The sequence below is a fragment of the Pseudophryne corroboree genome, chromosome 6 (genome assembly GCF_028390025.1).
Source record: "Pseudophryne corroboree isolate aPseCor3 chromosome 6, aPseCor3.hap2, whole genome shotgun sequence".
In the NCBI taxonomy this organism is placed as follows: domain Eukaryota; kingdom Metazoa; phylum Chordata; class Amphibia; order Anura; family Myobatrachidae; genus Pseudophryne; species Pseudophryne corroboree.
The window spans coordinates 355,010,241-355,132,136 of NC_086449.1; the positions used below are offsets into that span (position 1 = coordinate 355,010,241).

Below are 121,896 nucleotides of genomic sequence, written 5' to 3' on the forward strand. Positions count from 1 at the left end.
CCCTCCTCCAGACTCCAGTTAGATTTTTGTGCCCGGCCGAGAAGGGTGCAATCTAGGTGGCTCTCCTAAAGAGCTGCTTAGAAAAAGTTTAGCTTAGGTTTTTTATTTTACAGTGAGTCCTGCTGGCAACAGGATCACTGCAACGAGGGACTGAGGGGAGAAGAAGTGAACTCACCTGCGTGCAGGATGGATTGGCTTCTTGGCTACTGGACATCAGCTCCAGAGGGACGATCACAGGTACAGCCTGGATGGTCACCGGAGCCGCGCCGCCGGCCCCCTTGCAGATGCTGAAGTCAGAAGAGGTCCAGAATCGGCGGCTGAAGACTCCTGCAGTCTTCTAAAGGTAGCGCACAGCACTGCAGCTGTGCGCCATTTTCCTCTCAGCACACTTCACACGCAGTCACTGAGGGTGCAGGGCGCTGGGGGGGGGCGCCCTGGGAGGCAAATGTAACCTATATAAAGGCTAAAAATACCTCACATATAGCCCCCAGAGGCTATATGGAGATATTTAACCCCTGCCTGGATTCACTAAATAGCGGGAGACGAGCCCGCCGGAAAAGGGGCGGGGCCTATCTCCTCAGCACACGGCGCCATTTCCTCTCACAGCTCCGCTGGTCAGGACGGCTCCCAGGTCTCTCCCCTGCACTGCACTACAGAAACAGGGTAAAACAGAGAGGGGGGGCAAATTTATGGCGATATTTTGATATATATAAAGCAGCTATAAGGGAGCACTTATTATAAGGCTATCCCTGTTATATATAGCGCTTTTGGTGTGTGCTGGCAAACTCTCCCTCTGTCTCCCCAAAGGGCTAGTGGGTCCTGTCTTCGTTAGGAGCATTCCCTGTGTGTCTGCTGTGTGTCGGTACGTGTGTGTCGACATGTATGAGGACGATATTGGTGTGGAGGCGGAGCAATTGCCAAATATGAGGATGTCACCCCCTAGGGAGTCGACACCAGAATGGATGCCTTTATTTATGGAACTACGGGATAGTGTCAACACGCTAAAGCAGTCGTTTGACGACATGAGACGGCCGGACAATCAATTAGTGCCTGTCCAGGCGACTCAAACACCGTCAGGGGCTGTGAAACGCCCTTTGCCTCAGTCGGTCGACACAGACCCAGACACAGGCACTGACTCCAGTGGTGACGGTGACGAATCAACCGTATTTTCCAGTAGGGCCACACGTTATATGATTTTGGCAATGAAGGAGGCGTTACATTTAGCTGATACTACAGGTACCACTAAACAGGGTATTATGTGGGGTGTGAAAAAACTACCTATAGTTTTTCCTGAATCAGAAGAATTAAATGACGTGTGTAATGAAGCGTGGGTTGCCCCTGATAAAAAGCTGATAATTTAAAAGAAATTATTGGCATTATACCCTTTCCCGCCAGAGGTTAGGGAGCGCTGGGAAACACCTCCTAGGGTGGACAAGGCGCTAACACGCTTATCTAAACAAGTGGCGTTACCCTCTCCTGAGACGGCCGCACTTAAAGATCCATCAGATAGGAGGATGGAAAATATCCAAAAAAGTATATACACACATGCAGGTGTTATACTACGACCAGCTATAGCGACTGCCTGGATGTGCAGTGCTGGGGTAGTTTGGTCAGAGTCCCTGATTGAAAATATTCATACCCTGGACAGGGACAATATTTTACTGTCGTTAGAACAAATAAAGGATGCATTTCTTTATATGCGTGATGCACAGAGGGATATCTGCACACTGGCATCACGGGTAAGTGCTATGTCCATTTCGGCCAGAAGAGCTTTATGGACGCGACAGTGGACAGGCGATGCGGATTCAAAACGACATATGGAAGTTTTGCCGTATAAAGGGGAGGAGTTATTTGGAGTCGGTCTATCAGATTTGGTGGCCACGGCTACAGCCGGGAAATCCACCTTTCTACCTCAAGTCACTCCCCAACAGAAAAAGGCACCGACTTTTCAACCGCAGCCCTTTCGTTCCTTTAAAAATAAGAGAGCAAAGGGCTATTCATATCTGCCACGAGGCAGAGGTCGAGGGAAGAGACAGCAACAGGCAGCTCCTTCCCAGGAACAGAAGCCTTCCCCGGCTTCTACAAAAGCCTCAGCATGACGCTGGGGCTTCTCAAGCGGACTCGGGGACGGTGGGTGGTCGTCTCAAAAATTACAGCGCGCAGTGGGCTCACTCGCAGGTAGATCCCTGGATCCTGCAGATAATATCTCAGGGGTACAGGTTGGAATTAGAGACAGATCCACCTCGCCGTTTCCTGAAGTCTGCTTTACCAACGTCCCCCTCCGAAAGGGAGACGGTTTTGGAAGCCATTCACAAGCTGTACTCTCAGCAGGTGATAGTCAAGGTACCTCTTCTACAACAAGGGAAGGGGTATTATTCCACTCTTTTTGTGGTACCGAAGCCGGATGGCTCGGTAAGGCCTATTCTAAATCTGAAGTCCTTGAACCTGTACATAAAGAAGTTCAAGTTCAAGATGGAGTCACTCAGAGCAGTGATAGCGAACCTGGAAGAGGGGGACTTTATGGTATCCTTGGACATCAAGGATGCGTATCTCCACGTTCCAATTTACCCCTCACACCAGGGGTACCTCAGGTTCGTTGTACAAAACTGTCACTATCAGTTTCAGACGCTGCCGTTCGGATTGTCCACGGCACCTCGGGTCTTTACAAAGGTAATGGCCGAGATGATGATTCTTCTTCGAAGAAAAGGCATATTAATTATCCCATACTTGGACGATCTCCTAATAAGGGCAAGGTCCAGAGAACAGCTAGAGATGGGATTAGCACTGTCGCAAGAAGTGCTAAAACAGCACGGGTGGATTCTGAATATTCCAAAATCCCAGTTAATGCCGACAACTCGTCTGCTGTTCCTAGGGATGATTCTGGACACGGTTCAGAAAAAGGTTTTTCTCCCGGAGGAAAAAGCCAAGGAGTTATCCGAGCTTGTCAGGAACCTCCTAAAACCAGGAAAGGTGTCTGTACATCAATGCACAAGAGTCCTGGGAAAAATGGTGGCTTCTTACGAAGCAATTCCATTCGGCAGATTCCACGCAAGAATTTTCCAAAGGGATCTGTTGGACAAATGGTCAGGGTCGCATCTTCAGATGCACCTGCGGATAACCCTGTCTCCAAGGACAAGGGTGTCTCTTCTGTGGTGGTTGCAGAGTGCTCATCTATTGGAGGGCCGCAGATTCGGCATACAGGATTGGATCCTGGTGACCACGGACGCCAGCCTGAGAGGCTGGGGAGCAGTCACACAAGGAAGAAACTTCCAGGGAGTATGGACGAGCCTGGAAACGTCTCTTCACATAAACATTCTGGAACTAAGAGCAATATACAATGCTCTAAGCCAGGCAGAACCTCTGCTTCAGGGAAAACCGGTGTTGATCCAGTCGGACAACATCACGGCAGTCGCCCATGTGAACAGACAGGGCGGCACAAGAAGCAGGAGTGCAATGGCAGAAGCTGCAAGGATTCTTCGCTGGGCAGAGAATCATGTGATAGCACTGTCAGCTGTGTTCATCCCGGGAGTGGACAACTGGGAAGCAGACTTCCTCAGCAGACACGATCTTCACCCGGGAGAGTGGGGACTTCATCCAGAAGTCTTCCACTTGCTGGTAACCCGTTGGGAAAGACCAATGGTGGACATGATGGCGTCTCGCCTCAACAAAAAACTGGACAGGTATTGCGCCAGGTCAAGAGATCCGCAGGCAATAGCTGTGGACGCGCTGGTAACGCCTTGGGTGTACCAGTCGGTGTATGTGTTTCCTCCTCTGCCTCTCATACCAAAAGTATTGAGAATTATACGGCAAAGAGGCGTAAGGACGATACTAGTGGTTCCGGATTGGCCAAGAAGGACTTGGTACCCGGAACTTCAAGAGATGATCACGGAAGATCCGTGGCCTCTACCTCTAAGGAGGGACTTGCTTCAGCAGGGTCCCTGTCTGTTTCAAGACTTACCGCGGCTGCGTTTGACGGCATGGCGGTTGAACGCCGGATCCTAAAGGAAAAAGGCATGCCGGAAGAAGTCATTCCTACTTTGATTAAAGCAAGGAAGGAAGTAACCGTGCAACATTATCACAGAATTTGGCGAAAATATGTTGCGTGGTGCGAAGATCGGAGTGCTCCGACGGAGGAATTTCAACTGGGTCGATTCCTACATTTCCTGCAATCAGGATTGTCTATGGGTCTCAAATTGGGATCTATTAAGGTTCAAATTTCGGCCCTGTCGATTTTCTTTCAAAAAGAATTGGCTTCAGTCCCTGAAGTCCAGACCTTTGTTAAGGGAGTGCTACATATACAGCCTCCTGTGGTGCCTCCAGTGGCACCGTGGGATCTCAATGTGGTTTTGGACTTTCTAAAATCTCATTGGTTTGAACCACTAAAGAAGGTGGATTTGAAATATCTCACATGGAAAGTGACCATGCTTCTAGCCCTGGCTTCGGCCAGGAGAGTGTCAGAACTGGCAGCTTTATCTTACAAAAGCCCATATCTGATTTTCCATTCGGACAGGGCAGAACTGCGGACTCGTCCGCATTTTCTCCCTAAGGTGGTGTCAGCATTTCATCTGAACCAGCCTATTGTAGTGCCTGCGGCTACAAGTGACTTGGAGGACTCCAAGTTACTGGACGTTGTCAGAGCATTAAAAATATATATTGCAAGGACAGCTGGAGTCAGAAAATCTGACTCGTTGTTTATATTGTATGCACCCAACAAGATGGGTGCTCCTGCGTCTAAGCAGACGATTGCTCGTTGGATCTGTAGCACAATCCAACTTGCACATTCTGTGGCAGGCCTGCCACAGCCTAAATCTGTAAAGGCCCACTCCACAAGGAAGGTGGGCTCATCTTGGGCGGCTGCCCGAGGGGTCTCGGCATTACAACTTTGCCGAGCAGCTACGTGGTCAGGGGAGAACACGTTTGTAAAATTTTACAAATTTGATACTCTGGCTAAGGAGGACCTGGAGTTCTCTCATTCGGTGCTGCAGAGTCATCCGCACACTCCCGCCCGTTTGGGAGCTTTGGTATAATCCCCATGGTCCTTTCAGGAACCCCAGCATCCACTAGGACGATAGAGAAAATAAGATTTTACTTACCGATAAATCTATTTCTCGGAGTCCGTAGTGGATGCTGGGCGCCCATCCCAAGTGCGGATTATCTGCAATAATTGTACATAGTTATTGTTAACTAATTCGGGTTATTGTTGAAGGAAGCCATCTTTCAGAGGCTCCGCTGTTATCATACTGTTAACTGGGTTTAGATCACAAGTTGTACGGTGTGATTGGTGTGGCTGGTATGAGTCTTACCCGGGATTCAAAATCCTCCCTTATTGTGTACGCTCGTCCGGGCACAGTACCTAACTGGAGTCTGGAGGAGGGTCATAGGGGGAGGAGCCAGTGCACACCACCTGATCTGGAAAAGCTTTACTTTTTGTGCCCTGTCTCCTGCGGAGCCGCTATTCCCCATGGTCCTTTCAGGAACCCCAGCATCCACTACGGACTCCGAGAAATAGATTTATCGGTAAGTAAAATCTTATTTTAAATCATATCTGCCAGTAAGACTGTTGCTGCTGCAGGAGTGGACCTCTTGTGGTTCGGTAATTTTTCATGTTGGTCAACTTAACTTTAGGTTTTGTGGACTCTATAAATCCCTGCAGTTAATTGTACAATTTTATTGTCTACCCTAAACAATAATGTGTAAGTGATATAATTATATCTGCCAATAATTTCACCTCTCCCTATGTTGTATGTTAGTGCAAAGTCTCTTGTGACTTGGGTTTAAAGAGGGATCATTAGGGGAAAATATAAAATAGGAATTTAATACCTACAGTACCGGTAATTCCTTTTCTGCTAGTCCATAGTGGATACTGGGGTCTTGTACTTTAGTACCATGTGGTATAGATCAGGTCCACTGAAGCCTGGCACTTTAAAAACTTTTAGTGTGTGCATGTGTGTGCTGGCTCCTCCCCTCTATGCCCCTCCTATCAGACTCAGTCTAGGAAACTGTGCCTGAGGAGACAGACATAATCTGACAGAAGAACAAAACAAAAGCGGTGAGGCAATAAGCCAAAACACAACCATAAATGAAAGGAGGGCGCTAACCAGAACAGTGGATAGCAACACCAACCTAACCAGGATAGCACAGCTATCACAACAACAGAAGAGGACGGCAACATCGGTCCAACCAAAAATTTACACCGGTAAACAGGAACGAAGCACCCAGTATCCACTACAGACTAGGAGAAAAGGAATTACTGGTAGGTTTTTAGCATTCATATTTTCTCTTACGTCCTAGTGGATACTGGGGTCTTGTACTTTTGTACCATGGGGAAGTACCAAAGCTCCCAAACGGGTGGGAGACTGCTGATACCCTTGCAAAACCTCCTGACCAAACTGAAGGTCATACTTGGCCAAGGTATTGAACCTATAGAATTTAACAAACATGTACAAACCAGACCAAGTTGCAGCTTGGCACAATTGTTGGGCCGAGACACCCCAGGCAGCTGCCCAGGAGGACCCCATCGACCTCGTCGAGTGGGCTTGAATAGACGTAGGCAAGGGCAAAGCCGCCGAAGTATAGGCCTGTTGAATGGTCAACCTGAGACAACGAGCAATAGATTGCTTAGAAGCTGGCCGACCAATCTTGGAGGCATCATAAAGGACAAACAGCGAGTCAGATTTTCAATGACGTGCTGTCTATATGACATAAATCTTCCAAGCCCTGACCACATGCAAGGACTCAGGGCCCACAGAAGCGTCAGATAACACTTGAACACCCATAGGCTGGTTCACATGAAAGGCAGACACTACTTTAGGCAAAAACTGAGGACGGGTTTGAAGTTCCGCTCTGTCTTCATGAAAAATCAAGTAAGGGCTTTTACAGGATAAGGCCACTAATTCAGACACACGTCTGGCAGACGCCAATGCCAATAACATCACTGTCTTCCAGGTGAGACATTTCAACTCCACCCTATGTAAGGGTTCAAACCAATCTGATTGCAGAAAGGACAGAACCACGTTGAGATCCCATGGAGCCGTGGGAGGAACAAAGGGTGGTTGCATATAAAGAACTCCCTTCAGGAAATTCTGTACTTCTGGCAACAGGGCAAGTTGTTTCTGGAAGAAATGGCGAAATCTGGACTTTGATGGAGCCTAGACATAGGCCCATATCCACTCCCGCTTTTAGGAAAAGCAGAAAACGACCAAGTTTAAACTCCACAGGAGAAACCTTTCCACTTTCACACCAGGAAACATACTTTTTCCAGATACGATGATAGTGTTTTGACGTAACCATCTTCCTGGCCTGGACCATGGTGGAAATAACCTGAGAAGGGAAACCTTACTTTGCTAGAATCTCCATCTCAACCTCCAAGCCGTCAAATTTAGCCGCTGTAAAGATAGTTAAACGGACCTTGATGAAGAAGATCTTCTGGGAGCGACAGAGGTCAGGGATCCTCCAGAGACATGGTCAGGAGGTCCAAGTACCACGCCCATCGAGGCCAATCTGGGGCAATTAGAACTGCCTGAACGCTTTTCCTTCTTAGTCTTTTGAGAACCCTTGGGATTAGCGGTAGTGGAGGGAACAGGTACACAAACTGGTACATCCACGTGTCGTCAGCGCGTCCACTGCTACAGCCTGCGGATCCCTCGTTTTGGAACAGTAACGGTATAGCTTCTTGTTGAGTCGAGAAGCCATCAGATCTATCTGTGGACAGCCCCACCAGTAAATTAACTGTTGAAACACCTGAGATGTAGGCCCCATTCCCCCGGATGTAGGTTGTGCCTGCTGAGGAAGTCCACTTTCCAGTTGTCAACTCCCAGAATGAATATGGCGGAGATGGCCCTTGTGTTTGCCTCTGCCGAGAGGAGGATCTTCGACATTGCATCGGCGCTCTGCTTCTTGTTCCCCCTTGTTTGTTGATGTACGCCACTGCCGTGGCGTTGTCCGACTGAACCTCGATCGCCTGATCCTTCAGGAGATGAGAAGACTGCAGAAGAGCATTGTAAACTGCCCTGAGTTCCAGGATGTTTATTGGTAGGGTAGATTCCTGTCGTGACCAAATCCTCTGGAACTGGGCCCCTTGGATCACAGCCCCCCATCCCCAGAGGCTGGCATCCGTTGTCAGTAAAATCCACGGGTGGATATTGAAACTCTTGCCCTTCGCCAGGTGAGGAACCTGTATCCACCATAATAGAGACATCCGGGCTTGTGGGGACAACGTCACTTCCTGATGCATGTGAAGGTGAGACCCTGACCATTTGTCCAGCAGATCCAGCTGAAATGGTTGGGCATGAAATCTGCTGTATTGGATTGCCTTGTAAGCAGCCGTCATCTTGACCAGTAATCGGATGCAAAGATGTATAGATACCTTGCGAGGACCGAGCACCGAGCGAACCATATCCTGGATAGTCAAGGCTTTGTCTCTCGGGAGAAACACCTTTTGAGACACAGTATCTAGTATCATTCCCAGGAACTGAAGATGCTTTTCAACCCAAAATACTATGGGTCTTTCTCAAGGCAATGTGTGCCTTGAGAAAGACCCATAGCATTTTTGGTTGAAACGCGTTGTCTGTATCCTGGACCCCTCTGTTCCAGTGAAAAGTGGACTGCTACCCATTTACTGAAGGAAAACACCTGATTGTCCACCCGGGAGGACCTTTTTGGTGACTAATAGCATAACACGCTTTTGAGGACTGCTTCATACCAGTTCTCATATTCCTCTGGTAATTGTTCCATTTGCAGCATCTCTAACTGGATGAGGGGAATCTGATTGTTTTGGAATCTCTTTTAATTATATTATTGTGTGTATGTCATTAAAACATAAATTGTACTACACATGATGTTATTTTACTCTTTCCTCGTGCTGAAATCAAAATACGTATCAGTTGAAGGAGCTTCTGAGGATCAACCTCCAATTTAAGGAATGTATTATCATTTTCATTGAATATTGTGTGAGTGGCGCCTGATAAAAACAATTACCCTTTTTATTTCATTGTATCTGCATTTTCAAATGTTTTGGGGAGACGCTTACATTGGTAGTTGAATTGTTCAGGCAACCTATCGCGCAGTTGTGTGTACAACATACTATTTTGTTTACAGAATACGTGTAATTTGAAACAGTAAAGTACGAGACATACAGTATATCTCTTGACGTTGCATATGAGAGTATTTACAGTAACACAGATTCCTAAAGCTTAAGGGACTTACAGTAGATGCTGATTTTCCCAAAGTAATGTAATTGAGGATGATTGTGCATGTCACCTCTTGGGGACAGCAGTTGGTGCCGTAACATTAGCAAACAGTATCCTTGCTCTGTGCTCAGCAGCAAAATGACCAGGCACACAGCTAGTGTGAGCTGGCAGATGACCACAAGAGTGCAGCATAAGAACAAAAGTCCTTTTCCAGGCTCAGAAGAAGAAGAAAGTTCATATGAGGAAACATTATTAGCTAGCATCTTGCTTTTCCTTGAGTCCGAAAGGGCCCCAAAGCTGGAAATCTAGGCTTGGATTTGTGTGTGGAAGGAAACTTCACTTTCTTGGAGTCTGCTTCTGACTCCAAAATACTGTTTCATTCTTTACCAAAAAGAATATCTCCAGTAAAACGCAACCTATCTAGACATTTGTACAGTTGTTAATCTTATATAGTATGTGTCTACGGTCCATGGTCTTCCCCATTTCCAACTATAAAACACAACCAGTAGCTGCTCAGAAATGCCAGCCATAAGGTCTGATATTGGTTTTTAATAATACTGCTGCCTTACAATAGTTACACTTTCTCCACCACATCTACAATAGTTACCTTACTAACAGGTGCTTCCTAACTCAGAACATGGTCAGGATCCTGGTGGCCGGGTTCCTTACTACCAAAATCACCAGAATCCCAGTGCTAAGAATGCTGTCAGAAGCCCAAGGAGCGTATGAGGGTATGGGTTAGGTTTAGGTACTTGGGGAAGGGTTAGGGTTAGGCTGCACGGGTTGGGGAGGTTAGGGTTATACTGCAGGGGGGACGGGGACAGCAGGGGATAGGGTTAGGCTGCGGGAGCCGTAGGTTAGGGGTACAATACATACCCGGACGCCATCATCATTCTCAGAGTCAGGATACTGTGTAAAGATTCTATCCATTTGGATCCTGATCGCTGGGATTTCATACCCAACCCCCTCACACCGCTATACAGTAATTATAATACATTTGGGATGGGTATATTCATCTGTTGCTTAATATTCTGTTATTTAGTTGCCTCATGACCACCTCAATGTTCAGCACTATGTAATATGTTGGCATTTATCCAATAAAAGATAATAATTATAATAATTTCCATCTAAATAAACTCAGCGGTCTTGCTTTGCTTTCATGTGTATGTAACGCCTTTGTCATTTCCCGCTCCTAGCTATGCAGTTTGCCTTTCACATGAGGTTCCTTCATTACACTTATTTTATAAATTGAATGCAGTGATTTCCCAGCTACAGTACAGTAATTGGTCTTTCTATCTAAACTACTACAAATTGTAAGAGTCTAGGATGTCTGTACTGGGTTCCACAGTCAGGCACGGACTAACCTGTGTGGGACCCTTTTTTAATAAAAAGAAAGCTTTGTTAGTTATAATCTGGTTAATGTCAATAAAATATGGCATAAACATGTCAGGGAAAGCCCAACCCGGTACTGTCGTATCTAATACTACCACGCCAGGTAAGTGGTTAATGTTTCCCTAACCTCTAACTCTAATGCTAACCCTAACCCATAAACCCATAAACCTAACCCTAACTTTACTGTTGACATTTTCACATGAAATATGTTGCGATTTTGCCCATGTCAACATTTTCCAGGTATCAACATGTTAGATGTTGACATTTTAACCATGTTGACATACAACTGTTGACATTATGGTGTCAGTATTGTGAATTAGCTTTTTCAAATCAATAGATAGATGGCCCTACATGGAACTATGGGCAAATGGCAATATTCAAGATTAAATAGTTCATTCAAATGTGATGTACAATATCCTCAAGAAATATTTAGGTATCTTTCAATGTATAATTACATATATTTCATAAATCCATATAGACATAATTCTGGCTTGTAATCACAATGCAGTTAGATCAAGTTCATGATGAATGATATCATATCAATGCTGTTAGATTATGATACAAATCTCCAAACAATCTCAAGTGATTGTGAACTGGTGATCAACAGATGCGTTCTAGATGGTGATATGGTGGCCTTTAAATAGTCTCACTGTATTAGCAAGTTGTGAGATACAGAACAGAAGAATCCAGGTAAGGTGTAGAATAGATGGATTCTGTTAGGTAAAATCTATCAACCAGTATTACACATTATGTTAACAGTGTCTAGTTTTATAAACTGTAATTACTCTAAGATGCTAACATAATACCTTTACTGTAGATATATATAGCATATATTTGTTGCCAAATTCTGAAAAGTTCCACTTCACAGCAGTAATAAGATTTAATGGAATGTTAAATGTTATTTCATTAAAATGTTCGAATCATAATTTATATGAATTATTTTTTATTTTTAGTATTTGTTTAATAAATAAGCAGAATGAAGTGCAACATTGAAGCTAAGTTGCTGCTGTAGTAAAATTGTACAGGTTGAAAGACATTTTTTATATGTATTTTCCATAATGTGCGCCAGTTTTCCTTATTAAACTGCATCACAGTCTCTATAGGAAGAGGCACATGGTGATCATGTCTGTGGGAGTCACATTATCACTGAATATTGGCCCTCATTCCGAGTTGATCGCTCGTTATTTTTCATCGCATCGCAGTGAAAATCCGCTTAGTACGCATGCGCAATATTCGCACTGCGACTGCGCCAAGTAATTTTACAATGAAGATAGTATTTTTACTCACGGCTTTTTCATCGCTCCGGCGATCGTAGTGTGATTGACAGGAAATGGGTGTTACTGGGCGGAAACACGGCGTTTTAGGGGCGTGTGGGAAAAAACGCTACCGTTTCCGGAAAAAACGCAGGAGTGGCCGGAGAAACGGGGGAGTGTCTGGGCGAATGCTGGGTGTGTTTGTGACGTCAAACCAGGAACGACAAGCACTGAACTGATCGCACAGGCAGAGTAAGTGTGGAGCTACTCTAAAACTGCTAAGTAGTTTGTGATCGCAATATTGCGAATACTTCGGTCGCAATTTTAAGAAGCTAAGATACACTCCCAGTAGGCGTAGGCTTAGCGTGTGTAACTCTGCTAAATTCGCCTTGCGACCGATCAACTCGGAATGAGGGCCATTGTTCACAGCCATCTGTGTAATTGCTATTATAAATGAGCCTCTCCACTCCTCCTCTGACTGCCACCTTACCTCTACACTTCCTCACCCACTTCCAAGATTTCTTCTGCAGTGGCCCCAACCTTAAGACGCACCTTTTTACTAACACCTATCAACCCTTCTCATAACGTTTTTTCACTCCCTCCTACACATCTTGCTTTCAACATCCGACCATCTACTCCCACCCTGTAATATTTAAGCTATCGAACAAGCGCCTCTTATTCCAATTGCCCTATTTTTACCACCAGTGCTCCTTGGGCCTAATTCAGATTTGATCGCTGTTGTGCGTTTGCACACAGCGGGCGATCAGATCCGAACTGCGCATGCGTATGCACCGCAATGCACCGGCATGTTACACAACAGCGACAGGTATCGACGACTAGCGACAAGATGGTGCGAAAAATCCACACGCACGGGCGTTCACAAGGTGATTGACAGGAAGAGGCCGTTTGTGGGTGGCAACTGACCGTTTTTCAGGAGTGTCCGGAAAAACGCAGGTGGGCTAAGGCATTTTCAGGGAGGGTGTCTGACGTCAGCTATGGCTCTGATCAGCCTCATCTCATCGCACTGGATAAGTAAGTCCTGGCTGGGCTGCGCAGAGACTGCACACACTGATTTTTGTGCAGCTCTGCAACACAAGCGATCGCACACTTGCACAGCGATTATACACTCCCCCTGTAGGCGGCGACTATCTGATCACAGGGCAGCAAAAAACGCAGCCTAGCGATCCAATCTGAATTACCCCCCTTTTATTTCCTCCCATTCAGCAACCCTGACACTGTTTGCCCACCCATACATGGGATACAGGATCATTAGGAGCTGTTGTACCTTTCCCTGGGTATGGTGAAGGGTTCTGGATCCCCTAGGCTAATACACTTGTAACAGCCATGTAATACTGCTAATCACAGAGCACAGTGGGTATGCATGCTCAGGACAATGCCATTCATACTGTGTAGGTGCAGGTAACGTAAGTTATATACATCTGACAATCTTGGCGTCTTATATCTGTACAGTGTGAAGGAGATTTTGGTTTCTGGGGAATGCAAGAAATGTGCTAAAGATAACTGCAGGCAGGTCTTCAGGCGACACAGTCACTTTAGGAACGTTCATCTCCACAGCACCTCAGGATGGGTGTACAATATAACTAACAAGCTTCTATAATTCAGCTGTGCGACCACCACCAGCATTGACATAAACGTGTCTTCATTAGGAGTCAACAGGCGGCCCTCCAACTTCCGTGGAATTACAAATCCTATAAAATTATAAAAATGACTCATGAAGAGCAAAAGGAAAGGGCAAATATAACTGCAGTCAGCCTGACTAAACATGGCTGCAACAATTACCAGGGCAAGGGAAATGGGTATAGTATAAAAATCTGCACTGGGGAACAGTATTTATTTGTATTTCTGCCTCCTGAACTGCACTGCGTACATCTCATGGTGCCTGAATAATAAAAGATAATTATTATTAGACTATGGGGGGGGGGGGGGGGGGGGCGCAGATTGTTCAACTAGTGGGGCACAGTTTAGAGTTAGTCTACTAAAGGGGCACAGGTTATTATTATACTAACGGAGGAAAATTACGTTTTATTTCCATGCAACCCACCAGTCCAATTACCAGGACGGGGGACAATGTTGTTTTGCATGGGCACAGTGATCCCTGTGTGTGGAGTTTCACCCTCCAGGATTTATTTTGTTTTCTAAAACATTGACAATGTGCAATGGTTTACAAAAAAGTAATTGTATGAAGTGTAAGCCAAACCACGAGTTTTTTTTAAGGTGACCTCTAACATCATCAATTTGACTTTGCAATCCAAACATAGAAAATGTTTGGCTTTGGAGTGTGCTATTGCCAATATGCATTTTAGTCAATCTAGCCCTTACAATCTAACCAAGAATTAAAGTTCAATGATGAACTGAACTCAATAATGAATAGTAAAAATATTAAAGCACACATAATTGTAGCTCACCTTTCTTTTGGTATATTTCTAAAATGTCAGATTTTGTCCTTTTTAAATCTAAACAAACAATGTTGTTATTTGTCCTAATATATAGTTTTATGACCAGACTAGTTACCAGCCCATCAAAATGATGGAACAACAGAAAAAAAATGTCAGCGCCCTAATGGAGCAACACTTGAATTGCTCTGTTGGGCCACCGCTGCACATAAAACTTGAATTCCCCCCATAGAGGTTTTGGTTCAGTTTTGGATTGGATAAAAATCAATAAACATTGATTTAAAAAAATTACTAAAATCATGTCATTTGGACCTGTTTACAACTTTACATGCAATCCAAAGCATTAGTTCAGTTTATAAATCCGAGTTTTGATCTGATAACAGATCCAAGCTGGCTCTTGTCTTGTCTCCACGCAGAATCCCAAACTGATTCTGAACTGGGACTCAATTCAACTCAGAGCTCCTAAGTTCAGGTGTGTTCACAGGCCCGGCGCTACCCACTCAGCAAAGGGATGCAGTTCAGGGAGGCGCTGGGATGGAGATGCGCTACCCCTGCTCTGCAACCATTCCCTGCTGCTGCGCGTCCTGTCCCCCCTGCTGCTGCTTCCAGCTGCTGTGCCTGTCACCCCTCCCCTCACCTCTGTGACAGCGGCTGTGCATGGATTAGAGGAGGGGGCGGAGCTACATGGGACAGAAGGGGCGGAGCTAAACAGGCTAGAAGGGGGACCAGGCTGCTGTACATGTACAGAGAGTGGGAGCGTAATTACAGTGGCGGCCAGCCAGACTTAGGTAAGTGGAGGGTGAGAGAGAACTGTATGTATGTGTGTATGGTGGGGTGTGTGTGTGTGTATATACATATGTTTGAATTGTGTGTGTGTGTGTGTGTCTGTGTGTGAGGTATGTCTGTGCGCGTGCATTATGGACGCCACTGCTGGGGGGGACATAACATGTAAGGACGCTACTACAACAGGGGGGCATTACGTATAAGGATGCTACTACTGAGGGGGGCATTACGTATAAGGACGCTACTACTACCGGGGGGCATTATGCAGGGGCGGATTGGGAACAAAAAGCGGCCCTGGAAAATTTGTACTAGTGGGCAGCACCAGAGTTGTAAGGTCTAGCCATGCGCCATAGCAGCAGTACCGCCCCCCCCCCCCCCCCCCCCCCCAAGACTTTCCCGATAGTGGGCATGTCCAGCATCAAGGTGGAAGTTAAAAGGAAATAAAATTAAATATTATGAGCACATTATATGATACACCTTTAGAATTTAGGAAACTATATAATTCTTTAGAAAGATATATTTTCTTGCTTATTACACCAACCGTCTCCCAATCACTATTACTCAATCTTATACGTCAGCCAAGCAGAGTATATACTAGATCATCTGCAATCACAGGCTAAGTGGCAAAGTAATGTTCATATATGCAAATTATTTTGCATCTTATTCATTATGTCTATTAATAGGACCACATGTCCTCAAACAAAACAGGCCCCGCGGGTGCATTGGCCCACCGGGAATCTTCCCTGTGAACCCTATGGCCAATCCGCCTCTGGCATTATGTATAAGTATGCTACTACTGGGCAGGGGCATTACGCATAACTATGCTACTACTACTGGGGGGCATTACGTATAAGGATGCTACTACTACTGGGGGGCAGAGGCGTCACTAGGGTTGGTGTCACCCGGTATGGTAACTCATGGTGTCACCCCCATGGACCTCCTTCCGTATCACTCACACACACGGAACCCTTAGTAATGTTTTTGTACTAGTTTTAGAGCATTTCTGTACAATATTTTGAGTCCAGGACTGCCGGGGAGCTTCTGGGGAGTTCAAGAGAAATCGCATGCGATGATCACATGTAATTCATCTTTCTAAAGTATGGCCACCTTCAGGTATGCACATTCATGCGGACGTCTGTTTCATAAAAAAAAAATGCATTTGCAGACTCGCACTTACAGATGTGTCCTCTAACACTCTTGCTGCCATAGCCTCCCGCAGCTAGCAAAGGGCCTAATTCAGACCTGATCGCAACAGCACATTTTTTCTCTAATGGGCAAAACTATGGCCCTCATTCCGAGTTGTTCGCTCGCTAGCTGCTTTTAGCAGCATTGCACACGCTAAGCTGCCGCCTACTGGGAGTGAATCTTAGCATAGTAGAATTGCGAACGAAAGATTAGCAGAATTGCGAATAGAAACTTCTTAGCAGTTTCTGAGTAGCTCGAGACTTACTCCTACACTGCGATCAGTTCAGTCAGTTTCGTCCCTGGTTTGACGTCACAAACACTCCCAGCGTTCACCCAGGCACTCCCCCGTTTCTTCAGACACTCCCGCGTGTTTCCCAGAAACGGCAAGGTTTTTTCGCACACACCTATAAAACGGCCAGTTTCCACCCAGAAACACTAACTTCCTGTCAATCACACTCCGATCATCAGAACGAAGAAAAAACCTTGTAATGCCGTGAGTAAAATACCTAATTTATTCGCAAATTTACTTGGTGCAGACGCACTGCGGACATTGGCCCTCATTCCGAGTTGATCGGTCGCAATGCGAATGTAGCAGAGTTACACACGCTAAGCCGCCGCCTACTGGGAGTGTATCTTAGCATCTTAAAAGTGCGACCGAAGTAATCGCAATAATGTGATCACAAACCTCGTAGCAGTTTTAGAGTAGCTTCAGACTTACTCTGCCTGTGCGATCAGTTCAGTGCTTCTCGTTCCTGGTTGACGTCACAAACACACCCAGCGTTCGCCCAGGCACTCCCACCGTTTCTCCGGCCACTCCTGCGTTTTTTCCGGAAACGGTAGTGTTTTCATCCACACGCCCCTAAAACGCCGTGTTTCCGCCCAGTAACACCCATTTCCTGTCAATCACATTACGATCGCCGGAGCGATGAAAAAGCCGTGAGTAAAAATACTATCTTCATAGCAAAGATACTTGGCGCAGTCGCAGTGCGAATATTGCGCATGCGCACTAAGCGGAATTTCACTGCGATGCGATGAAAAATACCGAGCGAACAACTCGGAATGAGGGCCATTGCGCGTGCGCATCAGCAACTAATCGCTCCGTTGCGAGAAAAAAAAAATAACAAGCGATCAACTCGGAATGACCCCCTATGTACAGTGCATGTGGGGCAGATATAACATGTGCGGAGAGAGTTAGATTTGGGTGGGGTGTGTTCAAACTGAAACCTAAATTGCAGTGTAAAAATAAAGCAGCCAGTATTTACCCTGCACAGAAACAATATAACCCACCCAAATCTAACTCTCTCTGCACATGTTATATCTGCCCCCCCTGCAGTGCAGCATGGTTTTGCCCATTAGAGAAAGATTTTCCTTTTGCGATCAGGTCTGAATTAGGCCCAAAATCCATTGATACGCTAATAGTCACAGGTGTGTGTATATGCACGCACCCGCTAGCGGCCTGCACATTACAGAAATAACTACAGGTATCAGGAGCATTGCTAACCCCCAGTGGTGCAAGTAGAAAAAAATGTCTTAGTGGTACTGTGCGCGCGTGCCATAGGCGCGTGCTGAAAAAAATGGGTGTGTCCATGTGCCACAAAGGGGCGAGGTCAGTGAAAATGGGCTTGTCGACATTACACTCTCCCATTTCTCGTCACTCTGGGAACATTAATTTACATTCCATATGCCTCTTACCTTTATGGTGGTTTCTCTGAAGAATGGGGACCCTCTGAAGAAATGTATCCTCCCTGGTCAGACATTGTCTTAAGGAAATCATATGGTCCGTAAGATGCCTGTTTTTGTAGGAATATAACTAAAGTCATAGTCATACAACAGAGGTTCAGCCAGATTCATGCCAGCTGTGTCCCCTTCTACACCCTGTGTCTACACCATTATCTTCCCCCCTGTGTCTCCTAGCAACACCATCATCTCCTACCTGCATTTCTCAGCCACATCGTCTTCTCCACCGATACTCTCAGCCACACCATTGTTTCCCCCCAGTGTCTCTCAGCCTTCATTCTGTGTCTCGGCCTGCATTCCCCTCTCCTTCATTTTGTGTCTCTGAGCCTGTGTTCCTCCCCTCCTTCATTCTGTGTCTGAGCCTGCATTCCCCCTCGTTCGTTCTGTGTCTCTCGCCTTCATTCCTCCACTCCTCCATTCTGTGTGTCTCTCAGTCTGCGTCCCCCCCCCTCTTCATTCTGTCTCTCAGCCTGCGCCCCCCCTCTTCATTCTGTCTCTCAGCCTGCGTCCCCCCCCTCTTCATTCTGTCTCTCTCAGCCTGCGTTCCACCCCATCATTCTTTTTCTCAGCCTGCGTCTCCAACCCCTTCATTCTGTCTCTCAGCCTGCGTGTGTCCCCCTTCATTCTGTCTCTCAGACTGCGTCCGTCCCCCCTTCATTCTGTCTCTTAGCCTGCATTACCCCCCTTCATTCTGTCTCTCAGCCTGCATCCCCCCTCCTTCATTCTGTGTCTCTCAGCCTTCATTCTTCCACTCCTTCATTCTGTGTGTCTCTCAGCCTTCATTCCTCCACTCCTTCATTCTGTGTGTCTCTCAGCCTGCGTCCCCCCTCTTCATTCTGTCTCTCTCAGCCTGCGCCCCCCCTTCATTCTGTCTCTCAGTCTGCGTGTCCTCTCCCTTCATTCTCTCTCTCTCAGCCTGCATTCCCCCCATCATTCTTTTTCTCAGCCTGCGTCTCCAACCCCTTATTCTGTCTCTCAGCCTGCGTGTGTCCCCCTTCATTCTGTCTCTCAGACTGCGTCCGTCCCCCCTTCATTCTGTCTCTTAGCCTGCATTACCCCCTTCATTCTGTCTCTCAGCTTGCATCCCCCCCTTCATTTAGTCTCTCAGCCTGCATTACCACCCCACCCCCTTATTCTGTCTCTCAGCCTGTGTCTCCCCCCTTCATTCTGTCTCTCAGCCTGCGTGTCCCCCCCTTCATGTTTTCTCTCTCTCAGCCTGCATCTCCCCCACTTCATTCTGTCTCTCTCTCTCAGCCTGCGGCCCCCCCCCCCATTCTGTCTCTTGGACTGCGTCTGTCCCCCCTTCATTCTGTCTCTCAGCCTGCATTCCCTCCCCCCCTTTATTCAGTCTCTCAGCCTGCATTCCCCCCCCTCCCTTCGTTCTGTCTCTCAGACTGCATTACCACCCCACCCCCTTATTCTCAGCACCCCCCCCCTTTATTCTGTCTCTCAGACTGTGACCCCCCCCTTATTTCTGTCTCTCAGCCTCATTCCCCCCCCCTTCATTCTGTCTCTCAGCCTCATTCTCCCCCCACCCTTCATTCTGTCTCTCAGCCTGCATTCTTCTTCTCCCCCTTCCCCACCCTTCCTTATTTCTGTCTCTCAGCCTGCGATAACCCCGCTCCTAACCTGTATCTCTCCATTCCAGGCGCCGGCAGAGGGAAAGCAGGGGAGCGTGCAGCATGAGGAAGCAGCGGCTCTTCCTTCCTGCTATGACGCTGAGCTCCCAGCACGCAGCGCTGAAGCAGTAGGAGCCGCTGCTTTTGGCTGTGTGGCCGTCGGACGGACCCGGCCGCGGTGGTGATGTGAGGGCGGGTCACGGCGTATAGCTACTTTTGAAAGTAGCTATACAGTCGGCGGGGGTGCGGGCGTGATTGCGCTGCCGCCGCGGACATGTCCCAGGTCAGTAGATGGGATGGGGGTGCGGGTGTGAGTGCGCTGGGCTGCTCTATTTGGTGTCACCCCATGGAAGGGTGACACCCGGGTGCGGCCCACACCCCCCGCACCCTCCTCATGACGCCACTGCTGGGGGGGCATTATGTATAAGGATGCTACTACTACTGGGGGGCATAACGTATAAGGATGCTACTACTGGGGGAGCATTATGTATAAGGACGCTACTACTACTGGGGGGTATTATGTATAAGGACGCTACTACTACTGGGGGGGCATTACGTATAAGGACGCTACTACTGTGGATGCATTACGTATAAGGACGCTACTACTGTGGGTGCATTACATATAAGGATGCTACTACTACTGGGGGGGGGCATTACATATAAGGACGCCCACTACTACTGGGGGCATTACGTATAAGGACGCTACTACTACTGGGTGGGGGCATTACGTATAAGAACGCTACTACTACTGGGGGGGTCATTACGTATAAGGATGCTACTACTACTGGGGGGGCATTATGTATAAGGACGGTACTACTACTGGGGGGCATAACGTATAAGGATGCTACTACTGGGGGAGCATTACGTATAAGGACGCTACTACTACTGGGGGGTATTATGTATAAGGACGCTACTACTACTGGGGGGGCATTACATATAAGGACGCTACTACTGTGGGTGCATTACGTATAAGGATGCTACTACTTCTGGGGGGGCATTACGGAAAATGACGCTACTACTACTGGGGGGGCATTATATATAAGGACGGTACTACTACTGTGGGGCGCATTACGTATAAGGATGCTACTACTACTGGTGGGGGCATTATGTATAAGGACGGTATTACCACTGGGGGCGCATTATGTATAAGGACGCTGCTACTACTACTGGTGGGGGCATTATGTATAAGAACGATACTACTACTAGGGGGAATTACATATAAGGACATTTCTACTACTGGGGGTGCACTACGTATGAGGACGCAACTACTACTGTGGGTGCATTATGTATAAGGATGCTACTACTACTGGGGGGGCATTACATATAAGGACGCCCACTACTACTGGGGGCATTACGTATAAGGACGCTACTACTACTGGGGGGGGCATTACGTATAAGAACGCTACTACTACTGGGGGGGGCATTACGTATAAGGATGCTACTACTACTGGAGGGGCATTATGTATAAGGACGGTACTACTACCTGGTGGGGCATCATGTATAAGGACGCTACTACTACTGGGGGGGTCATTACGTATAAGGATGCTACTACTACTGGGGGGGGCATTACGTATAAGGATGCTACTACTACTGGAGGGGCATTATGTATAAGGACGGTACTACTACCTGGTGGGGCATCATGTATAAGAACGCTACTACTACTGGGGGGGTCATTACGTATAAGGATGCTACTACTACTGGGGGGGCATTATGTATAAGGACGGTACTACTACTGGGGGGCATAACGTATAAGGATGCTACTACTGGGGGAGCATTACGTATAAGGACGCTACTACTACTGGGGGGTATTATGTATAAGGACGCTACTACTACTGGGGGGGCATTACATATAAGGACGCTACTACTGTGGGTGCATTACGTATAAGGATGCTACTACTTCTGGGGGGGCATTACGGAAAATGACGCTACTACTACTGGGGGGGCATTATATATAAGGACGGTACTACTACTGTGGGGCGCATTACGTATAAGGATGCTACTACTACTGGTGGGGGCATTATGTATAAGGACGGTATTACCACTGGGGGCGCATTATGTATAAGGACGCTGCTACTACTACTGGTGGGGGCATTATGTATAAGAACGATACTACTACTAGGGGGAATTACATATAAGGACACTTCTACTACTGGGGGTGCACTACGTATGAGGACGCAACTACTACTGTGGGTGCATTATGTATAAGGATGCTACTACTACTGGGGGGGCATTACATATAAGGACGCCCACTACTACTGGGGGCATTACGTATAAGGACGCTACTACTACTGGGGGGGGCATTACGTATAAGAACGCTACTACTACTGGGGGGGGCATTACGTATAAGGATGCTACTACTACTGGAGGGGCATTATGTATAAGGACGGTACTACTACCTGGTGGGGCATCATGTATAAGGACGCTACTACTACTGGGGGGGCATTACGTATAAGTGCGCTACTACTACTGGGGGGGTATTACGTATAAGGACGCTACTACTGGGGGGGCATTACGTATAAGGACGCTACTACTGTGGGTGCATTACGTATAAGGATGCTACTACTTCTGGGGGGGCATTACGTAAAATGACGCTACTACTACTGGGGGGCATTACGTATAAGGACGCTACTACTACTGGGGGGGTATTACGTATAAGAACGCTACTACTACTGGGGGGCATTACGTATAAGGACGCTACTACTACTGGGTGGGCATTATGTATAAGGACGGTACTACTACTGGGGGTGCATTACGTATAAGGACGCTACTACTACTGGGGAGGGCATTACATATAAGGACGCTACTACTGGGGGAGCATTACGTATAAGGACGCTACTACTACTGGGGGTCATTATGTATAAGGACACTCCTACTACTGGGGGGCATTACATATAAGGATGCTACTACTACTGGGGGAGCATTACGTATAAGAACGCTACTACTACTGGGGGGGCATTACATATAAGGACGCTACTACTGGGGGAACATTACGTATAAGAACGCTACTACTACTGGGGGGGCATTATGTATAAGGACGGTACTACTACTGTGGGGGGCATTATGTATAAGGACGGTACGTCTACTGGGGGCGCATTACGTATAAGGATGCTACTACTACTGGTGGGGGCATTATGTATAAGGACGGTACTACTACAGTGGGGGGCATTATGTATAAGGACGGTATTACCACTGGGGCGCATTATGTATAAGGACGCTACTACTACTGGTGGGGGCATTATGTATAAGAACGATACTACTACTAGGGGGAATTACATATAAGGACACTTCTACTACTGGGGGTGCACTACGTATGAGGACGCTACTACTACTGTGGGTGCATTATGTATAAGGATGCTACTACTACTTGGGGGGCATTACGTATAAGGATGCTACTACTACGGGGGTGGGGGGGGCATTGTATATACGGATGCTACTACTACTGGGGTCCATTACATATAAGGACGCTACTACTTCGGGTGGGGCATTACGTATAAAATGAATAAGATTGTGCTACTGTGTGGCGTAATTTTAAATGGGGGTACTATTGTGTGGCCATGCCCCTTACTTGTGAGACCACACCCCTTTTCCCGGCACACGCCAAAGACGCGCGCTGACCCTTTGTGAAATATGGGAGGGCACAAATTTATAGTTTGCAGGGGGGCGCTGTGTGTTCATATTCCAGGAAAACCGAACCACACATCTCTAAATACTTGTATACATAATACTTGTATACATAGATAAGCGCTGAGTACAACCGCTTATTAAGATAATCCATTACTGTGAGGAAGGTGACCTGACACATGAAGCTGCTTCCAACCAGAAGAGACTGTGAGCCTCTGTCTAAAGCGCACTCTGGCCCACATTGTATATTGACTATTATTCTTATGACCACTACACAAAACATAATGCATTTCAATGTCTACTATCAGGGCTGTTTCTAGCCAATTTGGCTCCCAGCGTAAACATAAAAAAATGTAAATTCCCCATAGTTATGATGGGGAAAAAATCTGCCCCACCTTGGAAAGGAGGTGTAGCCTAGCAGAAAATTGGTGAGGACTTGCTAAAATTTGTGTGGTCTTGCAGGAAAATACTACCGTACACCATATTATGCCCTAAACAGTGATGTAAAATGATGCACTGGACTGTGGGGTGCACAGCAGATATTATTCTTATTTGTGGGGACCCAATATACTCCTCTATTATTGAAAAAAAAAATTCTCTGTGCTTCCCTTACTTTTCTGGAAAAGCTCTCCTGTATTGTTCCTAACTTTTAGTTTTCATCCCTTTGAGAGGTATTGAATTGTAATATATGACCCTTGAATGGCTCTTGAAAGCATTTAGTGTACAAACAGGTTTTCTGGTGGTGTAGTATACACTGTTATATCAAGCTTTTTGTTCCCACTGAGCTCCTTTAGAGATCTTCTTTTCCCTCTCATAACTTGTTTGCAAGTTCCTGGTTTCTAGCCCTGGTGTTTGCCATACTCTAATAATCTATTTGTGTTTTAATTGTCACTAATTTAGTTATTACTTATCTATACTCAGTTACTTTTTCTACTTATTACCCAGCCTCAAATGTTTTTCATGTCTCCTAGATCTTGTTCGCTAGTTCCTTTCATATAACAATACATATACAGTATTTATCTTATGTCTGTAATGTGATCTTCTTGTTATGCCATCTTTCAAACCTCCAACAATGAGTGATATCCTGTTAGCTCTGATGCAATTTTGGATGGTCAAAATGGCCGGATATCACAATTAATGACCGATGGTCATTATCGTGGTATCCAATTAGAGGCTCTTTTTATGTTCTTTTTATTGTATATTTTCAGACAATAAAGTATACAGAAATTCTTTAATGCATAGAAATTATTAAAAGAGAATGAAAATTAACTACAGAAGGAGAAGGAAAGGGGCCACAGTTAATTTGCAAGGACAGTCATAAAAATAAGGTAGATGAAAGTACATTTACAGAGCAGAAGGTCCTAACAGAACTTTCAAAATTGAAAGTGGATAAATCAATGGAGCCAGAAGGGATACATCCAAGGATACTAAAAGAGCTAAAAGACATGCTGTTGGCACCATTGACAGAATTATTCAACTAGTCACTAGATACAGGTGCCATTCCAGAGGACTGGAAAAAAGTGAATGTAGTGCCACTGCACAAAAGTGGAAGCAAGGAAGAAGCAATTAAGTACACACCAGTAAGCCTTACATCAGTAGTTGGGAAAGTAATGGAAAAACTATTAAAAGAAAGAGTTGTGGAATATCTTAAACATATATATTGGTAGATGCTCAATTAGCTTAGTGATATCATTCAGGTGCTCGAAAGGGAGGACTATTTCTAACCGTAACCAGATATAAATTTCACATGATAATAGAATTCAGAGATCTTCGTTACACATATTTGCGCAAATGTGTGAATAAGCCCCAAAGCCGCATCAAGGCGTCTGTGTATTTGGGGTCCCTTGCACTATATCTAGGTGTAGGGTGTAGCACCCCAAAACACCAGCATAAGCCAGAAAGCCCAGCATAGCATACCAGTGAAAAAACTATAGTGTTAATAAATTAGTATTTAGGAAGCCGAAGCTATAGAGAAAGTGATACAAAAATGAAATGCAATTAAAATAGAGAAATAGGAGTATATTTACTAACATTCGTAATTTTCGGAAAAAGGTCAAAGTTCAATCACGAATGACATTGAAAGTGTAAAATTGCAACTTTTTGAATTTATTACGACTAATTTACTAAGCTGTCGTATTCTGCATTTTCTTTTGTTCCGATGTCGATGTCATTCGTGTTTTTTTTTTTTTTACGGCAGTGATTAGCAAAACACTGCCGACTTTTTCAAAATGAATCTCGGCCGGATTTGTGTGATCCGTGCTGGGGTTCATTTTTTTTTTTTTTTCAAATAAACACTGTAAAACTGTAAAAAAATTGCGTGGGGTCCCCCTTCCTAAGCATAACCAGCCTCGGGCTCTTTGAGCCGATCCTGGTTGCAGAAATATGGGGGGGAAAATGACAGGGGTTCCCCCATATTTAAGCAACCAGCATCGGGCTCTGCGCCTGGTCCTGGTTCCAAAAATACGGGGGACAAAAAGCGTAGGGGTTCCCCGTATTTTTAAAACCAGCACCGGGCTTCACTAGCTGGACAGATAATGCCACAGCCGGGTGGTCACTTTTATACAGTGCCCTGCGGCCGTGGCATCAAATATCCAACTAGTCACCCCTGGCCGGGGTACCCTGGGGGAGTGGGGACCCCTTCAATCAAGGGGTCCCCCCCCCAGCCACCCAAGGGCCAGGGGTGAAGCCCGAGGCTGTCCCCCCATCCAATGGGCTGCGGATGGGGGTCTGATAGCCTTTTTGTAAAAGTGTAAGATATTGTTTTTAGTAGCAGTACTACAAGGCCCAGCAAGCCTCCCCCGCATGCTGGTACTTGGAGAACCATAAGTACCAGCATGCGGTGGAAAAACGGGCCCGCTGGTATCTGTAGTACTACTACTAAAAAATACCCAAAAAAAGACAATACACACACACCTTGAAAGTAAAGTTTTATTACATCCATCCACACAAACATACATACATACTTACCTATGTCCCCACGCAGGTCGGTCCTCTTGTCCAGTAGAATCCATGGGGTACCTGTTGAATAAATTATACTCACCAGATCTAGGGTACCAGGCTCCTCGGATAATCCATTTGTAATCCACGTACTTGATTAAAATAAAAAAACGGAGACCCGAGCCACGCACTGAAAGGGGACCCATGTTTTCACATGGGTCCCCTTTCCCCGAATGCCAGAAACCCACTCTGACTTCTGTCTAAGTGGGTTTCTTCAGCCAATCAGGGAGCGCCACGTTGTGGCACCCTCCTGATCGGCTGTGTGCTCCTGTACTGACTGACAGGCAGCACGCGGCAGTGTTACATTGTAGCGCCTATGCGCTCCATTGTAACCAATGGTGGGAACTTTCTGCTCAGCGGTTGACCGAAAGTGACCTCCCCGCTGAGCAGAAAGTTCCCACCATTGGTTACAATGGAGCGCATAGGCGCTACATTGTAACACTGCCGCGTGCTGCCTGTCAGTCAGTACAGGAGCACACAGCCGATCAGGAGGGTGCCACAACGTGGCGCTCCCTGATTGGCTGAAGAAACCCACTTAGACAGAAGTCAGAGTGGGTTTCTGGCATTCGGGGAAAGGGGACCCATGTGAAAACATGGGTCCCCTTTCAGTGCGTGGCTCGGGTCTCCGTTTTTTTATTTTAATCAAGTACGTGGATTACAAATGGACTATCCGAGGAGCCTGGTACCCTGGATCTGGTGAGTATAATTTATTCAACAGGTACCCCATGGATTCTACTGGACAAGAGGACCGACCTGCGTGGGGACATAGGTAAGTATGTATGTATGTATGTTTGTGTGGATGGATGTAATAAAACTTTACTTTCAAGGTGTGTGTGTATTGTCTTTTTTGGGGTATTTTTTTAGTAGTAGTACTACAGGTACCAGCGGGCCCGTTTTTCCGCCGCATGCTGGTACTTGTGGTTCTCCAAGTACCAGCATGCGGGGGAGGCTTGCTGGGCCTTGTAGTACTGCTACTAAAAACAATATCTTACACTTTTACAAAAAGGCTATCAGCCCCCCATCCGCAGCCCATTGGATGGGGGGACAGCCTCGGGCTTCACACCTGGCCCTTGATTGAAGGGGTCCCCACTCCCCCAGGGTACCCCGGCCAGGGGTGACTAGTTGGATATTTGATGCCACGGCCGCAGGGCACTGTATAAAAGTGACCCCCGGCTGTGGCATTATCTGTCCAGCTAGTGGAGCCCGGTGCTGGTTTTAAAAATACGGGGGACCCCTACGCTTTTTGTCCCCCGTATTTTTGGAATCAGGACCAGGCGCAGAGCCCGATGCTGGTTGCTTAAATATGGGGGAACCCCTGTCATTTTTTTCCCCATATTTCTGCAACCAGGATCGGCTCAAAGAGCCCGAGGCTGGTTATGCTTAGGAGGGGGGACCCCACGCAATTTTTTTTACAAAAATGAACACTTTCCCACCCCTTCCCACTGATATACATGCACGGATCTCATGGATCCGTGCATGCCTATCCAATCACGGCTCAAAAAAGCAGGTCTGTTTTTTTAGCACTTTTTTACGAGTTGTAATTTTTCACGGCAGTGTTTTTTTTTTTTTTGCTTTGCACTTCTTAGTAAATGACCGAGATTCATACTTAAACAGCCGCGTTTTGACCGATGGTGTATTCATTCGTATTTTTTTTGTTGGACTTCAAAAAAAAATACGAATGCCCTCATCATTGCCGAGATTTGAGTTTAGTAAATGACCGAGATGACACTTTGAAGAAAAAATGGCATCTCGGTCAAAATCGGGAGCTTAGTAAATATACCCCATAGTGTTAAAAAATGAATAAGTGAAAAGTGTTAATAGAATGTAAAGGTATGCCACACTAAGGCCATCCAGCTCAGCCAGTCCAGAGGCACCACACCTCACACATTCATTACCCCAATCTGGGTCTAAGATTGACCAGCAAGTAGCCACATGATAATGGCTCCTTACTACAATATGTCTAAGCTAAGAGCTACCTACCTTGGAGCAACCCCATAATGCTCCATGTGGCATGTCAGGGCCTGCACCTCCTCCTAATGCAGGATCCTCTCTGCCTCTCACAACAAACATATATATTGGTAGATGCTCAATTAGCTTAGTGATATCATTCAGGTGCTCGAAACGGAGGGGTATTTCTAAGCAAGAAAAAAAGGCATTTGTTTCCCACATCACCCTGAATGATAACTGTAACCAGATATAAATTCCACATGATAATAGAATTCAGAGATCTTCGTTACACATATTTGCGCAAATGTGTGAATAAGCCCCAAAGCCGGCTCAAGGCGTCTCTGTGTATTTGGGGTCCCTAGCGCTATATCTAGGTGCAGGGTGTGGCACCCCAAAACACCAGCATAAGCCAGAAAGCCCAGCGTAGCATACCAGTGAAAAAACTATAGTGTTAATAAATTAGTATTTAGGAAGCCGAAGCTATAGAGAAAGTGATACAAAAATGAAATGCAATTAAAATAGAGAAATAGTGTTAAAAAATTAATAAGTGAAAAGTGTTAATAGAATGTAAAGGTATGCCACACTAAGGCCATCCAGCTCAGCCAGTCCAGAGGCACCATATCACTGACCTGATTTGGGAGTGTTGTGGACTCGGGGCTTCTTCCGATGACCGGGAAGAAGAACCGCTACTGGGTCGCAGTAGAGATGGCCGGATGTAGGTCTTCCTCATGCAGGATTAAGACGGCAGGCAGGAAGCACGGAAGAATACTTGAAGGTTTCCTGAAAGACAAGACTTGTAGAGATACTGAATGCTGAGGTACAGAGGTACTGAAGTGCTGGAGACACAGGTATTGAGGCACGGTGGTGCCGGAGGCACAGTAATGCTGAGTGCTGAGGCACTGTGGTGTTGGAGGCACTGAGGTGCTGGAGGCACTGAGGTGCTGGAGGTACAGTTACTGAGACACGGAGGTGGCGGGGGCACAGTGATGCTGAGAGCTGAGGCACTGTGGTACTGGAGGCACGGAGGTGCTGGAGGCACTGAAGTACTGGAGGCACTGAGGTGCTGGAGGCACTGAGGTGCGTGGGGGCGCGTGAGCGCTTGGAAGCACGGAGGTCCTTGGAGGCACGGAAATGCCCGGAGATGCTTAGAGGCACGGAGATGCTTGGAGGCACGGAGGTGCTTGGAGGCACGGAGGTGCTTGGAGGCACAGAGGTGCTTGGAGGCATGGAAGCGCTTGGAGGCATGGAGGTGCTTGGAGGCACGGAGATGCTTGGCGGCACGGAAGTGCTTGGAGGCACGGAGGTGCTTGGAGGCAAGGAAGTGCTTGGAGGCACGGAGGTACTTGGAGGCACGGAGATGCTTGGAGGCACGGAAGTGCTTGGAGGCACGGAGGTGCTTGGAGGCACGGAGGTGGTTGGAGGCACGGAGATGCAGACACGGGGATCGCAGGAACGTGGGAGCTCTGGAAATCACAGATCTGGTCCTTGGAATGCCTTGGCTAAAAATTCATAATCCCCACATTGACTGGAAGTCTTCACACTTCGATCTGAACGGCTACGTTCTCTTCCACGCTCCTGCATCCGAAGATCCACCTTGACGCAAAGGGAAATCAACTCTTCTAATGGATTCGGCAGATCCCTTGTAACCAGCTCATCTTTCAGCCGGTCGGAGAGACCGTTCCAGAAGGCAGCTCTCAGGGCATCATTATTCCAGCGTAGTTCAGAGGCAGTGGTCTGGAAATTAACCACGTACTGACCCACGGAACGGACGCCCTGACGAACACAGAGCAAGTCGGAAGAAGCAGTGGTCATCCTGCCGGGTTCGTCGAAGATTCTTCGAAAGGACGTGATGAAGTTGGTATAGTTGGAAACCACGGGATCAGATCGTTCCCATAATGGAGACACCCAATCCAAGGCAGACCCTTCCAGCAGAGAAATAATATATGCTACCTTGGACCGGTCTGTAGGAAAGTTGTGTGCAAGTAGCTCGAAATGTACCTCGCATTGGTTTAGGAAACCTCCGCTCCGCTCCGGGAAGCCGCCGGAGGAACGTGCCGACCCGCCGCCGGGACCGGAGACCGCCGAGGGAAGAGAGGCGCCGGGCAGACCAGATCACCCGCAGGGACAAGCGCGGCCGCCGCTGCCTGCGGTGAGTGACACACCACACCTCACACCTCCATTACCACAATCTGGGTCTAAGATTAACCAGCAAGGAGCCACATGATAATAGCTCCTTACTACAATATGTCTAAGCTAAGCGCTACCTACCTTGGAGCAACCCCATAATGCTCCATGTGGCATGTCAGGGCCTGCACCTCCTCCTAATGCAGGAACCTCTCTGCCTCTCACAACAAACATATATATTGGTAGATGCTCAATTAGCTAAGTGATATCATTCAGGTGCTCGGAAGGGAGGGGTATTTCTAAGCAAGAAAAAAAGGCATTTGTTTCTCCCAGCACCCTGAATGATAACCGTAACCAGATATAAATTCCACATGATAACAGAATTCAGAGATCTTCGTTACACATATTTGCACAAATGTGTGAATAAGCCCCAAAGCCGCCTCAAGGCGTCTCTGTGTATTTGGGGTCCCTAGCGCTATATCTAGGTGCAGAGTGTGGCACCTTAAAACACCAGCATAAGCCAGAAAGCCCAGCGTAGCATACCAGTGAAAAAAATCAAACAGTTTACAGGATCCAAAACAGCATGGATCTACTGGTGAGAGATCATGCCAAACAAATCTTATTGACTTTTTTGACTCGTGACGAAAATAATAGATCAAGGGGGGCTGTAGATGTAGCATATCTAGACTTTAGAAAGGCATTTGACACTGTCCCACATTGCAGACTGCTAAATAAACTTGAAAGCGTGAGGTTGGATTATAAAACAGTGGTTGCAGGATAGGAAACAGACAGTTGTAGTAAATGGAGTGCAATCTATGGAGGGAAATGTTACCAGTGGGGTACCCCAGGGATCTGTAATAAAACCAGGCTTCTTTAATATCTTTGTTCGTGACATTGCAAATGGTATTGAAGGGAAAGTATGCCTTTTTGCAGATGATACAAAGATATGCAACAGGGTAGACACACCGGGAGGGGTAAAACAAATTGATGACCTATGGTCAAGGATGTGGCAACTACAGGCAAAATGCTAAAATATGTAAAATCATGCACTTGGGTCAGTGCCGTAACTAGACAATTTAGCGCTGTGTGCAAGAAACAACATCGGCGCCCCCCCCACACACACACACTTAAAACAGGGCCAGTGCGCGCCGCAGGAGCGCAGCAAAAATGTATGGGGTGTGTCTTAATGGGAAAGGAACATGACCACAAAATAATACCAAATTATATTACGCTGCACAGTAGTCTTCATTATTCAAATTATGCCGAACAGTAGTGCCACTTACACACACATTACAGTAGGCAGAGCTCCCTTTTACACCTTACGGCAGGCAGAGTCACCATTTACACCTTACGGCAGGCAGAGTCACCATTTACACTTTACGGCAGGCAGAGTCCCCTGTCAATCAATACGGCAGGCAGAGTCCCTGTCACACATTATGGCAGGCAGCATCCCCTGTCACACATTAATGGCAGGCAGAGTCCCCTGTCACACATTATGGCAGGCAGAGTCCCCTGTCACACATTATGGCAGGCAGAGTCCCCTGTCACACATTATGGCAGGCAGAGTCACCATTTACAGAGTCCCCCGTCCTTCTCTGCTGAAATATTCTGTGATTGCCCCTGTGCCTGCCCACCTTCCCCATCCCCTCCTCTGTCATGCAATGCTGACTTTACCTTATGGCCTCTACCTGTGGTGCAAGTTAATCTAGATGCCCGACAGCGGAATAGACGATGGTGGCTCCCCCACCTCAAAGTTCACACACAGCCACATAAGCACACACACAGTCACACATGCAAACACACACACAGTCACATATGCGCACACACACGCAGCCACATATGCGCACACACAGTCACACATGCACACACTGTCACATATACACAGACGGGTACATATACACACACATACATAGGGACATGCGCACACACACACACGGTCACATATACATACACAGTCAAATATACACAGACAGCCACATACACTATACACACATAGTTGCCAGTGTGTAGGGCCTATTAGGGAGGAGGCTCAAAGGGAGCAGATATATAATTTTAATATCAAAGCCTGGACTTAGCCTGGACTTAAACTGGACGAAAAACTGCAAACAACCTCAAACAACAACAGATGAACTACTTATCAATATCAACTGCATATGCAAATTTACCTCCCTCCCACTTTCACTCTGTAACCACTATGCAACCCATGCGCAGAAAAGTGTAAGATCTGGTTTCAGGATCACAAATATCTTCTTTGGGACAATTGTGAGTTCATCTTCTCATCTACAAACACTTAAAAAAATCTAACAGAATTATCATTGCTTCTTAACCCTCTCACAATCCTTTCATTTCTTACAGCCCAAATACATTTCTACACCCACTTTATCTACGCTTTTGACTCATTTCATACAATATCTACACCCATTGAGACTACACTGCTTTTCTCACCTGCATTTCTGCCATTCTTCTGCTCTGATTCCCTTACAGTCTCCTCTCCTACTTCCAGTTTCCCTCAACCTATTTATCTGCTTAGCACTATGTCAAGGCTTTCTTATACTCCCCACATCACTCAGTGTCTACCTAATCATGTATCTTTATCCTTCCCCCCTAGTCTCCTACACCTCCTCCTCTGTCTCCCCTCCTTCCCTCTGTTTCCTTCCCCCTCCTTTCCTGTTACCGCACTTTCATTTACCTCTGCCCCATGGTCCTGCTACCCAACTACTCAGCGCTGCTCCCTCTCTCCATTCCCTGTCACCTCCCCACACCCCCATCCACATCACACTGACCTCCCTCCCTGCCCACCTCCTGCAGTTTCCCCTCCTAGCTCAGGCACCCGCACCATCACTACACTCTCATCATCCGTGCCCTCGAAGTTAATCTCACCTCATCGCTACAGCAACCCTGATAATCTCATTCACATCTCTCCCACAAACTCATACCCCCTATTCTGTGCCCTCTGGAATGCCAGATCTGTTTGTAACAAACTGGTCCCCACTCATGACCTTTTCATTTCCAACTCCCTACACCTACTAGCCATTACTGAAACTTGGATTACGCCCTCTGACACTACTTCTCCTGCTGCTCTTTCCGCTGGGGGCCTCACATTCACACACACACCCCGACCTGGGGGTCGCCATGGGGGTGGTGTTGGGGTCCTTTTACCTTCTAGTTACTCCTACCAACTCATACCACCAGAACCATCCCTTACATTCTCTACATTTGAGGTCCATGCCATACGCCTCTTCCAACCAGTCCATCTTAGAGTAGCTGTCATTTACCGGCCTCCTGGTACTGCTTCCAAATTCATCGACAACTTTGCTTCCTGGCTTCCTCACTTCCTCTCTTCTGACATTCCCTCCATTATCCTAGGCGATTTCAACATCCCTATTGACATCCCCACACAATCCCCTGCCTCTAAACTCCTTAACCTCACCTCTTCACTTGGTCTCTCCCAGTGGACCTCCTCACCCTCCCATGTGAATGGGAGCTCACTGGATCTGGTCTTCACTCACCGCTGTGATATTTCTGATTTTTCCAACTCCCCATTTCCCCTCTCTGACCACCACCTGCTCTCCTTTAACCTATCACTCTCGACTTCCCCATCTCTACCTCCCAAGGCTACCATCACTAAGCGTAACATTGAAGCTATTGACACCACATTCCTTTCCTCCCTTTTTGACTCACTTCTCTCTCCTATTCTCTCTCTCTCATGCCCTGAACAAGCCACTTCCACTTACAATGCATCCCTTACTTCTGCTCTTGACTCTGTTGCTCCACCAACCACTATTCACCCTCGCAAATTAACACCTCAACCCTGGCACACCAAATGCACCAGATATCTGCAAAAATGCTCACGTACTGCTGAGCGACACTGGAGGAAATCACGCTCTAAGGCAGATTTCCTCCATTTCAAACTTATGCTCTCATCCTTCAGTGCTGCCCTTTCTCTTGCAAAACAATCTTACTTCATGAACCTCATCTCCTCCCAGTCTTCCAACCCCCGGCGCCTCTTTGCCACTCTCAACTCACTCCTCTGCCCACCTCCACCTCGTCTCCCTTCCTCACTCTCTGCTCTTGACTTTGCCACTTACTTCACATCCAAAATTGACTCCATACGTCAGGACATCACATCACACCAGACCACCAGTAACCAGCTTTCTCCCATCCCTCACCATCCCTCCCCATCCCTCGCACCTACTCTGACATCTTTCTCCCATGCATCTGGAGAGGAAGTCATGGCCCTCATTCGTTCCTGTCCCCTCACCACATCCCCACTTGACCCTATCCCCTCCCGCCTCCTCCGCTACCTCTCTCCTTCTGCTTGTTCCCATCTTTCCCACCTTCTCAATCTGTCCCTCTCATCAGGCACTGTCCCCTCTGCCTTCAAGCATGCACTCATCTCTCCTATTCTTAAAAAACCTACACTTGATCCAAACACTCTCTCCAACTACCGACCCATCTCTCTCCTCCCTTTTGCCTCCAAAGTCCTTGAGCGTATTGTCTACAACCGCCTTACTTCCTTTCTTTCCTCACACTCACTGCTTGACCCATTCCAGTCTGGCTTCCGTCCTCTACACTCCACTGAAACTGCCCTTACAAAAGTATGCAATGACCTCCATGCTGCTAAATCTAAGGGACACTACTCTCTACTTATTCTACTTGATCTCTCTGCTGCTTTTGACACTGTGGACCATCCTCTCCTACTGCAAATTCTTCACTCCATTGGTCTGCGTGACACTGCCCTCTCTTGGCTGTCTTCCTACCTCTCTGACCGTTCATTCTCTGTCTCTTCTCATGACTCCACCTCCCCCTCACTTCCACTAACTGTAGGGGTACCCCAAGGTTCTGTCCTTGGTCCTCTTCTCTTCTCTCTCTATACGTCCTCACTAGGTAAGCTCATTAGTTCTTTTGGTTTTCAATATCATCTCTATGCTGATGACACCCAAATCTATATTTCCTCTCCAGACCTCTCCCCTGCTCTCCTCACTCGCATCTCCAGCTGTCTCTCTGCTACCTCTTCCTGGATGTCCCAGCGCTTTCTTAGACTTAACATGTCTAAGACAGAGCTGATCATCTTTCCTCCCTCCCGCATTACCTCACCTCCTACAATCTCATTATCTATTGATGGCACTACTATCTCCTCTAGCCCACAAGTGCGCTGTCTTGGAGTAATCCTTGACTCCTCCCTCTCCTTCAAACCACACATTCAGCACCTCTCACAAACCTGCCGTTTTCATCTAAAAAATATTTCCAGGATCAGACCCTTTCTGACCCAGGATGCTACTAAGACTCTTATCCACTCACTGGTCATCTCAAGACTGGACTACTGTAATCTGCTCCTGACTGGCATTCCTGACAAATACCTCTCTCCACTCCAATCTATCCTCAATGCTGCTGCCCGGCTCATCTTCCTCACCAAACGCACTACGTCCACCTCTCCTCTCTTACTAGACCTTCACTGGCTTCCTTTCCCTTTCAGAATCCATTTCAAACTTCTCACACTCGCTTACAAAGCCCTCACCCACTCCTCTCCCATCTACATCACTGATCTTATCTCGCTTTACACTCCCACCCGTCCTCTTCGCTCTGCTAATGCACGCCGACTCTCCTGCCTACGGATTACTTCCTCCCACTCCTACCTCCAAGATTTTTCACGTGCTGCACCACTTCTTTGGAATTCCCTACCTCTCCCCCTAAGACTCTCCACCTCTCTACAAAACTTCAAACGATCTCTCAAGACCCACTTCTTCACCAAACCCAGCCAAATCTCATCCTAACCCTCTGTTCTACACTCTATGTACCCCATCTGTGTCACCCCTGTCTGTCTACCCCTCCCCTTTAGAATGTAAGCTCTCACGAGCAGGGCCCTCTTCCCTCATGTGCTTATTCTTTCTTAATTTAATAACCTTCAACTGCACCACATCCAGCAGTCTTCTGCCACCTGATACTTATTCCAGTGTCATCTGCTGATGTAACTAAGTTTATTTACCCTGTACTTGTCCTATACTGTCATCAACTGTAAGTTACTGTTTTCCTGTTTGATTTTTTGTTTATGTATTCTGTAATTGGGCGCTGCGGAACCCTTGTGGCGCCATATAAATAAAGGATAATAATAATAATAATAGTTATAGACAGCCACAGTATATATACAGTCACATAAGCACAGCCAGCCACATGTACACCACAGCACATATACACACACACATAGTGACATATGCACACACACTGTCACATATACACAGATGGGTATATATACAGTACATACACACACACACAGCGACATATGCACACACAGTCACATATACACACACACAGTCACATATACACACACAGTCAAATATACACAGACAACCACATACACTATACACACATAGTTATAGAGACAGCCACAGTATATACAGTCACATAAGCACAGCCAGCCACATGTACACCACAGCACATATACATCGACAACCACATATGCTCCCACACACAGTCACACATACACACACACACAGCCATACAATGTTAAACGAGTACTCTCCCCGCCACATAGTTACTGACTCCTGCTGAGCGGCGCCTGCTGCTCTCCCGCCCGCGGCCCACCTGCATAGTGACGGCTTCCCAGTCAGGGAGCGGGAGGACATGGTCCGGCGGGCAGCGGCGGCAGGCGGGGTGAGATGAGATGCCCTTCCTCGCGGCTTTCTGCAGCTGCACAGGAGAGGAGCGGAGGCGGAGCTGACATTCAGACAGTGGCACCGACGCTGCCGCTGTCAAGTATACATTATGATGGAGGCTAGTTGCGCCCCAGGTCATCGTGCGCTGTGTGCAAGGCACACAGCGCACATACCTAGTTACGGCCCTGACTTGGGTCTCAAAAACCCAAAGGCTAAATATAGTATCAAGGGTACTATAATGGAAACTACTGAGGAGGAAAGGGATTTAGGAGTCACTATTTCAAGTGACTTATACACCTTTCACATCGCACAAATAACCCGGTACCGACACGGCATATTGCCGTGTCGAACCGGGTCAGTGTGCGATGTGAAAGCACACTGGCCGATTTAGCGGGTCGCCTGACCCGGTAAATCAACCCGGTAAAAAAAAAGTGTTTTACCCGGGTTGATTACCGGGTCTGGTGCGGTGTGAATGGGAGCCGTGTCGATGCGACACGGTTCCCATTCACAGCATAGGGAGAGGCGGCGCTGGAGATGAGCTCATCCTCCGGCGCCGCCTCCACCCCCGCCCCTGCTGCTGCTGCTCCCTCAGCTGCTATGGCAACCGACTCGGTATATTGCCGGGTCGGAAAGCCAGCAGCGGAGTGCAAATGCCGGATCCCACCCGGTAAGTACACGTTTGTCTTACCGGGTAGGGGCCGGCATTTGCAGTCTGAATGCAGCATTAAAGGCAGGAAAGCAATGCAACAAAGCAATGAGAAAGGCAAGTCAGATGCTTGGTTGCATAGGGAGAGGAATCAGTAGCAGGAAAAAAGAAGTAATAATGCCACTGTATAGGTCATTGGTACGGCCCCATCTGGAATACTGTGTCCAGTTCTGGAGGGCATATCTCCAGAAGGATATATATACATTAGAGAGTGTACAAAGAAGGGCAACTAAAATGGTGCATGGCCTACATCACAAAACGTACCCGGAAAGGCTAAAAGATCTTAACATGTATAGTTTGGAGCAGAGAAGGGAACCGGGTGACATGAAAGAAACTTTCAAATATACCATTGGTCTTAATAAAGTACATCAGGATAACATTCTTCAAAGGAAGAGAAGTATTAGAACTCGAGGACATACACTGAAACTGGAGGGAGTCAGGTTCAGGGGAAATTTAAGGAAAAATTACTTTACAGAAAGGGTAGTGGATAAGTGGAATAGCCTCCCATCAGAGGTGGTAGAGGCTAAGACAGTAGAGCAATTTAAACATGCTTGGGATAGGCATATGAATATACTTACAAAGAATTAAGGTTCAAAAAGGGTTGAGATTACCTAAAGGATAAAAAGGGGCAGACTAGATGGGCCAAGTGGTTCTTATCTGCCTTCAAATTCTATGTTTTTATCATTAAAAAAAGTATTAAGAGAAGTGCCCCAACTTGTTTTTTTACAAATATACAATCAAGTGAGGACGCTTTTCACTCACAGCATGTCTGTCATCTTGTCATGCAGGATGAAGAATTTACTTATTTTAGGAGCAACATTTCTGGTGGCTTCAGCTGTAAATGATCTTGATGAAGAGTGGAACATTTGGAAATCTAATTATGGTAAGAAAGTGAAGCTATAATTTACATTACTAAACTGATATTCTAAATGTTCATTTTGAATTATAAAAAACATCAGATTTACACAAAAAACTTGTAGCATGTTACATGTACAATAAAAGTGAGTTTGCACGCATTTCTTATGCAGGAAAGCAATACAGTAATAAAAAAGAAGACAGTTCTAGAAGACAAATTTGGGAGGCAAATTGGCAGAAAGTGCAGAAGCACAATCGTTTAGCTGAGCAGGGATTGAAGAATTACACTCTGGGTATGAATCACTTTGCTGATAAGGTGAGTTCTCAATTGCATACTGTATTTCTTCTAAATAGCTTATTGTAAAGCTTTGTGTGCCCTAATCTATTATGTATAGCTCAAAGAGTTTGCCTGAGGCAAACAGAGGGGTCTGGGACTCAGGTTCGACAGCAAAAAGGTCGACACACCTTAGGTCGACGCCAATTGGTCGACATGGACAAAAGGTCGACATTGGCAAAAGGTCGACAGGAACAAGGTCGACATGGAAAAAGGTCAACATGAGTTTTTTTTATGTTTTTTTGGTGTCGTTTTCTTCGTAGAATGACTGGGAACCCCAATTAGTGCACCGCGTCCCCTCACATGGTGCCTTCGCTCCGCTACCGCTTCGCTCAGCACAGATTACCTTTCCAATCGTAGTCCACGTGGATCTTTAAGTATGAAAAGGTTCCAAAAAAGAAAAAAATCGTGAAAAATCATGTCGACCTTTTTCCATGTCGACATTGTTCCTGTCGACCTTTTGTCCATGTCGACCTTTTGTCCACGCTGACCTAAGGTGTGTCGACCAATTGGCGTCGACCTAAAGCGTGTCGACCTTTTTGCTGTCGACCTGGAGTCCGGATACCAAACAGACACCTGACTATATTTACTAGAGGTTGATTTTGATAGATTTTAATTGAGTTTAGATTGCTTAAAATCAATCTAACTTGATTTTTATTATTATTATCCTTTATTTATATGGCGCCGCAGGGGTTCCGCAGCGCCCAATTACAGAGTACATAAACAAATAATCAAACAGGTAAACAGCAACTTACAGTTGATGACAGTATAGGACAAGTACAGGGTAAATAAACATAGCTACATCAGCAGATGACACTGGAATAAGTATCAGGTGGCAGAAGACTGCTGGATTTGGTGCAGTTGAAGATTATTAAAGTAAGAAAAAGGATAAGCACATGAGGAAAGAGGGCCCTGCTCATGAGAGCCAGAGCCGGCCCTAACCAATATGATGCCCTAGGCAAGATTTTGGCTGGTGCCCCCTAGCACCACCGCTGGTTCCACCTCTGACCTTGCACCTCTTTCCCAGCACTATCACCCCTCACTCATAGCGGTCCTTATTTTGGTGTTTGTACTCCCTATATTTTAAATAGGAACAGTTCGCACATTTGGCACACAGCCCAAAAAGAGGTGTGTTTTTGCTGACAAGGGGCATTGCCACACAATAGTATCCCCAATTCCAATTACGCCACACAGAACTGCAACTATATTCACATTTTATCCTGCAATAGTGTCCATAATTCATATTACATCCCACAGTAGTATCACTTTACCTTATAAACGTTACTCCTCACAATAGAGCCCCTTATTCACATTACATCACACTGAATTGCTCCTTATTCACATTACACTACACCCTATTGCTCTTTATTCACATTAGATGACACAGTAGTGCCCTTTCTATACGCAAGGCCACATAGTAGAGCACCTTATACATATAATGCCACCCATTAGTAATGCATTTATTCACATAATTCCACACAGTAATGCCCCTTACACATATGAGACACATTATTAATGTCCTTATAAACATAATGCACCTTACACATTATGACAGCCTTTATTAATGCCGTTTTACACATAATGTCCCTTACACATATGCCGCACATTATTAATGCCCTTATACACATAATGACACACATAGTGCCCCCTACACATTTGCTGCACATTATTAGTGCCCCTATACACATGACACACATACAGTAGTACCCTGTTACACATATGCCGCACATTATTAATGACCTTATATACATAATGACACACATATGTTGCACATTATTAATGCATTTTTACATGACACACATAATGCTCCCTACACATATTCCGAACACTACTGCACAACCAACCCACTCACATGCACACAGCACTCACACTGCCACTAACACTGACCTCTGCCTCTGCTCGGATACAGATGTGTCCTTATAAATCTTGCCTCAATGCTAATGTTGGGCACCTTTTTTCTATTAAAATGAAAGTTATTTGCATTGCTATGTGGCTAGGATGCACAAGCAGCTTCTGCTGATTAAAATGATATGCAGCATGACTGTGGCTGTATCTTCATATGAAATGCTACACACAGAATATAGGCATGCCGCATATCATTTTAATCAGCAGAAGCTGCTGATGCCCCTAGGCATATCAAATGCCCTAGGCAATTGCCTAGTTTGCCTATAGCTATGGCCGGCTCTGATGAGAGCTTACATTCTAAAGGGGAGGGGTAGACAGACAGGGGTGACACAGATGGGGTACATAGAGAGGTGTGACAGAGGGTTAGGAATCCGATGAGATTTGGCTGGGTTTGGTGAAGAAGTGGGTCTTGAGAGCCCGTTTGAAGTTTTGTAGAGAGGTGGAGGGTCTGAGAGGGAGAGGTAGGGAATTCCATAGAAGTGGTGCAGCACGTGAAAAATCTTGGAGGTAGAGATGGGAGGAAGTAATCCGTAGGCAGGAGAGTCGGCGTGCATTAGCAGAGCAAAGAGGATGGGTGGGAGATGTATATGGGAGAGGAGTGGGTGAGGGCTTTGTAAGCGAGTGTTAGAAGCTTGAAATAGATTCTGAAAGGGAAGGGGAACCAGTGAAGGTTTAGTAAGAGAGGAGAGGCGGACGTAGTGCGTTTGGTGAGGAAAATGAGCCGGGCAGCAGCATTGAGGATAGATTGGAGTGGGGAGAGGTATTTGTTAGGAATGCCAGTCAGGAGGAGATTACAGTAGTCCAGTCTGGAGATGACCAGTGAGTGGATAAGAGTCTTAGGGGTATATTCAATTAGCAGCGATAACGAACTTTTCACGTGAAAAGTCCGGTTTTCGCACAAAAAACTGACTTTTCATGCGAAGCGCAATTACAGCCTATTCAATTTTCCTGGAAAATTTATCGGTGATCATTTTTTCACTAATTTCACTTTACCTACTCTGAAGCAGGTGAAAAGTTGGGAAAAGTCACTATTTTAAGGTAAAAATGTTTGGATATGGTACAGAACTCCTGGGACACCCCCCTTAATGACTAATTAGGCACGTTGAACTTTTTAATTATTTTTAATTGGCCAATAATGACATGTCATTTTTGGGGTGAAAAAGTACAAAGTGATGGAAATTGGGGTTCAAGGTATGGGACAGGTATATTGGGGTGCTTTATGAGTGGGACAGGTGTTTTTAGGTTTGCAGATGGGAGTAATCGGTCTGTTTCCATATTTTTTTTAAAGTACCCTAAAATGACCCAAATATGGTGGTCATTCCGAGTTGTTCACTCGCAAGCAGCTTTGCACAAGCTAAGCCGCCGCCTACTGCGAGTGAATCTGAGCATAGTAAAATTGCGAACGAAAGATTCTCAAAATTGCGAATACACACCTCTTAGCAGTTTCTGAGTAGATCCAGACTTACTCGGCATCTGCAATCAGTTCAGTGCTTGTCGTTCCTGGTTTGACGTCACAAACACACCCAGCGTTCGCCCAGACAGTCCTCCGTTTCTCCAGCCTCTCCCGCGTTTTTTCCAGAAACGGTAGCGTTTTTCCGCATACACCCATAAAACGGCCAGTTTCCACCCAGAAACACCCACTTCCTGTCAATCACACTCCGATCACCAGAACGAAGAAAATACCTCGTAATGCCATGAGTAAAATACCTAACTTCTTAGCAAATTTACTTGGCGCAGTCGCAGTGCGAACATTGCGCATGCGCACTAAGCGGAAAATCGCTGCGATGCAAAGAAATTTACAGAGCAAACAACTCGGAATGACCACCTACATACTTATACCCATTTTCATGTACCCCAAATTTAATGAGAGCATTTATTTTGCTCAAAAAAACTTGCTTTCTATCATTTTTTTGCATTTTTTAAAAAATGCATATAACAGCCATTTCACACAATTTAAGTCCCCAAAAACGCTCTAATGTGATCTCTAACACACTTCTCTTCTGTTTTCCTATGTTAGTTTAGCATTTTTTGGGGTACAGGCTGATTTCCCCATTTTCACCTGCCCTTTTCACTGCAAGAATTTTCACGTGAAACCCGTTTGGAATTAAATAGGTCGAGAAACGGAGCATTTTCGCGGCAATTTTCGCGAAAAATTTTCGGCCGAATATTTGCCGCTAATTTGCGGAGAGTTGAATACCCTAGTTAGTAGCATCATGGGTCAGAAAGTGTCTGATCCTGGAAATATTTTTTAGATTAAAACGGCAGGTTTGTGAGAGGTACTGAATGTGTGGTTTGAAGGAGAGGGAGGAGTCAAGGATTACTCCAAGACAGCGCACTTGGGGGCTAGAGGAGATAGTAGTGCCATCAATAGAAAATGAGATTGTAGGAAGTGAGGTTATGTGGGAGGGAGGGAAGATGATCAGCATAGAGATGATATTGGAAACCAAAAGAACTAATGAGCTTACCTAGTGAGGACGTATAGAAAAAGAAGAGAAGAGGACCAAGGACAGAACCTTGGGGTACCCCTACAGTTAGTGGAAGTGAGGGGGAGGTGGAGTCATGAAAGGAGACAGAGAATGAGTGGTCAGAAAGGTAAGAAGACAGCCAAGAGAGGGCAGTGTCATGCAGACCAATGGAATGAAGGATTTGCAGTAGGAGAGGATGGTTCACAGTGTCAAAAGCAGCAGAGAGATCAAGTAGAGTAAGTAGAGAGTAGTGTCCCTTAGATTTAGAAGAATGGAGGTCATTGCATACTTTTGGAAGGGCAGTTTCAGTGGAGTGGAGAAGACGGAAGCCAAACTGGAATGGGTCGAGCAGTGAGTGTGAGGAAAGAAAGGAAGTAAGGCGGTTGTAGACAATATGCTCAAGGAGTTTGGAGGCAAAAGGGAGGGGAGAGATGGGTCGGTAGTTTGAGAGAATGTTTGGTTCAAGGGTAGGTTTTTTAAGTGCATGCTTGAAGGCAGAGGGGACAGTGCCTGATGAGAGGGAGAGATTGAGAAGGTGGGAAAGATGGGAACAAGCAGAAGGAGAGAGGTAGTGGAGGAGGCGGGAGGGGATAGGGTCAAGTGGGGAGGTGGTGAGGGGACAGGAACGAATGAGGGCCATGACTTCCTCTCCAGATGCATGGGAGAAAGATGTCAGAGTTGGTGTGAGGGATGGGGAGGGTTGGTAATGGATGGAAGAAGGCTGGTTACTGATGGTCTGGTGTGATGTGATGTCCTGACATATGGAGTCAATTTTGGATGTGAAGTAAGTGGCAAAGTCTAGAGCAAAGTGTGCGGAAGGGAGACGAGGTGGAGGTGGGCAGAGGAGTGAGTTGAGAGTGGCAAAGAGGCGCTGGGGGTTGGAAGACTGGGAGGAGATGATGTTCTTGAAGTATGACTGTTTAGCAAGAGAAAGGGCAGCGCTGAAGAATGGGAGCATAAGTTTGAAATGGAGGAAGTCTGCCTTAGAGCGTGGTTTCCTCCAGTGTCGCTCAGCAGTACGTGAACATTTCTCTATCGTCCTAGTGGATGCTGGGGTTCCTGAAAGGACCATGGGGAATAGCGGCTCCGCAGGAGACAGGGCACAAAAAGTAAAGCTTTAGGATCAGGTGGTGTGCACTGGCTCCTCCCCCTATGACCCTCCTCCAAGCCAGTTAGATTTTTGTGCCCGGCCGAGAAGGGTGCAATCTAGGTGGCTCTCCTAAAGAGCTGCTTAGGAAAGTTTAGCTTAGGTTTTTTATTTTACAGTGAGTCCTGCTGGCAACAGGATCACTGCAACGAGGGACTTAGGGGAGAAGAAGTGAACTCACCTGCGTGCAGGATGGATTGGCTTCTTGGCTACTGGACATCAGCTCCAGAGGGACGATCACAGGTACAGCCTGGATGGTCACCGGAGCCTTGCCGCCGGCCCCCTTGCAGATGCTGAAGTAAGAAGAGGTCCAGAATCGGCGGCAGAAGACTCCTCAGTCTTCTAAAGGTAGCGCACAGCACTGCAGCTGTGCGCCATTTTCCTCTCAGCACACTTCACACGGCAGTCACTGAGGGTGCAGGGCGCTGGGAGGGGGGCGCCCTGGGAGGCAAATGAATACCTATTTTGGCTAAAAATACCTCACATATAGCCTCCGGAGGCTATATGGAGATATTTAACCCCTGCCAGAATCCGTTAAGAGCGGGAGACGAGGCCGCCGAAAAAGGGGCGGGGCCTATCTCCTCAGCACACAGCGCCATTTTCCCTCACAGAAAGGCTGGAGGGAAGGCTCCCAGGCTCTCCCCTGCACTGCACTACAGAAACAGGGTTAAAACAGAGAGGGGGGGCACTAATTTGGCGATATGCTTATATATATATTAAGATGCTATAAGGGAAAACACTTATATAAGGTTGTCCCTATATAATTATAGCGTTTTTGGTGTGTGCTGGCAAACTCTCCCTCTGTCTCTCCAAAGGGCTAGTGGGTCCTGTCCTCTATCAGAGCATTCCCTGTGTGTGTGCTGTGTGTCGGTACGTGTGTGTCGACAGGTAGGAGGACGATGTTGGTGAGGAGGCGGAGCAATTGCCTGTAATGGTGATGTCACTCTCTAGGGAGTCGACACCGGAATGGATGGCTTATTTAGGAAATTACGTGATAATGTCAACACGCTGCAAGGTCGGTTGACGACATGAGACGGCCGACAAACAATTAGTACGGTCCAGACGTCTCAAAAACACCGTCAAGGGTTTTAAAACGCCCGTTTACTTTAGTCGGTCGACACAGACACAGACAGGGACACTGAATCCAGTGTCGACGGTGAATAAACAAACGTATTCCTTATTAGGGCCACACGTTAAAGGCAATGAAGGAGGTGTTACGTATTTCTGATACTACAAGTACCACAAAAGAGGGTATTATGTGGGATGTGAAAAAACTACCATAGTTTTTCCTGAATCAGATAAATTAAATAAAGTGTGTGATGATGCGTGGGTTCCCCCCGATAGAAAATTATGGGCGGTATACCCTTTCCCGCCAGAAGTTAGGGCGCGTTGGGAAACACCCTTTAAGGTGGATAAGGCGCTCACACGCTTATCAAAACAAGTGGCGGTACCGTCTATAGATAGGGCCGTTCTCAAGGACCAGCTGACAAGGCTGGAAAATATAATAAAAAGTATATACACACATACTGGTGTTATACTGCGGCCAGCGATCGCCTCAGCCTGGATGTGCAGAGCTAGGGTGGCTTGGTCGGATTCCCTGACTAAAAATATTGATACCCTTGACAGGGACAGTATTTTATTGACTATAGAGCATTTCTATATATGCGAGATGCACAGAGGGATATTTGCACTCTGGCATCATGAATAAACGCGATGTCCATAACTGCCAGAAGATGTTATGGACACGACAGTGGTCAGGTGATGCAGATTCCAAACGGCACAGTATGGCCGTATACAGGAAGAGGACTTGTTTGGGGTCGGTCCATCGGACCTGGTGGTCACGGCAACTGCTGGAAAATCCACCGTTTTTTACCCTAAGTCACATCTCTGCAGAAAAAGACACCGTCTTTTCAGCCTCAGTCCTCTCGTCCCTATAAGATCATATCTGCCCAGGGATAGAGGAAAGGGAAGAAGACTGCAGCAGGCAGCCCATTCCCAGGAACAGAAGCGTTCCACCGCGTCTGACAAGTTCTCAGCATGGCGCTGAGACCGTACAGGACCCCTGGATCCTACAAGTAGTATCCCGGGGGTACAGATGGGAATGTCGAGACGTTTCCCCTTCGCAGGCTCCTGAAGTCTGCTTTACCAAGTCTCCCTCCGACAAGGAGGTAGTATGGGAAAAAATTCACAAGCTGTATTCCCAGCAGGTGATAATTAAATTACCCCTCCTACTACAGAAAAGGGGTATTATTCCACACTATATTGTGGTACTGAAGCCAGAAGGCTAGGTGAGACTTATTCTAAAAATTTGTTTTTGAACACTTACAAAGGTTCAAATTAAGATGAAGTCACTCAGAGCAGTGATAACGAACCAGGAATAAGGGGACTATATAGTGTCCCGGGACATCAGGGATGCTTACCTCTATGTCCCAAATTTGCCCTTCTCACTAAGGGTACCTCAGGTTCGTGGTGCAGAACTGTCACTATCAGTTTCAGACGCTGCCGTTTGGATTGTCCACGGCACCCTGGGGTCTTTACCAAGGTAATGGCCGAATTGATGATTCTTCTTCGAAGAAAAGGCGTCTTAATTATCCCTTACTTGGACGATCTCCTGATAGGGGCATAGTCCAGGGAACAGTTGGAGGTCGGAGTAGCACTATCTCGGATACTGCTACAATCAGCACGGGTGGATTCTAAATATTCCAAAATCGCAGCTGATCCCGACGACACGTCTGCTGTGCCTAGGGATGATTCTGGACACAGTCCAGAAAAAGGTGTTTCTCCCGGAAGAGAAAGCCAGGGAGTTATCCGAGCAAGTCAGGAACCTCCTAAAAACAGTGCATGATTGCACAAGGGTCCTGGTAAAAATGGTGGCTTCCTACGAAGCAATTCCATTCGGCAGATTTCACGTAAGAACTTTTCAGTGGGATCTGCTGGACAAATGGTCCGGATCGCATCTTCAGATGCATCAGCGGATAACCCAATATCCAAGGACAAGGGTGTCTCTCCTGTGGTGGTTATAGAGTGCTCATCTTCTAGAGGGCAGCAGATTCGGCATTCAGGATTGGATGCTGGTAACCACGGAGCCCAGCCTGAGAGGCTGGGGAGCAGTCACACAAGGAAAAAATTTCCAGGGAGTGTGATCAAGTATGGAGACTTTTCTCCACATAAATATACTGGAGCTAAGGGTAAATTTATAATGCTCTAAGCTTAGCAAGACCTCTGCTTCAAGGTCAGCCGGTATTGATCCAGTGGGAAAAACATCACGGCAGTCGCCCACGTAAACAGACAGGGCGACACAAGAAGCAGGAGGGCAATGGCAGAAACTGCAAGGACTTTTCGCTGGGCGGAAAATCATGTGATAACACTGTCAGCAGTTTTTCATCCCGGGAATGGAAACTGGGAAGCAGACTTCCTCAGCACGACCTCCACCCGGGAGAGTGGAAACTTCATTGAGAAGTTTTTTCCACATGATTGTAAACCGTTGGGAAATACCAAAGGTGGACATGATGGCGTCCCGTCTGAACAAAAAACGGGACAGGTATTGCGCCAGGTCAAGAGACCCTCAGGCAATAGATGTGGACGTTCTGGTAACACCGTGGGTGTACCAGTCGGTGTATGTGTTCCCTCCTCTGCTTCTCATACCTAAGGTGCTGAGAATTATAAGACGTAGAGGAGTAAGAACTATACTCATGGCTCCGGATTGGCCAAGAAGGACTTGGTACCCGGAACTTCAAGAGATGCTTACAGAGGTCTTATGGCCTCTGCCGCTAAGAAGGGACTTGCTTCAGCAAGTACCATGTCTGTTCCAAGACTTACCGCAGCTGCGTTTGTCGGCATGGCGATGGAAAGCCGGATCCTAAGGGAAAAAAGGCATTCCGGAAGAGGTCATTCCTACCCTGGTCAAAGCCAGAAAGGAGGTGACCGCACAACATTATCACCACGTGTGGCGAAAATATGTTGCGTGGTGTGAGGCCAGGAAGGCCCCACAAAGAAATTTCAACTCGGTCGTTTCCTGCATTTCCTGCAAACAGGAGTGTCTATGGGCCTAAAATTGGGGTCCATTAAGGTTCAAATTCGGCCCTGTAAATTTTCTTCCAGAAAGAATTGGCTTCAGTTCCTGAAGTCCAGAAGTTTGTCAAAGGAGGATTGCATATACAAACCCCTTTTTTGTGCCTCCAGTGGCACTGTGGGATCTCAACGTAGTTCTGGGATTCCTCGAATCACATTGGTTTAAAACCAGTCAAATATGTGGATTTGAAGCATCTCACATAAAAAGTGACCATGCTCTTGGCCCTGGCCTGGACCAGGCGAGTGTCAAATTGGTGGTTTTTTCTCAAAAAAGCCCATATCTGTTTGTCCATTCGGACAGGGCAGAGCTGCGGACTCGTCCCCAGTTCTCTCCCTAAGGTGGTGTCAGTGTTTCACCTGAACCAGCTTATTGTGGTGCCTTGCACCTACTAGGGACTTGGAGGACTCCAAGTTGCTAGGAGTTGTCAGGGCCCTGAAAATATGTTCCAGGACAGCTGGAGTCAGAAAATCTGACTCGCTGTTTATACTGTATGCACCCAACAAGTTGGGTGCGCCTGCTTCTAAGCAGGCGATTGCTCGTTGGATTTGTAACACAATTCAACTTGCACATTCTGAGGCAGGCCTGCCACAGTCTAAATCGGTTAAGGCCCATTCCACAAGGAAGGTGGGCTCATCTTGGGCGGCTGCCCGAGAGGTCTCGGCATTACAACTCTGCCGAGCAGCTACGTGGTCAGGGGAGAACACGTTTGTAAAATTCTACAAATTTGATATCCTGGCAAAAGAGGACCTGGAGTTCTCTCATTCGGTGCTGCAGAGTCATCCGCACTCTCCCGCCCGTTTGGGAGCTTTGGTATAATCCCCATGGTCCTTTCAGGAACCCCAGCATCCACTAGGACGATAGAGAAAATAAGAATTTACTTACCGATAATTCTATTTCTCGGAGTCCGTAGTGGATGCTGGGCGCCCATCCCAAGTGCGGATTATCTGCAATACTTGTACATAGTTACAAAAATCGGGTTATTATTGTTGTGAGCCATCTTTTCAGAGGCTCCGCTGTTATCATACTGTTAACTGGGTTTAGATCACAAGTTGTACGGTGTGATTGGTGTGGCTGGTATGAGTCTTACCCGGGATTCATAATTCCTCCCTTATTGTGTACGCTCGTCCGGGCACAGTACCTAACTGGCTTGGAGGAGGGTCATAGGGGGAGGAGCCAGTGCACACCACCTGATCCTAAAGCTTTACTTTTTGTGCCCTGTCTCCTGCGGAGCCGCTATTCCCCATGGTCCTTTCAGGAACCCCAGCATCCACTACGGACTCCGAGAAATAGAATTATCGGTAAGTAAATTCTTATTTTTTTCAGATATTTGGTGCATTTGGGGTGCCAGGGTTGAGATGTTAATTTGCGAGGGTGCATAGTGGTTGGTGGAGCAACAGAGTCAAAAGCAGAAGTAAGGGATGTATTGTATGTGGAAGTGGCTTGTTCAGGGCATTAGAGAGAGAGAATAGGAGATAGAAGTGGGTCAAACAGGGAGGAAAGGAATGTGGTGTCAATAGCTTCAATGTTTTGCTTAGTGATGGCAGCCTTAGGAGGTAGTGATGGGGAAGCAGAGACAGATAAGTTAAAGGAGAGCAGGTGGTGGTCAGAGAGGGGAAATGGGGAGTTGGAAAAATCAGAAATATCACAGCGGTGAGTGAAGACCAGATCCAGTAAGCTCCCATTCACATGGGATGGTGAGGAGGTCCACTGGGAGAGACCAAGTGAAGAATGGGGGTTAAGGATTTTAGAGGCAGGGGATTGTGTGGGGATGTCAATAGGGATGTTGAAATCGCCTAGGATAATGGAGGGAATGTCAGAAGAGAGGAAGTGAGGAAGCCAGAAAGCAAAGTTGTTTGGAAGCAGTGCCAGGGGGGTGGTAAATGACAGCTACTCTAAGATGGACTGGTTGGAAGAGGCGTAGGGCATGGACCTCAAATGTAGAGAATGTAACTTGATGCTTGGCTTACAGGGCTAAAACACTAATTTACTAACAGATGAGTTTTTTTATATCAAATTTTTTAATATTATTAAATGTATGTTTTAGCTCTGCAAGACCACCATAAATTAAGATCGATTTTAATTGATCTGAAATCGATCAAAATTGACCTTTAGTAAATATACCTCTATGACACTACAAGATAACAGAAAATGAGGTCACCTGTTAAGGTTTTGCCTCAAATGTTGGTATTCAGGGTCAGCATATACACCACTTAACAAGGAATCCATACATGTAAACATAAAAGTAGCTATCATTATCAGGGGCAACATTTTAAACTATAAAGAAATGAAGATAATAAACAGTTTCAACTTCTTTAAGATTCTCTGACACAAGCTTTAAGCTAGCCATGCACCAAGACGATATCTTTCCAACCAGCCAACTAGTTGGCTGGTTGGAAAGATAATCTGGCAGTGTGTGGGAGCAAACGATTATCAGCCGTTTGCTCCCACACGCTGTAAAACGGCCAGAAACGGTCTGTCCAACTAGTTGGGAAAATCAAACTTGTTTGATTTTCCCAACTAATCGTTCAGATGTAGGGGGAACATTCCCCCCAACTGAACGATAAGTAGGCGGACACTGGCCAGCAGTCTCCGCCTACTTCTTTCACCATCACTGCCTGCGGGCAGCACTGTGTGGAGAAGGAGCCGGGAGGAAGTGCAGGGGCAGCTGCGGCAGTCTATCACTGCTGCCGGGCTGCCCCTGTCACCCTGGCAGCAGCAGAAGTAGTGTGGAAGCCGGGAGGAGATTCAGGGGTAGCCGCGGCAGTTCATCATTGTTGCCAGGCTGCCCCTGTCACACTGACACCTCCAGTAACGAACGCGACACCTCCGCCGGCCGCCCCATCCATCCCGCCAGCCTCCCTCAGCCCTGCTCAGCCCGGCACCGCAAATTTACACCCCGCCCGCCAGCCTCCCTCCGCCTGCACCGGCTGCCACACCGGTGATTCACCGGCCGGCCGCCCGCCCGGCCGCCAGCCAGCATCCTTCCCCCGCATCGGCCGCCCGCCCGCCCGCCAGCCACCATCCCACCCCTGCACCGCTAATTTGCCGCACCCCCCCCGCACCCTCACCGCTAATTCGCCGCACCCCCCCCGCACCCGCGCCGCTAATTCGCCGCACCCCCCATCCGCACCCGCACCGCTAATTCGCCGCCCCCCCCGCACCCGCACCGCTAATTCACCGCACCCCCCCCCCCCGCACCCGCACCAATAATCAGACCCGCACCCGCACCGCTAATTCGCCGCACCCCCCCCGCACCGATAATCAGCCGCACCCGCACCACTAATTCGCCGCACCCCCCCCGCACCCGCACCGATAATCAGACCCGCACCGCTAATTCGCCACACCCCCCCCGCGCATCGCTAATTCGCCGCACCCCCCCGCACCCGCACCGCTAATTCGCCGCACCCCCTCCGCACCCCACCGCTAGTTCGCCGCACCTCCCCCCCGCTACGGTAGCACATCACTGCTGCCGGGCTGCCGCTGTCACAGGACACCCAGCAGTGGCACCCCTCCCGCGATACCCCACGATCGCGGCACCCCCCGCACCCCACCCATGATTGCTGCACCCACGCACGCCACCCCCGATCACTGGCACCCCACCTGCGGTTGCGGCACCCCCGCACCCCACCCGCGATCGCGGCACCCCCCGCACCTCACCCGCGATCGCGGCACCCCCGCACCCCACCCACGATCGCGGCACCCCCCGCACCCCACCCACGATCGTGGCACCCCTTGCAGCTTACCCGCAATCGTGGCACCCCCCGCAACTTACCCGCAATCGCGGCACCCCCCCACCCCCCGCGATCGTGGCACCCCCGCATATCACCCGCGATCTCGCCACCCCCCGCATATCATCCACGATCGCGGCACCCCCCGCATATCACCAGCGATCACGGGACCTCTGCTCCCCTCCTGCAGTCACTGCCCTCCAAGATCGCGGCACCCCTTCCCCCTCACCACCACCAGGGCCAGCTCCAGCCCGCACCGGCTCCCGCACCGCTAATCCCCCCCCCCCCGCGGCCCCCCTCCGCCAGCCTTCTGTCACTTCAGACGCACGCGGAGACAATCAGGTGAGTGCCACGGAGTGGCGCTTCCTGATTGGCTGAAGAGACACTTCTGTGACAGCTGTGACCGGGGTGTCTCTGCATTCGTGGAAAGGGTTCCCATGTGTAAACATGGGACCCCTTTCAGTCCGTTTGGTCCGGGTGTTCGGTTTGTTGTTTTGCCAAGTACGTGGATTATAATCTGGACCCTGGATCAGGTGAGTATAATTATCTTTTATTTTCAGGTACCCGTGGATTCTACTTGGAGAAGAGGACCGACTGCTTCGTGTCAACATAGGTAAGTATGTGTGTGTCGACATGTGTGAAATAAAGTTTTACTGTCACGGTGTGTGTCTCCTGTTTTTATTTGGGTATTTTTTTCCCATTAGAACTACAGGTACCAGCGGGCCCGTTTTTCTCCCGCATGCTGGTACTTGTGGTTCTCCAAGTACCAGCTTGCGGGGGAGGCTTGCTGGGACTTGTAGTACTACTGGAAAAAACAGTATTCTTTTAATTTTCTCAAGGCTATCAGCCCCCCATCCGCAGCCTTTGGATGGGGGGGACAGCCTCGGGCTTCACCCCTGGCCCTTGGGTGGCTGAGGAGGGGAACCCCTTGATTAAAGGGGTCCCCACTCCCCCAGGGTACCCCGGCCAGGGGTGACTAGTTGGATATTTAATGCCATGGCCGCAGGGCACTGTATAAAAGTGACCCCCGGCTGTGGCATTATCTGTCCAGCTAGTGGAGCCCGATGCTGGTGTAAAAAATACGGGGGACCCCTACTCTTTTTGTCCCCCGTATTTTTTGCACCAGCACCAGGCGCAGAGCCCGGTGCTGGTTTTAAAAATACGGGGGATCCCCTGTCCGTTTTTCCCCCGGATTTTTAGAACCAGGACCGGCTCGAAGAGCCCGAGGCTGGTTATGCTTTGGAGGGGGGACCCCACGCAATTTTTTTTCAGGTTTTTCCCATTCCATTTAAAAAAAATAATAATAATAATAATAATAATAATAATCTTTTAAAAAATATATAAATAATACTTGTGCCTCCAAAAAAGACAAACCAAGTACCTAATCCCTTCTAATATAAATAGATATGCTATTACCCACCCCAAAAAACACAAAAAAAAACATGTTTTTAACATTTTTTATTGCATTCCGCCAGCAAAGTGTGGCGGATTGAAAATGACCGAAACCGAAACGTTAAGCTGTCAGAACAGGGTCACGTATGTTCTTGATTTTTGAAAAGTCCTAGAGTGCCGCCTATCGTTTGTGATATGTTTGCTTTTTGAAGCTCAGGAGGGCACCAGGCAAGCTGTACATTTTACTACATTGGGAGTGCCGAACATCTACATCTGGTATATATATATATATATATATATATAATTTGCCTTGGCAGCCCAACCATGCTGGTATCCATAGTTCAGTATAAAAACAAGTAAATCTAATAAATGTATGGTGGTGAAAGAAAAGCCCAGTTTCACTGAAAAAAAGACAATTCTGCATGTTTTGAAATGAAAAACAAAACAAAACTGAAGAACTGTAGGAAGGCACTGTCCGCCTACTTCGGTGACATCACAAGTTGGACAGAAGGTGGAAGGTTGGTTGATCTGATGAAAAGTTGGTTAGATGTGTGGAGCACTGGTAAAAAGTTGGTGAGATGTATGGGGCACTGTTTTAGTTGAACAGGCAAGTTGGATGGTTGGAAGTTTGGAGTGTTGGAGAAAAGTTGGTCTGATGTATGGCTAGCATAAGACTCAGATTGCTAGGTACTCCTTGAGCCTCTGGTGGATCCCTGCCCTTGGAGGACCAACTGCCTGTCATTCTCAATTTGGTTGATGTTTGCAGATCCCAGCCTGTAACATCCCTTTGATCTCCGGCCGCCAATAGGAAGCAACAAAGTAGCATAATGAGCATCTGCTCTGAAGCCTTTGAATGCCCTATGTATTGCACCTGTCACTGGCAGTTTGAGACTAAGGGGTCTATTTACTAAGCCTTGGGTGGAGATAAAGTAAATGGAGATAACTCTCTGTTTGTTCTTTATGATCCCATCAAGATTGGGTGTCCTGCTTCTAAGCAGACGATCTCTCGCTGGATCAGGTTCACTATCCAGCATGCTTATTCTACGGCAGGCTTGCCGTGTTCAAAATCTGTTAAGGCCCACTCTACTCGTAAGGTGGGTTCTTCCTGGGCGGCTGCCTGGGGTGTCTCGGCTTTACAACTTTGCCGAGCGGCTACTTGGTCAGGGTAGAACACGTTTGCTAAGTACTACAAGTTCGATACTTTGGCCTCTGAGGACCTAAAGTTTGGTCAGTCAGTTCTGCAGGAGCCTCCGCACTCTACCTCCCGTACAGGGGAGAATGTTATTCACATTACTGTGTAGTTTATTAAAGTTACACAGTCAGCGCCAGGCATTTATTATATATCTGTCTATTGGGGTGCTGTGTGGGCTCCATAACTTTGTGTCTCTCTGAAGGTACTGGGGTAAACTGTGTCTGACAATTTCGTGTGTGTGTGTGTGTGTGTGTGTGTGTGTGTGTGTGTGTGTGTGTGTGTGTGTATGCTATATGGTCCACATTACCATGTCCAGGGACTCTATCTTGTGCTGCAGAACATGTATCTTCTCCAGAAGAGTCTGTTCCATGTACTCAGGAATGCAATACGCTGCCTCAGCCCTCTGAACCCTCGAACCCAAGTGGATGGCTTCTATTAAGGGTATGATATCCCAGATTTCATCTAGGATAGCTCATTAGGAGACTGAAACACAGGTTTTAAAACAATCTGTGGAGGTTTTGTTGTATTCTGCTCCCACTAACTCATCTAAGTCCCTTGATTTAGGCCCACAAAAGCGTGCTCTTGCCCAAGTAATGCAAGTCAACACAGATACCGACTCTGATACGGGTGACGGTGATGGAGACATACTGCGGGGGGAGGCATCCCTTGCTAAAGGGGTACAACTAATGATTGAGGCCATTAGGAATGTTTTACGAGGAGGCTTATTTTACTGACAATAAGAAGGTCTCCCTTACTTTTCCTGCGTCCAGGCAATTAAACGTTATATTTGAAAAATCCTGGGAAAACCCAGAGAAAAAATTCCAGATCCCAAAGAGAATTCTGGTTGCTTTTCCTTTCCTTGAAGAGGATAGGAAAAAGTGGGAAAACCCTCCTATAGTAGACACTTCTGTTTCTAGATTGTCTAAAAAGGTGGTTTTACCTGTCCCTGGGTCTACCGCTTTGAAAAAACCGGCAGACTGCAAAATTGAGACTATACTCAAATCCATATACACTGCTTCAGGTGTGGCGCTTAGGCCCACTATTGCTTGTGCATGGATCTCTAAAGCCATAGTAAAGTGGTCAGGCATGTTACTAGAAGATTTAGATACTATGGATAGAAGTGACATTGAATTGTTTTTACGTCACATACAGGATTCTGACAGCCACTCTGACACCAAAGAAATCCTTTTCCGCCTCTACCATGCAGTCCTTTCGGATCGCAAAGGTTAAGAAGTTCAAATCCCCGACCACCTTCTTCAGAGGTGGTCAGGGAAAATCCAGAAAACCTGCACCGACAGGTTCCCAGGAACAGAAGCCAAGCTTTGTTTCCTCAAACTCCTCAGCATGACGGTGGACCTCCCAGCCTGGAGGTCGGGCAGGTGGGAGCACGTCTGTGAAATTTCAGTCAGGTCTGGGCGTCCTCAGGCCTGGACCCCTGGGTACTAGATATTGTATCTCAGGGGTACAGACTGGAGTTTCAAGAGCTCCCACCTCACAGATTTTTCAAGTCAGGCTTACCAGCTTTGCTGACAGAAAGGGCTATCTTACAAGTAGCCATTCAAAAATTGGAAAGGGCAAATGTAATTGTTCCAGTTCCATCTCAGTTGGAAAACAAAGTTTACTATTCAAACCTTTTTGTGGTACCAAAGCCAGACGGTTCAGTCAGGCCAATACTGAACCTCAAATCGTTAAAGCCATATTTGAGGGAATTCAAGTTCAAGATGGAATCTCTGAGAGCGGTGATCTCAGGTCTGGAAGAGGGGGAATTCCTGGTGTCCCTTGACATCAAGGATGCTTACCTTCACATTCCTATTTGGCCACCACACCAGACTTACCTCGGGTTTGCATTGTTGGACTGTCACTATCAGTTCCAGGCGCTGCCATTCAGCCTATCCACGGCTCCGAAGGTGTTCACCAAGGTAATGGTGGAGATTAAGCTTCCACTCCGAACAGGGTGTGAACATAATCCCATATCTGGATGATCTGTTGATAAAAGCATCGTCCAGGGAGACGTTGTTGCAGTCCATTGCTCTCACAGCTCGACTGCTTCGGGATAATGGTTGGATCCTGATTCTTACAAAGTCACATCTGGAGCCGACAAGAAGACTGTCCTTCCTGGGAATGATTCTCGACACGGAAGTGCAGAGGGTGTTTCTACCGGTGGAGAAAACATTGGTGATACAATCAATGGGACAGAATGTCCTGAAGCCAGCCAAAGTATCGGTTCAACAGTGAATTCACCTTCTGGGGAAGATGGTTGCCTCCTACGAGGCTTTACAGTACGGAAGATTTCATGCACAGTCTTTCCAGCTGGATCTCCTGGACAAATGGTCAGGATTTCATTTTCACATGCACCAGAGGATACGTCTGTCACCAAAAGCCAGAATTTTGCTCCTCTGGTGGCTGCAAACTTCTCACCTCCTGGAGTGCCGCAGGTTCGGGATTCAGAATTGGATCCTTCTAACCATGGATGCCAGTCTCAGGGGTTGGGGAACGGTCACCCTGTGGGTAACCTTCCAAGAAAGGTGGTCAAGCCTGGAATCCAGCCTTCCAATAAACATTTTGGAACTAAGAGCCATAATACAATGGTCTTCTACAGGCGGCTCATCTTCTAAAAAATCGGACCATTCAAGTTCAGTCGGACAATGTAACGGTAGTGGCCTACATAAACCGACAAGGCGGAACAAAGAGCAGAGCTGCAATGTCAGAGGTAACAAGAATCAGCCTCTGGGCTGAAAAACACGCGGTGGCGCTGTCTGCAATCTTCATTCCAGGAGTAGACAACTGGGAAGCGGGCTTCCTCAGCAGACGTGATCTCCATCCAGGAGAGTGGGGCCTCCATCCAGAGGTGTTTGCAGAGGTGACAAGTCTTTGGGGCGTACCTCAATTAGACATGATGGCCTCACGCCTCATAAAGAAGCTTCTGAGGTATTGTTCCAGGTCGAGGGACCCACAGGCAGTGGCGGTGGACACCCTGGTAACTCCGTGGGTGTTCCAGTCAGTGTATGTGTTCCCTTCACTTCCGCTCATTCCAAGGATTCTCAAATTGATCAAGAGAAAAAGAGTTCAGGTGATCCTCATTGCTGGCCAAGAAGGGCTTGGTACGCGGATCTTCTGGATTTACTGCTGGAAGATCTGAGGCCTCTTCCTCTTCAAGAGGACCTTCTTCAACAGGGGCTGTTCTCTTATCAAGACTTACCACGGCTACGTTTGGCGGCATGGAGGTTTAACACCAGATCTTAGCTCGGAATGGCATTCCGAACAAGGTTATTCCTACCCTGATACAGGCTAGGAAGGGAGTAACGTCTAAGCACTACGATCGCATTTGGTAAAGGTATGTGTCTTGGTGTAAGTCCAAGAAGTTTCCTACGGTGGAGTTTCAACTTGGGCGGTTTCTCCTCTTCCAGCAAGCAGGTGTCGATGTGAACCTACGTTTGGGCTCCATAAAGGTCCAAATTTCGGCCTTTTCCATTTTCTTCCAGAAACAATTGGCTTTCCTCCCTGAGGTTCAGACTTTCTTAAAAGGGGTGTTGCACATCCAGCCTCCCTTTGTGCCTCCCACGGCACCTTGGTATCTTAACGTGGTGTTGCAGTTCCTGCAATCAGATTGGTTCAAGCCTCTACAGGAGGTTGAGGTTAAGTTTCTAACTTGAAAGGTGGTCACACTGTTGGCGTTATCTTCGGCTAAGCGTGTGTCTGAATTGGGGGCCTTGTCCTGCAAGAGCCCCTACTTGATTTTCAATGAAGATAGTGCTGAGCTCAGGACGCGTCAGCAATTTCTTCCAAAGGTTGTGTCGACTATTCACATCAACAAACCTATTGTGGTGCCAGTGGCTACTGACTCCTCAATTCCCTCAAAGTCCTTAGATGTTGTGAGGGCTTTGAAGATTTATGTGAAGAGGACTTCACGTTACAGAAAGTCAGACTCTCTGTTTGTCCTTTATGATCCCAACAAGATTGGGTGTCCTGCTTCAAAGCAGACGATTTCTCGCTGGATCAGGTTCACTATCCAGCATACCTATTCTACGGCAGGCTTGCCGTGTTCAAAATCTGTTAAGGCCCACTCTACTCGTAAGGTGGGTTCTTCCTGGGCGGCTGCCTGGGGTGTCTCGGCTTCACAACTTTGCTGAGCGCCTACTTGGTCAGGGTCTAACACGTTTGCTAAGTACTACAAGTTCGATACTTTGGCCTCTGAGGACCTAAAGTTTGCTCAGTCAGTTGTGCAGGAGCCTCCGCACTCTACCTCCCGTACTGGGAGCTTTGGTACATCCCCATGGTACTAATGTGGACCCCAGCCAGTGGCGGATCTAGACTTAACTTTTAGGGGGGGGGGGGTGTTAAGAATTATGACTCCTCCCCCTAATCATAGCTCCTCCCACTTAGAAATGCCCTTCCCGTTCGCTCCTAAAATTTTGTATTGTTGCCATTACTAATAAAATGTTGCCAGTTAGTGGAGAGAACCCTGCACACTGGTGATACAGACTGGCGAATCGCCATTTCTGCACAGAACACAGAATGAGAAGAAATTCACATTATAGCACACAGAATGAGCCGAAATTCACATTATACCACACCGTATGTGCTAAAATTCACATTATAGCACACAGAATGAGTCGAAATTCACATTATACCACACCGTATGTGCTAAAATTCACATTATAGCACACAGAATGAGACGAAATTCACATTATTACACACGGTATAAGCCAAAATTCACATTATAGCACACTGTATGAGCCAAAATTCACATTATAGCACACTGAATGAGCCGAAATTCACATTACAGTACACCGTGTGAGCCGAAATAATGCAGGCACTGGGATAAGCGGAATCCTACCCCCTTATTAACTGAACACTGTGTCAGCGAGGAAAAAAAACACTGGGGAGCCTGCCCCCTTCTTTACTCCGTTAGGCAGAGTATTGCAGCGGAAGGGCTTAAACAGTATCTCACCCTAAGCTGCGGGTCTGCGGATCTTCTGTCACCTTCGACCGGCTCTCGGGCTGCGCTCTTTGTCCCAGGATTCGCTGTCCGAGGTCCGCTTCTGGACTGGAGGTCCTCTGCCAGATCAGTCATGTGTTCCGCCACTCCACTCAAATGGCTGTCGAGCTGTCCCTGTCTTGGAGGGACATGGTGACATACACACTGTGGCTTTAAAGGACATAGTGACAAATACGGGGGCCAGGAGAGGGATTTGGTGACAAACATACTGGTGGAGGGGGAGCATGGTGACATACACACTGGGACCTGGGACAGTACTGGAGCAGACACACACTTTAGCTGGGGGGGGGGCGGCACTGGGACGGTACAAGAGGAGACACACACTATAGCTAGGAGATGAGGGGGGAGACATGGCACACAGACACATTAGCTAGGAGAAGAGGGGGGAGACATGGCACACAGACATATTAGCTAGGAGGGGAGGGGGGAGACATGGCACACAGACACTTTAGCTAGGAGGGGAGGAGACATGGCATAAACTTTAGCTAGGAGGGGGGCAGACATGTTGAAACATACTGTATTTTGGCGTACGTTGCGCGCACGCTGCAGCATGAGGAGACAGAGAAGGGACGGCAGAGGCAGCAGTGTACACAATCGCTGCAGCCTGTCCCTGCCGGCCTCTGTTCTGACCAAGCCCCCTCCCCCCTGTAAGCCGACGGACAGATTGGCTGCTGCTGCTGCACTGTGTCACTCTTCCGCAGCGTTCTCTCTCCCCTTCCCCTGCTGCGCTGCACCGTTCTCCAGTCCGTTTCCGGGCCGCAGCGGCAGTAACACCAACACTGCAGCGGGACCCGGCCATCCATCCCGGTGGCGGTATGTTTAGGGGGGGGGCGTTTGCCCTAATCGCCCCCCGCTAAATCCGCCACTGACCACAGCATCCTCTAGGACGTAAGAGAAAATCGGATTTTAATTACCTACCGGTAAATCCTTTTCTCGTAGTCTGTAGAGGATGCTGGGCTCCCGCCCAGCGCTTCGTTATCCTGCCGTGGCTAATTCAGTACTGCTTGGTTTAGTACGGTTGTTACTTGGTTAAGTAATGTTATTCAGCAGTTGCTGAGTTGTCAAGCTGGATAGGTTGGTTTGCCTTGTATGTGTGAGCTGGTGTGAATCTCACCACTATCTGTGTAAATTCCTTCTCTCGAAGTTGTCCGTCTCCTCGGGCACAGTTTGTAAACTGAGTCTGGTAGGAGGGGCATAGAGGGAGGAGCCAGCCACTCTTAAAGTGCCCATGGCTCCTAGTGGACCCGTCTATACCCCATGGTACTAATGTGGACCCCAGCATCCTCTACGGATTACGAGAAAAGGATTTACCGGTAGGTAATTCAAATCCTATTTTTATATATTTTCATATACAGTAAGTGTAAAGCTGTAAACCGTGGTGATCCGTCTTTAACTGCCTAAATGGCTTCTATTATATGAAGTGGCGGGGCAGCACCTTCTAGATAAACACACCAAGATTGTTAATAAATTGTTAATAAAATATGTAGAAAAACCAACAAGGGCTTCTCCTAGTGGAGTGACTGCACCATAAAATTAGAAGTGATTGGCCCTGTAGCAATAATCAAATTGTGCTCATATGTGATGTAACTGAACAACGCTTTCTTCTTCTGGAGAAACCTGCGGGGGAATTATCTCTGAAATAAAAATATATGGAAGACCAAAGTATAACAAATACGTATTTAATTAAAAAGAGGAAATGCAGTACAATGATAAAAAAGATAATATGCTTAACTGAAAAAAGTATTCTCCTAGAGCAAGTTCACAGTAGATGGTCACAGGCTTGGGAGGTAGTCATTGTGTCACCTTGGTGGTGTCACATGAAACACATTGGAGGATTCCATTTACAGTATACTGTCTGTTTATCACCTTTTATGGAATAATTATTATGTTTTAACTAAATATTTATATTGAGCTTCTTTTGTATCTGGGACTAATTTTGAGGACTGGAGTTGATACCGGATGAATGACATTCCTCAGTTTCTTTTTAGGTGATTTGGACCATATATTTTGTTAGTCTTTTCTGTTGATTTTTATTTTAATGTGAATCTTATTGTGTTCTTTGGTATACAGTTGATAGAACTACAGTAAAAAGGTCTATCCCAAATGGTCGACATGCAAAAGGGCGACATGGTCAAAATGTTGACAGGTGAAAGGTAGACAGTGCTTAAGGTTGACAGGTTCAATAGATCAGCATGGCAATGGTCGACACACCTATCGTTGGCACAAGATTTGTTTACATTTGTTTTCAACCTTTTCATCATTTACCATCCACAAGGAGTACGACTGGATGTCAGTGGAGCAAAGCACCTTGCCCAAAGCGTGGCGAGTGAAGCCAGCCCACAAGGGTACACGTTTCCACTAATTTGGCTCAGATATTGTGAAACAAACAAAATGACACAAAAGTAACTTGTGTTGACGATTTCTGTCAACCTTTTCATGTCGACCTTTTGTACCTGTCTACCTTTTCCACATCAACCGTTTGACTCTGCCGACCTTTTGCATGTTGACCATTTGGGCTAGATCTATTGAACCACACCCATATTCTTTGTGGCAATCAAGACTTAAAACTCGTATTTATTGCATTACATGATCTGTTTTGATTAATTTATCTCCCTTTTGATATCATTGTATGTAAACTAAAATACTCAAAATATGTAGTGAGCTTAATGACATAAATATATGAACATTTTCACATTTTACATATACCTATGAGGTTTTTTTTTTGTTATAATATTTTTTACAGACCGTTCAAGAACTTATGCCTCAAAAAAGCCTGTGTTATGCAAGGCAGCAGGAAACAAAGACAGAAATGACTCCAGAGCCAGCACTGGCTGCTTCTTGTGAAACAACGAAAAAGAACAAATTCCCTAAGCAGGTGGACTGGAGAGAGTCAGGGTGTGTCACTCCTGTGAAAAATTCAGGATTGCTTTGTGAATCACGGTGGGCTTTTGCCACTGTAAGGAAATTTTATTATTATTATTATTATTATTATTATTTTATTTAGCATTTTATTTTTTATAGTTCTGCAGATAGAGAAGACTTCTGTAGGTGAAATAGAAGTTAGCATATTTTTATCTTACCTGAACAAGAGTCATCACTTAAGCATAGTAAACAGCAAGTGATGGTGTTTCACTTAGAAAATTTACATATACACTTTTAGTGAACAGGGATCAGTTCTGCTTGAGAAGCGGAAGCAACAGGGGATCTTGCCTCTCTGATGTGAGTGGGGATCAGAGGTCAGTTGCATAATAAAAAATAAGTCATAATGAAAAAAATAATAGTTACCTGATCTCATCAGCCTGCTGTGCTGTCTGCCAGGAAGTGTCACCTCTAGGCACGTGCCAAGTGTGAAATCCACCACTGACCTACTGTATCACACTCTAGTAGCTTGGACCTCTGAAAATCCTAATTTTTCAACAATAATGGGCCCTACACACTGGCCGATCCGCCGCCGGATACGGCCGACGAGCGACTCGGCGGCGGGGGGGGCAGTGACGGGGGGAGTGACGTTTCTTCACTCCCCCCGTCACGCGGCTCCATTGAAGTGCAGGCAAATATGGACGAGATCATCCATATTGGCCTGCATGTACAGCCGACGGGGGACCAGCGATGAACGAGCGCGGGGCCGTGCATCACTCATCGCTGGAGCCTCCACACTGAAAGATATGAACGAGTTCTCATTCATTTATGAACGAGATCGTTCATATCTTTCAAACAAATCGGCATGTGTGTAGGGCCTATAACAGTCTACCACATTGTCCTATGTCTTATTATGGTTACTCAACTGTCAATTGAAACACACTCTTTTGTTAGGAAATCTTAGATGTATAATTATCTGTTTTTGAGTGTAATTAAGTCACCTTTTAAATATGTCCTTGGGTTACAGTATTATCAAAGCAAAGTTGTTGGAAACATTTCTAAACTTGACCTGCAAATCACCATACTAATTTATTACATTGAAAACAAACTGCTGAAATTAAAATAACTCAGTATACTGAATTGCACTTCTACAAACTGCAAGATAACATGACACAGAAAAAGAGGTGGTTGCGACAAACAAAGTAGCGCAAACCACAGCTACCTTTCTTATCAGCTGATAGCATCTACAGCTCCAGCCATCCATTCTTTTCTCTTTGGCCAGAGAGAAGGTGTGCCATGATGTGCCCTTAAACTACAGGACAAGTGGGGCGGATCCTAAATATTTTTAATTTCTATCTGTATATTTACCCGTTTTAAAAGTTTCAACAAGAGATGTGCAGTTCAGTTCTCCAGAAATCCGAAGCCAACTGAATTTTGTGGATCTGCACTGAACCAAAACCCAGTCCGGATCTCCTGAGGCGATCTAATCCGGACTCAGTCCCGGTTCGTATCTTCCTGCTGTTCGGAATTCAGATTTCAAAGCTGAAATTTGGCGTTTGGATTGCAGAAATTACATGATTTTAAATGTTTTTATCATTTTTTATTATTATCAGTGATTACATTTTTTTTCTTAGCAATTTTAAATCGAACCAAATACTAAATCCAAACCAAAACACTTGAGGATAGTACTGCAAAACCAAAACATGAAGATGAATCCAGATCCAAAACCAAAAGCAAATCACGGGGGGGAGGTTGCGGAGGACAGTCCACATCTCTTACTGTATGAAGAATACATTCCACCATTATATGTAATGAATTATCCTAATTATTACAGAGAACTATATATTTAACTCTATCAAAAAATTGACACCAGTAAATAAAGCAGGGAAAATGGCCAGGATTTCAGCTCCAAAAAGCACACACAGAAGGGTTTTGGAAGGTTGCAATTCCAGCTCTTCTCAATTGGCATTAATAATGACACCGTTTTATTGAATAATATAACTAATTATTTTTATCTAACTCTCTCTGCACGTTATATCTGCCACCCCTGCAGTGCACCTGGTTTTGCCTATTATCTAACAAACAGATCTGAATTAGGTCCCATGTGCACTGCAGGGGGGCAGATGTAACATCTGCAGAGAGTTATAGGCCCTACACACTTGGCGATATTATGAAAGATATGAACGATCTCGTTCATAAATGAACGAGAACTCATTCATATCTTTCAGTGTGGAGACTTAAGCGATGAACGATGCGCGTCCCCGCGCTCGTTCATCGCTGGTCTCCTATCGGCTGTGCATGCAGGCCAATATGGACGATCTCGTCCATATTTGCCTGCACTTCAATGCAGCCGAGTGACGGGGGGAGTGAAGAAACTTCACTCCCCCCGTCACTGCCCCCCCGCCGCCGGGTCGCTCATCGGCCGTATCGGCCGTCGGGCACCTCGGCAGCACATCGCCATGTGAGTAGGGCCCTTTAGATTTGGGGGGTGGGGTGTGTTCAAACTGAAATCTAAATTGCAGTATAAAAATAAAGCAGCCAGTATTTACCCTGCACAGAAACAATATAAATCACCTAAATCCAGGGGCGGATTAGGAACAAAAAGTGGCCCTGGAAAAATTTGTACTAGTGGCCCTACATGGGTAAGGTCTAGCCATGGGCCATAGCAGCAGCACCCTCCCCCCAAGACTTTCCAGATAGTGGGCATGTCCAGCATCAAGGGGGAAGTTGAAAAGAAATAAAATTAAATATTATGAGCACATTATATGATACATCTTCAGCATTTAGGACACTATATAATTCTTTAGAAATATATATTTTCTTGCTTATTACACCAACCGTATCCCAATCACTATTCACTCAATCTTATACAGTATGTCAGCCAAGCAGGCAGACAGAGCATACACTAGATTATCTGCAATCACAGGCTAATAGGCCCTACACACTTAAAGATTATCTGTCCAATCTGGCAACGTCTGGGAGCAAATGACAATCAACCATTTGCCCACAAAATCCAGAAAATAGACAAAAGCTGTTGTTCAGATAAATTGGTTTAATGAAAGAAACTTAACTAATTTGTCTAAAAGACCATTTTTGTCTGTTTTCCAGTATTTGAGAGCAAATGGTCAATTGTCATTTGCTCCCATACATTACCAGATTTTTGTTCCAACCAGAAAGATTGGACAGATAATCTTTAAGTGTGTAGGGCCCTTTAGTGGCAAAGTCATTTTCATATATGCAAATTATTTAGCATTTTATTCATTAAAAAGGACCACATGTCCACAAACAAAACAGGCCCCACTGGTACGTCGGCTCACCGGGAATCTTCCCCATAAACCCTATGGCCAATCCACCTCTGCCTAAATCTAACTCTCTCTGCACATGTTATATCTGATCCCCCCTCCCTCCCTCCCTGCACTGCACATGGTTTTGCCCATTAGCTAACACATTTGCTGCTGCAATCAGGTCTGCATTAGGCCCTACATTGGGGGTTAATAATACTGACTGCTTTATTGTTACACAAAAATTTAGATTACAATTTGAACACACCCCACCCAAAGCTAACTCTCTGCATATGCAGTTATATCAGCCTCCCCTCCCCCTCAAGGAGGAAGAACAAATTACACTAAGAGACATTTTGGTCTGCAATTAGTTTTTAATGGACATATTGATGGACACATTAAACTTTTATTAGTCAGTATTAAAAGTATTTGGAGTCTGGAGTATAGCGGCCTCCAAGTGCTGTGTATAGAATATTTGTATGAGGGCCCAGCTAACAGGATCTTCTTAGAGTTGCAGCTGTATGTTTTGGCACAAGATAAGGGCAATTTCCACTAGATACTCAGAGAATAGGAGGGAAAAACAGTTAAAAATAGGCTGCTTTAATGTTTATTATTTTTCATTAATAAGCATTTAATTGGATAATAGTGCAAGTGAAGAAGATAGTCAGAAATGTGCATGTCGGTCAGTAAGGCAAGGATGTGCTGCTGTCAGTGAGGTGGGATGTTTTGCTGTCAGTGAGGCAGGGGTGTGCTGCTGTCAGTGAGGCAGGGGTGTATTGCTGTCAGTGAGGCAAGGATGTGCTGCTGTCAGTGAGGTGGGATGTATTGCTGTCAGTGAGGCAAGGATGTGCTGCTGTCAGTGAGGCAGGGGTGTATTGCTGTCAGTGAGGCAAGGATGTGCTGCTGTCAGTGAGGCAGGGGTGTATTGCTGTCAGTGAGGCAAGGATGTGCTGCTGTCAGTGAGCTAGGGGTGTGTTGCTGTCACTGAGGCAGGGATGTGCTGCTGTCAGTGAGGCAGGGACGTGCGGTGAGCTAAATGGCTCAGGAGGCACTAGCTATCCCCAGAGCCAGATTTACATGCAATATATGATCCAAAGGGTACATCTGGGCATTATACACAGGTGCAGCAGTATAAACTCCTGGAAATCTGGTGAGTTTTGATTATAGATGTGTGGAAAGGATACACAGGTGAGGCACTGCCCACCTGCCATAGACTTTTTACTTCAGAGTTTGGGCTATAAATATTATTAGAATAATGCAAAGAAGATATTTCAAACAAATTATCAGTATTTTTCATATATTTTATTCAGTCAAAACTCTGGTTTAAACGCATGTATGACGAGACGCACGTCACTGCAGTGAGGTAGGGGTGTGTTGCTGTCAGTGAGGCAGAGGTGTGCTCAGGGCCGGTGCAAGGTTTCTCAGCACCCTAGGCAAGTAGTCAGCACCACCCCCCCTGCCAAAATACCGAGCCCTCAGGTAAAATTTAGGGATAGGATATTAGGGTTGTTTTAGCAGTTTGTGTTAAGGCAGAGGTATAGCCATGGCTCAGCACAGATGGTTAAATCAAATTGACTAAGGTACTAATTAAGTCACCTCTGGCCAAGCATGGATACATTTAAAACGTGTGTGTGTGTGTGTGCGTGTGTGTGCGTGTGTGTGTGCGTGCGTGTGTGTGTACACACACACACAGTGGAAATTTTGAAGCGGAGGTATGGAAAAGGGCGCTTCTTCGAAAAAGGGTGCGTGGCCACTCAATAGGGGGCAGGCTTTCAGTGTAGTTTACCACCCCTTATACACATTTTGCACCACAATATTAGGACCCCTTTTACTATCTAGTACTGGTGCCACTTTCACATTATACCACACACTTTGAGCCAAAAATCACATTATACCACACAGTATGAGCCGAAAATCACATTATAGCACACAGTATGAGCCGAAAATCACATTATAGCACACGGTATGAGCCGAAAATCACATTATAGCACACAGTATGAGCCGAAAATCACATTATAGCACACGGTATGAGCCAAAATTGACATTATAGCACACGGTATGAGCCAAAATTCACATTATAGCACACGGTATGAGGCGAAATTCACATTATAGTACATGGTATGAGGCGAAATTCACATTATAGCACATAGAATGAGCCGATATTCAGACTATAGCGCATGGTATGAGCCAAAATTCACATTATACCACACAGCATGAGCTGAAAATCACATTATAGCACATGGTATGAGCCGAAATTCACATTAGAACACACGGTATGAGCCAAAATTCACATTAGAGCACACAGTATGAGCCGAAATTCACATTATGCCACATGGAATGAGCCGAACTTCACATTATGCCACACATATAGCCACATAACTACATACTCACAGCCACATACAGTATACACACACGCATATATATATTTACACACACAGCCACATTTACACACATACACTGTCCCTACCCTGACACTCTCCTCCATCAGTTACCCTCTGCTCACCAGTTGCCGGGTAGCCGGGGGTATTAGCATACGGAAGCCAGGCAGCAGTGCTGTGGAGCGGGAGACGGCCACCGGAGTTGTTATTAAAGAAAGAGAAAGCCGTGCAGTGGAGCTGTCAGGGTGGCAGGAGCCGGAGCTTTGGTGTAATCATGCTGCATGCGGGAGCCGAACCTTGCAGTCGCACTTGTCAGGGCTCAGGAATGGGTGCCGGGCACTGTACTATTTCAAATCTGACGCGGACCGGCAGCCAATCAGGAGCTGATGCTATTGATTGGCTGCCGGTTTGCGGCAGATTTGAAATAGTAGCGCCGCGGTCAGCTTGCTGTAGCGGGGTACAGTGCTCGAAGAAGTGCCGGTATACCATACCATAGTATACTGGCCCACTTCAGGCACTGTAATATATATATATATATATATATATAGAGAACATAAATTCCCAAGTGCGCTAATAGTGAAATGTAGTTACACAAATCTTCCAGCGGTTAATTCGTCGGAAAATATAGACTGGAGGATATTTAGATCTGGGGACCTGTAACAGACACCCCTCACCAAAAAGTCACCCAAACAAGAGGCCAACAGGCCAATTAATAAAAAGTTTTTTTTAATAACATATATTTGAATATATGAATTTTGGTACACAATTCAAGATATAAAATTGTATCAATAAAACACAGCCACAACCAACATGTTTGTAGGATGGATTCTAGATACTCCCTCACCTTTTTCAAGGTGCGAGCTCGAAGGGAGTATCTTCACAAACTAGGGTGTGATTTTCTGACTGACAAATCCAACGCGTTTCGTCTGATCGACTTCATCAGGGGTAACACATATACGGAAAAGGATGAATTGCATTTGATAAATTCTTATGGCAGATCGTAACCTCTAAATAGGGATTAATCAAATTCTCCTTTATTAGAATTTAATGGGTAAAGCTCCTATATTCGTGCTTCTGACTGGAGCTTAAGTGGTTATCCTTTATGTATATAAAATCTATAGAATAGTGTTTTTGTAAACACTGCCTTTAAAACTAATCAAAATTCCTCCAGGGCCGTCTAAAAAAAATTCTTAATCATAGTCCATTGGGACTGTCAGCAACCATATGTTGGCGTTTTTGCAGACTAAAATGTGGTCTTCTACTCTTATGGTGAAAATTATTTCTGTGTGGAAATCACACACAGCCAAATCATTCTGTGATTTCCACACACAGCCAAATCTTCTCCATGGATCTATTCCTTGAGACCTATTGAGGAAGTTGCATCTCTTTTACCCTTGTGATTATCAAACCAGCCATATAAGCTTTGAATTTTACGTGAGTCAACATTGAAACCAGAAATAATTTTCACCATAAGAGTAGAAGACCACATTTTAGTCTGCAAAAACGCCAACATATGGTTGCTGACAGTCCCAATGGACTATGATTAAGAATTTTTTTTAGACGGCCCTGGAGGAATTTTGATTAGTTTTAAAGGCAGTGTTTACAAAAACACTATTCTATAGATTTTATATACATAAAGGATAACCACTTAAGCTCCAGTCAGAAGCACGAATATAGGAGCTTTACCCATTAAATTCTAATAAAGGAGAATTTGATTAATCCCTATTTAGAGGTTACGATCTGCCATAAGAATTTATCAAGTGCAATTCATCCTTTTCCCTATATGTGTTACCCCTGATGAAGTCGATCAGACGAAACGCGTTGGATTTGTCAGTCAGAAAATCACACCCTAGTTTGTGAAGATACTCCCTTCGAGCTCGCACCTTGAAAAAGGTGAGGGAGTATCTAGAATCCATCCTACAAACATGTTGGTTGTGGCTGTGTTTTATTGATACAATTTTATATCTTGAATTGTGTACCAAAATTCATATGTTCAAATATATGTTATTAAAAAAAACTTTTTATTAATTGGCCTGTTGGCCTCTTGTTTGGGTGACTTTTTGGTGAGGGGTGTCTGTTACAGGTCCCCAGATCTAAATATCCTCCAGTCTATATTTTCCGACGAATTAACCGCTGGAAGATTTGTGTAACTACATTTCACTATTAGCGCACTTGGGAATTTATGTTCTCTCTGCATGTGTTTGAGGTTTTCCAACAAAGACCTCTCCCAGTGTGCCGCTTCTGAGTTGGCGCAAGATAAAGATACTTCTGTGTATTTCTATATATATATATATATAGAACAGAATTGATACTGCGGCACTAGGAGTCGTTTAAAATAAGCAAAGTGTAGTAAAAAAAATGTACATCACATAGTCCAACGTTTTGGGGTGTCTAACCCCTTTGTCACACCTTGACAAAGGGGATAGGCACCCCGAAATGTTGGACTATGTGATGTACATTTTTTTGACTATACTTTGCTCGTTTTAAACGACTCCGAGTGCCGCAGTATCAATTCTATATACTATCTTCCGCACTGAGGGCACCGGGGCCAATCAACATCTAAAACGGAGTGCCGGGCTGATTGTAATATATATATATATATATATATATATATATATAAAATATGGAATACATATATCTTGGCGCTTAGGATGCCAAAATACCGACAGCGGCATCCCAGAAATTAAAATCCTGACACTTACTAATTAAGTAAACTAACCCTGATCCCTAACTCCCCCCCCAAACCCTAATACACCTTTCCCGCAGCATGACCCTAATTGTCCCCCCTCACCCCCAGCTTACTCCTAACCCTAACGACCCCCTTCCTGCAGCCTAAACCTCCCCAGGTGTGCCTATCCCTCCCTCCACAGCCTACACCTAACCTAAACGTCCCACACGGCGGTCACGGTGTAGGAGGGTATGGCTCAATCCCGGCTGCACGGAGGACACAGGTGCAGGCCAGGGAGAGCAGATGCCGGACGCTGCCAGGAAGCAATGTATGGCGTGGTGATTGGCCGTCCCTCCCTGCACTGCTACTCACTTCTCGGCAGCATGAGGATGAGTTGCGAGGTGAGGACAGGCGGACGGGGGCGGAGGGAGGCGGATGGGCGGGGGTGGGGAAGCCCTCTCCACGACGGGTGAAGGTACCGCCAAACGCCCCCCCCCCCCTCCCCCCCGGCTCGAGCAGCTTTGTTGTCTCCGGCGCAAGAGGGGGAGGTGGTAATAGCTTATCTAACACCGGGTTAGCGGGTAGCGGTTGCCTGACATCCCAAATGTATTTATTTTTTGCTGCACCCAGCGCCGCCTTTCAAGTGCTGCCTAATGGTGGCGCCAGCCCTGGGTGTGCTGCTGCAAGTGAGGTAGGGGTGTGTTGCTGTCAGTGAGGCAGGGGTGTGCTGCTGCAAGTGAGGTAAGGAGGTACTGCTGTCAGTGAGGCAGGGAGGTGCTGCTGTCAGTGAGGCAGGGATGTTCTGCTGTTAGTGAGGCAGGGAGGTGCTGCTATTAGTGAAGCAGCGATGTGCTGCTATCAGTGAAGCAAGGAGGTGCTGCTGTCAGTGGGTCAGTGATGTGCTGCTGCTGTCAGTGAGTTAGTGATGTGCTGCTGCTGTCAGTGATGTGCTGCTGCTGTCAGTGAGTTAGTGATGTGCTGCTGCTGTCAGTGGGTAAGTGATGTGCTGCTGCTGTCAGTGAGTTAGTGATGTGCTGCTGCTGTCAGTGAGTTAGTGATGTGCTGCTGCTGTCAGTGGGTAAGTGATGTGCTGCTGCTGTCAGTGAGTTAGTGATGTGCTGCTGCTGTCAGTGAGTTAGTGATGTGCTGCTGCTGTCAGTGAGTTAGTGATGTGCTGCTGCTGTCAGTGAGTTAGTGATGTGCTGCTGCTGTCAGTGGGTAAGTGATGTGCTGCTGCTGTCAGTGAGTTAGTGATGTGCTGCTGCTGTCAGTGGGTAAGTGATGTGCTGCTGCTGTCAGTGAGTTAGTGATGTGCTGCTGCTGTCAGTGGGTAAGTAATGTGCTGCTGCTGTCAGTGAGTTAGTGATGTGCTGCTGGTGTCAGTGAGTTAGTGATGTGCGGCAGGGAAGTGCTGCTATTCTGTTAGTAGCTTTCTGTGAGTGATGCTGTGGCTGTGTGATGAGGTTTTAGTGACAGTTGGAAATAGTTCAGGTGTACAGTTACACTGGGGACTGTGCGGTTGTTGAGAAATAATGCATGGTCATGTGATCTAATGTGTACTATCAAGTTATTATAACACACAATTTTATAAATATTATCTATCTATCTTAGGTCATGTACTTTAAAATAGTACTGTATAGTAAGTGTGCAAGGCCATTATGGCCATGTTCTGTACGATGGAATATGATCTAGAGTCCAGTTTTATTTAACTACAGCATACAGTATAGTATATGCAGTTAATCACAAGGCACAGATGTGATTACAGGTGAGCGTCCTTGAATCCCGTTACTGTATCAAGAGTAAGCGTCTGCTTACACTCAGCGAGCAGCAATTGATAGACTGTGATGACAACAATTCTGGATGCTGCGGAGGGAATTTTAATGAGGCATTTGAATATGTTTCTCACAATGGGATCATGGAGAACAAGGACTATGAATACGTACAATCGGTAAAATACTTCTTCAGTTATAAGAAAATATTGCATTTTAATTCATGTTTTTTGCACATTTTATTTTCAGTAAAAATATTGATTTGATGTTTTGTGCTAATTATTCAACAGAGAATGCTGACAATGCTCCATATTGCCTAGAATGGAACTCTATATTGCATTTCTATAGTTATTACAGTGTTAATATAAACTAATTCGATAAAAGACAGGACAAGTTGTAAGAACTGGCATGATTCCAGCAATTTAGCATGTAGACTTAAAACAGCAACAAGTTAAAAGGCAAAACAGTTGCTGCATTTAATATATGGGCTAAATCGCTGGAATCATGCTAGTTTCTGCAACTTGCAGGCAGTAACATAAGGGCTGCTATGGTATGAAAATCAAAATGCATGTTTAGTAGGAAGTACTTCCAATGCCATACTTACGACTCCATATGCTTAAAACCAAGGTGGAAATTGTACATTGGAAAATAAACATCGACAATATTAATAATTAATAATTGACTATTATTTTTTATTTATTAAGTGCCACAATGTGTACGCAGTCAGTACACAATGTATACACAGCCAGTGATATCTGGTTATCCCCCATCGATGGCAAAAGTATTCTACATTGACTACAAGCCATCAATGATTGTGAATCATCGATGGGTTATGGTCGATGTAGAATACTTTTGCCATCGATGGGGGATAACCAGATAGTTTCCTTCCATCGATGGCATGGCATAACCAAATTATTATTTGTTTTACAAAAGTGCCAGGACACGAAGCATAGCTCCGTCCCTGACACCCATGAAGCCCCGTCTTCATTTTCTGATTGGCTCTCGGGGCAATCAGTGAAAAAATAGAATGACCATCGCTTGTGGAAACTATTGATGGTCATCCATGACATAGTTGGCAGCCATCGATTGTCACTTACCATTTCAAAATAGATGGTGACCATCGATTGTTACCACAACGATTGCTATCCTCACTTTCTACCCAGCCCAGCACACTGCACACATGGCTGTGAGCTGCACTGGGGAAAGAGAGAGGTAACAGTAAGCATTCAGTCCTCTCTCTCCAGCGATCGTACCAGTCTTGCCACTCATTTCTCAGCATCCGACTGGATCCTTCACAGCGCCCCCTCCCTGTGTGGTGCGTGTGCCCGCTTTGCAGCCTCACACAACTCTCCGCATTGTCCATGCCCCCTTCCTTTACCATAGCCCGGTATAGCTGTCAGCGCCCCTGTATGCAGTGCTGTACATGGTGTAATCATAAAGCCGAATCAGGCACCATGCGTAGTCCTTATGCTCAGGTTTCTAGGTCTTAGTGTAGCGCCGGCAGTGATGTGCGGCCAGGGTAGGAAGGCAAAGCCTCACTTTTCATACTACAGTATACTCAAGTTTATACTATAAAAATTAGAATTAGAATATAGATCATCTTTGTATTATTGCAACTCTCTGATCTCTAGTACAGTAGTTCCATGTAAACTTGTAGAAATATAAGAGATACATTTTCACCTTACTATATACAGTGCAATTTGTTTATAATAACAGTCAAATGACAGTTATAAGAACTAAGGAAATTCTGATAACTGGGAAGATAGGTAGTGTTTACAGCAACTTTACATGTAACGTGTGAAGTCACACGGGTCGGGATACACGTGTTCAATCATCCCCCATTCCATCTCAGACAGGCAGGGAAAAATGTATTCACAATGTCATATCTTCCAACTGTCCCGATTTTCATGGGACAGTCACGTTTTTTGGGTCTGTCTCGCTGTCCTTCCTGTGGGCCGCAGTGTCCCGCGGTGGGGGAAGCAGATGGGAGGCACCCTATCACTCGCTGCTTTGCTTAGTTCATAGCAGAGCAGCAGTGAATAGACTATTCCAGTGAACCAGAGGGTCTGGGGGCATGGCCAGCAGCTCACAGAGCGCTGGCCAAGCCCCCTCTGTGGCGAAAATGGGAGGCGTGGCTCACGATAGCGCCATTCATATGAAGCCATGCCCACTTCTAAACATGCCATGCCCCTTTTTTCGGGGGGGGGGGGGGCAGCCAGCTTCGCCACGCAAGGGGTCCCGACTTCATACCTCCAGCTGTTGGGAGGTATGCAATGCAGATGCACATGCAGGGCCATAAGGAGGGTAGTTTGGGAGGCCGCACCAGGCAGGATGGCTTGGGGCAGTGATCAGTCCTACTCACCGGATGGCTGCTGTATGCCCTCCTCTGTGCCCTGGCTCCTGCATCTCCTACAGAGCTGTGCAAGGAGACATGGGAGCATCCTCCAAATGGTCCCGTCCTTCCTCCCAGGATTTGGGGCGCTTGTTAAGGCCAGCCATAGTGGAACACTGAGGGAGATGGGTGGTAGGGGAATTGGGGCTGGGGGGACTGCAGCATCACGGAGGGCATGGTTGCCAAGCTATGTATGGTGCTGTGTACATGCAAGGAAATGCACTGTAGTAACCAGTTAGGGTTATTTACTAAAGTGTGGGTTTTAAAAGTGGAGATTGTTGCCCATAGCAACCAGTCAGATTCTATATATTATCTTCTAAAGGTGCTAGATGAATGATAAGTAGAATCTGGTTGGTTGCTATGGGCAACATCTCAACTTCTAAAAACCTGCACCTACTAAACATACCCCTAAGTGCCTCCTACTTCCTCTTACACCCCATCCAGAGATTATATTAGGAGATCTCCAGTTTAATTAACTGACCGAACCATGGGCCAAATTTAAACCTGATTGCTGTTGTGCGAATTTGCAACGCGGCCGATTATCAAATGACTGCGCATGCGTATGGATCGTAATCCACACGCACAAGGCCAACTGCAAAAGAAATCAGCATCTTTTTTTATTGCTAGACGAATGCAGGTTGATTGACAGGAAGCAGCCGTTTGGGGGTTGTAATTGGCCGTTTTCTGGGGGTGTAAAAAAAACCAGCAGATATTCCCAAGCGTTTTCAGGGAGGGTGTGTGACGTCAGCTCCGGCCCCATCAGCCTAATTTTTTCGCACTGTAGGAGTAAGTCCTGGGTTACGCACAGACTGCACACACTGGAAAAAACATTAGATGGTTAGTGAGTTGTGAACGGATGTGAAGCTGCCCAGCGTTTGCAAAGCTTTTCGCACGCCGTATGCAGATTTTCACGGAGGCGGATTTTCACTCTGTCTGGGTGGCGACTATCTGATCGTAGACCTCTGAAAATTGCCAGAGGTGCGATCAGGTCTGAATTATGCCCCATGGCCCTCATTCCGAGTTGTTCGCTCGGTATTTTTCATCGCATCGCAATGAAAATCCGCTTAGTACGCATGCGCAATGTTCGCACTGCGACTGCGCCAAGTAACTTTGCTATGAAGAAAGTAATTTTACTCACGGCTTTTTCATCGCTCCGGCGATCGTAATGTGATTGACAGGAAATGGGTGTTACTGGGCGGAAGCACAGCGTTTTAGGGGCGTGTGGCTGAAAACGCTACCGTTTCCGGAAAAAACGCAGGAGTGGCCGGAGAAACGGTGGGAGTGCCTGGGCGAACGCTGGGTGTGTTTGTGACGTCAACCAGGAACGACAAGCACTGAACTGATCGCACAGGCAGAGTAAGTCTGAAGCTACTCTAAAACTGCTACGAGGTTTGTGATCGCAATATTGCGAATACATCGGTCGCACTTTTAAGAAGCTAAGATACACTCCCAGTAGGCGGCGGCTTAGCGTGTGTAACTCTGCTACATTCGCCTTGCGACCGATCAACTCGGAATGAGGGCCCATGTTCTTTACCTGACACTCTCGCTAAGATTTTTTCCTCAGTGAGCCTCGTTCACACTGTTATTAACACTTTCTTTATCATTTCTATTAAGCAATCTCAGTGCTTTTATAAGCCCAAGAAAGCAATCAAATTAAATGTTAACAAATACTATAAACTGTCAGAAGAGAAGGAGAATATTGCAAAGTCAGTGGCAACGGATGGACCAGTAGCAGTAAAATTTGACACAAGTCCAGAATTCTTCCTATATAATGGAGGTGAGCTTAAATAAGTAACCATAACATCATGTATATTTTTGCTCATTTTGTGTATGTAGTTATTGAAAATTATTTTCTTTATTTGCACTTTTACACTTATGAATATAATTTAATTCCAAACTCATGTAATATATATCCCCAAGATGGATTATATTGCCAGAGATACATTTACTGGTAGATTTTCTCTGTTAAAAAAACAAAACAAGAGCAATTAAAGAAAACAGTATGTGTATCTCATACAACAAAACCAATCTATAAATATTATGGACTGACAATCCATAAAGAACACAGCTTTTCACATATATTAGATTATTAGATATTATTACCATGCATATTCATTTGTAGCTGATTTGTTATCATTTGATTTATCTTGATGCAATGTATATTGGCCCTCATTCCGAGTTGTTCGCTCGGTATTTTTCATCGCATCGCAGTGAAAATCCGCTTAGTACGCATGCGCAATGTTCGCACTGCGACTGCGCCAAGTAACTTTACTATGAAGAAAGTATTTTTACTCACGGCTTTTTCTTCGCTCCGGCGATCGTAATGTGATTGACAGGAAATGGGTGTTACTGGGCGGATACACGGCGTTTCAGGGGCGTGTGGCTGAAAACGCTACCGTTTCCGGAAAAAACGCAGGAGTGGCCGGGGAAACGGTGGGAGTGCCTGGGCGAACGCTGGGTGTGTTTGTGACGACAACCAGGAACGACAAGCACTGAAATGATCGCACAGGCAGAGTAAGTCTGGAGCTACTCTGAAACTGCTAACTCGTTTGTAATCGCAATATTGCGCGTACGTCGGTCGCAATTTTAAGAAGCTAAGATTCACTCCCAGTAGGCGGCGGCTTAGCGTGTGTAACTCTGCTACATTCGCCTTGCGAGCGAACAACTCGGAATGAGGGCCATATTTGTTCTATGTTTGCTCTATGTGTTGCCATACAATGGGGGGAATTCAATTGATCACGAAAACTTTCCAGCAAAAAAATGGGACTGTACTGCGATTTATTGTTATCAAACAATTCCATGTGTTTTCGCGGCTGCGGAACCGGTCAGTTAGCTGGGATTTTTTCCTCCTGCCTCTGGGCAGATGAAAAAAAAAATCCATGATATTGCTGGCTATCTGGAATAATTGAATAAACTAGAGATGAGCGGGTTCGGTTTCTCTGAAACCGAACCCGCACGAACTTCATGTTTTTTTCACGGGTCCGAGCAGACTCGGATCCTCCCGCCTTGCTCGGTTAACCCGAGCGCGCCCGAACGTCATCATGACGCTGTCGGATTCTCGCGAGACTCGGATTCTATATAAGGAGCCGCGCGTCGCCGCCATTTTCACACGTGCATTGAGATTGATAGGGAGAGGACGTGGCTGGCGTCCTCTCCATTAGAAATTAGATTAGAAGAGAGAGAGAGATTGTGCAGAGTCAGACAGAGTTTACCACAGTGACCAGTGCAGTTGTTGTTAGTTAACTTTTATTTATTTTAATATAATATATCCGTTCTCTGCTATATCCGTTCTCTGCCTGAAAAAAAACGATACACAGCAGCAGCCAGTCACACAGTGTGACTCAGTCTGTGTGCACTCAGCTCAGCCCAGTGTGCTGCACATCAATGTATAAAAGGCAAAGCTTATAATAATTGTGGGGGAGACTGGGGAGCACTGCAGGTTGTTATAGCAGGAGCCCCCAGGAGTACATAATATTATATTAATTTAAAATTAAACAGTGCACACTTTTGCTGCAGGAGTGCCACTGCCAGTGTGACTAGTGGTGACCAGTGCCTGACCACCAGTATAGTAGTATATTGTTGTATGTATTGTATACTATCTCTTTATCAACCAGTCTATATTAGCAGCAGACACAGTACAGTGCGGTAGTTCACGGCTGTGGCTACCTCTGTGTCGGCAGTCGGAACTCGGCAGGCAGTCCGTCCATCCATAATTGTATTACAATATATACCACCTAACCGTGGTATTTTTTTTTCTTTCTTTATACCGTCGTCATAGTGTCATACTAGTTGTTACGAGTATACTACTATCTCTTTATCAACCAGTGTACAGTGCGGTAGTTCACGGCTGTGGCTACCTCTGTGTCGGCAGTCGGCAGGCAGTCCGTCCATCCATAATTGTATTATTATTATAATATATACCACCTAACCGTGGTTTTTTTTCCATTCTTTATACCGTCATAGTGTCATACTAGTTGTTACGAGTATACTACTATCTCTTTATCAACCAGTGTACAGTGCGGTAGTTCACGGCTGTGGCTACCTCTGTGTCGGCAGTCGGCAGGCAGTCCGTCCATCCATAATTGTATTATTATTATAATATATACCACCTAACCGTGGTTTTTTTTTCATTCTTTATACCGTCGTCATAGTGTCATACTAGTTGTTACGAGTATACTACTATCTCTTTATCAACCAGTGTACAGTGCGGTAGTTCACGGCTGTGGCTACCTCTGTGTCGGCAGTCGGCAGGCAGTCCGTCCATCCATAATTGTATTATTATTATAATATATACCACCTAACCGTGGGTTTTTTTTCATTCTTTATACCGTCGTCATAGTGTCATACTAGTTGTTACGAGTATACTACTATCTCTTTATCAACCAGTGTACAGTGCGGTAGTTCACGGCTGTGGCTACCTCTGTGTCGGCAGTCGGCAGGCAGTCCGTCCATCCATAATTGTATTATTATTATAATATATACCACCTAACCGTGGTTTTTTTTTCATTCTTTATACCGTCGTCATAGTGTCATACTAGTTGTTACGAGTATACTACTATCTCTTTATCAACCAGTGTACAGTGCGGTAGTTCACGGCTGTGGCTACCTCTGTGTCGGCAGTCGGCAGGCAGTCCGTCCATCCATAATTGTATTATTATTATAATATATACCACCTAACTGTGGTATTTTTTTTTCTTTCTTTATACCGTCGTCATAGTGTCATACTAGTTGTTACGAGTATACTACTATCTCTTTATCAACCAGTGTACAGTGCGGTAGTTCACGGCTGTGGCTACCTCTGTGTCGGCAGTCGGCAGGCAGTCCGTCCATCCATAATTGTATTATTATTATAATATATACCACCTAACCGTGGTTTTTTTTTCATTCTTTATACCGTCGTCATAGTGTCATACTAGTTGTTACGAGTATACTACTATCTCTTTATCAACCAGTGTACAGTGCGGTAGTTCACGGCTGTGGCTACCTCTGTGTCGGCAGTCGGCAGGCAGTCCGTCCATCCATAATTGTATTATTATTATAATATATACCACCTAACCGTGGTTTTTTTTTCATTCTTTATACCGTCGTCATAGTGTCATACTAGTTGTTACGAGTATACTACTATCTCTTTATCAACCAGTGTACAGTGCGGTAGTTCACGGCTGTGGCTACCTCTGTGTCGGCAGTCGGCAGGCAGTCCGTCCATCCATAATTGTATTATTATTATAATATATACCACCTAACCGTGGTTTTTTTATACCACCTAACCGTGGCAGTCCGTCCATAATTGTATACTAGTATCCAATCCATCCATCTCCATTGTTTACCTGAGGTGCCTTTTAGTTCTGCCTATAAAATATGGAGAACAAAAAAGTTGAGGTTCCAAAATTAGGGAAAGATCAAGATCCACTTCCACCTCGTGCTGAAGCTGCTGCCACTAGTCATGGCCGAGACGATGAAATGCCAGCAACGTCGTCTGCCAAGGCCGATGCCCAATGTCATAGTACAGAGCATGTCAAATCCAAAACACCAAATATCAGAAAAAAAAGGACTCCAAAACCTAAAATAAAATTGTCGGAGGAGAAGCGTAAACTTGCCAATATGCCATTTACCACACGGAGTGGCAAGGAACGGCTGAGGCCCTGGCCTATGTTCATGGCTAGTGGTTCAGCTTCACATGAGGATGGAAGCACTCAGCCTCTCGCTAGAAAACTGAAAAGACTCAAGCTGGCAAAAGCACCGCAAAGAACTGTGCGTTCTTTGAAATCCCAAATCCACAAGGAGAGTCCAATTGTGTCGTTTGCGATGCCTGACCTTCCCAACACTGGACGTGAAGAGCATGCGCCTTCCACTATTTGCATGCCCCCTGCAAGTGCTGGAAGGAGCACCCGCAGTCCAGTTCCTGATAGTCAGATTGAAGATGTCAGTGTTGAAGTACACCAGGATGAGGAGGATATGGGTGTTGCTGGCGCTGGGGAGGAAATTGACCAGGAGGATTCTGATGGTGAGGTGGTTTGTTTAAGTCAGGCACCCGGGGAGACACCTGTTGTCCGTGGGAGGAATATGGCCGTTGACATGCCAGGTGAAAATACCAAAAAAATCAGCTCTTCGGTGTGGAGGTATTTCACCAGAAATGCGGACAACAGGTGTCAAGCCGTGTGTTCCCTTTGTCAAGCTGTAATAAGTAGGGGTAAGGACGTTAACCACCTCGGAACATCCTCCCTTATACGTCACCTGCAGCGCATTCATAATAAGTCAGTGACAAGTTCAAAAACTTTGGGTGACAGCGGAAGCAGTCCACTGACCAGTAAATCCCTTCCTCTTGTAACCAAGCTCACGCAAACCACCCCACCAACTCCCTCAGTGTCAATTTCCTCCTTCCCCAGGAATGCCAATAGTCCTGCAGGCCATGTCACTGGCAAGTCTGACGAGTCCTCTCCTGCCTGGGATTCCTCCGATGCATCCTTGCGTGTAACGCCTACTGCTGCTGGCGCTGCTGTTGTTGCCGCTGGGAGTCGATGGTCATCCCAGAGGGGAAGTCGTAAGCCCACTTGTACTACTTCCAGTAAGCAATTGACTGTTCAACAGTCCTTTGCGAGGAAGATGAAATATCACAGCAGTCATCCTACTGCAAAGCGGATAACTGAGTCCTTGACAACTATGTTGGTGTTAGACGTGCGTCCGGTATCCGCCGTTAGTTCACAGGGAACTAGACAATTTATTGAGGCAGTGTGCCCCCGTTACCAAATACCATCTAGGTTCCACTTCTCTAGGCAGGCGATACCGAGAATGTACACGGACGTCAGAAAAAGACTCACCAGTGTCCTAAAAAATGCAGTTGTACCCAATGTCCACTTAACCACGGACATGTGGACAAGTGGAGCAGGGCAGGGTCAGGACTATATGACTGTGACAGCCCACTGGGTAGATGTATGGACTCCCGCCGCAAGAACAGCAGCGGCGGCACCAGTAGCAGCATCTCGCAAACGCCAACTCTTTCCTAGGCAGGCTACGCTTTGTATCACCGCTTTCCAGAATACGCACACAGCTGAAAACCTCTTACGGCAACTGAGGAAGATCATCGCGGAATGGCTTACCCCAATTGGACTCTCCTGTGGATTTGTGGCATCGGACAACGCCAGCAATATTGTGTGTGCATTAAATATGGGCAAATTCCAGCACGTCCCATGTTTTGCACATACCTTGAATTTGGTGGTGCAGAATTTTTTAAAAAACGACAGGGGCGTGCAAGAGATGCTGTCGGTGGCCAGAAAAATTGCGGGACACTTTCGGCGTACAGGCACCACGTACAGAAGACTGGAGCACCACCAAAAACTACTGAACCTGCCCTGCCATCATCTGAAGCAAGAAGTGGTAACGAGGTGGAATTCAACCCTCTATATGCTTCAGAGGTTGGAGGAGCAGCAAAAGGCCATTCAAGCCTATACAATTGAGCACGATATAGGAGATGGAATGCACCTGTCTCAAGTGCAGTGGAGAATGATTTCAACGTTGTGCAAGGTTCTGATGCCCTTTGAACTTGCCACACGTGAAGTCAGTTCAGACACTGCCAGCCTGAGTCAGGTCATTCCCCTCATCAGGCTTTTGCAGAAGAAGCTGGAGGCATTGAAGAAGGAGCTAACACGGAGCGATTCCGCTAGGCATGTGGGACTTGTGGATGCAGCCCTTAATTCGCTTAACAAGGATTCACGGGTGGTCAATCTGTTGAAATCAGAGCACTACATTTTGGCCACCGTGCTCGATCCTAGATTTAAAGCCTACCTTGGATCTCTCTTTCCGGCAGACACAGGTCTGCTGGGGTTGAAAGACCTGCTGGTGACAAAATTGTCAAGTCAAGCGGAACGCGACCTGTCAACATCTCCTCCTTCACATTCTCCCGCAACTGGGGGTGCGAGGAAAAGGCTCAGAATTCCGAGCCCACCCGCTGGCGGTGATGCAGGGCAGTCTGGAGCGACTGCTGATGCTGACATCTGGTCCGGACTGAAGGACCTGACAACGATTACGGACATGTCGTCTACTGTCACTGCATATGATTCTCTCAACATTGATAGAATGGTGGAGGATTATATGAGTGACCGCATCCAAGTAGGCACGTCACACAGTCCGTACTTATACTGGCAGGAAAAAGAGGCAATTTGGAGGCCCTTGCACAAACTGGCTTTATTCTACCTAAGTTGCCCTCCCACAAGTGTGTACTCCGAAAGAGTGTTTAGTGCCGCCGCTCACCTTGTCAGCAATCGGCGTACGAGGTTACATCCAGAAAATGTGGAGAAGATGATGTTCATTAAAATGAATTATAATCAATTCCTCCGCGGAGACATTGACCAGCAGCAATTGCCTCCACAAAGTACACAGGGAGCTGAGATGGTGGATTCCAGTGGGGACGAATTGATAATCTGTGAGGAGGGGGATGTACACGGTGATATATCGGAGGGTGAAGATGAGGTGGACATCTTGCCTCTGTAGAGCCAGTTTGTGCAAGGAGAGATTAATTGCTTCTTTTTTGGGGGGGGTCCAAACCAACCCGTCATATCAGTCACAGTCGTGTGGCAGACCCTGTCACTGAAATGATGGGTTGGTTAAAGTGTGCATGTCCTGTTTTGTTTATACAACATAAGGGTGGGTGGGAGGGCCCAAGGATAATTCCATCTTGCACCTCTTTTTTCTTTTCTTTTTCTTTGCATCATGTGCTGATTGGGGAGGGTTTTTTGGAAGGGACATCCTGCGTGACACTGCAGTGCCACTCCTAGATGGGCCCGGTGTTTGTGTCGGCCACTAGGGTCGCTAATCTTACTCACACAGCTACCTCATTGCGCCTCTTTTTTTCTTTGCGTCATGTGCTGTTTGGGGAGGGTTTTTTGGAAGGGACATCCTGCGTGACACTGCAGTGCCACTCCTAGATGTGCCCGGTGTTTGTGTCGGCCACTAGGGTCGCTAATCTTACTCACACAGTCAGCTACCTCATTGCGCCTCTTTTTTTCTTTGCGTCATGTGCTGTTTGGGGAGGGTTTTTTGGAAGGGCCATCCTGCGTGACACTGCAGTGCCACTCCTAGATGGGCCCGGTGTTTGTGTCGGCCACTAGGGTCGCTAATCTTACTCACACAGCTACCTCATTGCGCCTCTTTTTTTCTTTGCGTCATGTGCTGTTTGGGGAGGGTTTTTTGGAAGGGACATCCTGCGTGACACTGCAGTGCCACTCCTAGATGGGCCCGGTGTTTGTGTCGGCCACTAGGGTCGCTTATCTTTCTCACACAGCTACCTCATTGCGCCTCTTTTTTTCTTTGCGTCATGTGCTGTTTGGGGAGGGTTTTTTGGAAGGGACATCCTGCGTGACACTGCAGTGCCACTCCTAGATGGGCCCGGTGTTTGTGTCGGCCACTAGGGTCGCTTATCTTTCTCACACAGTCAGCTACCTCATTGCGCCTCTTTTTTTCTTTGCGTCATGTGCTGTTTGGGGAGGGTTTTTTGGAAGGGACATCCTGCGTGACACTGCAGTGCCACTCCTAGATGGGCCCGGTGTTTGTGTCGGCCACTAGGGTCGCTTATCTTTCTCACACAGTCAGCTACCTCATTGCGCCTCTTTTTTTCTTTGCGTCATGTGCTGTTTGGGGAGGGTTTTTTGGAAGGGCCATCCTGCGTGACACTGCAGTGCCACTCCTAGATGGGCCCGGTGTTTGTGTCGGCCACTAGGGTCGCTAATCTTACTCACACAGCTACCTCATTGCGCCTCTTTTTTTCTTTGCGTCATGTGCTGTTTGGGGAGGGTTTTTTGGAAGGGACATCCTGCGTGACACTGCAGTGCCACTCCTAGATGGGCCCGGTGTTTGTGTCGGCCACTAGGGTCGCTTATCTTTCTCACACAGCTACCTCATTGCGCCTCTTTTTTTCTTTGCGTCATGTGCTGTTTGGGGAGGGTTTTTTGGAAGGGACATCCTGCGTGACACTGCAGTGCCACTCCTAGATGGGCCCGGTGTTTGTGTCGGCCACTAGGGTCGCTTATCTTTCTCACACAGTCAGCTACCTCATTGCGCCTCTTTTTTTCTTTGCGTCATGTGCTGTTTGGGGAGGGTTTTTTGGAAGGGACATCCTGCGTGACACTGCAGTGCCACTCCTAGATGGGCCCGGTGTTTGTGTCGGCCACTAGGGTCGCTTATCTTTCTCACACAGTCAGCTACCTCATTGCGCCTCTTTTTTTCTTTGCGTCATGTGCTGTTTGGGGAGGGTTTTTTGGAAGGGACATCCTGCGTGACACTGCAGTGCCACTCCTAGATGGGCCCGGTGTTTGTGTCGGCCACTAGGGTCGCTAATCTTACTCACACAGCTACCTCATTGCGCCTCTTTTTTTCTTTGCGTCATGTGCTGTTTGGGGAGGGTTTTTTGGAAGGGACATCCTGCGTGACACTGCAGTGCCACTCCTAGATGGGCCCGGTGTTTGTGTCGGCCACTAGGGTCGCTTATCTTACTCACACAGCGACCTCGGTGCAAATTTTAGGACTAAAAATAATATTGTGAGGTGTGATGTGTTCAGAATAGGCTGAAAATGAGTGTAAATTATGTTTTTTGAGGTTAATAATACTTTGGGATCAAAATTACCCCCAAATTCTATGATTTAAGCTGTTTTTTAGGGTTTTTTGAAAAAAACACCCGAATCCAAAACACACCCGAATCCGACAAAAAAAATTCGGTGAGGTTTTGCCAAAACGCGGTCGAACCCAAAACACGGCCGCGGAACCGAACCCAAAACCAAAACACAAAACCCGAAAAATTTCCGGCGCTCATCTCTAGAATAAACCCCTAGAGATCAATTAGCTGGATTGCCCCCAATGTGACAATAAGGTTACAAATGATTTACTTATACCCCTTCCACACATAAACCGTGGCTTTAACCCGGCTTGGACACCAGACACTGAACACAGGTTGAAGCTGTTGTTTCAGTACTTACCCCCTTTCACACCTGGGTGACGGTCCCGGAATATTTCTAGGCCATCAGCGTTCACACCGGACAGGGGTCTTCCAGTAACCCGGGATTTCTGTCTCACTGTGGATGCTTACAGATTATGTAATCTTCATGCGCTACTGTGCTAGCCAATCACCTCCTTTTAGGCATGACCTGGGTCATCGTGACTCGGGTAATGCTTCTCAGACTGCCGGCGACCTGGTCGGTACCGGGAATTACCCTGGTAATGAGCAGGGTCACGGACCCACTACATCAGGTCGGATCTGTTCGCCCATTACCAAGACCCAGGTCAAACCGCAAGCCCTGCCAAAAACCAGGGTCAAAAGGGTATGTATGAAAGGGGTATTAGTATTAGAGAAATCAGTGGCTTGGGTTCTGAGAAAATACCAGATAGAAATAGTGGCATTCAGCAAGAAATCAAGGGAGCAGAACTTTGTGGGCTAGTACATTGCAGAATTTGTGGCCTTGGACATCTCTCTTATTTAACTTGCACCTCATAGCGGTTTAAGCAACAAAACATGTACTATTTTAGTATCATAATGCAGGGCCGGCGACAGGGGGGGTCAAAGGATTAGAGGGGCCCTAAGGATACTGCCTTAGTGCCCGGCAGGGATGTGAGCCATCTTGTCCAAATAGGGTGTGGCACAACCTCAGAGTGACAGGAGCCTCCCACACACAGTAACTGTGCAGCGCAATTATGCACCCACTCTTTCTGGTCTGGCCCTGTTGCAGGCAGTTATGAGATATGGCGGCAGCTCTTCTAGTGGGCTGTGAGGGGGGCATGGTATCTGCTGTGCGTTGTGAGGGTCTGGATACTGGGGAGTGCAACAAAGGCGAGTCTATCCACGGGGTAAGAGTGGATTGGTGAGAGGATACAGAGCTGGGATGAGGAAGCTGGGAATGCAGCACAGAGTCATTAGGGAGAGACAGACTATGGGATGGGTGGGAGAAAGGAGAGATATACATACAGGTTGAGTATCCCTTATCCAAAATGCTTGGGACCAGAAGTATTTTGGATATTGGATTTTTCCGTATTTTGGAATAATTGCATACCATAATGAGATATCATGGTGATGGGACCCAAGTCTAAGCACAGAATGCATTAATGTTTCATATACACCTTATACACACAGCCTGAAGGTCATTTTAGCCAATATTTTATATAACTTTGTGCATTAAACAAAGTGTGTCTACATTCACACAATTCATGTATGTTTCATATACACCTTATACACACAGCCTGAAGGTCATTTAATACAATATTTTTAATAACTTTGTGTATTAAACAAAGTTTGTGTACATTGAGCCATCAGAAAACAAAGGTTTCACTATCTCAGTCTCACTCAAAAAAGTCCGTATTTCGGAATATTCCGTATTTTGGAATATTTGGATATGGGATACTCAACCTGTATTTATTTTGTGCATAGATAAATAAATAAATATTTATTTATGAACAGTGTCTTATATAGCACAGCAAATTGTGTTGTTGCACGTTAATATATATATATATATATATATATATAAATAAACATCTGAGGGGGCCCCAGAGTTATCACTGTACCGGGCCCCAAGATTTCTGTTGCCGGCCCTTCCATAGTCTGGTGCATAGTGCTGTAACAGTGTGACAGTATGTCCTGTGCCGACCCCGCACCCTAAACCTGTGATGTCATGATGCCATGCCTAGGGGCTGAGGCCACCAGCTCTGGTAAGTCCTTAGAATGCTCCGGGCAATCCACATCCTGCAAGTGCCTTCCTGGAACGGCCTTGTAGTAGCGCTACTGGCTGCAGGGTGCCATTCCAGACTACATGCCAGTGCCATGGGACAGCAATGGTGCCATCCCCACTACAACCTGTTTGACAGCACTACTCACAACTTCTAGTTATGACCCTGCAGGTGCATATTGCACTTGCTTTGAACTGAACCCTTCCTTAAAATTTGTTCATGGTCTCCAGCAATCAAACAAAACTATGCACATTAATTTAGTGGGCAATATTACAGTTCACATAATTAAAGTATACAACCAATTGTACATGCAAGCTCCTCTGACAGACAAATGTTTTATAACTGATGATAATGCTCTTGATTTCTCAGTAGAGAACTCCGGGCAGTGGTGTAGCGAGGGTGGCTTCGGTGGAGCACGAGCTGTGGGCGACAAAAAACTTAGAGGGCGCACTTCCGCCCACCACCCCCCTTCCCTTTTTAATTTATTTGAATTAAACAAGTATATAGTTAAATACAGCTACTTACATAGCGGCTCTACCATGGTGTAATGTGTATAAGGGACTCAACCATAGTGTAACGTGTATAAGGGGTTCTACTGTGTGATATAATGTGAATAACATACACTACTGTGTGGTGTAATGTGAATTGGTACTATTCTGTGGGCACTCACCTTCCCAAATAAGCCATTATTTATTTATTATTACCAGTTATTTATATAGCGCACACATATTCCACAGCGCATTCCAGAGAATATTTTTCCATTCACATCAGTCCCTGCCCCATGGGAGCTTACAATCTATGGGGGTAATTCAGAATTGATCGCAGCAGCAAATTTGTTAGCAGTTGGGCAAAACCATGTGCACTGCAGGTGTGGCAGATACTGTATAACATTTGCAGTGAGAGTTAGATTTGGGTGGGTTATTTTGTTTCTGTGCAGGGTAAATTTGTTTACAACTAGATCAGGGTAATAGTTACCCTGTACGATCGATCCAGAGATGCAGGTCCCGGAATTGACGTCAGACATCCGACTTCCAAACGCCTGGACACGCTGGCGTTGGACTCACCACTCACAGAAAACGGTGAGTTGCCGCCCCGGAAAGCCTTCCTGCTGACAATCTTCTTGCGATCGCGCCAGCGATCGCTTTCTTCATTCTTCTGGTCGCTGCCTGGCGACGGCCCTCGCTGGGCAAAGACGTGCGTGCGCATTGCGGCCGCTGCACAGACGCAGGACCGACCCGTTTGCACCGCTGCGACAACCAGCAGCATGCGAACGGGTCGGAATGACCCCCATGGTTTTGCCCAACTGCTAACAAATTTGCTGCTGCGATCAACTCTGAATTATTATTTATTAGCAGTTTCTTATGTAGCGCAGCATATTTATGGCCTATATTCATTATCACACACACACACACACACACACACACACACACACACACACACACACACACACCAGGGGGTTCATTTTTGTTGGGAGTCAATTAACCTACCAGTATATTTTTGGATTGTGTGAGGAAACCGGAGCACCCGGAGGAAACCCACGCAAGCATGTGGAGGATATACAAACTCCACACAGTTAGAGCCATAGTGGGAATCTAACCCATGATCTTAGTGCTGTGAGGCAGTAATGCTAACCATTACACCATCCCGTATTGCCATTCCATATTGTTGTGGCAAACCTTCGGCACGCACTGATCCTATTTTAAACATGGGGGGCAACCAAAGGAAACTTTTACCCTGAGCTCCACAAGGTCTACTACCGGCACTGTCACCAATTTAGGATTTTTAAATATTGTTTCTTTTCAAATGTCACCATGTTGATATGTCAACATGCTACCACATGTTGACTAGGCCCCCAATTCAGTACAGGGGAGGGGGGTGCCAAAACATACAATTGCTCCGGGCACCATAGCGCCTAGCTACACCTCTGGCTCCAGGGGACAAATAATCTAACTATCCTGTTCTGTAAGCACAAGAGGAGCAATGGGCTCTGCTATTTCCTGTCTACTGGAAATCTGCTGCCTAGATAGTGAATGGTTCTGTGAGAGTCGAGACATGAGATATTCCTGCTGATCATCAACCGTGACAAGTTTATGTACAGCGTTTTGGTAAGCATAGTGGGAGTAATTCAGAGTTGATCGCAGCAGCAAATTTGTTTGCAGTTGGGCAAAACCATGTGCACTGCAGGGGAGGCAGATATAACATTTGCAGAGAGAGTTAGATTTGGGTGGGTAATATTGTTTCTGTGCAGGGTAAATACTGGCTGCTTTATTTTTACACTGCAATTTAGATTTCAGAATGAACACACCACACCCAAATCTAACTTTCTCTGCACATGTTATATCTGTCCCCCCTGCAGTGCACATGGGTGGTCATTCCGAGTTGTTCGCTCGCTAGCAGTTTTTAGCAGCCGTGCAAACGCTAAGCCGCCTCCCACTGGGAGTGTATTTTAGCTTAGCAGAAGTGCGAACGAAAGGATCGCAGAGCGGCAGCAAACTTTTTTGTGCAGTTTTAGAGTAGCTCAATACCTACTCAGCGCTTGCGATCACTTCAGACTGCTCAGTTCCTGTTTTGCATCACGAACATGCCCTGAGTTCGCCCAGCCATGCCTGCGTTTTTCCTGGCACGTCTGCGTTTTTTCGAGCACTCCCTGAAAACGGTCAGTTGACACCCAGAAACGCCCTCTTCCTGTCAATCACTCTTCGGCCAACAGTGCGACTGAAAAGCTTCGCTAGACCTTGTGTGAAACTGCGTCGGCTGTTGCAATAGTACGTCCGCAGAAATGCCGTTTTTTTGTTAGATCGCTGCACAGCGAACGAATGCAGCTAGCGATAAACTCGGAATGACCCCCCATGGTTTTGCCCAACTGCTAACAAATTTGCTGCTGCGATCAACTCAGAATTAGGCACAATGATTAAAGCTCCATCTATGAAAAGTTGATAAAAATGACAAAAAATTGAGGTGAACAGCAACAGAATTCTCTTGGCTGAGCAGTGAAAAGCACCAGAGATTCTGGTAGAAAATTTGGAAGAAATTACCTTTAATTTGACAGAACGTTACACTTGTTCATGGAAATATAGGACATTAGATATTGCTCTTCCAGTGTGACCAATGGATATTGGATGATGGATTTCAGAAAAATTTACAGCAGTTGCTCAATTTTTTACAGAAGGCTCTCCAGAATCTGGTCATATATTGAAACATACAATGTGAATTGACTTCCTGGGGGCACCCTGTAAGCAATAAAAGGCTTAATTCAGACCTGATCGTAGATTTGCTAAATTTAGCACATCTACGATCAGACACGCTGACATGGTGATGCCCAGCACAGGGCTAGTCCGCCTCGCATGTCAGGCCTGGCCCCCCCACCCCCCTTAAGTACAAAAGCATCGCAAAGCGGAAATGCTTTTGTACTTGAAGAGTGTCACAACTGAGGGCCTGAGCTGACGGGAGGCAGCCTCAGTTGTAGGGGCTGAGATGTAACGGAACCTGGGAGGTTGTATCAGACCCCTAGACATGTAAGTAACATGTAGAATAACTGCCCGAAGGCGTGACCACGACAACCAGGATAAAAGTCAATGATGTTTATTATGACAAACTCCGTAACACAGCAGCAGTAAAAGGAAACATAAAAGTCAACAGAGGATAAATACAATTCCTGGGTACTACAGGGTGGCAAGGGCCACAGGCACTGGTAGTGTGAGACAGTTCTGATAATCTTCTAGTTGGAAAGTCCTTACCAGGCCTGACTGTAGCAATGGAGAGAACCCAGGATCGTACCAGCCGGTGTTCCAGGAAAGGCTGGGCTGCTGAAGATAAAACGGCTGCTGTGGATACTGGCTGGAACCAGACTGTTGTTGATACGGAGTGGATACTGGCTGGGACCAGTTAAATAATAAACGAACTTGAGAGCGATGAAATAATAATGAAGTTTGGAGTTTGAGAGCGGTGAAATAATAATACCGGTGGAGAGTGGTAAACTGCAGAAAAGGACACCGGCCCTTTAAGAGAAGCTGTACACTGCTGGAAGCTGGGCTGGAAGCAGGTGATTGTTTGAGAGCGGTGAAATAATAATACCGGTGGAGAGTGGTAAACTGCAGAAAAGGACACCGGCCCTTTAAGAGAAGCTGTACACTGCTGGAAGCTGGGCTGGAAGCAGGTGATTGTTGTAGCTGGAAACAGGTGAGTCCAGAATGGATCGGAGAGTCAGGCTACACCGCAGATGGAATGCTGGTGCGGGTCTCTGTAGCAGAAGTCTGGAGACAGGAGCTGGAACCTGGAAGACAACCACAGGAGAGAGACAAACTGGAACTAGGTTAGACAACCAAAGCACTGACGCCTTCCTTGCTCAGGCACAGCTTACTTATACCTGCAGCAAGGAAGGGGTTGGCTAGGCAATTATGCAAATCAACAATACAGACAGCAGATTGGTGGAAATGATCAGATGACAAAATCCAAGATGGCTGCGCCCATGCAGACACTTGGAGGGAAGTTTGGTTTGTAATCCATGTGAGAATTGAAACAGTAATGGCGACGCCGGCCACAGGAGACAGGAGACGCCAGACTGACAAGTGCACATTTAACCACGCGGGCACAGCGGAGGCCGCGGCTGAAGAAATCACCACTCTGACATTCTGCATGTGGAAACTCAGGAACAGCGGGATCCGGTCCTGGAACGCTGAGCCAGCCTTAGGAGGCATCTGAAGGGTAAGTAATGGCGTCCAGATACCCGGATCGTGACAAAGAGTAGCTCCCTGCCAGTGCAGGTCTGGAGAGACAGAGCCAAAAATTTCGATTCTGTCTCATAATTAAAGTTAATCTTTTGAGTAACTTTTTAAATACGTGGGATTGATATTTGTTTCCAGTTCTGAGCGAGGGCAGCTCTTGCCGCTATAAGTATGAGGCCTAGCACGTATTTGTGTCAGGGTAATACAGAGTCTGACATCAGAGTAGGACATTATTTATTATATTACTTTCCCCCAAAAGGCGGCTAAACAGGGACATGACCAAAAAACTTGATATATATCGCCAACTTCCCCACATTGCCGTCAGCAAAATTTAGAACATGAGGGCCAAAACAGATGGAGTCTATCTGGGGTCAGGTACAGCCTATTCAGTCATTTTGTATGCATCTCGGTGTTATTAAGACATTTGGAAATATTGTATGAGGACATGTAGATGGTATTCCATTAAGAATCAGACAAGACAATTACTAAGTCCTCCTCCCACTTAACTTGTGCCATAACTCTGGGATTGATAGTAAGGCAATAAGTAGTTTATACCAAAAGGAAACCTCGCCCTTGGAATCAGTCCTATACAACCTAGCATAAACCTCTGGTGAGTGTACGGATTAATGTCTTTGGCGGTAGAGGGGAGCGTACTCTACCACTGTCTAATTTGGTAGCTTATCATGCGGATTCTGGTAAATCAAATTTAGAATGCAAGGTGGGGAAGGGCGTTAGACTGTTAGGGTCTCCTGCCCTGTGCTGCCACGTCGTCATGGCAACCGGGAGACAAGTGCTAGCGGAGTAACCTGAGCGCAGCTGATACTCCGGTTCGGGTCTTTTGCTGTGCAGTGGTTACAGGCAGGGGATCCGGTGCTGGTTTTTGTGCTCACAGTCTGTGAGGTCTGAGTGGGGAGTGGACAGCACCTGCTTTATAAGGCCTCTTCTCAGGTTAAGCAGATGCTGCTGAATCTTTGTTGGTTAGTCAGTTCCTGAAAGTTAGCCAGTACTGTGTAGCTTTGTATTTGTTGTTGCTTACTGCAAATAGGCCTGGGGATTTGGTACTACACTCTGCCAATCCAGACCTAGCAGTAAGACTGGAGTCAGTCGTTTAGCCTGCTGAGGTTCTTTTGCTATTCTGTGAACCCAGCAGGTTTGTGGCTGTACTTTCAGACCTGCCTGCTTAATCCTCTCTCACTGTGCAGGGCGTCCATGTGTCAGTTTAGTGGCAGTAAACTGAACCTGTGCCCTGCAAGTGAGAATTAGGATTGTGGAGACTCTCCTTGTGTCTATTATTCCATCTCTGACCAAGGAGTTTACTGCCACACCCGTTGGTAACCCTTTAGGGTTTTGCTGTTGCCCTTAGCAACAGCATTTCGGGTTCTCTACGTATTAAAACACAACATCTTGCTTTTTCCATCTGAGCATTTCTAATACTAGGGAGACACCCAGTTTCTTAGCCTCTGAGCTTCTCTGTTCACTTTGTGTTGGTTTTGTTACCCTATCACCTTCTGTGTACATAATGTCATATTTCCCAGTCTGTCTGTGAGTTCATTTGTTTTGCATCCCTCTCTGTTCAGACACCAGTACATTCCTGCAGGCACTGGTGTGCATAACAGTTCAAACAACAGTATATTCCTGCAGGCACTGGTGTGCATAACATATTCAGCAGCCCAATACTCCTGTTGAAATTTTGTGGGAATATGGAGCATACCCCTCAAAATACGTTGCAACAGGTGGTCGATCAGGTGCAGGTCCTGACTCGACAATTTAATGATTTGTCCATTAAAATGCACACCAACCAGGCCGCTGGCGGAGCTCCCGCAGCAGCAGCACCTTCAGGGGTTATGGAGCCGAGAGTAAATCTTCCGGATCGTTTTTCTGGAGATCGCTCGCAGTTCTTTTGTTTCAAGGAGAGCTGCAAGCTATATTTCCACCTTAGGCCTCAGTCTTCTGGGTCAGAGATTCAGCGGGTGGGCATAGTGATTTCCTTGCTACAAGGAGACCCACAGGTCTGGGCATATGGGTTGCAGCCTGACTGTCCGTCGCTTAAAAGTGTTGATGCTTTTTTTACGGCACTGGGCATGTTGTATGATGACCCTGACAAGACGGCCTCAGCCGAGGCTCAGATTTCGATCCTTAAGCAAGGGCGAAGGCCAGTTGAGGTTTACTGTACGGAGTTTCGGAGGTTGGCCCATGATACCCAGTGGAATGACCCAGCCCTGAGACACCAGTACCGAAGAGGTCTTTCTAACCAGATAAAAGACCAACTGGTACAATATCCCTTGCCTGATAGCTTGGATCAGCTCATGCAGTTATCCATCCGGGTGGATAGACGGCTGAGAGAGCGTAGGCTTGAAAGGGAGACCGAGGTTTCCTTCTTTCCCAAGGGAACCTCAGACTCTGAGGAATTTTCCGAGGAGCCTATGCAGATTGGGGCTACCCGCCTCTCCTCGCGTGAGAAGACGCGGAGTAGACAGCAGGGGTTGTGTTTGTACTGTGGGAATAAGGGTCATGTGGTAGTATCATGCCCAGAAAAGCCGGAAAACTTCAGGGCCTGAGGGTGATGGGAAATATCCTGTCAGGCCAGAAGTCAGAATTTCCCAAGAAGACTTTTATCATTCCGGTGACCTTGAAGATCCTCGGTCAAACTGTCAAGACTGAGGCCTTTGTGGACAGTGGGGCCGACGGGGTTTTTATGGACCGCCAATTCACCCTGAAACACTGTTTCCTTAGTACCCTTGGCGTCGGAAATTGAGATTTGTGGGTTAAACGGGGAACCATTATCCCAGGGTAAAATTACCTCTTGCACTAGCCAGATTTCTTTGTTTATTGGAGCCACACACTCTGAAAAATTGTCCTTTTATGTGACTGTCTGTACTTTTGCCCCATTGGTGTTGGGGTTACCCTGGTTAAGGGCCCACAATCCTCAATTTGACTGGGTCTCTGGGGAGATTCTTAGTTGGGGTACTGATTGTTTCAGGAGTTGCTTGAGCCTTCCAGTCAGGCTCTCGCAGCTAAGTTTGCCAGGATTGCCAGGGTGTTATGCAGATTTTGCGGACGTGTTCTCCAAAAAAGTTGCAGAGGTACTACCTCCCCATCGCCCCTATGACTGTGCCATTGATTTGTTGCCGAATGCTAAGCTTCCCAAGAGCAGGTTGTACTCCCTGTCACGTCCTGAGACTCAGGCTATGGCAGAGTACATTCAGGAGAACTTGGCTAAAGGATTTATCAGACCTTCACAGTCTCCAGTTGGGTCGGGGTTCTTCTTCGTGGGTAAAAAGGACGGTTCATTGCGACCCTGCATCGACTTCAGGGAATTGAACTGTATCACGATTAAAAACTCATACCCACTGCCTCTCATTTCGGTCTTGTTTGACCAGCTTCGTACTGCCACCATTTTATCTAAGATTGACCTACGCGGTGCGTACAATCTAATCCGAATAAGAGAGGGGGATGAATGGAAGACTGCCTTTAATACCCACTCAGGATATTATGAATATTTGGTGATGCCTTTTGGGCTCTGTAATGCCCCGGCAGTCTTCCAGGATTTCATGAACGATGTGTTCAGGGAATATTTGGATAGATTCTTAGTTGTATACTTAGATGACATCCTAATCTTCTCCCATTCCCTGGAGGAACATCGGAAGCATGTACGCTTAGTCCTCCAGAAACTCAGAGACCACCGGCTTGGGGCGAAGCTGGAGAAGTGCGAATTTGAAGTTCAGCAAATCGCATTTCTAGGATATATTATCTCCCCAGAAGGTTTCCAAATGGAGGGTTCCAAGGTACAGGCAGTCCTGGATTGGGTGCAGCCCACTAGTTTGATGGCGCTTCAGCGTTTCCTGGGCTTTGCAAATTTTTATAGACGATTTATCGCTGGATTTTCGTCTATAGTGGCGCCCTTGGTGGCACTCACTAAGAAAGGGGCGGATGTTGCTCACTGGTCTCGTGAGGCCAAAGCGGCTTTTGCCCGTCTCAAAAGGGCATTTGTCTCGGCCAAGGTGCTGCGACACCCAGATCCAGAGCGTCCTTTTGTGGTGGAGGTGGATGCCTCTGAGATGGGTATTGGGGCAGTGCTCAGATGGGAGTGTCTGATAATCGCCTTCATCCCTGTGCTTACTTTTCCCGTAAATTTTCGCCTGCCGAGATGAATTATGACGTGGGTAACCGGGAATTGTTGGCTATTAAGGATGCACTTGAGGAGTGGAGACACTGGCTTGAGGGGGCTAAGTTTGTGGTCTCAATTCTCACCGACCATAAGAATTTGGCATATTTAGAGTCAGCGATGCGTCTCAATGCCAGGCAGGCACGATGGGCTTTGTTTTTTGCTCGCTTTAATTTTTTGATAACATATCGCCCTGGGTCAAAAAACATCAAGGCTGATTTTTGCTCCAATCCAGGAGTTTTGCTCCAATCCAGGAGACCACCGAGGAGCCGTTGCCCATTGTGTCCCCATCATGTATTAAAGTGGGCATTACCCAGGACCTCTTGTCATTAGTCCTTAGAGCACAGGAGCAGGCTCCTCCAGACCTTCCGGTAGGTCTTTTGTTTGTGCCTCCTAGGTTAAGACAGCGAGTGTTCCTGGAATTCCATGCCAAGAAGTCGGCAGGTCACCCGGGTATTGCCAGAACTCGGGAGTTGCTATCTAGGGCGGTGTGGTGGCCCTCGGTGGCTAAGGATGTGGATCAGTGGGTTCGAGCATGTGACATCTGTGCCCGAAATAAGACTCCTAGAGGGGTTCCTGTTGGCCCATTACATCCACTCTCTATTCCATCTAAGCCATGGACCCACATTTCAATGGATTTTGTGGTGGACTTGCCCAAATCCTCGGGGATGACAGCCATCTGGGTTGTCGTTGACAGGTTTTCGAAGATGGCGCACTTCGTTCCACTGGTGGGGCTGCCATCGGCCAGACGCCTGTCTGAATTATTTATGCTGCATGTTGTGCGTCTCCACGGGTTGCCACTTGATGTGGTCTCTGACCGCGGATCCCAGTTTGTGGCCAAATTCTGGAGGGCATTTTGTTCCGATCTCCAGATTTCTGTCAGCTTGTCGTCAGGCTACCATCCGCAGTCTAATGGGCAGACTGAAAGGGTGAACCAGTCCTTGGAGCAGTTCCTCAGGTGTTATGTCTCCAAGTGTCAGACTGACTGGGTTGCTCATCTGTCCATGGCGGAGTTTGCCTATAACAACGCGGCTCACTCTGCTACAGGGATCTCTCCCTTCCTTTGTGTGTATGGGCATCATCCTAAGGCCAATTCTTTTGACCCCCTGGACTCCACGCCTGGTGGTTCCTCTGTGGTTTCGGTCCTTAGAGGTATTTGGAGGAGAGTGAAGAAAGCCCTTGTGTCTGTGTCATTAGTGACCAAAAGGGTTTTTGATAAGCGGAAAAGACCCTGCAGCTTCAAATTAGGAGACTTCGTCTGGTTGTCTACCAAGAATTTGAAGTTGAGACAGCCATCTCATAAGTTAGGCCCCCGGTTCATCGGCCCTTATAAGATCACCAGGGTTATCAATCCGGTGGCATTTCAGTTAGATCTGCCCCGTTCTTTGGGTATCAATAAAACATTTCATTGTTCCCTTTTAAAACGGGCGATTAGTAATCCTTCTTCCAGAGGAAGACCTTCCCCTCTTCTGATACGTGGCCAGAGGGAGTTTGTTGTTGAAAGGATTCTTGACTCCAAGATGGTTCGGGGTCGGCTGTCATTTTTGGTGCACTGGAAGGGGTATGGCCCGGAGGAGCGGTCGTGGGTGCGCAGTTGTGATCTTCATGCCCCCAGACTGATACGCTCTTTCTTCTCGCAGTTCCCCGATAAACCCGGTGGTAGGGGTTCTTTGACCCCTCGTCAGAGGGGGGGTACTGTTAGGGTCTCCTGCCCTGTGCTGCCACGTCGTCATGCCAACCGGGAGACAAGTGCTAGCGGAGTAACCTGAGCGCAGCTGATACTCCGGTTCGGGTCTTTTGCTGTGCAGTGGTTACAGGCAGGGGATCCGGTGCTGGTTTTTGTGCTCACAGTCTGTGAGGTCTGAGTGGGGCGTGGACAGCACCTGCTTTATAAGGCCTCTTCTCAGGTTAAGCAGATGCTGCTGAATCTTTGTTGGTTAGTCAGTTCCTGAAAGTTAGCCAGTACTGTGTAGCTTTGTATTTGTTGTTGCTTACTGCAAATAGGCCTGGGGATTTGGTACTACACTCTGCCAATCCAGACCTAGCAGTAAGACTGGAGTCAGTCGTTTAGCCTGCTGAGGTTCTTTTGCTATTCTGTGAACCCAGCAGGTTTGTGGCTGTACTTTCAGACCTGCCTGCTTAATCCTCTCTCACTGTGCAGGGCGTCCATGTGTCAGTTTAGTGGCAGTAAGCTGAACCTGTGCCCTGCAAGTGAGAATTAGGATTGTGGAGACTCTCCTTGTGTCTATTATTCCATCTCTGACCAAGGAGTTTACTGCCACACCCGTTGGTAACCCTTTAGGGTTTTGCTGTTGCCCTTAGCAACAGCATTTCGGGTTCTCTACGTATTAAAACATAACATCTTGCTTTTTCCATCTGAGCATTTCTAATACTAGGGAGACTGCCAGTTTCTTAGCCTCTGAGCTTCTCTGTTCACTTTGTGTTGGTTTTGTTACCCTATCACCTTCTGTGTACGTAATGTCATATTTCCCAGTCTGTCTGTGAGTTCATTTGTTTTGCATCCCTCTCTGTTCAGACACCAGTACATTCCTGCAGGCACTGGTGTGCATAACAGTTCAAACACCAGTATATTCCTGCAGGCACTGGTGTGCATAACATAGACTAATCTGTCAAGTAAGTCACTCTAATAGGAGAGGCCATATATGTGCAATCAGGAAATATTCAAATTCGGAATCAGTTTCGCCAGGGCACGGAGAGATAAAGATGTGAAGGTTGGCGGAACATTAGTTAGTTTCGCCGCCAATTTGTCCCATGTTTGTAGTGATGCACGGGTAGAGGGGGGTAGTGGTAAATAAGATGGTCGAAGACTCTAAGTGGTTTTTAAGATATCTTCTAATTGATACACTGTACACGCTGTCCCCATTTTACACATTACGGCAGACTGCGTCCCCCTTTTTACACATTATGGCAGACAGCGTCCCCCTTTTTACACATTACGGCAGACAGCACCCCCCTTATTACACATAACGGCAGACAGCGTCCCCTTTTTACACATTGCGGCAGACAGCGTCCACCTTATTACACATTACGGCAGACAGCGTCCCCCTTTTACACATTACGGCAGACAGCGTTCCCCTTTTTACACATTACGGTAGCCAGCGTCCCCCTTTTTACACATTACGGCAGCCAGCGTCCCCAGGGCCGGATTAAGCCCTCGGGGGGCCCGGGGCACCAAAGACAGCAGGGCCCCCCAGTGGTCCACCAGCCCACACAGTTACCCCTCCCCTCCACCCCGCTGCTTACCTCCCACGGTCACAGGCAACGGGAGCCGCGCTGCAGCAGGGGGAGAAGAGAAGACACCAGGCTGCCGGGCTATGACGGATCCACGCTGCCGGGGGAGGAGTGCGGCTGTGCATGCGGCTCCTCCCCCTCCTCTCGGGCAGCACAGTCGGGGACTGAGTCAAGCAATCTCCAGCCTCTGCCGCCAGCAGCATCTCTCCTGGCAGCAGCCCGAGAGGAGGGGGGAGGAAGCCGCATGCACAGCGTGGATCCCTCCTGCCCCGGCAACCTGTAGATCGGTGCAGGTCTTCGGCCGGGGGGCCCCTTAAAACTGGGGGGCCTGGGGTATTGACCCCCGGGGGAACCCCCCTTAATCCGGCTCCGAGCGTCCCCCTTTTTACACATTACGGCAGCCAGTCCCCCTTTTTACACATTGTGGCAGACAGAAGAGAGAGAGAGATACTTACCATCTCTCCACGCTGGCAGTCAGGCTCCTCGTGCAGGCAGATCCAGATGAAGAGGAGAAGGAGGAGGAGGGAGGGGGACTGGAGCCGCAGCAGTGCTATGTAATTGGTGGTGGCGCCGCTGCAGCAGGCCCCTCTCCTTCCGCATTGGCTGCCCGCCGCTGTGAATGCTGGGATGAAGGAACCACTGGGATGAGGCTGGGCTGCCTCAGGTCGGCACAGCCTAACACTTTATTAACACTTATGATTTTACCTATCACTTTGTATATATTATTTTAATCACACCACTTATATAGAACTTCTGTGCTTCTTATTAACCCCTATTAATTCTCACCTGTGTGCTGACCTGGGGTAGCCGACCTGTGCCGACATGGTGGGGTCCTGCACCCAGGACCCATACCTAGTATTAGGGACCCCCAGTGACGGAGAAGCCTTGTTGATCGGCCTGGGGGCTTAACCCTATATCTGCAGATATACGCAACTAAGATCTCCGTATTATCTGACTATTATGTAGTAATATTTTTCACTCGGTGTGCATTAGGGAACACACAGTTTAATCCTATTAAAGGCCAAGATGAAGAAGGCTCCATCTGTAGTCACTGCTGAGAAATCCGGAAAGATTTGGATCCCTCCAAGGGTATCGGAATCTCCTGCTGCTCTAACCACTCTGAGGATAATTTCTTTAGTGTGGAAGAAATAGACGTGGAGGAGGGTGTCTCTAGGGAGAACAATGGGTACCATGCGTGGGCGCGGCAAACGGTGAATTCGATCAATAAGCAGGTCCTGGTTGTCCGCATCCGGCAGTAATTTATGGAAGAAGGCCATGGTATAGCCCTCCAATTCTGAGCTGGCTACTGAATCCGGGATACCTCTAATCTTGATGCTGTTTCGTCTGGTGCGGTCCTCCAAAATCCACCATTTTATCCCTAAGAGTATCCAGATGGGCCCTTTGCTGGTCATGTGCAGTAATGAGGTCATTTTGAGATGCTACAAGCTCCTCCATCTTGTGCTCCAAATGATCTGTGTCATTTCCCACCTGATCTAGGTCTGATTTTACCTCCCTGATTGCCGTGAAGTCGGCAGCTAGATCAGACTTAAATGCTGACAGTACCTTGCATAAAGATTTCACGGTCAAGGGGGCCTCAGAGTCCACATCTATGCCGGAAATGGACAGGGAGTTCAGTGGGCTACCTGATTTTATTAGGCCCGTGGAGGTAGCGGAAGACAGGCCCGGCGCTACCCGCTCAGCAAAGGGATGCAGTGCCGGACCGGACAAGCGCTCTGCCTGCCGTCCATCCCTTTGCTGTGCCGCCCTGTCTCCCCTTGCTGCTGCTGGCTGCTGTGCCTGTCACACTGTACAGGCAGCGGCGTCGGCAGCTAGAAGCCTCCCCGTACTCCCCCTGCAGTGTCCGTATCCTGGCCAAAAGGGGGCGGAGCTAGATGGAACTGGGGAGCAGGGCTAAACGGGACCAGGCTGCAACCTGTTACACAGGCTGATGAACAGCTCCAGCAGCCAGACTTCTTTAGGTGAGTGAATGGAAAGAGAGTGAGAGAGTGTGTATGTGTGTGTGTGTGTGTGTATATATATATATATATATATATATAGTACCTTGCTGCCCCGGCACTCCGAATATCCACTGGGGGATATGTCTCGCTCCGGTGCCTTCCTCCGTGGAGAGCTTTGGTGAGGCCCCCCAGGATATAGCGATCACAAACAAGGCGGCACTCAGAGGCTGTCAAAAATTCTTGTATTGGTGCAAAAAAGAAATCAACGTTTCGGGGACCAGTTCCCCTTCTTCAGGATATGTGTAATCACTGCACAACAAACATTTAAATACTAAAGAGAAGTACTTACCCCCCACATCACACCCAATCACCTGGCGTCTCCCCTGGTCTCGCCGCCGATGTCACCGCCCGGCACTGCCGGCTGCGTCCACTTCCGCCGGAAGTGACGTCGCGGGAGTGTGCCGCGTTACCATGGAGACGCTGGCTATACACAATAACAAAACAATGTAAACCTCGTTTGACAAAAATCTACAGTGCAAATCGGTTACTGGTTTCATCCTAGTGCAAATCGCTATAAAAGTGCTAGTTTCAGCTAAATACATTAAAAACAGTGCTATTGCCTTTAATATCCCCAAATAAAAAAATTAAATTTTTTTTTGTATATTACCTCTTGATCGTAATAACAAAAAGCAGCTCATGTCCTTCCTAGTCCTAAACCCTACCAATAACAAGTGTATGCATACTTTAAAATTGCGGCTTTTAGGGAATTTTTTCTAGCTCTGATCCCTCACTGTATGTTGAGCTCGTCATCGGCTGGTTTCACTGGTGCAGGAGCTTTACTCACCGCGAGTGGACCGATCAGCTACGACCACTCATCCCCATGTGTACTACCTCCTAACCTATCCATTCTGTAAACACATTGGGGAGATAACTGTCCTAAAGACGCTAGTTCCCACCCTCCTGGCGACTAAACCCTACGTTGCTAGGGGAAACTACAGGAAATTAATGAGACCCAGATTTTCATTCAGGCCTCCCGGTTTCAGGGTTTGCAGTCTATGAATCCACATGGACTCCAACTGCAGAAGCTTTTTGCCTCTATTCCCCCACGGGGGGATTCTGGCACATGATCGATGATCCGGTGTTTAAATGTGGCCATGCTATGTATAAACTCGACAAAGTGCTTAGCTACTGGCTGTTCACCACTGCCCGTCGCCAAGGCGTTCCTGATTGCTTGTCTGTGCTGAGCCATACGCACTTTGAACTGGCACTCGGTCTTCCCTATATAGTACCGGCCACACGGGCACATGATGGCATATATGACGAACTTGGTACTACATGTTAAGGGCCACCTGATCTTGAAACTTTTCCCGGAAAAGGGGTGGGAAATGCTGTCACCTGGAGACATATGTGCACACGTCGTGCAGCCTGTGACGTTTAATCACAGGTAATGCATTGTATACTGGGCCAGATATAGATTTCTTTATAGAGTTGCTACAGTTCACCTTATCTCATAATTTCTTTATATTCGATGGGCAATTTTACATACAGCGAACGGGGTGTGCCATGGGATCTTCCGTGGCACCCTCGTTCGCCAAAGCCTTCATGTGGGAGGTGGAACGCCAACTGTTTTTGGCTGAGGCAACAACATCCAATCGGTTGTTCATCTACTACCGTTATATAGATGACGTGCTGATCTTTTGGCGAGGTGAAGTGCAGGATTTAGTGTCCCTAATTGACAGACACAACGCATCAGACAGTCCTGTCAAATTTACAATGAGCACGAGCCAACATGAAATGTGCTATTTAGACATTCTCATTAAGCTCCAGGAAGGTAGGATTGACACGTGCTTGTATAAGAAACCCACGGACCGTAATACGGTATTGAGGTATGACAGCTTTCACCCAACCTCAACCATTAGGGGCCTGCCTTACTCACAATTTTTGCGGGTCTGCAGGTCCAACACAAATGTTGAGGTCAGAGACAAACAACTAGATGAAATGGAGGGTAGACTCCGAGATAGGGGCTTTCCCTCAAAACTGCTAAGTAAGGCCCGGCAAAAGGCCACAGCCAGGAGAAGAGAAGACACTCTCCAAACAGCACCACCCAGGGATATCACTGGTTGCATTCCCTGGGTGAGTGCATACGACGTCAACAGTGGACACGTTAAGAAAAGGATGAGAGGTTTGTGGCCGATAGTCACATCGGACCCCGAGCTGACAATCTTTAAGAGTAAGCGCATCATGCCAAGCTACACTAGAGGGCGCAGCATTAAAGACATCGTTGTCAAAACTGACATGGCAAAGTTGAAAGTGGCCCCCACCCACCACTTTTTAAGCAGAAAAAATGGGTGCTTTAAATGCACAGGCTGCACAACGTGTGCACATATGTCTCCAGGTGACAGCATTTCCCACCCCTTTTCCGGGAAAAGTTTCAAGATTAGGTGGCCCTTAACGTGTAGTACCAAGTTCGTCATATATGCCATCGTGTGCCCGTGTGGCCGGTACTATATAGGGAAGACCGAGTGCCAGTTCAAAGTGCGTATGGCTCAGCACAGACAAGCAATCAGGAACGCCTTGGCGACGGGCAGTGGTGAACAGCCAGTAGCTAAGCACTTTGTCGAGTTTAGACATAGCATGGCCACATTTAAACACTGGATCATCGATCATGTGCCAGAATCCCCCCGTGGGGGAAATAGAGGCAAAAAGCTTCTGCAGTTGGAGTCCATGTGGATTCATAGACTGCAAACCCTGAAACCGGGAGGCCTGAATGAAAATCTGGGTCTCATTAATTTCCTGTAGTTTCCCCTAGCAACGTAGGGTTTAGTCGCCAGGAGAGTGGGAACTAGCGTCTTTAGGACAGTTATCTCCCCAATGTGTTTACAGAATGGATAGGTTAGGAGGTAGTACACATGGGGATGAGTGGTCGTAGCTGATCGGTCCACTCGCGGTGAGTAAAGCTCCTGCACCAGTGAAACCAGCCGATGACGAGCTCAACATACAGTGAGGGATCAGAGCTAGAAAAAATTCCCTAAAAGCCGCAATTTTAAAGTATGCATACACTTGTTATTGGTAGGGTTTAGGACTAGGAAGGACATGAGCTGCTTTTTGTTATTACGATCAAGAGGTAATATACAAAAAAAATTTTAATTTTTTTATTTGGGGATATTAAAGGCAATAGCACTGTTTTTAATGTATTTAGCTGAAACTAGCACTTTTATAGCGATTTGCACTAGGATGAAACCAGTAACCGATTTGCACTGTAGATTTTTGTCAAACGAGGTTTACATTGTTTTGTTATTGTGTATAGCCAGCGTCTCCATGGTAACGCGGCACACTCCCGCGACGTCACTTCCAGCGGAAGTGGACGCAGCCGGCAGTGCCGGGCGGTGAGATCGGCGGCGAGACCAGGGGAGACGCCAGGTGATTGGGTGTGATGTGGGGGGTAAGTACTTCTCTTAAGTATTTAAATGTTTGTTGTGCAGTGATTACACATATCCTGAAGAAGGGGAACTGGTCCCCGAAACGTTGATTTCTTTTTTGCACCAATACAAGAATTTTTGACAGCCTCTGAGTGCCGCCTTGTTTGTGATCGCTATATATATATATATAAATTTGTGTATGTGGTGTGTGCATCTGTGTATGTGTGACTGGGCAGTGTTTAAGCATCACTACTACAGGGGGTGTTGTATGCATAAGCGTCACTACTATAGGGGGCATTGTGTGTAAGCGTCACTACTACAGGGGCGTTGTGTGCGTAAGCGTCACTACTAAAGGGAGCGTTGTGTGTGTAAGTGTCACTACTACAGGGGGCGTTGTGTGTAAGCGTCACTACTACAGGGGATGTTGTGTGTAAGCGTCACTACTACAGGGGGTGTTGTGTATGTAAGCATCACTACTACTAGGGGGCTTTGTGTTTAAGCATCACTGCTACAGGAGGCGTTGTGTGTTTTTTAACGTCACTACTACAGGGGGAGTTGTGTGTTTAAGTGTCACAACTACAGGGGGCGTGGTGTGTAAGCTTCACTACTAGAGGGGGCATGGTGTGTAAGCGTCACTACTAGAGGGGGAGTTGTGTGTTTAAGCATCAGTATTAAAAGGGGCCTTTACAGAGGGCGTTGTGTGTTTATGCATCACTACTACAGAGGGCGTTGTGTGCGTAAGCATAACTACTACAGGGAACATTGTGTGTAAGCGTCACTGCTACAGGGGGCACTCTCCCTTTGTAAAGTATGGGGGACACAAATTTATAGTTTGCAGGATGGCGCCAAACACCCTAGCACCGGCCCTGGTGGAAGAGTCACCCAGGGATTACGGAGGGGAAAGTGTTGTCTTCTGCACGGGAAAGGAAACCTTGAGTGACAATGCCCCTATTAGCTTTTTAGGGGGCATGATGGCAAGGGCCGTAGAGTAATGTACAGAATGGGTTGCACACTAGGTATATGTATTCAGGTGACCAGCTATATAGGTCAGGTAGGGAGGACACGGAGGACCTTCAGAAGGTGAGCACAATAAACATGAGTGGTGGGACTGGGAGAGAGGATTTACATCAGGAGCTCAATGCTGGATGCCGGCATCCAGCAGGGATGCATGTTGCTGAAAACAAGAACTGGCCTGTGCTGGCTACTAAATTGGAGTTCGCCGCTAGATCTGTGTGTCCCAAAGGACTGGGTGTCCAATTGTACTAGTTGCCAGATGCCAGTGTGTCAGGCCTATATGCAGCACTATTGTGTGGAGTCAGAGCAGTGCCTGTGCTCTATCAGCAGACTCCCCTGGCTCCCTACTGGAGATCTAGCTTAGGAGTGGGGCCCAACCGCCGGTATTCCGACAACTATTCTCCCTTTTGGGGTGTCCTCCAAGAGGGCTCTTTTGCGTTCACCCCGACAGCCGGCCATTCGTAGTACACCCTAATACAGTTACTCCTCAGTTATATCTTGAAAACTGTAAGCTGTCACAAGCAGGGCTTCTTCCCTCATGTGCTTTTCCTTTCCTAACTTAGACCGTCATCTCCTTCTCACTGCCAACAATGGCACCAAACTTTGCGATTGGCTGCCTCTCTGCTTATTCGGGTATTGTGACTGCTGCTGCAGCAATGTTTATAAACTTTGTCCATGTTCTGCTGTATTGTACTGCAAGTCACTTTTTTATTTTGTTCATACTGTTTCTATAAGGCATTGTGGTCACTTTGTGGTGCCATATAAATAAAGGATAAATGAAAAAAATATATATCTCTGGATGGGAGGTACAGGGGTTGTAGCATTGTCAGATGAGTGGTGTAAAGGCACGGTGACACAACTGCTTCATCGCAATCCCACTCTCACTATACAAAGCTGTGATTCTCTGTATTGTAAAGAGGGGGGTACGGCTACAATGACATGATTTAGCTTGAATTATATCATCAAGCTACCTGGACCACCTCTTTAATCGGGCATCGGAAACAGTGAGGGGCTCCTGGGAGACTTGTCTACTTTAAGCTGACAGCCACCAAGCTTTCATAGCCTCCCTATGGCACTCAGGAAGAGTAGGTAAGTATTCCACCCAGATCTGCTCCTTCAGTGGCAAGTAGAGATACAACTGAGTGATGTACGTTTCTGCATTGCCTGTACTTATATATGTTCAGCTTGTTCAGTGCAAAAACATGCAAGGTTAAGTTCACCAAACTGACTGCCATTCAACTTTCCATCTGCCCAAAAGAGTGAATAAAAAAGGCAAATACACAAGGATAAAATAATTTGTTAAATATTTACAAAAGTCCAATGCTTAAAATTTTATAGGACAAATGATAATTATTCGAGTTTTGTTCATTAAGTAATCACCATCTAGCCCAGAACTGATCTTTTGATGCTAATCTAACTGTATTTCTTGCAACAGGAATCTATGATGAGGAATGTTCTTACCATGGGGATTTTCAGATGGCAGTTGTAGGCTATGGATCCTCTTGTGGAACAGATTATTGGATACTTAAAAATAGGTATTGTCTGTTACAATGTCAGTAATGCAAATAAGATTTCATTATGCATAAATTTTGGGTTAATAAAGTTGGTATTAGCTAACTCCAATCAGAGGCGTAACCAAGGGGGGTCTAGCAGGGCACATGCCCTGGGCTCTTTGGCAGGCTCAGCAGAGAGGGGTGACGCTGGTGGCCAGGGCATCATGCCCACTTGCCCCTGCTACTGTAGCTCTGCCCCGGGCCATCCCTGTCCCGCTGCTATGTGAGGGGAGGAGAGCGCAGCGCCTCTCCTGCCCTTCAATGTGCTGTGTCTGGTGCAGGGCGAGTCTCCTTGGTTTGGTTTATTAGCCAATCAGAGCTCACGGACCAGCTCCTGATTGGCTGCTGGTCCGCGACCTCTGACTGGCTAATGAACCAGCGCCAAGAAGATACCCGCGGCCGGTAGCCAGAGACTGGACTTCATGGTGCATTGAGGGGCAGGAGAGGCGCTGCGCTCTCCTCCCCTCCCTCACATAGCAGATAGCAGTGGTCTGGGCAGCTCCAGCGTTGAGAGTGGTGAGTGTGAGGGGGGGGGGGGATCAGGGGGGGTTTGTGTATCTGGCAATGTGTATCTCTGTGGGGCAATGTGTATCTGGCAATTTGTATCTGGCAATGTAGGACAATGTGTATCTCTGTGGGGTAATATGCATCTGGCACTGTGGGGTAATATGTATCTGGCACTGTGGGGTAATATGTATCTGGTGCTGTGGAGCAATGTGTATCTGGTACTGTGGGGCAATGTGTATCTGGCGCTGTGGGGTAATAGGCATCTGGCACTGTGGGGCAATGTGTATCTGGCACTGTGGGGCAATGTGTATCTGGCGCTGTGGGGTAATATGCATCTGGCACTGTGGGGCAATGTGTATCTGGCACTGTGGGGCAATGTGTATCTAGCACTGGGGCAATGTGTATCTAGCACTGTGGGGTAATATGCATCTGGCACTGTAGGGTAATATGCTTCTGGCACTGTGGGGTAATATGCCTCTGGCACTGTGGGGTAATATGCACCTGGCACTGTGGAGTAATATGCATCTGGCACTGTGGGGTAACATGTACTGTATCTGGCACTGTGGGACAATGCGTATCTGGCACTGTGGGGTAATATGCATCTGGCACTGTGGGGTAATATGTATCTGGCACTGTAGGGTAATATGTATCTGGTACTGTGTGTACTGTGTAAAAAGGGGACTCTGCCTGCGTACTGTGTAAAAAGGGGACTTTGCTGCTGTAATGTCTAAAAATTGAGACACGACACAAGGGGGAGGTGATAGTGTGCTGAGAGACGACACAAGGGGGAGGTGATAGTGTTCTGAGAGATGACACAAGGGGGTGGTGATAGTGTGCTGAGAGATGACACAAGGGGGAGGTTGTGGTGTGCTGAGAGACGACACAAGGGGGAGGTGATAGTGTGCTGAGAGACGACACAAGGGGGAGGTGATAGTGTGCTGAGAGACGACACAAGGGGGAGGTGATAGTGTGCTGAGAGACGACACAAGGGGGAGGTGATAGTGTGCTGAGAGACGACACAAGGGGGAGGTGATAGTGTGCTGAGAGGCGACGCAGGGGGAGGTGATAGTGTGCTGAGAGGCGACACAAGGGGGAGGTGATAGTGTGCTGAGAGACGACACAAGGGGGAGGTGATAGTGTGCTGAGAGACGACACAAGGGGGAGGTGATAGTGTTCTGAGAGACGACACAAGGGGGTGGTGATAGTGTGCTGAGAGACGACACAAGGGGGAGGTTGTGGTGTGCTGAGAGACGACACAAGGGGGAGGTGATAGTGTGCTGAGAGACGACACAAGGGGGAGGTGATAGTGTGCTGAGAGATGACACAAGGGGGAGGTGATAGTGTGCTGAGAGACGACACAAGGGGGAGGTGATAGTGTGCTGAGAGACGACACAAGGGGGAGGTGATAGTGTGCTGAGAGACGACACAAGGGGAAGGTGATAGTCATGTTGGCACGCCCCATTTTCAGTGGCCATGTCCCTTCTGGTATGTGACCACGCCCCTTTTGCTGCATGGTCACGCCCATTTTTGGGGCGCGCACATACTTTTTTGGGGTGTATATATGTATATATATACAGGTTGAGTATCCCTTATCCAAAATGCTTGGGACCAGAGGCATTTTGGATATCGGATTTTTCCGTATTTTGGAATAATTGCATACTATAATGAGATATCATGGCGATGGGACCTAAGTCTAAGCACAAAATGCATTTATGTTCATATACACCTTATACACACAGCCTGAGGGTAATTTTAGCCAATATTTTTAATAACTTTGTGCATTAAACAAAGTGTGTGTACATTCACACAATTCATTTATGTTTCATATACACCTTATACACACAGCCTGAAGGTCATTTAATACAATATTTTTAATAACTTTGTGTATTAAACAAAGTTTGTGTACATTGAGTCATTAAAAAACAAAGATTTCACTATCTCACTCTCACTTAAAAAAGTCCGTATTTCGGAATATTCCGTATTTCGGAATATTTGGATATGGGATACTCAACCTGTATAATTATTTTTACTTTTTTTGGGGGGGAAGGGGGGCGCCACTCTTCAGCTTGCCATGGGCTCCAAAAACCCTAGTTATGCCTATAACCCCAATACCCAGCTCTTCATGTCTTTGGCTAGTGAGATCCATCACAGACATATACCCAATTAATATTCTGGGACTTGACTGTATACATGCCTAAATGTTTCTGTTTGTTTTTCCCTTACAGCTGGGGCAAGGAATGGGGTGAAGATGGTTATGCAAGAATCATAACGCAGTGTATTACTCAAGGCTCTGTGGCAGCAGTAGACATTGCAGAGTCTGCATAAAGTTAATGTATTCATATGCTTCATATGTATTTTTTTATTCCTCTCTACAAATGGGTCTGCTAAATAAATCTCAATAAAGAATATTTCTGATGCTTTTCACGGATTGACTTGCCAGTCTTTCATCATAGAAATATCTATATATAACCTTTTAACAGAATGGTATTGTGATCACGGTGCTTGGGATGCCGGGAGTCTGAATACCGACATCAACATCCCGGCACTCGGGATCCCAAAACCAAATTGGTAATACTAGCCTGAAACCCTAACTTTCCTAACCATTCTTACTTACAGCCTGACCCTAACCCTCCCCAGTGGTGCCTAACCCTCCCTCCCCAACACGCCTAACCCTCCCTCCCCCGCAGCCTAACCCTAACCCTCCCCAGTGGTGCCTAACCCTCCCTCCCCAACACGCCAAACCCTAACCCTCCCTCCCCCGCAGCGTAACCCTAACCCTCACCAGTGGTGCCTAACCCTCCCTCCCCCGCAGCCTATCCCTAACCCTCCCAAGTGGTGCCTAACCCTCCCTTCCTAACACGCCTAACCCTCCCTCCCCCGCAGCCTAACCCTCCCTCCCCAACACGCCTAACCCTTACTCTCCCTCCCCCGCAGCCTAACCCTAACCCTCCCCAGTGGTGCCTAACTCTCCCTCCCCAACACGCCTAACCCTAATCCTCCCTTCCCCGCAGCCTAACCCTAACCCTCCCCAGTGGTGCCTAACCCTCCCTCCCCCGCAGCCTAACCCTCCCCAGTGGTGCCTAACCCTCTCTCCCCTGCAGCCTATCCCTAAACCTCCCCAGTGGTGCCTAACCCTCCCTTCCCAACACGCCTAACCCTCCCTCCCCGCAGCCTAACCCTCCCTCCCCAACACGCCTAACCCTTACCCTCCCTCCCCCGCAGCCTAACCCTAACCCTCCCCAGTGGTGCCTAACCCTCCCTCCCCAACACGCCTAACCCTAACCCTCCCTCCCCCGCAGCCTAACCCTAACCCTCCCCAGTGGTGCCTAATCCTCCCTCCCCAACACGCCTAACCCTTACCCTCCCTCTCCCGCAGCCTAACCCTAACCCTCGCCAGTGGTGCCTAACCCTCCCTCCCCAACACGCCTAACCCTCCCTCCCCCGCAGCCTAACCCTAACCCTCCCCAGTGGTGCCTAACCCTCCCTCCCCAACACGCCAAACCCTAACCATCCCTCCCCCGCAGCCTAACCCTAACCCTCCCCAGTGGTGCCTAACCCTCTCTCCCCTGCAGCCTATCCCTAACCCTCCCCAGTGGTGCCTAATCCTCCCTTCCCAACACGCCTAACCCTCCCTTCCCCGCAGCCTAACCCTCCCTCCCCAACACACCTAACCCTTACCCTCCCTCCCCCGCAGCCTAACCCTAACACTCCCCAGTGGTGCCTAACCCTCCCTCCCCAACACGCCTAACCCTAACCCTCCCTCCCCCGCAGCCTAACCCTAACCCTCCCCAGTGGTGCCTAACCCTCCCTCCCCCGCAGCCTAACCCTCCCCAGTGGTGCCTAACCCTCTCTCCCCTGCAGCCTATCCCTAAACCTCCCCAGTGGTGCCTAACCCTCCCTTCCCAACACGCCTAACCCTCCCTCCCCGCAGCCTAACCCTCCCTCCCCAACACGCCTAACCCTTACCCTCCCTCCTCCGCAGCCTAACCCTAACCCTCCCCAGTGGTGCCTAACCCTCCCTCCCCAACACGCCTAACCCTAACCCTCCATCCCCCGCAGCCTAACCCTAACCCTCCCCAGTGGTGCCTAACCCTCCCTCCCCAACACGCCTAACCCTAACCCTCCCTCCCCCGCAGCCTAACCCTAACCCTCACCAGTGGTGCCTAACCCTCCCTCCCCCGCAGCCTAACACTCCCCAGTAGTGCCTAACCCTCCCTCTCCAACACGCCTAACCCTAACCCTCCCTCCCCCGCAGCCTAACCCTAACCCTCCCCAGCGGTGCCTAACCCTCCCATCCCCACTGTTTAACCCTAACCCTCCCCAATGGTGCATAACCCTAACCCTCCTCCGCAGCCTAACCCTAACCCTCCCCAGTGGTGCCTAACCCTAACCTTTCCTCCATGAAGCCTAACCCTAGCCCTCCCCCCGCAGCCTAAAGCTAACCAGTATTAAGTCCCGGCATGGGTTTATTTGGGATTCTGGCGTTCGGGATCCTGACTGGATACCCCTGTAACATATCTGAGGATACCTTTGAAAAAAAGATGGATTTTATCGCTCCCTCCCCCGCAGCCTAACCCTCCCCAGTGGTGCCTAACCCTCTCTCCCCTGCAGCCTATCCCTAACCTTCCCCAGTGGTGCCTAACCCTCCCTCCCCCGCAGCCTAACCCTCCACAGTGGTGCCTAACCCTCTCTCCCCTGCAGCCTAGCCCTAACCCTCCCCAGCGGTGCCTACCCCTCCTATCCCCACAGTTTAACCCTAACCCTCCCCAATGGTGCATAACCCTAACCCTCCTCCGCATCCTAACCCTAACCATCCCCAGTGGTGCCTAACCCGAACCTTGCCTCCACGAAGCCTAACCCTTGCCCTCCCCCCGCAGCCTAAAGCTAACCAGTATTAAGTCCCGACATGGGTTCATTTGGGATTCTGGCGTTCGGGATCCTGACTGGATACCCCTGTAACATATCTGAGGATACCTTTGAAAAAAGATGGATTTTATCACCTTTTTATAAATAATCCTTCAGCTGTTGATGATTTACACTAAATTTATACGTTGTGATAGACAAACAGTTCCCTATTAATTTCAGAGCTATCTTCAGCTCTAAGTAATAGATGGAATGCCACCAAACTTAGTAATGCCCCTTTCACACTGCGCAAATAACCCGGTATCAACTCAGTATACTGCCGGGTTGCCGCGGGTCGCTTTGCGGTGCGAAAGGGTCACTCCTAAATTACCGGGGCGCCTAACCCAGTAATTCAATCCGGGAATAAAGAAGGCTTAATACCAGGGCAGGAGCAGTGTGAGCGGGTTGCCGGGTCGATGCAACCTGGGACCCATTCACAGTATAGGCAGAGGCAGCATAGAGATGATCTCATCTCCCAGCGCCACCTCCGCCCCCGCCGCGGACCCCGCCCCCGACCCAGCATATTGGCGGGTTGGGAAGCCAGTTGAAAAGGGTCCAATGCTGGGTCGTACCTGGGAAGGACCCATTTCCGATTCCCAGAAGCGACCCGTCATTTGTGATGTGAAAGCGGTATTAGTATACTATGCAAGGAATTGGGAGTAGGTTTCTCTGGAAAAAATTCCAAGATCTGTTCATGGTCTTGTATTAGTTAGAGCTGCAGACAGCTCTGAATACGGAAACTTTAATTATGGCCACCCAAGGGTGGATTGGGATTGATAACCAGCCCGGGAAATTTAATGGAAGCAGCCCTAATTAATGGGGGTGCGGTCTGATGAGGTGGTGGATTCTGTTGAGGGAGGAGGGATCCCTCCTCATATGCCCTGATTGTACGCAATTACGGCCTTCTTTGCGTCTTTTGCTGCAGTTGTGTCTGAGACCAGGGGCAGATTAGGAACTAAAAGTGGCCCTGCAAAACTCTGTAGAAGTGGCCCGACATGGGCAGTACAACAGGTATAACATACCATGGAGCCATGGCAGTATCACTGGATGGCGGAGTTGCTGTACTGCAGAGATGAAATAACAGAATGCATAGGGACAATGCAGTGTAGTGAGTGTCGTGGGCTGCCTGTCTTGAGTGTGTGTGTGTGTGTAGGGGGGCGGGCCGTCACATGACAACACACAAAACAGGCCCCACAGACACGTTGGTCTACCAGGAATCATCCTGGTGAACCCTATGGCCAATCCGCTCCTGTGGCCACCTTTTATATAATTGTTGTATTGTGATCAAAGACTGCAAACAGTAAAACATACAGTATAACTTTCTCTCATAAGTGTTCAACATTTTTTACTGTCTTGCCACCTACTGGCGTAAACTAGTTATACACTACATATTTCCTGTATAACATGAACATTACTCAGTGTAACTTCGGCTAACAACAGTTTTACACACAGTATGAAGTATGCAATTAGCAATGCAAAAAAGGTTATTAAGTAGCAAATATGTAAAATTGTCTTCATTATCTGCAGGATAATTATTTATTACATGATTATACAGTCTCTTGTACATGGTGATTGTCCAAATCTTGATGTACATCTGACAGAAGGTAAATGGAGTTTGCGGTGAGTTTCTGGCAAGTTTGGACAGAACCTCTCCCAATTTATAGGCTTACTGGTGACTTCAGTTGGCTGCAAGTTGAAACCTGTGAAAATCACACCAATCCCATGGTGAGTTTAAATGTAAAAATAAGAATTTACTTACCGATAATTCTATTTCTCGTAGTCCGTAGTGGATGCTGGGACTCCGTAAGGACCATGGGGAATAGCGGCTCCGCAGGAGACTAGGCACAAAAGTAAAAGCTTTATGACTAGCTGGTGTGCACTGGCTCCTCCCCCTATGACCCTCCTCCAAGCCTCAGTTAGGATACTGTGCCCGGACGAGCGTACATAATAAGGAAGGATTTTGAATCCCGGGTAAGACTCATACCAGCCACACCAATCACACCGTACAACTTGTGATCTAAACCCAGTTAACAGTATGATAAAACGTAGGAGCCTCTGAAAAGATGGCTCACAACAATAAACAACCCGATTTTTTGTAACAATAACTATATACAAGTATTGCAGACAATCCGCACTTGGGATGGGCGCCCAGCATCCACTACGGACTACGAGAAATAGAATTATCGGTAAGTAAATTCTTATTTTCTCTGACGTCCTAGTGGATGCTGGGACTCCGTAAGGACCATGGGGATTATACCAAAGCTCCCAAACGGGCGGGAGAGTGCGGATGACTCTGCAGCACCGAATGAGAGAACTCCAGGTCCTCCTCAGCCAGGGTATCGAATTTGTAAAATTTAGCAAACGTGTTTGCCCCTGACCAAGTAGCTGCTCGGCAAAGTTGTAAAGCCGAGACCCCTCGGGCAGCCGCCCAAGATGAGCCCACTTTCCTTGTGGAATGGGCTTTAACAGATTTTGGCTGTGGCAGGCCTGCCACAGAATGTGCAAGCTGAATTGTACTACAAATCCAACGAGCAATCGTCTGCTTAGAAGCAGGAGCACCCAGCTTGTTGGGTGCATACAGGATAAACAGCGAGTCAGATTTTATGACTCCAGCCGTCCTGGAAACATATATTTTCAGGGCCCTGACTACGGCAAGCAACTTGGAGTCCTCCAAGTCCCTAGTAGCCGCAGGTACCACAATAGGCTGGTTCATGTGAAACGCTGAAACCACCTTAGGGAGAAATTGAGGACGAGTCCTCAATTCTGCCCTGTCTGAATGAAAAATTAGGTAAGGGCTTTTATATGATAAAGCCGCCAATTCTGAGACACGCCTGGCTGACGCCAGGGCTAACAGCATGACCACCTTCCATGTGAGATATCTTAATTCCACAGTGGTGAGTGGTTCAAACCAATGTGATTTTAGGAACCCTAAAACTACATTGAGATCCCAAGGTGCCACTGGAGGCACAAAAGGAGGCTGTATATGCAGTACCCCCTTGACAAACGTCTGAACTTCAGGCACTGAAGCCAGTTCTTTCTGGAAGAAGATCGACAGGGCTGAAATTTGAACCTTAATGGACCCTAATTTTAAGCCCATAGACAGTCCTGCTTGCAGGAAATGTAGGAAACGACCCAGTTGAAATTCCTCTGTAGGGGCCTTCTTGGCCTCACACCACGCAACATATTTCCGCCAAATGCGGTGATAATGTTTTGCGGTTACATTCTTCCTGGCTTTGATCAGGGTAGGGATGACTTCATCTGGAATGCCTTTTTCCTTCAGGATCCGGCGTTCAACCGCCATGCCGTCAAACGCAGCCGCGGTAAGTCTTGGAACAGACAAGGTCCCTGCTGGAGCAGGTCCTTTCTTAGAGGTAGAGGCCACGGGTCCTCCGTAAGCATCTCTTGCAGTTCCGGGTACCAAGTTCTTCTTGGCCAATCCGGAGCCACGAGTATAGTTCTTACTCCTCTCCTTCTTACGATTCTCAGTACTTTGGGTATGAGAGGCAGAGGAGGGAACACATACACCGACTGGTACACCCACGGTGTTACCAGAGCATCCACCGCTATTGCCTGAGGGTCCCTTGACCTGGCGCAATATCTGTCCAGTTTTTTGTTGAGACGGGACGCCATCATGTCCACCTTTGGTTTTTCCCAACGGTTTACAATCACTTGGAAGACTTCTGGGTGAAGTCCCCACTCCCCCGGGTGGAGGTCGTGTCTGCTGAGGAAGTCTGCTTCCCAGTTGTCCACTCCCGGAATGAACACTGCTGATAGTGCTATCACATGATTTTCCGCCCAGCGGAGAATCCTTGCAGCTTCTGCCATTGCCCTCCTGCTTCTTGTGCCGCCCTGTCTGTTTACGTGGGCGACAGCCGTGATGTTGTCCGACTGGATCAATACCGGTTGACCCTGAAGCAGAGGCCTTGCTTGACTTAGGGCATTGTAAATGGCCCTTAGTTCCAGGATATTTATGTGAAGAGACGTTTCCATGCTTGACCACAAGCCCTGGAAATTTCTTCCCTGTGTGACTGCTCCCCAGCCTCTCAGGCTGGCATCCGTGGTCACCAGCATCCAATCCTGAATGCCGAATCTGCGGCCCTCTAGAAGATGAGCACTCTGTAACCACCACAGGAGAGACACCCTTGTCCTTGGAGATAGGGTTATCCGCTGATGCATCTGAAGATGCGATCCGGACCATTTGTCCAGCAGATCCCACTGAAAAGTTCTTGCATGGAATCTTCCGAACGGAATCGCTTCGTAAGAAGCCACCATTTTTCCCAGGACTCTCGTGCATTGATGCACTGACACTTGGCCTGGTTTTAGGAGGTTCCTGACTAGCTCGGATAACTCCCTGGCCTTCTCCTCCGGGAGAAACACCTTTTTCTGGACTGTGTCCAGAATCATCCCTAGGAACAGTAGACGTGTTGTTGGAATCAGCTGTGATTTTGGGATATTTAGAATCCACCCGTGCTGTCGTAGCACTACCTGAGATAGTGCTACTCCGACCTCTAACTGTTCCCTGGACCTTGCCCTTATCAGGAGATCGTCCAAGTAAGGGATAATTAAGACGCCTTTTCTTCGAAGAAGAATCATCATTTCGGCCATTACCTTGGTAAAGACCCGGGGTGCCGTGGACAATCCAAACGGCAGCGTCTGAAACTGATAATGACAGTTTTGTACCACAAACCTGAGGTACCCTTGGTGAGAAGGGAAGATTGGGACATGGAGATAAGCATCTTTGATGTCCAGAGATACCATATAGTCCCCTTCTTCCAGGTTCGCTATCACTGCTCTGAGTGACTCCATCTTGAATTTGAACCTCTTTATGTAAGTGTTCAAGGATTTTAGATTTAAAATTGGTCTCACCGAGCCGTCCGGCTTCGGTACCACAAACAGCGTGGAATAATACCCCTTTCCCTGTTGTAGGAGGGGTACCTTGATTATCACCTGCTGGGAATACAGCTTGTGAATAGCTTCCAATACTGCCTCCCTGTCGGAGGGAGACGTTGGTAGAGCAGACTTCAGGAACCGGCGAGGGGGAGACGTCTTGAATTCCAATTTGTACCCCTGTGATACTATCTGCAGGATCCAGGGGTCCACTTGCGAGTGAGCCCACTGCGCGTTGAAATTTTTGAGACGGGCCCCCACCGTGCCTGAGTCCGCTTGTAAAGCCCCAGCGTCATGCTGAAGACTTGGCAGAAGCGGGGGAGGGCTTCTGCTCCTGGGAAGAGGCTGCCTGGTGCAGTCTTTTTCCTCTTCCTCTGCCCCGGGGCAGAAATGAGTGGCCTTTTGCCCGCTTGCTCTTATGGGGACGAAAGGACTGAGTTTGAAAAGACGGTGTCTTTTTCTGCTGAGAGGTGACCTGGGGTAAAAAGGTGGATTTTCCAGCCGTTGCCGTGGCCACCAGGTCCGATAGACCGACCCCAAATAACTCCTCCCCTTTATACGGCAATACTTCCATATGTCGTTTGGAATCCGCATCACCTGACCACTGTCGCGTCCATAACGCTCTTCTGGCAGAAATGGACATCGCACTCACTCTTGATGCCAGGGTGCAAATATCCCTCTGTGCATCTCGCATATATAGTAACGCATCCTTTAAATGCTCTATAGTTAATAATATACTGTCCCTATCCAGGGTATCAATATTTTCAGTCAGGGAATCCGACCAAGCCACTCCAGCGCTGCACATCCAGGCTGAGGCGATTGCTGGTCGCAGTATAACACCAGTATGTGTGTATATACCTTTTAGGATATTTTCCAGCCTTCTATCAGCTGGCTCCTTGAGGGCGGCCGTATCAGGAGACGGTAACGCCACTTGTTTTGATAAGCGTGTGAGCGCCTTATCTACCCTAGGGGGTGTTTCCCAACGTGCCCTAACCTCTGGCGGGAAAGGATATAGTGCCAATAATTTATTAGAAATCAGCAGTTTTTTATCGGGGGAAACCCACGCTTTATCACACACCTCATTTAATTCATCTGATTCAGGAAAAACTACTGGTAGTTTTTTCACACCCCACATAATACCCTTTTTTGTGGTACTTGTAGTGTCAGAAATGTTCAACGCCTCCTTCATTGCCGTGATCATGTAACGTGTGGCCCTACTGGACATTACGTTTGTCTCCTCACCGTCGACACTGGAGTCAGTATCCGTGTCTGGGTCTGTGTCGACCATCTGAGGTAACGGGCGTTTTAGCGCCCCTGACGGTGTCTGAGACGCCTGGACAGGCACTAATTGATTTGCCGGCTGTCTCATGTCGTCAACAGTTTTTTGCAAAGTGCTGACATTGTCACGTAATTCTTTAAATACGACCATCCAGTCAGGTGTCGACTCCCTAGGGGGTGACATCACTAAAACAGGCAATTGCTCCGCTTCCACATCATTTTCCTCCTCATACATGTCGACACAATCGTACCGACACCCAGCACACACACAGGGAATGCTCTGATAGAGGACAGGACCCCACTAGCCCTTTGGGGAGACAGAGGGAGAGTTTGCCAGCACACACCAGAGCGCTATATCTGTATAGGGATAACCTTATATAAGTGTTTCTCCCTTTTATAGCTGCTGTTTTATATTAGCTGCCAATAGTGCCCCCCCTCTCTTGTTTTACCCTGTTTCTGTAGTGCAGGACTGCAGGGGAGAGTCAGGGAGCCGTCCTTCCAGCGGAGCTGTGAGGGAAAATGGCGCTTGTGTGCTGAGGAGATAGGCTCCGCCCCCTTCACGGCGGCCTTTTCTCCCGCTTTTTTCAGGAAAACTGGCAGGGGTTCAATGCATCCATATAGCCCAGGAGCTATATGTGATGCATTTCTTTAGCCATATAAGGTTTAAACAGTGTTTTATTGCATCTCAGGGCGCTCCCCCCCAGCGCCCTGCACCCTCAGTGACCGGAGTGTGAAGTGTGCTGAGAGCAATGGCGCACAGCTGCGGTGACCTCTTCACTCTTCTGGCTCTGTAAGGGGGCCGGCGGCGCAGCTCCGGGACCCATCCAGGCTGAACCTGTGATCGTCCCTCTGGAGCTAATGTCCAGTAGCCAAGAAGCCCAATCCACTCTGCAGGCAGGTGAGTTCGCTTCTTCTCCCCTTAGTCCCACGATGCAGTGAGCCTGTTGCCAGCAGTACTCACTGAAAATAAAAAACCTATTTAAACTTTTACTCTAAGCAGCTCAGGAGAGCCACCTAGCATGCACCCTTCTCGTTCGGGCACAAAAATCTAACTGAGGCTTGGAGGAGGGTCATAGGGGGAGGAGCCAGTGCACACCAGCTAGTCATAAAGCTTTTACTTTTGTGCCCAGTCTCCTGCGGAGCCGCTATTCCCCATGGTCCTTACGGAGTCCCAGCATCCACTAGGACGTCAGAGAAACCATTATAGTAAATGGGTGTTTGAAGTTATGGTAGCAGTACCTCATTAGCCATTCCTATGCCTTGTTTGTGCTATACTGCCTCTGAGGGGTTGTGAAGAGCTACGTTAGGAGTAGGTGGATAACAGATAAGAGAGAGGCGTTTGTTGCAATTGCTAATGGGTAAAATGATTATCACTGTCAGTATCAATTTGAATATCAATAACGGAGTGAATTGTCTTTAATGAAATTTTCTGTATAGTTTGTTACTGTATTTTTGGTCTTTGTCATTTTTATCTCTTTTCAGTATTTATTGTTGTTATTGTTGTCAGTTTTTATTGTGGCTTACATGGCCCACCGTTGCATCTCAGAGCACGAAAGCCCAACAAACACAATGGAGCTTATTGATAGGTGTCTCATAGAGCTAACATACTATCTGTGATCAAAATAACAAACACAACAGATGCAAATAGGCAACATACCTCAAGCACAGTTATATACCTCCCAACTTTACCATTTTAGAAAGAGGGACCATTGCGCAGCATAGCCGTGCATGGCGGGTAAGAGGGGGCGTGACTTTAAACAAGGGGGCGTGGCTTTATAGAAAGGGCGTGGCTGTGATAATGCCGCGATCATGAGCCACGGCCCCCGTTTCTCATCACTATGGGGGCATGGCCAGTGCTCTGTCAGCTGCTGGCATGCCCCCAGTCCCTCTGTCTCCGTGAATAGATGCACAGTGTCTGTTCAGCCCTGCTCTTCTAAGCAGGGCAGCGAGTGCAGGAGTCTCCCAACTGCCCCCACCGCGAGTCACTGCTGCCCACGAGTGGGACAGCGGGACAGTCCCCAAAAAAAGGGACCATTCCGCAAAAATTGGGACAGTTGGGAGGTATGCAGTCAGTGCCGGTGCTAGGGTGTTCAGCGCCCCCCTGCAAATTATAAATTTGCACCCTCCCATACTTTACAGAAGGACAGCGCGCATCGAAAAAAGGGTATGTGGTCTCACAAGAAAGGGGCGTGGCCACATAATAGTACCCCCATTTCAAATTAATCCACACAGTGGCACAATCCTATACACATTACACCACACGCAGTGCCCCCGGTAATATAGATAGTGCCCCCAGTAGTAGCACCAATTACATGCATAGTGCCTTCAGTAGCAGTGCTGCTTATACGCATAGTGCCCCCAGTAGTAGTGCCGATTACACGCATAGTGCCCATAGGCGTGCGCAGCACATTTTATTAGGGGGTGCACTGTTGGAGGTGTGTGTCTAGCATCGCCTTGGCGTGTCTAGCACCATCTATTGA

General features: G+C 47.2%; 1 protein-coding gene across 1 annotated transcript; it reads left to right on the forward strand.

The window, feature by feature from the left end:
• The first annotated feature begins 19,732 nt into the window (after positions 1 to 19,732).
• Positions 19,733 to 110,773, forward strand: LOC134932298 (uncharacterized). The gene is made up of 8 exons (XM_063926605.1): positions 19,733 to 19,757; positions 38,408 to 38,502; positions 38,648 to 38,790; positions 62,452 to 62,664; positions 72,660 to 72,842; positions 76,670 to 76,832; positions 107,725 to 107,824; positions 110,575 to 110,773. Coding segments are annotated over exons 1-8 (999 nt in total). The 5' UTR covers positions 19,733 to 19,755; the 3' UTR covers positions 110,675 to 110,773.
• The last annotated feature ends 11,123 nt before the right edge of the window (positions 110,774 to 121,896 follow it).

Coding starts and splice junctions, on each gene's coding strand:
- LOC134932298 (XM_063926605.1), top strand. Junction 76,833..107,724: donor ATTCTTCCTATATAATGGAG/GTGAGCTTAAAT, acceptor TTCTTGCAACAG/GAATCTATGATGAGGAATGT. Junction 107,825..110,574: donor TATTGGATACTTAAAAATAG/GTATTGTCTGTT, acceptor TTTCCCTTACAG/CTGGGGCAAGGAATGGGGTG.